The following is a 144,179-nucleotide window of genomic DNA, read 5'->3' on the forward strand; positions in this document are numbered from 1 at the left end:
AGAATTTTTGAAAGTGCAAAAATTAACAGTCTAAATGATGAGATAGCAGATCTCTAGGCATTAGATAGAATGTGAGCATCATGGTGATTAATGTATTTGTTTCTGCATATTTATAGATTTTGATGGTTTCACTATTCTTGGCTAAAATGGATTATATAGCATATCTAACAATGTGGACATTGTTATGTAAGATGATATCATTGATAGATGCAAATATGCTGCCATCATAATGAAAAATTTCTTGTTTTATGTTGAATATTGCTTCTTGATACATAATGACAATAATCTTGACCATTATCACATCAATCATCATACCACATCCCCTTCTTATAGAGGAGGGACCCCGCTGACTGATAATTTTATATAAAAGTTAAAGTATTACATGAGCTATAAGGGACAAAGCTTTAGAAGTGCAGAACAGGCTGCACAATAAACAAAAGTTATGCCAAGTTAGTGAGTTGGGCCTAAGACAACAGATGGGAGCCCAGGAGAAGTTCTTGGTGGCCCAACTAAAAGAAAAGTTGTCCAGGACTACCTTTGGGTAAGAGACCACAGCCCATGATTAAGGCATAGTCTCTACAACCCTGTGATGCCACTAGGCAGGGCAGGGCAAGCGTTTGCTTTATGAGGCATCATACCACAGAAGACAGAAAATTTTTTACCAGGCTAGCAATATTTGCATTCATTTAGGATATTAAAACTGTCTTGTGGAGTGATGCCTACATTACACACACACCAGAAACTCCCCAGGAAGATCAATGCATCCGATGAAGAATAAAAACTAATGTACAAGTATAAAGTTGCTGTTTTTGTTATTGGTTATAAGTTCTTGTCTTATCAGTTATTTTGTTTTAAACAAAATAACTGATAAGACATCTTATAACTTTTTAAAAAATTTTGTATGAATCCATATGAAAGATACAAAATAGAAAAACATTAGGAAATTTCCTTATGTTTAAGGAAATTTCCTAATGTTTTTCTATTTTGTATCTATATATTATTGCGGTAAAATTTAAATATTCTATACAAGTATTTAGATAACATTTTCATATTATAAATTTGTTAATGTTTGTAATTGTTGTTTTCTTACAGTTTGGGTTATGTTTTTAACTCGACAAAAAAAATCATCAGGATGGAACATCTTTCTTTGGACAGGATTATTTTTTGGATGGGGACTTATGATATTTTTCTACAGTTTGGAGTGGTATTCTAGAATTAATTGCCCACCTCATTCAGTAAGTAATATTTTATTAAAAATTATATGCTTATTGATTTAATCATTTAATTTGAATTAAATGTAATTATATATAACATTTATTTTAGAATTCCTGGAAAGATTACATAATACCAAGAACTTGGAGCTGCTTCTCAAATTGAAAATTCTGTATATATTTATAAAGTTGTTTATTTTAAAATATTCTGTTTAATTTAATTACAGGAATTGTAAAGTATCTTAATAAACATGTCATAATATAAAAATTTGATAAATTAAATGATATACTAATGAATATTCAATTTTTTTATCATCATATACTAGGTTGTTCAATAAGTTTGTTGTTCAATAAGAGATGGCACTATTAGGTTTGTTGCATTATTTCTCTAAAAATAGTACTACTTCTTTATGAACACGTGTGAAGTTTTATGTAGATCTGTCAACACATTCGTATATTTACAGCTGTTCAAAGTCCACGTGTCACTGTATTTTTTTTTACAATGGAAAAAATTGAATATTGTACAGTGATAAAATTCTTATTTTTGGAAGTTGTAGCACCAAAACAAATTCATGAATGATTGTTAAAAGTGTATAAGGACTCTTCACCTTCAATTAGAACAGTAGAAAGATGGGCTACTGAATTTAGACGTGGTCATACAAGTCTTGATGATGATCCATGTGAAGGACATCCAAAAAGTGCATCAACACCAGAAATTGTAGCAAAAATACAGCATATGGTTTTGGAAGATCGTCGATTAACCGAGAGAGATTTAGTAGAAGCCCTAGGGATCTCATTAGGCAGTGTGAGCAATATTTTGGCTGAAGTTTTGAGTTACAGAAAGCTGTGCACAATGGGTGCCGCTTCTGCTAACAATGGAACAAAAACACATTCAAATGCGACTTTCTCAGCAACATTTGGAGAGTTTTAGAAAAGATAAAAAGGATTTTGTGCATCGTATCATCACTAGCGATGAGACTTTGGTCTACCACCATGATCCTGAATCAAAACAAGGCTAAGGAATGGTGTGAACCTGGTACTTCAACTCCGAAGTGAGTTAGGGTCAGAAATCGGCCAAGAAGGTGTTAGCATCAGTTTTTTGGGATGCAAAAGGAATTTTGTTCATGGATTACCTCCAAACTGGTAAAACAATAAACTCAGGTTATTATTGTAACCTTTTGGACCAGCTGGATGTAAAAATTTGTGAGAACAGATCTGGTTTACAGAAGAAAAAAAATCATTTTTCATCAAGACAACACGCCCTCTCACAAAGCTAAAAAAAGCCATTGCAAAAATCAGTGAATTAAAGTACGAATTGTTGCAACATCCACTCTATTTGCCAGATTTAGCTCCCTCTGGCTTCTGACTGTTCTCACATCTCAAAAAATTCATGCATGGGAAACGATTTTCATGGAACGGAGAGGTAATAGCAGCCTTGGAAGCATATTTTGACAGTCTTCCGGATTCTCACTTCAGGGATGGAATCCATAAATTAGAAGATCACTGGAACAAGTGTATTGAAGTTCAGGGAGATTATATTGAATAATAAAATGTATTTCAAACCATAAAATCATGTTTTTCTTATTGAATGACACAACTTATTGAACAACCTGTTACAATATATTAAACAAAACTGATTCAATCAGGGAGGGTGCACCACTGTTTAAATTGTCAAAAAATGAATATAGTATTATTAGCAGGGTTTCAATTGCACCCTGCTATTCATTCATTAATATTCAATTTTTAACAATTGCAATTTGTTTATATAAGGGTGTATAAGTAAGTTAAAACCAATCACTATGTAAGTATAAATTTAAACAGTAGGACCTGTAAATTGTTCTGACCAATTTTTAAAATTTGGCCAGAACAATTTAATTGCAATAAAGAAATTAATTTCTTTTTCAGACAGTACATACATGATGTGTCTTTACACAATTTGTCCTTTCTCACACAGACGAAGGTTAAGACAATTCCACGACGGAGTCGACCTTTTATTTGAGGCTTCTCGTCTGCCTTCAAATGTAAAGACACATCATGTATGTATTGTCAGAAAAAGAAATTTATTTCTTTATTCCAATTAAATTGTCCTGGCCAAATTTTAAAAATTGTACATTGTTTTTTAATTGTGCTGCCACCGCTAGAAGGATACAACAGACTGTTTTACAATTGAAGGCGGACAAGAAGTCTCAAATAAAAGGTCGACTCTGCCGTGGAATTGTCTTATCCTTCATCTGTGTGAGAAAGGACAAATTGTGTAAAGACACATCATGTAAGTATTGTCGGAAAAAGAAATTTCGGTTAAAATGCAGCTAGGTAATCCAAGATGGCGGCGTTTCCGGTTGCGACTACTGACTCTCCGGACGGCGACTATTGGAAGCGAAACGCCGACGCCTAACTAAAGTGTTTTTGCATTGCGCACTTATTCTAATACAGATTTACGTAAAAGTAAAAACTACTAGTAAGTATTCGAAAGAGAAAATAGAAGAAAAACATATATATATATATATGTAAATGTAAAAATTACTCGCGCCCCGAGTTTGCAAATAAAATAATAACGATAGTAACTTTTTTTACTCACGTTTCCGAAGACTGTCATTTTCGTTTCTTTCGGCGACAACGTGACCGGCATTTGATTCGGCTTGGGATGATTCTTTTCTTTTGTTCGTCCGTTTTACGTTTCCACTGTTCTCGCATTTGTTTTTCTTTCCCTTCGTTTCCGTTTCCTCCTTTTTCTTTCGGGGTTCTGGAGCGGCGGGCACAGACTGTGGTTCCTTCCATACGGGGATCTTACCCGATCCCGGATATATGTAACTTAAATGTTTCGCAAACAATTGGAATCGTTTTCCGGGCCTCATTGTATGCCATTTAAACAACTTCTTGTACATGAAAATGTACAGATAGAAATCCGACAAATCCTCAGTATAACGTTTGGGCAAATGTTTTCTGTTTTTTAAGACGACCCATAGCCTTTCTATCTTCTGAGTATGTACGCCAGTTTGAGGGTCCAGGAAATTTTTCAAATGATTCACCACCGTCTTGTGAACTATTTCTACACCTTCGAGGTCGTCTATGTGATTATAACCTCTCCACTCGTCGGTAAAAACCGTGCTTCCGGATTTAACGAATTTCGAAATTATCCAATTCAACGTCTCCTCGCTCCTGTCGTTGACCTTGCAAACAAAGCATGCGTTATCCTCGCGACACACTCTGCCGAGTACCCATCTCGTGCCCTTCAGTTTGCGACCCTTTTCGTATTTTCGTCTGGCTATCACGGTCTCGTCGATTTCCACGGTTCTGCCGGGTCCTCTTATTTTAAACGACGAAACATTCTCCACGGCTATCATCATTACTAGACGGAAGTAGTTTGCCCAATCGACAGACGTGCGAGCACTGATAGAGCACGCAAAGGCCGCGTTCTTTAGCGTGCATTTCAAGCACAGCAAGTGCCATACGAAGGAAAACACTTTGCCCCAAGAAATGCGTCCGCACTTACCCCTAAAGGTACTGTATCTTCGAAAGTGGAGGAGTTCTTTTTACAATAGGCGCATCTCATCGCCACGGAATTCCCTTCGGCACGGTACACCAACTTACACGTACGGGAACAAACAGTACAAACGCCCTCGACATGCTGCAAACCTAGTTTTACGGCCAGTTTCACGTCGGACGAAATTCTCTCGTCCAGCCGCAAATCGTTATATTCACTACCAAGTAAGCCGAAGAACATTAGCAAATCACACCTAGTCCAGAATTCTTCCGAAAAAATAACTTCGGTCGACATTTTTCTTTTTCTTAATTTCGAAATAACGAAATAAAAAAATGCAAAATTTCAGGAAAAAACCGATATGAAAGAAAACGCACGAACCGTAAAAACAGCAGTAGGAAAATTCTAAAGAACCAAAAAACGTCTTGCATACACCACGACTGCAAAAGGAAATAAAAATTTGCATAATTTTACCGTAACGAAATTACGACGTACGAACCGATTTGCATACAAAATTTGCCAGCTTGCGAAAAACGCCCTCTACAGTCAACATCGCAAAGCTTTCCCGGAAACGCCGCCATCTTGGACTACCTAGGTGCATTTTAACCGAAATTTCTTTATTGCAAGTAGAACCTGAATTTTTCAAATTTTTACTAACTTAATAAAAGATGTTTTTACTTTCACATTCATATGGTATTAATGACAAAACATCACAGTACCAATATATCTTGTACTGTACAAATTCGCATTTTTCACCGGATGCTCGCCCTCTGGTGTTTAAAAACAAAACTATTCTATCTGGGTCGTTTGATTAATTCTTGTGTCTTGTCAGCAGTAAATATGAATAACAATAGAAAAAGCAAAGCAAAGCGTTCCAAATTGCAATTTCAAAGATTTACGGGAGCCTAATATAAGTTTTCGTCTATTCCCACATGAAAAACATATGATTATTCGGAAATCGGTCGGTTATATTCAGTGGTGATATTCGGCGGGTTCGCACAGGTTCGGCCGAACCCGTTGTTAAAATTTTCAGTTTCCCGAACCTTGTTAAACACACGGAACATTTCTCAGTGGGTTTGTTTTTTTTAAAAAATATATTAAAATATGCGTATTATACTCTGTAATACTACTAAACTAGAGCCTTATACCCCGTTCGTACCGAGCATTTCAATCTAGATTGTGAGCAAGGTCAGGGAGTATGTCTTGGTGCGATCTCTCTCGACCGTTTCAATCGAGGTTTAATCGCGATCGATTCAAGAGAGTTCTTGATCCAGTTGTGACCGGAGGGTCGGAGTCTCTTTGACCCCTCGTCAGGATGTGACACCACCGAGTCTGTCAAGACTCAGAAATCGCGACACAGAGTTCTTACGTCACGCGAGCGGTCGCGGGTGAGCGGGTATGTTCGCTGTGGAGGTGGAGGTAGGAGAACCGAAGAAGTGAGTCACTCGGGACACTGGCTACGTAACAAGAATAACTTTAATAAGAATGTATAAAAATTTACAGCACGACGCATAGCTAATACTGACGTCTTTTTAGATACGCGGAGAGAGAGAGTTTACAAACGATTCGCGCGTTGATAAATACCTTGGTTAAGGAGATGTGAGTCCTGGAACTGCCGGATATCCCTGAGATGATATGTTCCACGGAGGTGCACAATCCACAGAAGAAACAGTTCACAATATAAAACAATCCGCACGGTACTATGTCCACCAGCACCGGATCCAATAGGTGCGAGGCCCGATTGAATTTTTTTTTGCGGGGCCCCTCAAACTTTAAATAACAAAATTAATTAACTGTTAATTTACATATTGAAATATGTTGTTTTATTTTTAATAATAATATACCTAGATATTTATTTTTGTAACATGTACTATTTTTAAATATATAAATTTTGACGTGATGCGGGGCCCCTTCAAGCACGGGGCCCGATTGGCACCAATCGCTCTAATCGCCTAAAATCCGGCCCTGATGTCCACGGTATAAATTCCCGGTCTTCTAGGTGGGGTCGCTTCGGAAGATGGCAGAAAGGGAGTCGCGGTGGCTGACCAAACGACGACTGCTGGATTTGTCCTCGTTCCTTCGTATTATTTTTCGACTTGGGGTTTTTCCATGAGGTCAGAATCTCGTTGTTAAGGGTCGGTTGTCCAATACGGGAATTACTTCTAAAAGTTCCGGGTGACATACGTCTAACTAGATGGATCATCCTCAACGAGGAACCAAGTTCGTGGGAAATAATTTTTATGGGTTTCAACCGATCTTTTGATAAAATAGTGGAGAAAAAAATCGAAAAATTTTTGATTGAACACCTTCGACCTTTCGTCCGTCACAGTCATAAGAGAGATCCCAGAATGCCACGCACGCGAGATAATACAAGATGGCTGTCGAACACGTGTCGGGTTATGGACAGCGAAAGAAAAAGTATAATGTATCTCAATTAGAAACTGAATATGACTATTTACAAAAATTTAAAATTTTCGAGTCCTTTCTTACATCCTTTTTCACTCCACCACAGAAGTAACAACGTATTGGCTTGAATAAACTTCATTCGAACAACAGGTAAATTATAAAAAAATTTTTACACAAAGTTAAAATTGAACGAAACGCCGACCTTTTATTAGAGGATCCGGCGTTCTTTAAACTAAAACCATGGTTATAACATGAACAACCCAAGGATATCTTCAATTAGAAACTGAATATGACTATTTACAAAAATTTAAAATTTTCGAGTCCTTTCTTACATCCTATTTCACTCCACCACAGAAGTAACAATAACAACATATGTTACTTCTATAATGTATCTCGAGAGATGATGACACGTGTGTATTTCCAGAAGCGCTATCTCGCGGTAAAGATTACCCCTGCCTTAAAAAAAAAAAAAAAAAAAAAAAAATCGACAGCCCTAAAATATTAAAGTTACCTGCCCTCATCCATGGCTCGTTACGTTCCAAGTACGCCACTGATTGTTAGATATACGGTTGCAAGAAAAGGTATTGTATTTATTTCTATTCAAAACTTCCATTTCATTTGTCGGTGATTGTCAGGGAAAAATTTTCTGCTAGCGAACCCCTTGTTAAATATTTCGAATATCACCACTGGTTATATTTATGAGTTCTCCGAATTGTGAAAGAGTGAATTAGACTTAAGAATTGGCAGTTTCCCGATTGTCCAACTTTACACGAACAAGTTATGCTGTCAATTTTAAAAGATATTTTTTTAAAATTAAAATGCCAGTTATTTTGTGTGGGACACAGGGTCGGATTTAAGCATTTCGAAGCCTTGAGCTGAATGTAAGTCCCCTTACCAACCCTTCACAATTTTAGAAGTCAATCATAAAAAGAAAAAAATTAAATCGGACTATCTCTCTGATTCAATACGGTTATTAGAAGAAAAAGATATGAGGTTTCACTAGTCTTCTGTTTTATAACTGAATTTAATTAAATTTTTGTACCCATTCCTTAAAACCAATTTTAAAAAAGATTTTTAATCATTTTTTAAAAAAAGACCTTACGTTAATTCTTAGAAAAAAATTAACGAAATACTACACAAAATAAAAAGTAAAGTATGTTTTGTTAGTTTGCAAAAAAATGTTTATTACAAAATTCGACTTTAATTTTTTTTTTGTTTGTACAAATGTTTGAGGCTCCTTGAAAGTCGAAGCCTAAGCAACAATTTACATAGCTTTTTACTTGTAAATCTGGCCCTGATAGGACAATGTCAAAGCTGATGTTTTTAACACAAAGGGCACAAATATGTATAGAACGATCTCGCTCACTTGCTTCGATACCACATAATGACGTATCCCGCTAGCAATAATTGTTCTGCTACTATAAAATTTCTCGATAAACAGCTACAAGCAGCATATATCATTATATCGGGCAGTAATATATGATTAATTTTACATTACTAGTTACAAGCGACCCAGATAAAGTAGCCATTTTGTAAAAATTCAGCGCCCTCTATAGTTCATGAAAAACGCGAATTGCAAACCAGAAAGTGCAAGTCAGCAATTTCTCTGATGTTGGTAACAATATGTGACTTTTATAATTCACAATATTTTGAAATTCTATTCACACTTTTAACTGATACTGTTTTAATAATAACGAAAACTATGATGATTGCAACAAAAATAATCATAATAGTATTATCCATCAGCAATGATTGTACTAATTTTCCAATGTGTTCCACTTCTCATATGAATGTGAGCCAGTTAAAAATGTCTAATAATAACTTAGAAAAAATGATATTGATAATTGTATGAATTACAAAGACAAAATTTGAGGTTCTACATGCCTCCTGTAATGCTGTTTTTACCTCATTTGATAACTCAAAATGGTCTGAGGTCGTTTGAGTCCTCAAGTCTTTCATATTTTACTTTTTTCACGTCATTAATTAATGATTCATTTCTTACTAACAGTAAGTAGAGGAAACATTATTTAACATGAATAGGCGTAGTATTTTTATATACAGATTGCTTTTTGTAATTCTATTTTTTGAGGATTTTTCCACTAATTTTGAAAATGTGCTCGCTGACCTGGTTTAATGTGATTTCATTTTTTATGCAATTATTTTACTACAAACTTTTTAAAATTATGTTTTGCTCATTAAATTTGAATATTTTTGTTTCATTATGAATAGTGTACATTTTTTCGCTTTTCCTCTTCCCTCATAACTATTAGAAACATTATTAATTATAAATTAATCTAAAAGTGTGCAACTTCTATAAATATCAGTTAATATGAAATTTAATTAGTTTTATTTTACAGGGTGTCCCAAAAAGATGTACTCACTCTTTGATTGTCAAATATATAAATATTTTTTTGTAAATAGATGTGTCTTGACAAACACACAGTCCTAAGAAGTTAAATCAATAAACAAACAAATAAATACGTTAATTTAAAACCTATTACTAAATTTAAAAAAGCATATTATTAATCGTCTATCAAAGAGTGAGTATATCTTTGGGACACCCTGTATAAAAATTTTACAAATTTAATTGTTGAACTAATTATAATTCTGGTTTGGAGTACACAAACTGAGTACAATGTATTTTTTACTTTAAATTTAAATAATTCAATGTTGAAATGGTCTTTCTCTCGTATATATTCTAGTGGCTATTCGTTATTTCGTGGTAAAAGTTTTTAGCAGTAGAAAACCGGATGAAATACAGTGTAAATGTCTGCAGAATATAATTTGCCTTGGCCAGTTATAGTCATTTAAACAACAGCGTAATCAGTCTTTTATTAAACACGAGAACACTGTTTAATGTTTCGTTGTCACTTTGCTACGGTAGACGTCACTGTCGATGTTCTATGCACTTTAACCCTAGTGGAAGAACAAATCTCGAATGGTGTCGGTCTGTAAATTGGGATAGAAAAAAATCCCTATCGGAAAGTCAAGTCCAGTTGATTAAGTCGTAGCCGGGTGAAAGGTTACTTCCGAAATGGACAACATAAACTTTGTGTATAGGAGTAAGAATGGATTGGATTTATGGAATAAGGCAGCGCAACCCTGGTGATCTGCCAAGGAGAGGTACCTGCTAGAAGGACTTTCAACGGAAAGTTGTCTCCTGTTTAGTTATAACACGTAAAGATAACTCTAAAAACACCACTAATACTAACTTGTTTACTGGTTTTATCCACTCCACCACACAATTTATCATAAAGTCAGGCACAGAATAACGTGGTGTCTGCATCACTGTAATATGATTAGAATTTCCGACAGCAGATGTAACAATCGGAATCGGATTGTTCGCCGTCGTGTGAACATATGAGAATCGCATTCATAAAGTATTCTAATACGTAATATGAGTTCTTTTGAGCAACGAGAACTTAGAAACGAATAGTTTTCAATTCTTGCTGTCGAATCTTTCCCATCATTAGTTGGAATCACTTCGGATCAGTTTGAATTAAACCTAGTAATAAATTACTTTACATATTTAAAATAGATTTTACTATAAAAATAAATATAACTGTTTAACATTTACTTGACAATTTAAAGATTTAAAAGAAGTACTAAAACCTGTTCAAATGGAAAACTTACTAAAACAGAACAAATTTTCATTGTCGTCCGTCCGTCCGTCTTTATATCGAGAACGGAGTTAGATGAAAGACGAGATATGGAAAGCATAGGGCAGGAGGCCCCGATCTATGCATTTCCAATGCAAACCGGAAGTCACGTTGTTTCAATTCAAACATTCCCCTCCTCCCAGAAAAGTGTTGAATGACCGGCACGACTCTATTGTTAAAGGGAAAGTATGGTGTACAGGAGCGAGCCGTCACTAATTTGAGGAGGGGAGCGTATATATTAAATTAAATAAATTAAAAATATGATTAAAAATGGCAGCCCGGCATTATGATCATGTCACAATAAATATTTGCTCGTTTTTTAAAATAATTTGTCTTTCCTTCAAATAATGTAATTAGATTTTAAAAAACACACATAAACATATCTAATTTTATTGTTTCATTTATTTTACTTTTTAAACAATTGAATATTTTTTTGTTTCTGTTAAATATACTTAATTCAAAATTCCAAATCATTTCCTATATTAAATATCAGGAAATACAAGAAGTGATTCATCAATTATTAAATTTCAGAAAATTTCATAATTAACGCTTATTAAATTTTCATATCGATTTTAATTAAAATATAACAGCAATTTTGAAGGAAATATCGATTCGAAATATTTTATATTAATTTTCACAGGGAAGAAGTTTTCTTAAAAATCCTTTAGTGGCTTCACTTTCTGACAAGACGTTCTTATAAGTGTTGCTTTTAAAGATTAGGTATTTCGGTACAATCCACCCAGGGGAGACTGCATTTTAATTAACGTTTTCTATATTCTATGAAACCACCTAACTAACTTCAACCGCAAAGATTCTACCTTCTTTCAATGAAAAGTGATTCCTATCATCTTCCTAAATTTTGCTGTGCTATATTTTTCAAAAACTTTGGCCATACTTTTGGGCATTACTCAAACATTTTTCTTAGTTTCCTCTGTCTTACTTCGAAAGATGTTCCAAAGCTTCGATACTGGATAACTTTGATGGTCGTCACCGTAAGATGTTTGGTGAGATTCTAAACAAATATACCAATAGTATTTGTTATTAACGAATGTAATTAAACCAAATTTACTTCTGAGAATTTTGAAAGTTATTCACCCAGAAAGTAAAATGAAAACGAAAAGAAACTTCAAGACGCCGATTAATGCCATAATTTTGAAAAAATCCAATCTCGAAAATAAACTTTTCGTTAAAACGTCAGACTTAAACGAAAAAACAAATTAAATATAACGGAAATAATTTAAATTAAAAAGAATTAAAAGAACGTTCGGAATCAATGGAACATTTGTACAATTCAAATACGTATTATAATCAAAAAGTTAGAGACCTAAATACAAGCAAACGTAAATGGTAAAAAAATAACAATAAAAATAAACAATTATCCGAGGACCACGCTCGTGTTGAAGCTCGTATATAGATTTTTACGCCATCATTTCGTGTCGGCATCTCTATGATTGACACAAAAGTGTTTACTATCAGCTTTAGCAAATTCTAATAGCTCCAAAAACCTGATAGAGTTAGGGCTCATGTCGGGCCTAACGATCTTAGCCTCGTCCCATTTTATCCGTACGTCTTGCTGGGAGGCATAAGCCGCTAAGACCGTGGTGTTGAAATTTTTTTCAATTGTGTATTTGGGTTCCTTAATTCTTTGTGGTAGAGTGGGTCCGGTAGCTCCCACGTATGTTAATTGTGTGTTGAAGCGCTGGTCCTCGATTCAAATGGCTTAAACACCCGAGGAGTTGGTATAGTTAAGAGGACCCTCGTCGTTACGTTTCCAAAGACGGATTACGCTTATATACAGGGTTTACGCTGTCCATTTTAAACTGGGTGTGTCAAACGCATTTAACATCACGGGCCATTTAATGCGACTGGTAAGATTCAAGCGGGCCACATCGCATTTATAAATTTACTTAAAATTATATTTCGAAATGAAGATTCGGGAACATAAATAGGATAATTAAAACATATTATGTGATTAACACCTAAATAGAGGGCTTTCCCATAGACCTCCCGAGAGGCATCCCGCTTGCTAGATCGCCCACGTGTCCCGTTACGGCATACGAAAAATCCAATTTTATGTTGTTTTAGTTTTTAATAAAAAAAAATTATTCGACAAGATTAATGCATAATTGTTATTTATTTGTTTATGCAACAAAATTTTAACACATTCCTTCAGATAATTATTATAATCGTGCAAAAATAAACGTGTTTCATAGAAATTAGCCAGATTTATGACGAATTTTTGTGAATTTAGAAATCTTCTGGTAACAAGAAGGAAAGAAAACTTTCGGAAAATAATTTTCATTATTCCATTGCATATCTCATAGTCCATTCCCTCGCTTCTTCGTTGTATCTTTCTCTGTCGGTCTCGTATAATTCGGCTACGGAATCATTTATAGGATCTTCGGTGTTCGGATCGCACAGAAGCGAACAAAGAGAAAGTAGAAGTTTGGAAATGGTCATCGCCGGAGACCACTTTCTTCCTAAGATGTCCAAACAAATGCTACCATCTCTACCGATGTTTGGATGGTAAATTTTGGTTTCGAATTTAACTCGTGGTGGTCGAAACGGATAATTGTCAGAGAAGCGAATGTTGAGATGGAAGACGCCTCCTTCGTAAGGACTATCGAGTGGACCCATTATGGTAGCATTCCACTTAAACATGTTGTCGTCGATAGGTCCAGCCGAGCAATTTTCTGGTGGATCTCTGGTGATGCTGAACAATTCTCTTTTAATTCGCTTCAGAGCTCTTGCACGCGACATTTTGTAATTCTTGTTACTTGCGATCCGGCCGAAACAATGGAAAATTATTTAATTATTAAACAATAGATTAATTGTTATTATGACAATGCAAAAACTGTAATCCAAATTTAGTACTTTATCATTTTAAATTATAAATTTTTAATTTTTCAAAAATGAGATATGACTTTTAATCTTAAAAAGCAACAATAAACAGATTTAAAATATTTTTTGGCGTCAAATGTTTTCAAAATAGAGAATTTTTCATATTTTAAAAATAATTCCCTATTTTCTGTTTAAAAAATTACATACGTGAAGTCATATTTCGCTAATTAAAAAAAGAAAAACAACTCTGTTCTACAGAGGATTTTTTCTTAAATGAAAATAAGTATTTCTGAAGCAATTTATGAGAAATACAGATCTTAAATCAGAATTTTGCTATCAGACACAATCTTTCAGTTATAAGTACTGTACCTATATTAAAGTCTCATTTTACTCAAATTTAAAAAATTTTTGGTAAAGCAGTTGACAATAACTTCTGAGACTCTGTTTCAGATGTGTTACTAGGCTGCACAATGTTAATTTTCAATCTCAGTACTTTCGAGATTTATAAATGACATTGACACTGACAGTGAGAATGAAGGAAGTAGTAATGAGGAAGTTCTATCGTCTCCTGAAAAAATATGATCCTGTATATTAGGACACAAGTGATCCAGTCAGACACTTTTTAACTGAAATGGATATAATTGATTTAGTCCAAAATTTGGAGTTAAGTAAGCAAAAAGATAAGCTGTTGGGCTCCAAATTACAGGGATATAATCTTCTCCATTTATGTAAAAACGTTACTGAATTTAAAATAGTCATGACAGAAAGAATCACTATACCAAAAATAATTGGACTCAACAAAATTGGTAAATGGAAGAAAAATGTACAGCATGAGTCTGGTAAGCTGCTGAAGATATGCTTCTTCCACTTCACATCAAGTTCCGCTTTATTACACAATACGTAAAGGCCATGGATTTACGTATACAGTATTTCAATCAAATTTCCTCATCTTTCACCAGCAAAAAATAGAAAGGTGTTTTACTTTACCCTCGAATTAGAGAACTTCAACCAGATCCAGATTTTGAAAAATGTCTGGCAGATAAAAAAAAATAATAATAAATAAGAGCATGGATATATTTCGAGAATGTAACTGAAAACTTCCTGGAAAGAAGTGCTCAAAACTACAAGGAATTGGTAAACCAGATGGAAAAATGAACATCAAGATTTAGGAAAGTCTTTGGTGCGTTTAACTGTCTGCTTCGGAATGAGTGTACGTCTAAGAACGTAGGATTATCGCAAGATGCTGTTATCATTCTTCTTGTATGGGTGTGAAACGTGAGCGTAGCAGAAGCTAATTGGAAGTGGGATGAATGCTGTAGAACTCAGAATGCTGCGTGCAGTTTGTGACAAAACGCGCATGCATAGGATAAGAAATGAAATATTTATGAAGTTGTGTGGAATGCAAAAACAAGCGAGTGAGCGGGCACAAGAGAGGTTGCTAAGGGAGTGTGGACACGTTGAGCGCATGAACAATGAAGGACTGTTGAAACGAGTCCATCATTGTTCATGCGCTCTGATCTGTCTATCTAAACAGTGTTCATGCGACCCTGATCTGTCCATCTCTTTGGCGGGCGGCGCCTAGGCGCCACCCGCCAAAGAGATGGACAGATCAGGGTCGTGGGGTAGATTTTCTCAGTATGACGCAAGTCTTCGAAATGCCGCCCCTTAAATGCTTTTTATGCTGCCCCTTACGGTGCCGCTTGTTGCGGTCGCTTCTCTGTATCATATCACGGCACGGCCATGGATCAGGTGATGTGCGAGATGCTTTGATTGCAAAGAATATTATGAGTATGCTGGACGAAGTCGGCGTAAATGAGTACGACCGTGGAAGAAGCGAGAGAAGTAGGTTTGGGTCGAGCAGTGTGGAGGCAGCTCATTCGCTGCCAATCCGAATGAGAAAAGGCCTGAATATATGTATGTATAAAAGATTTAGGGTGCAACTCGTCTTCGAAAGGGCATTTCCTGGATTCTCATCTGGATTACTTTCCGGAGTTGCAGTGATGTATTCGATCATTTCGCCAAATATACAAGTGTTGAATTAAGACAAATTATAGAAAGATATTTTCTAGACAACAACATATTTAAATCCCGAAAAAAGACAATTTGAATTAGCAGAATCGATTTTTTTGTTAATTGCAAATTTAATCCTAACCTTTACATATAAAATAATTTTTTAAACACTCAAATATTAAAAAATGTTAATGCTGCAACGTCACGAAATGAAGTGGCGATTTCTTTTCAATTCGTAAATGTTAATTGCATGTAAAGTTAAGTTTATTGCATTTTCTCGTTTAAATGATATTTATTGTATTTTTTCATAGAAATTTTTAACTTAAACCACCAGCGCGTAAAGTTTTAAAAATTTATTAGATATTACAACGTCATTTGTGCATCCTGTACGTTATTTCATTGTTATATACTGCAATTTCTGAGCTAATTTCTAGTCTACAGGTGTAAGATTCGCCGACTCTAAGGGGGGAAACAACCGATCTCGCGTCAGGTGTGTAAGATTCGGACTGGTGTAGACGGCTTAAATATCCCACTTCACTGACACCAGTGTAAGATTCGCCGAAACGGGTGGAGTTTTTATTTCCAACCGTCGGGATGGCTAAGGGCTATACGTATGTGAGTCGTGACAGAGGAAGCAAATGATGATAAGGGTTTTTCACACGAAAACCGTTTATTTGTAACCTAAATGCTTACATCGTCGATCGACAGTCCTTCACTGATCCAGACGAGAACCTTGGCGTCGGTCACACCCCGGGGCGGATGAGAAGGATTGCTGGGTGTTGGGGATGATCGGAGATTCACCGAGATGTCTCGGGCGATGGCACAATACACTATGAAGCACACGGTGAGCTTAATCCAGAGGAGACAGTTCTTAATTCGAAGGAGACTCTGTTTCGACCTTGCAGTCCCAGTTTTTATACGTTTTTCTCGTGCACTATCCACCTTTCGGATTGGTCCCTCGTCCCTTTGCTCGCTTCCCGATTGGTTTACCCTTTGTTTCTAAGCGCAAAACGAGACCATCTCGGGTCGCGGGAAAGGTCCGATTCGAGGTGTACATCTGATACCTGTTTGTCGACTCTGCTCAGGATTGTTTATAATACTATAACACCTGCACTCATAATTTAGGCCATTGTTTGTAATTTCCTTGACGTTTAAATTTTTAACGATCTTTTTCGTCTGTCAAAAATTTCCCCTTTTTCGAGAAAGTTTATCCCGTCAAAAATTTATAAATACTCGAGTCTTATGAGCGCTCGGTGCTAGAGTTTACAGATTATTTGACGTGTTCGACCAGTTCCGAGTCTCGTTGTTTACATTTTTGTGTCGCGTTGTTTAGATCAAAGGGTTTAGATCAAACACCGCGTCCTAAAGAAGATCGCCGATACGTGGATCTCCATTTCGACAATGCGCCCAGTCATTCGTCGCTAATTGTGAGGGAGGCACTGGCCAAACACAACATGTTAACGCTGCCCCAACCATCCTACAGTCCAGATGTGGCTTCCCAACTCCTTTTTGTTCCCTCGTATCAAAGGAGCCTGAAAGGACATCGTTTCGGGACAATTGAGGCGGTCCAGGCGGCTTCGATGGGGTGCCTGAGCACCCTCGCGGTTGCATCTTTCTGCGAGTCGTATGAAGTTAGCAGCGGTGTATTGATGCAGGAGGGTCATATTTTGAAGATTATTGGTTCACTGTACACATATCTGCATTAAATTTATTTTTATGACTTCAGTCCCGATACTTATTGGACAAACCCTGTATGTTTAGATTTTCTCATTCCGCAATAGTTTGAATAATCGGAATTTTAAGGTTTTTCTAACATTTTTAAAATTTTAAGATATATATTGAGTGTTTTCATGAAATAACTTAATTGGTCTTTATTCCTTGTATATAACAATAACAATTTATAAATGAGCTATATAACATAATATTCACAAAAATAGTCTATTATCATTTAATTCTTATTTTCCGAAGATTTAATAAAATCTTGCATACAGACAAAATTTTCTTTTGTGATGACTTTTTTGTCTGTAATGATGTTCCGACAATACTCAACTAACATGAAAGGCATCCACTTTCCGTCCTATCGCTTCTCCTATGACTTTATGAAAAATTTCGTCATGTTCATCGAATACATCACTGCAGCTCTGGAAAGTAATCCGGATGCGAGTTCAGGAAATGCACTTTCGAAGACAAGTTGCTCCCTAAATCTTTCATACATACATGTATTTAAACCTTTTCTCATTCAGATTGGCAGTGAATGAGCTGCCTCCATACTGCTTGATCCAAACCTACTTCTCTCGCTTCTTCCACGGCCTTTCGTACACATTTACGCCGACTTCGTCCAGCATACTCATAATATTCTTTGCAATCAAAGCATCTCGCACATCACCTGATCCATGGCCGTGCCGTGCTATGATACAGAGAGGCGGCCGCATCAGACAGCACCGTAAAGGGGTAGCATTAAAAACATTTAAGGGGCGGCATTTCGAAGACTTGCGTCATACTGAGAAAATCTATCGCACGGCCCTGATTTCGATTTCCTGTTATCTTTCCACACGAACATTCATTTCTTTTCCTTCGTAGTTGTTTGCAAAGAACATTACAAAACATATAAGGGAATTGATTATTGGTTTGTTATGATATCGTATAATAATTTTATCGAAAAACATTAGTACTAATAATATAATAATAACATAATAAAATTGTTAAGATTAATTTATTTTTTATGTTGTATAAAATAAACTTGTTTCGAAACGAGACAGCCATGTATGCTTCAGCAGTTAAATCGCAATTTATATGTAAAATACCACACAGAAAGAATAAAATTCAGAACATTTGTAGATTAGAGGTGAATTTCTAGAAACTATAATTCTGAAATACGTGATAAATTAAAGGTTTCATCATAGAAAGAGGAAAATCCTTCTCATTATGTCATAAATTACATCAATTCTAGTGGAAAATATAGAACCCAAAAAGTCATCTAGAAGACCTTCTGCATCGAATTCCCATCAAAAATAGTAATTTTCAGAAAACTTTGCGACTCTACAATGAGTCTGAGATAAATTTCATCTCATCTAGCCATAAATGTATCAGAATCAATGGTATATAACAGGGGTGGGCAAGCAAGTGTTCAGTGGGAGCCGAAATGTAGGTTTTGCAAAATGCATGGGAGCGGCAGTTGTGTACTGTCGTGGCGGATAGTATGGTAAGGCGCGCGATTTTATTATATAATATAAATATAATATAAAACAAATATTGAATTTTTTCAATAAACATATTTTCACAAAATTATAAAAATAAAAATAAAAAACAGAAATTAACACTTTCAGCAAGAGCCGCATTTGCCCATGCCTGGTATATAAAGTCATAAAATCATCTAATCATTTGCAATATAAGAAAATGAAATAAATTCTGCTTCTAAATTAAAGCCACAAAAAGGACTTTGGCATTAGCTAAATATCAGATGATGTAGAATGATTAATGGTGACAAGTAATATCTAGTGATGAGAAAAAATTTAACACGAATTTAAAGATTCTTAATCTAACAAAAAATGGGGCCCCTTTGGACTTCAATAAGCCCTAGGCCCCGAAAAACCTAGATCCACCCCTGTCTGCGAATACTAGATATTCACGTAATACCAATTGCAGTAAAAATCGGAAGGAAGTTTTTTCAATTCCTACAAGATAATTCACCCACTCAATGCAAAATCAACTCGAACCGATTTTTTGCAAATGGTGTGCATGTTATGGACTAGCCGCAATGTTTTCACGTTTAGTATTTTAGTAAGGAAAGCATACAATTCTATTTTATTGTTTTCTCATGCGCTTATTATCTCTTTCTTACAGACACTGAAATAATGACATTATAATTTTAGAACGGATTGTATATGTAACTCGGGAAGGCCGATATCGCGAAGAAGCCGGAATTTTGAAATTTCATCTATGAGCCGAGATATTCGACGTTAAAATAATCCATGGTCCGATTGCCGATTGTAAGCTGTTCGCGCGCAACGCATCAATCGATCTCTATCGATTTACATTGATCTCTACAACAAATCTTCATTTCGATCTTTACCACGGGTATTTAAACATCCACCACGAAATCAATTTTCGAAAACATGCACATGTGCGGCCGCATATTTAAAACATTCATATGTAGACTACGCGTGTGGGCGGTTTTTTACAGTTGAAGTAAATGATATTTTATAATAACATTCAAACTTAATAAGTCTAGTAAATAAAGAACGTCATCGGTGGAAAAGCCACGACCAGACAGACATACCGGCTCCGTCAGAACGCCTGTCTGTCGCCAGATGGCTTCATTAATCCCGGTCGTAGTTGTGTGGTTTGCTTCGACGTCTCTAAGTATAAAAATGTAAATTTTGCTAATAAAAATCGCAGAATTAAAGATGAAATTGCATCTTGCTTCCATGGGTTCGTATATACTAACATTATTTAGGTATATTAGTCTAAGTTATAAATTACAATTTATCGGACGTACTGTACGTAATTATAAAAGAATAATTTTCTAATTGAATTCGTCAATTAACTGCGAGAAATTACTGTTTTGCTTTAAATGTAAATGATTTTTCCTTTCCGTCCGTGTGAAGTGTCAGAATCGGATGCGGCTGATGAGCATTTCAGTTGTCAGTATAATGATATGCGTAATATTATGTTATGTCCAGTAAACACAACCGTTTAAATTCAATTTGGAAGAATTATTTTCATATAAAGAATGTTAAATATGTGCCTTATGATTAGAAGAATAGTGCAAAAGTAAGTGATAATGCTATTATCAAAACAGGGTAAAGCGCAAATCATTTTATTGATTTGTACAAAGTTTAAATTAATGAAAGAGTGGTATTGATAATCTATTCAATATTATCAAATATTTAGTAAGAGTTTTAATAGAATGGGATAAGAATGTAAGGACTGGAAGTTATTTGCAAAAGTAATGTTTGCAGTGTTTAATGAAATGGTTTATTTTAGTAAGTTGGGATGCTGAGGTACTGGCCTTTTTGTTACTTATGCAGGGGACTGTTTTGAACTATCACAGATTGTTTTTTTTATTAAATTTACAATCATTTGGAGGAGTATTAGTTTCACCTTTGTTCTTTTACTACCGAACATTTTTCGACCGTTTTCCTCCACTTTTTTTCAGTTAAATAGGGTATTTCTATTTCTATATTTATAAATCTGTAATTAAGAGAAAAAAATATTAGTTCAAAATGTATTTTCTGATGTAAAATAAGAAGGATGATTCCATTGTTTAGAAAGATGAAGAAAGGATGGGGGTGACTCAACAGCTTACTGGTTTAAAAATGCCAATGATTCCAAAGTCAAAACATAGAATTAGTAAATAATTTAAAGATGAAGGAATTATAACTGACATTAGTATTTTGAGATGCAAACTGCGTGTTATCATAAATTTGGATGAAAAGTGTCTCTCTTTACGAGTTAAACGTATTTCTAACGGGGAAAGAAAGAAGAGTGAAAAGAAGTGATGGAGTTTTATTTTGGCATTGTTAAGTTCTACAAAAACTTTCTAGAAAAATATATACCAAGCACTAAGAAAAAGCTATGTGCAGCCTGCATGTGAAGCAACTTCCAAAAAATACAGGGAATAATAGCACAAAATGTAATGCACTATACGTGCTAAGTGCCCTCTCAAATATAAAGTTAATGTATCCGAATCTGAGACGTGTCATTTGTCTTACCCATTGCCTTAATAGGATATGTGAAGCAATTAGGAGAGAATTTTCTTGGGCCAATGATTTCATTTTGAAAGTTAAGAAGTCTTTGATTAAATGTCTTGCAAATATACAACTATATAGAGATAACTTGCTTACTACTTCCAAAGTATCCTGTAATAACCAGGGAATGCATGGATTAGAGTGGCTTGTTTTTAGGCCAAAAGTTTCTCATCCATTGGGATATTCAGTGATAAACTAGATGAAAAGTCTTCTAGATGTTAAAAGAACTCTACACTGTTCACTCATGTAAGTTCCAATACATTTCATTTTTTAAGCTCAAAGAAAGCAGTCTGTCTGCTGAGAATCAGTGGGAGATTTTTAAACTTGCTTAAAAACAAGTTGGATAGATTTGCTGAAGAGAAACTGGAATACTCCGAGTAAAAATTAGAATATTCAAAATATAATTTCTGAGTCTCTTCAGTTATAAAATCTGGAGATTTTGGTGAAAAGTAAATGTACTTCCCTCACATCTGTTGATATTGAAAGATTGTTTCTGTACTTCAAAGATTTGCTTTACTCACACCATCTGCAGCCGACCATAGAGAATATGGAACAACTGTGCATTTGCAAATACAACCCTTTTGTTTGTAAACTATTAAACTGATGGATTATATTCTGAACATGACTGATTTGAATTTTTTATTATTTTCAAGTTTTACATGTTCTGTGTATATTTTTAAGAACAATAAAATGTTTATACATTTTTAGGAGAACTTTTTCTCTAGTAATTCATTACTTTTTATCATCTCTCTTAAAAAAAAATGCACCTCAATTTCTCTAGTTTAGTCAAAACACTAAAAACAAATTTAAAAAAAAATAATTCTGGTAAATACCAAAAATTATTGCTAGTGTTATGTCATTGATTGATATATCAAACTGAAATTAATGTTTACAGTATCAATATTGATATTCTTAATTTTAATACTGAAACCAATAAAATACCAACTTTTATCAATAATGTTGAATATCAGTATTTATCATTGTAAATACTGGTAATTTGGTATAATAATTATCAATGCTTCTTTTTTCAACACAGTAATTTCTCCAGCTATCAGAAAATTTCACTATTGTTAAAAATTCTGGAAGGTAGTTGTAGTTCTTGCAATTAGTGCTGTACCAATGTATCAAACTAAAGTAATAAATGTTTACAATATCAGTATACTAAAACCAATATATCAGTTTCAATATATCAACATTCGAAAACCTGAAATATTGATATTGTAAATATATCAGTTTTGGTTCAATGTATTGGTTATCAGCATAGCATTAATTATAATTGTGTAAATATCTACTTTCTTTTATGTTCTTTGAGTTATTTTGTTGCTACTGTTTATTGTAAATTGTGATCAGTTGTAAGAAGTTTGAGTTTATGAGAATAGCCAAAAGTTCTGAAGATAAGGACTGAGCCTAAATCAAAATTGTCTCAAAATTAGATGTAGCATCATTAATAATAATTGTCATGTATAGTTTTCAGCTGTATTTGGCTTTAAATAGCAAATTGTATCTTGATTTGCTATTTAAACATCAATCTCATTAAGAATTTCATTTGAAATTTCTCACACTTGCACTTACTGTTTTATTTCAGTATTTATTAAATAAAAATTGACTGTTTATCAATAGAATTATAAATAGAGATGACAGTTGGAAATGATCATCAGAAGAAAGAAGATGGTTTATTTCTTTACTAATTGTTGTTGATAAATGTGTACTTCAATCTGTTTTACCATTAATACAAAAATAACTTCTAAATTAATGCATTTAAAAGTTATGGAAATTAAATAAAACAATTTTATTCTTTAATTTTTATTTTAGTGAATACTGAATATCCAGAAGAAGATCCACAACAATTTCAGAATAGTTTAACTACTATGATAACAGATAATTTACCATCTCTTCTAAATGATTCTGATATGCCACAAGCAAGAGCATTTACAGATGTTTCAATTAAAAGTATTACTGTTGTTATTGGATCTATGGCAGGTATTAAACTAGTTCATAAATATTCTGTATGTTACAATATTTTTACAGTGTAAATTTTTAACATTTTTAAGTCAATTAATTTCAAGGTTTGCTTCATCAATTACCAATGATTGCCTTAAATATCAGGCTATAATTTGCCAAATGACAGATTATAGCTCAATATTTTAAGGCGATCATTGGTAATTCATTATATACTCATCTGGCTTAGAGATGTTTATTATTTGTATCCTTCATCAATTAAACTTTATATTTTTCTTAAATTTGTAAAGTTAAAACATTACTTGTTTAACAATGACATATTCAAATTCAGAGTAACATACTGTGTTTTTTTTTATTACTAAAATTTACTTTAGAAATTCACATTACCTATCCCAAGATCAATATCAATTTTGTTAATATCTTAATAATGAGAATTTAATAATTTTAGAACTGTTTAAAAAATATTAAAATTGAGAAAGATTGATTTAAAATTGACCTAAAAATTAATAACAAAAAATTGTTTATCAGCATTGCAGAAACATTTATTTATTTGAGTACTTTCGAAAGTACTAATGTAAATAAATCTTTTTTGTAATGCTGATAGACAGTTATGTTATTAATTTTTTAACATTGCTTGGTGTAAAATGTTTTTATATTTTATAAAATTGATTTAAATTTTAACTGTAATAGTTAGTAAATGTAAAAGTTTAAAAAAAATTAATTTTCAGTATTTAGTTTTTATAAATCCAAACTGTAAGTACTTAGTAGATGTAAGTACATCTGCTAAATAAGGTAAAAAATATATTTCCAGGAAGTCCATTTAGTTGTTGAATTCAATGTAAAGAAAAAGGTTCAGTATGGATACATTTAAGAATTTTTAAATGGGACAGAAGAATCCCGTATTGAAAATTTTGCAGCATTGCTCTCTATGCAACACAATAGTATATCCACGAACTTTTATTCTTTTTATCCTACTGCTTGTCCCACGAGCATTTAAAGAAGATATACATATTCAGATGTATACCATTATTCCAAACTCTTAAACTATGACTGCTTGTGATAGCTCATAATTTGGTGTGACATATATTCTTATTGTATAGATACATGCACAGAGGGTGAAATCACTAATAACTCAAAACTAGCCATGTGTGGACGTATATATATCCTTCTTTAACCAATCTCTTCAATTAAACACAAACACAAAAATAGGTGTCTTAAAAGTTATTTCAAACATAAATGTGATCACATAAAAATCTTACTGCAATTCTATCTTTGAGGCCTAAGTGCTAGCAAAAAATTTTAAAAGCTTTACTAGAGATTTTTTAATTTTATTTTTAATTATTACTATGACCAATCTTGGGACACATAGTGCAGTAAAAAAGAAATGACTATTGTTACTGTTCAGTGATAACAATATATGAAGAATTGTTGTCTTAAACATTTGAGTGTTAGCCTGCCAAATGTTGAGTAAAACTCAAACTGGAACACTTGCTACATGCTGTTTTATAATATTGTGTTAGTGTTGTGCTGCAATTCAAGAATGAACTTGAAAATTGAGCAAATGTTAAATTTTGCATTAAACTTGAAAAGTCTGCCACAGAGGTCCTTTGACAAATGAAGCTAGGGTGATATCATATTTTCAGAGACCCAAAAAAAGTACAGATAAATCAGGTGCATACCAAAGAACATGTTTATTTTTTTTTTCAACCATAAGGGAATTTGTTTCTCCTGGTCATACAGTGAATTCAGACTTTTGTTGTTGTATTTTTGTGACAATTGCATAAAGACTTGGATTGCATATTTGAACTGTAGCAAAACCAAACTTGCTCCTTTGTCATAATAATACTCCCATCCTATCTACACTCTTCAAATTAAGCATTTTTTATGAGAAAAACGTAATTGTTCTTCACATCCATACTTGTTGAATTTAGCCTCTTGTGATTCTTTTTGCACTCCAGAATAAAATTGAAGCTCAAGGGAGTAGTGTTTCCATATAGTTGAGGAGATCCAGTCCAAATTGCAACAAGTGCTTTAGGATTTTCAAAAGGATGACTTTCAAGGAGAGTTTAAGGCTAGGAGAAGCAATGGAATCACTATAAATGCAGGGAAGAACTAACCTGAAAGGAATGAAGATTAAGTTTAAACTAGTTAATTATTAAAATCTTTATAGGACCAAATATTTCTTTTTGATTGCACCTTACATGCCATTTTATATCTAAGCTCCTATCTGTATTCTGTAAATAAAAATATTATTTTTGTTATTTTAAAGCTGAATCTACAATTTTTAGCTTTAAAGTAACAAATCTACAATTTGTTTAGCTAAATCTAGTGATATTTTGATGAAGAAAGTGGCAATATTTTGTTTTTGTCTGTTTCATTTTTATGCAATAAAGAAATAATAGTCTAGTTGATTTATAGATCAAAATTCCTTCTTTATCTATCCAGCCTGCATTGGAAAGATCACAAATTATGCACCTAAAGTGAAACACTAACTTTCTCCTCACTTTATCTAAGTCATAGATAAAGTGATTTTTTTTTTAAAATCTTTATTCTTGCTTTATTCATCAGTTATTGGGTAGTGTCAGCATTATTTACTTGAGACTTGGATAAAGTGTTGCTTGGATTTATCCACATTAAATAGAATAGAAAGACATTATGAAAAAGTTAATTAACTACATAGGCAAAGCTTCTGAAAAGTGTGTTGGTAATTGGCAGTTGTTGATTTGATGTGTTCATTACCATGCTTATTGGTTTCTTCTTAAAATAACTAAATCTACTCTCAATTGTGCAACACTTCTCACTTTAAAATTTTCGAAACCCCAACAATATTTCGGAAACTGCATTTGTGGTAATACTAATAATGTAACACCAATACCTTTAAATGTATAGTTTTAATTACACTTCATTTAAAGGTATTGGTGTGATATTACTAAATCCATGATATTATTACTAAATAACAATTTTTACTAATTAATAAACAAAATCAAAAATTTATTCATAAATGTCTTTTATTTTGTAATATTAATAATTTTGAAGTTTTATTTAAATGAGTTTTTCACACATTTTAAACTACTAATTAAAGCTCAAAAACTAATTTTACTGTAAAACCTCATATTTTATTGACATAACCCTAGGATTTTGTGGAATACAAGTTGGAACCACTAAAGTTAAGCCAGAAAATAACATTTTTTAAAGAGTAGTTTAATACAACGAACTTCCTAACACACTGTAAAATCAGACTCACTTCTACCTTGAACCAAACAGTGCTAATATTTCTTCTTTAAAATCTCCTCACTAACGTTTTCGAACCTTTGGTTCTTCTTCAGGTGAAACGAGAAGCTATTCGATGGCAAGAACTTTTAAAAAAAAAAGAAACGCTGGTCTATGATACGGGATAACGCAAGGCCATACTTCCATCAACTGCGCACGCGCAGAATGACGAAGATTGCGCGTGTTACGTGGAACTTTCGGAATTCTTTTTTTTTTTTTTTTTTTTTTAAAGTTCTTGCCATCGAATAGCTTCTTGTTTCACCTGAAGAAGAACCAAAGGTTCAAAAACGTTAGTGAGGAGATTTTAAAGAAGAAATATTAGCACTGTTTGGTTCAAGGTAGAAGTGAGTCTGAGTAGTTTAATAAATGCAAAATTCTATTTAAACAAATAACACCTAAACACAATTTTCAGTAAACAAGTAAAAAGAAGTTTTACTGGTCAAACATTTTTGGCCAGTTTATCAGCCAAAATTCTATTTACATGCTGATTTTGTTTTCTGAAAATGTAGCATTTAGAATATTTACTATTGATGCCATGGAAATGTCATTAGAATTCCAAGATTGATGTATTATAGTTGATAGAAGTAAGTAACACAAATGTAATTTGATGATTGGGTACAGTTTCAAACATAACACACAAACTTAAACTTATATATTGTAATCAGTTATTCTGTATACATACTACAATGCAATGATGTTTAGGTGTATTAAACTTAATCATCATTTCATATTTTAATTAACTGGTTCTTTTCTTAACAAAGATTTACAAAAATGCAGTTAGTCAACCATTCAATCACCTTCAAAGAAACCAAAAATCTTACTGAGAAAGTACAGATAACTCTATATATATGCAGTTAATTGGTTCCACAAGTCAACCACATACATCAAAATCATACATATCCAAGTAAATGATCAAAGGGAAATAAATTAATTCATGAATTAGGTCATTTTTGTTCAGAATTGTCATTTTTGTGTTTATATTTATCTGAGCAGAGTAAAAATACAGAAAATGAAAAGGTTAAATAAAAAAACTGTCTAAAATTTCCATTGAAGAATTATTTAAAGTACAGTGTAGTTATAAACACAATGAAAACAAATCATGGAAAATAAGATTAAACATTGATTGATTATTGATATTTGATTATACTACAAGATCAAAAAGTATCAGGAATGGTTCATTTATATTGTGTGCATGCAAAAGGGATCTGTTATTCTTTAATTAACTTGTTAAAAGTATACGGAAGATTATTTTTCCTTTCTATTCTGACTTATGGATCTTAAATATAACTAAAAAATTTTTCAAAACATTTATAAAAACGAACTTAAAAAATCTCAAAGTTAATAAAAAGTTAAAACGAAATCAATTCGCAGAGGAAAATATCATTTATTACTTTGATAACGTTCCTAAATGCATTTCGCCTTTGCCAGGCCTCCTCAGTAGGTTTAAGTTTACAAAGCTCATTCCTCGACAGTAACTTAGTGGAGAAAACCACTTAAATGATTTACAAAGACTTCCCAGCATTCCGCTGTTAACACTCCCGTATTCAAATTTACATTATTACTTTGCATAATAATGGCAAAGTGTTCTTTTACTTTTCGTTTTACATTATTTTTCTCTCTAAATACAATTTTTAACTTGTTAACATTTATGTTACAATTATTAATATTACAATGTTGGAAGATAGGAGAATTACTATTTTTTAATCTTACAGCGGCTAAATGTTTCTAAGATTTCTAATGCTTGAATCTTAGAAACATTTAGCCGCTGTAAGATTAAAAAATAGTAATTCTCCTATCTTCCAACATTGTAATATTAATAATTGTAACATAAATGTTAACAAGTTAAAAATTGTATTTAGAGAGAAAAATAATGTAAAATGAAAAGTAAAAGAACACTTTGCCATTATTATGCAAAGTAATAATGTAAATTTGAATACGGGAGTGTTAACAGCGGAATGCTGAGAAGTCTTTGTAAATCATTTAAGTGGTTTTCTCCACTAAGTTACTGTCGAGGAATGAGCTTTGTAAACTTAAACCTACTGAGGAGGCCTGGCAAAGGCGAAATGCATTTAGGAACGTTATCAAAGTAATAAATGATATTTTCCTCTGCGAATTGATTTCGTTTTAACTTTTTATTAACTTTGAGATTTTTTAAGTTCGTTTTTATAAATGTTTTGAAAAATTTTTTAGTTATATTTAAGATCCATAAGTCAGAATAGAAAGGAAAAATAATCTTCCGTATACTTTTAACAAGTTAATTAAAGAATAAAATCTGACTCCATCGCTTTGATAATTTATTTTGGATCTGTTATTTTTTTCGTCATTTGGTGTGACTTTCATCGATATATAACAACAATCAGGGCTGTTTTCATTTTCAAATAGATGCTTGTTTTATGTGTAAAGAATTTTTTAAAATGGCAAGTGTAATTGAACAAAGAACACACATTAAATTTTGTTTGTTTGTAACAGAATTACTGCTACAAAAATATTGGAAATGTTGTAAAAAGTGTAAGTATGTTTTTGATAGACAGTCATCACCAAAAGTTTTTTGCAACATTGATTTTGAGTCGTACGTGATGTTCAAGGAAGTTAGAGAATGTATGAAAGACGAATCCAAGCTCTGGTAGACCACTTTAACTCAACTGACGAACAGTTTGTCACTTGTTAGAGATTTGGTGCTCGATGATCATCGTTTAACAATTAGAGACATTATTGAATATGTTTCAGTATCATTTTGATCTTGTTGAGCAATTTTTAACAGATTATTTGGACTTGCAGTGTTGTTGCTTTTCAAGTTGTCTTGACAGCATTGAATTTTTTCCAAAAATAACATGTTTGAGTGACCAATAAAATACTTTTTTGAAGTAAATCATCCTTAAAACACATCATTACAAGTGATGAAACGTGGATCTACACATTTGACACCAAAACAGCTCAACAATTTAGTGAATGACAGGGATGGCAAGTTGGGGTCAAGGAGTCGACTCTTTTTTTTGGGAGTTGAAAAACTTATTGATTCCCAACTCCTTACATCATGTTGACATTTAAATTTAAATATTTTTTTTAAATCCATTAATGATATTTTTTTAATAATACAAAATGTGGTCCATGTTGTTACTGCACTGCCTCCTATTTAAGTCAGTGTTGAACAATTATTTTCAGCTCAATCATGTTTAATTAAATCTCACATGTGTACTAACTTCAAAGGGGACAAGGCTAGTCTTTTTTTTTTTTTTGAGAAGAAATTATTATTAATTAAATTTCACTCAATCTTTTTAGTGTTAAATTTTTTATCTTGGTATTAATATCACTATGTATAGTATTAAATATTGATATATTATTGTACATAAAATAATAAAAATTTTTAATAAGTCCTTCAATTTTTTTAAGAGGGCAAAAATTATATTGTTGGATATGTATTATATATAGGCCTATGCAATGCCAAAAAAGCCCAAAATTGAAGTGTTTTAAGTTAATACTTTCATATAAAATGGTTAAAATTTAAAAACTATATTCAAAGTCTGTGTTGTTGTTTGTTGTTGTTGTTTCATGTAAACCATTTGGAAATTATAAAAGTCCTATTACATGATTAAAGTATTAGGTTATTAATTCATATTACTGTATACATTAATAAAAATTATTCATAAATAGTATGAATAATTTACGATTGTTTTAAAATTCAAATTGAAATATTCTTCTTAAATATTATATTTTTGTATATAATAAATAAAAATACTATTTTTATCAAGAAGCTTATTACAGCCAAGTTTATTTCTATTAAATAAACTACTAACTTACTCGTGGTACATTAGTGAAAGGAATCCGGAGTCTGAGTTAATTTTAAAAAATAGAGTCGGGAGTTGTGTATTTTTCCTTAGACACCCCATCCCTGTGAATAGTGCTCAAATGGCAAAGTGAGTCCATAAAGACCATGTCAAAGTCAGTCAGAAACAAAGGTCATGTTGACTTTTTTTCAATTGTTGTGGTGATACATCACAAATTCCTTCTGACTAGAGAAAATTGTCAACAAACAATATTATTTGAGCATTTTGCATCATTTGCATGAAGCAATTCATAGAAAATGAGACAATTTGTGGTAAGAAAACTCATGTATTTTGCACCACAATAATGCACCTGCTCAGTGCTCTTGTTACTGGTGAATTTTTGGCCAAAAATTCAACAAATATGGTTCTGCAAGCTCCATATTTGCCTGATGTGGCATTGTGAGTTTTTTCTGTGTCCTCAACTAAAATTTCCTCTTCATGATTACCATTTTGAGTTCAATTGTTGCCATAAAACAACTTTTTTTTCAATCCTTGAAACATGCTTTAAAAGATTCAAAGTAACACTCTCCCACTCAATGCATGTAAGTGCATTGCAGTGGAAGGGGGTTACTTTGAAAGTGGCAAAATAAATTTTGATGAATGAATAAACTCAAATCTTGCATTTTATTTGAACCATTCCTGATACTTTTTGAACACAGGTATAGACATATAGAATTTATCTTTCACTAGCTAGATGATGACATTTTTTGTGATTCCAACTTAACACCAATAATGCCTAATCATAAAAGTTTTTCTTTTTAATTAATTAAAATATACGTTAAAAACAATAATCTTTAAAAAATTGTAAATTTTTTAAAAATAAACGAGTTTTAAAAATAACTCTTTTTTATCCGATTTCGAAATGAGCGAAGAACTGAGATGGACACCTTAAAAATTAACAAATATTTCTTACTTTATTGTTCATTATTATCCATACGTTATTATCCAAATTATCCAAATGCATTTCACAAAATCGTTTGCCTCTTCAGTGGATATTACACCTTTACAACACTGTCACATTTATATTCTATCAAACTATCCCAGCATGCATCTACAGATAAACCAGTATTCAAATTGATAACATTTGCATAACTTTTGATGCAATAATGTTCAACGATGCGTCTCGTTACAATATTTTCTATTTTATACAATATCTTAATATTATTTCTATTTATGATACAATTCTTATTTTTACAATGTTGATGCCACGGAGATTCGGTTCTTTTTAGTCGAATTGCCGCTTCATGCTCTTTAATTCGTTGTTCAAGCTGTCTTCCTGTTTCGCCGACATAGATTTTACCTTCTGGACATGTGCATATTAATTTGTAGACGACTCCCGCTATTTTCAAAGGGTCCCTTGAATGTCCTACCATTCCTCTATTCACCACATAAATACTTTTGCTTAATCTATTTTTCTGTTCACCCACTAAGTTGACAGAACAATTTTTAAAGTTATTTTTATATTTTTCAAAAAATTTTTTAATATATGGAATTTTAATGTATAAATTATTACTTTTCTCTTTTTTTACATTATATCTACTGATGGTATAACAATTGTACCACTTACGTATTAATTGTTGCGGATAATCGTTAAGCAAATATTTTTTAAACAGGTTTTCAGTTTCAAGTTCTATATGCTTCTGTAATGTTGTTCTATTAAAAATTTTTCTTAGTTCCATCAGAAAAACGTTTCTTTTTATACTTAAAGAACAGTACGATTTATAGTTGATTACTTTATCATTATTACAACTCTTTGTATACTTACGAAATAGTAGTGTTTTTTCTTGTCGTGTGATTGTAACATCTAAATAGTTAATTTCATTATTTCTCTCTTCTTCGTAGGTGAATCTAATATCATTGTTTAAACTGTTTGCATAAGTTTCAATGTTTTTGGCTGTAGTAATATTGGAATCATACAGGATCAATATGTCGTCTACATACCTGGCATAAAAGGAAATACCTTGGAACTGGAAAATCTTTTGATCTAGTGATGTCATGCATATATCTGCAATCTTCGGGCCTATAACGGACCCCATTGCTATCCCATCTTTTTGTTGATAAAAGTCTGTAGAAACTAAAAAATAGTTGTTTTTAAAAGCAAATTGTATAAATTCTAAAATGTAATTAGGTAAACAATAATTACTTAAACATTCTAAAACAAAATTCCACTTAATTGATGGGTACATTGATTTCACATCCAGACTCATAAGTCTAAAGGATTCCTTACTTTGGCCATGTAACAGATGCGAGATTAACTGATCTGTATTTTTTATACTGTATCTAGAATCTGGTATACACTGTAAATAATTTTTTATATAATGTTCTAAATTATATAATATAGAGTATTTAAAATCCACAAGAGGTCTATAAACATTTCCTACTTTATGAGTTTTAAGTCTAATATTAAGTTGCGGTATACGTATCTTGTTAAAATCCATTATCTTTTTATAATCTTGGTTTGTAAATTCTTTTTTATGCGTCTTCATCAACTTTATTAATCCTTTTTTAATATCTTCGGTTGGATTATTATGTAGCTGTTCATATTCATCAGTAGATACTATTTCTTTTTTCTTTAATTGTAAATCTGAATTCGTAATAATTATGAGTGCGTGAGATTTATCTGCTTTAATGATAGATAATTGTTTATATTTAAAATATTTCATTAATCTATTCATCTTACTAGTTATATTAATTGCTTTTTTATCTACTATATATTGCCTATACGCACCTTTACCCTTAAACTTATGAAGATCTTTACTTAAGTGTATTCTCAACTGTTTTTTATCTTCTGATTTTCCTGGGATTCTCCATGGCATCAACATTGTAAAAATAAGAATTGTATCATAAATAGAAATAATATTAAGATATTGTATAAAATAGAAAATATTGTAACGAGACGCATCGTTGAACATTATTGCATCAAAAGTTATGCAAATGTTATCAATTTGAATACTGGTTTATCTGTAGATGCATGCTGGGATAGTTTGATAGAATATAAATGTGACAGTGTTGTAAAGGTGTAATATCCACTGAAGACGCAAACGATTTTGTGAAATGCATTTGGATAATTTGGATAATAACGTATGGATAATAATGAACAATAAAGTAAGAAATATTTGTTAATTTTTAAGGTGTCCATCTCAGTTCTTCGCTCATTTCAAAATCGGATAAAAAAGAGTTATTTTTAAAACTCGTTTATTTTTAAAAAATTTACAATTTTTTAAAGATTATTGTTTTTAACGTATACAATAACCGATCCCATTGCTTGATATTTGTTTATTATTTAATTAAAATATAAAAGTAGTAAAATATTTATCAAATGTTGTCTTGCACAATTGTTGCTATTTTTTCTTCAAAGTTTTCTGTAATAGCTGAAGAATTGAATCAGAAATGTTTGCAGAAATTACACTAAATGTGAAAACAGAAATGAAACAATCTGAATAAAAGCATTACACTAGGAAAACTAAGATTTACTTTTTGTTCTAACAAGAGCTTGAGTGGGGAGATTGGATTGGTTCAGAATTTCTAGCTTGAGTGATGGCAAAGTTCAACTTCCTTCAGTACAAATCCAAATTAAGAGACCCACATTGATTGAGACTGCATATGTTGATAGTTAGTTGTATTGTAATCTTTCTATGGAATTATTAATTTTCTTTTAATTTTTATTTATTATTAATTTCCTTTAATCTTATTATAAATTTGAAATTAAAATGATTATTTACACTAAGCAGCTCTAAAGAAAGTTAATTTCACTTTTGGTTTTTCAAGTGATGTAAATCCAAATGATAGTGAAATATGAGTGTATTTTTTTTTCTTATGTATAGTGTGTTTATTGTCCATTACAGTCTTATATTTAATATTTTAATAATTTACCTTGCCACTAGCAAGAGCAATAGACTGTTTAGATTCAAAAAACTTTTTACACTAGTTTTGGTAATTGTATGATTTGCCAGTTACATATCATTATATACTTTTTTATGCATGCTGATTTATGATTTCTAATAAAACAGTTGGAATATAAATCATTATTATTTTTTAATGTTAATTATTGATGGATATCAAAAAGCATTCTAATGTAGCAGTAATTAGCATTTTTTGTTTTGTTATGGCTGTTATGTTGATTTATAGATTTCACAAATATTCATTTTCCATTGATATTCTGTTGTGCTTAGAACAACAAAAGTTTTTTAAATATTTTTAAAATTCTATTTTCTGGATCCTTCATGTTACAGAGATGAAAAATATTTGATATTTTTGTTCCAATCTACAAAAAGATAAGGTGGAAACAATTTTACAATTTATAAGAATCATCATTTTGTCAAGTCAATTCACAAGATTAATTAGCCAGCCAGTCAGTAAAATTAACTAAATAGCACATCCAGTCAAAAAGTTCTGGGGAGAACACACTATATTAAGAAATCTGTGCATTAAATTCAGTCTAAAATTTAAAGATAATTTATCCATTTTTTAAAGTTTTCAATATCAACTAATTTTGGAAGAAAGCATTTATTTCATTAACAATACTTGTTATATCAAACAATAAATTCAGAATGTCAACACACAAACACATTGAAGATCAGACACTCATTGACAATACTTCAACAGTAGTCACTAGCAAAAAAACACAGCATGGCATGCAGTAATGAAATCATAAACATATCAACTACAATCAGTGACATTATAGACAGAGAATTAACAGAGATGGCAGCAATGCTTGTCTTTAGTTCCAGATTGTAAAAATTCAGAATTGCAGAATTTACAAGCAAGAAATTCAGCATTATATAGCTATTGTATTTAGGTATAATAATAACAAGTGTTATATGTAGTTTTATTTTGAGAAACTGAAAAAAATTACCATAATTCTGATCTTAAAACAGTGTTATTAATTTTGTTAAAATAATGTGTATATTATTTTTATTTCACAGGTTTATCGGTTCTCTCATTTATTATGATTGCTGCTCTAATATCATGGCATTGTTGCAGAACAAGAGCTAATCGAGCAAAAATGTATTGTAAGTTTTTGTTCTCTTATTTAAAGAAATTGAAGTAACTTCTTAGATTTTAAAATATTTTTGATTTCTAAATCAAATGTCATAAATCATTCATATTAAATTATTCATGCAACAGTATATTAAAGTTACTCAATAAGTGTGAAATCAACAGAGATGTTATGATTCTTATCACAAATTTCAATAAAATTTAGCAGTGAAATTTATTTATGGTGAGAAATATATCAAAACAAAGTATTTTTTTAAATAATAATCAGAGTTTAGCATAATTTTAAAGAGCATATAAATATGTACATAACAAAGAAAATTTAAGAAACTATTATATATTTAGTGATAAAATTTCAAAGTGTAATGATATTACTTTTGGAAATAAAAATATGTTTTTTCTAAGTTTAACTGATTGACTGTTTTTTTTTCTAATCAGTGAATTGGCAACCTTTTATTTTTATTAATATCAAATATATTTAAATTTATGTAATCACTACAATTGAACAGATTTGTAAATATTTTTATAATGTTGTCTTTGCAAAAATTTTAAATTAGTTTTATTTTCTCAGATTTGATTTGATAAAAAGAACAGTATACTATGAACATGAGATTGCATGAAACTATAGATAAGTGTCTGTCTGTGTTTGTTTGTATTATATTGTCAGAATGTTTAGGTTGTACTTCTTTAATTTTTGTTGAACTTGCTTGTATATACATCCATATTTACTTGTGCATTTAGATAAATCAGAATTAATGTTTGTGTTAGTTTAACCTGAAATGTTTTATACAATTTCAATAGTTTCATTAATAAGTTTCTCACCTAACCTGAAAATAAAGCCTCACTCATATGTGCACATGGACAAATTATAAGTTTTTAAAAGATTATAATAAATGCAAAATTCTGTGTATAGGATGGTGATTGTGGTCATTTATTGTCAGTTGTTGTTTGGTGGTTTCTCTGTGGGGTTCTCTTCTCCTTGTTCTTATTATTAGGGTTAGATAATCCTGTTGTGGTCACATGATGTACCACAGTCTATATATTTGGTTTCTTAAAATGAAACATAGATTCAGATGTCCAATGCAAATATGTGCATTGGGCATGTAAGGATTTACACACAGTATACTTGCTGGACCTGAAGAATCTAAGTATAGTCTCTTTAGCATTCAAGCAATAGTTCCAATGGTATGTGAGTCTTGCAATGCTACAAAGAATTGATCGTTTTTACATACAGTGTGTTTCATTTGAAGGAACCAAATACATAGGGTGATTTCAAAAGTCACAGAAATTTTAAAAAATTAATAACTCACAAACTATTCACAGTAAGATGATGCAGTTTTCACAGAAATGTTTAGAAAGAAGTGGGATTTTTTTCTATGTGTAATAAAAATTTTAGTACCAAAATAGTTACATTTCTTGCCATAGATGGCACTGTAGCATTTGTAAATTTGCTATCTATGGCAAGAAATGTAACTATTTTGGTACTAAAATTTTAATATTACACCTAAAAAATTCCCACTTCTTTCTAAAGCATTTCTGTGAAAACTGCATCATCTTACTGTAAATACTTTGCATTATTAATTTTTCAAAATTTTTGTGACTTTTGAATCCCCCTGTATATTGTAGGTATAGAACCATAAGTGACTAACTGTGAAACCATAACTTTCAGAGAATAGATTGGACCAACCAAAACTTTGTCATTTAAATCCCAAACAATTATATAAAATATCTGCTTATGGTCCAAAATAGAACACTTTTAATATAATAGGAATACTCTATTAAAAAATTGCAAAATTTAGTTAGCTGCTTATGGTTCTATATCCATGATATAAAGGAATAAGCATCAAAAAATTTCAATCTGCCAATCAGAATCAAACTTTCGTCTATGGCAAGTGATCTATATTCTGCCAATTATACAAGTCTAACTCTACACTCTGCTTATATTGATTACGTCTCTTGCTTTTAAAATGTAATCAACAATTTTGAGTACTTGCAGAACATATAGTTAAATATATATAAAATATTTTCTTAATTAAAGTTTCATGTTTATACTAAGTAACAGCACCAAAACCTTCAAAATATACCAGCAAATATAATTTAATATAAATACATTATGACAAACGTTTTCAATCCCAATAGGATCTGCATCATGTTTATAGTTGTTTGAGATGAAAATTTTTTTCCAGACAATAATGCAGTAGAAACGTGATGACATTGTAGAACATGATGATTTATCTTGTAAAGGTGTTATTTTTAGATGATTTTTAGATGGAAATCACAAACTTTCATTAACAATGGTTGGGAAAGTTAAGAAATCAAGAGCTCTAAAAAATTTTAATCAAAAATTATTGCCTGTTGATTATTATGCCAAAAAAATGCATGGATGGATCAAGAAAATTTTACAATCTTGTTTTGTAATGTATTGTAGTTCAGGTGAAATCATATCTTAAATCTAGAAATTTATCAGAAAAAGTGCTTTTAATTGTGGACAATGTCCCAACTCATCCATTGAATGACTTAAGTGCATTTTATATCTTTATAAACTTCTTTCTTCCTCCCAAAACAACCTTTCTAATCCAGCTGATCAGTGACTGAAAATTTGAAATGTTGCTACCAGAAAATATTTGTTCAATATTTTGTATCTTGTGATAGGGCTACAAATTTGGATGAATTTTGGAAACAATTTACTATTAAACATGCATTTTTCAACATCACTGAAGCATGGAATAATGTTTCAACTGAAACATTGTCTCAAAGTTGGAACAAAATTTGGCCATCAGATGCACTTAACAGAAGTGACAGTGATGAAAACAAACAATTGCTGGATGATATTTTCTAATGTGTAATGACATTTTTCAAATAGAACAGGATGGTGTAAATGACTGGCTGAATGTGAATAGCTTGGATTTGGGATATGATACTTTGAACAACAGTGAAATAATAGAATGAGAAATGAAAAAGGACATAAACAATGAAAAAGTGGATAAAGATGATGAAGAAGATGACGATGACATGTCTAATTCTTGACATTTAAATTGCAAAGAAGTTGAGGAAATGTTATCAAAGTACATCAAATGGTAAAAACAGCAAAATGAGGCAGAAATTCTGAATTTAATCGCAATGTGCACAACTTAGCAATCATGAAGGGATGCAAAAAAAAATAGTTCACAAAAAATAACCTTTGTATAAACTAAAACAAATTTAGCTTGAACAACAAAAATACTTTTTCAGCAAGACTTTGATTTATTTAAACAATGTTTACCACTTCTTTTCATAAGTTTGTGTCAGGTTTAACAAGGAGATGAAAATTTTAAGTTCTAACTTTAAGTTAGAATCAAAATGTCTACAAATGGAATATACTATTATAACATACCGACTGAATAAAGTTATAAATAAGAGACAATTTCATTCATCCTAACCTTTAAACACGAATTCTTGAATGTCATTTATATTACATGAATGTCAATTAATGTGGATTTTATTAATTAGTTTGATTTTAAATTCAATTGCAACACGTATACCAAAAAATGAAAGTAGTCTCTTTCCCGTATCCACAATGAAAACTAATTTAAATAGGAACGTCATTGATGATTTGTGTCATTACCTGTATTGACATGATGATCCCAATGTCACAAACTTCTCAATCAGTAGTCCTGTTGTTGATTGGTCAGGCCATCGACTTTCTTTAACATAGGAAGTACAGTGGAACCTCACTTAATGAGCACCTTGCATAATGAGTATTTCGCATAACAAGCAAAAACAAAATTGTAAAAATGACTCGCTTAATCAGCAATGTTTCACATAATGAGTGATGGGAAGAAGAAAAAATCCTGGATTGTGCTCATGCTCCATCAGTCTGTGTTTAGCAGTCCTTCTGCTAGCATCTTAGTGTCGCTTGTGATCAAACATTTTTCCAAACTTGTGTTCACACAAATTATGCATAAACATCAACAACCATCGCCCGTTTATATAATAAACACACCAAACGATATGCCAAATTCTTGGGCTATGTAAAGGCTATAATTAAATATTAAAAATTAATTAAACTAGAGGTACAGTTATGCTGCCATCTCGTATTAAATTTAATGATTAATTTCAACTTAAATTTTTGAAATATCTAAATTAAAAATTAATTATTTATAATTATTAAATTTACTTAGCCCAAGAATTTGGCATATCATTTAGCATGTTTATCAGACATATTATCTGTGATATTTTTTTTTTGTTTTCTGCAAATTAAATTTGCATTCCAGGTTGATTCATTCAATGTTAGAAGAAAAGATGATGATGATTCATGCTCCTTAACAATGTATCAGTGCAGAGCCCAAACAGTTAGGAGTTGAAAGTTGAAATTTGGTACACAGTTAGGATACATCACGAGAACGCACACTAAGAAGGGATTTTTCGAAATTTCTCCCCACGGGGGAGAGGGACAGGATTAAGTCTTAACACTTCCATCATTGATGGAAGTGTTACGTAACAATGAAAGTGTTAAGAGAAAGCAATGTGCAAGACGCAGATGCAGTATTTTTCGTTTTTGCGGGAAATCTAACATATTTTTAGACCTATCTAAAAATTCTGTAATTAGTCTGGAAACAGGGAGGACCCAATTCTTGCGTTCTGTGAAAACGGCTAAGGTTGACTATAACGTAATAATCTTAATATTCGCTAAAACGGTTAGGAGTCGAAAGTTGAAATTTGGTACACAGTTAGGGTACCAGATTTAAGTACCAAAGTGTTAAGTAACAATGGAGAACGAGAGAAAGCGGTGTGCAAGATTTACGGGCGCTTGAAAAAAGAAAAAGAGTAATATGTTGGAACATATTCAATTTTCAAATTTAAACAGATTAGTTCGGTTTTTCTCAACCTTTCTTCTTTAGAACATTCGATGAAAATCGAAGGATATAATCAGAACACGTCGTGAAAATCGAACAATATTAGAACATTCGATTTTCAAATTCAACCTTTCTTTAGAAAAACTTAGTTTGTTGATGAAATTACTCTTTTTTTTGTGACTATAATGTAATAATCTTAATCTTCGCTATCGTTACTTTTGCCCAAGCAGCGCCAGGCCTACCTGCTAGTATTTATATAATTGTCTTTTAATAAATGTTATACATAAAACATTTGAGTATTTTTTTGGCATGGAACGCATTATCGTATTTCACATTAATTTATATGGGAAAAAGTGTTTCGCTTAACAAGTGTCTCACATTACAATTAAGATTCTGGAACAAATTATGCTTGTTAAGTGAGGTTCCACTGTATAGGGAGTTGACCATCTGTCTCTCTCTCTAATTGTAACTTTAAATATTTATTTAAATTTTTTTGTTTTTTTTTATTTAAGTTATAATTTATTTATTTAATTTTATTTAGAGTTTAATCTCATATTTAAAAATTTACCTATTTTTTTCTTCAGAAACAAAAAAATAAATAAATTTTTGAACCTTTGTAATTAAGATGTAAAAGATCTGGTAGAACATCCTGCTATCATGATTTCATAGAATCACGACATTCCAGAACTAAAGGGGATGAGGGATTCAGGTGAATCTTGACATCTAATAATTGTTTTGAGAATATTTATTTTGTTTATATTATTATTTTTCTTACTGAATAAAGTTTATTGATACAGAAAATAAAAATGAAGTTTTCTTTATTTTCCATTATAAACATTCACACTCCAAGACTATTAGCCCTCTTCACACACAGGCCACTTTTGTATAGTAATGAATTAATTTTGCTATTATAAGTATATTATTTAATTATATTCAATAAAATTGCAATACAAATTGTTGCACATGAACATGAAATAAGATGTCGATAACAATGAGCAATTATTTATTGTGACATGGTCACAATGCAGGGCTGCAATTTTTAAGCATATACAGGGTGGGCCAGCGAAAACAAAACGGCAGAGTGTTCGTGTTCATCCAAGCAAATCGCTCAAACAGGTCGATTTTATTCTCGAGGGGACAGCTTATGCAAAAAAGTTTTTGCGAATCTGAATATTAACTAAACAAACATTTTTTTCAAAATAAATGTTTGTTTAGTTAATACAAAATAAATGAGTTTTTAAAATTTTTTGTTGTCTGTTGTATTCAGAATTGCAAAAACTTTATTGCAGAAGATGTCCCCTTGAGAATAAAATCGACCTGTCCGAGCGATTTGCTTGGACGAACACGAACACTCTGCCGTTTCGTTTTCGTTGGCCCACCCTGTATTTTAAATTAAATATATTAAAAATATGTTCTCCACCTAAAATTAATAGTGGCTTGCCCCTGTACATCATACTTTTCCTTTAACAATAGTTGCTGGTCATCTACTAACTGCTTTCAGGAGAAAAGATTTGAATTAAAGTAATGTGACTTCTGGTCTGCATTGGTAGTTCATATATAATTAATCAAGGTCTCCTGCACTTAGCTTTTCATATCTGATCTCAGATTTCATCTTATCTAACTCCATTCTCAAGATTAAAGAAAGATAGACCAACAACAGTGGGAATTTATGGGTCTAAGAGGGGTTGAAAATAATCTCAACTAGACGTAAATACTAATAAGCCAGCAAAAATAAAATAAAAACATGTTTTTTTCTGTCTAATTTTTTTTCAAATTGCAGTCCCTATAATTGTGAGGATGGGCCCCCTTTTCACCCCTTTAACTGACACCAGTGTGAAGCTTTTGATCCTTTTATGATGGGAAAGTTGACCCGACTCGCTGCTCTTGCTGCTGGTCAGGATGACGCTAGAAAGCCTTTTCGTATGGGGGTAGTGGTTTGCTGGATGCAGAGAGATTCACACAGAGACCGTATTTCCAGTTTAACGCGTTTATTAAAGTCTAGATATGCTTACAGATAGGTTACACAATCCGAGGTGCTAGGTCCTGCACCAGGGAGAGATCGTCTCGAAGATTATGAGTTCCAAGTGACGAAGGTTCGTCTCAGTTGATCCGACTTGTAGCGGTCAGGAAAGGCTTCATCTTCATTGATCCTGTGCACTGGTCCAGAGAAGGTTTGTCTCCGGTCCGGTTGTGGACATTGAAAGGGGTTGAGAATCGTCATGGCAAAGTCCGTTCATACTTCAGAATGTGGTATCCTTCCTTGGTTCAGATCTCCTGGCCTGACGCTCTCGAATGGTCACCTTGCAACCTCCCTGGGTGCTGGGGGCTCTGGGTTTTAATAACAAATTTTTCCCCAAAATACCAGGGTTCTGGTTGGTCCACATGAGGGTCTAACTTACCTTATCGGTCCCTGGTCTGTTGCCAGAGACGCGATTTGGGCCGCGGGGTCCCCGAAGATCCCCGAACTCTCCCACCCGGGCCGCTCCCCATCTGAGCCGGGTCAAGCCCTTCCCCGGACGACAGTCCCATAAATTACACTCTAAATGTGTTTTTCTGACTCAGAGAAGGTGCAGCTGGGACCGTTCAGCCCCAACCACCGCCTCCTCCGTAGGAGAGCCAGACAAATTCTTCTTTGAACTCGATGTAAAACGATGACCAAAATTACTCCAACAAGCAATCCCTCAGTCGTTCCCATGATGTACGATCGGGAATCTGTCAATTAGGTCGGGAAGCTGTAGCAATTAAATCATCTCTCGCGCCCATTCCTCGGCCACCTCAGTCTTGTTTATGAAATAAGTTACCGATTTAATGGCTCTAACTCAACAGTGACTTTGCCGATGGGGGATGAAATTTCGGCCTCACATAATACAGGGTGGTTCAAAAATAACAGAAATTTTGAAAAATTAATAACTTGCAAACTATTTACAGTAAGATGATGCAGTTTTCACAGAAATGCTTAGAAGGAAACAGGATTTTGTGTAAAAAGATTTTAGTACCAAACTAGTTAGTTTCTTGCCATAGATGGCACTGTAAAAAACTGAAATCCTTTGTAAATTTGTTAAAGTAAGAATAAAAAAATAAAAATGTTTTTAGTGTAAGCTCTAGTAACAACTTCACAAATTATGTAATCTTATCAAGTGCCATCTATGGCAAGAAATGTAACTATTTTGGTACTAAAATTTTTTTACACACACAAAATCCCATTTCCTTCTAAGCATTTCATTGAAACCTGCATCACTTACTGTAAATAGTTTGCAAGTTATTAATTTTTCAAAATTTCTGTGATTTTTTTTTTTTTTTTTTTTTTTTTTTTTAATTACCCTGTATATAGGTACAGGCAGTGGTGATATTCGAAATAGTTAACAAAGGGTTTGCTAGCAGAAAATTTTTCCCTGACAATCACCGACAAACAAAATGGAAGTTTTGGCTAGAAATAAATACAATACCTTTTCTTGCGATATATCTAATAATCAGTGGCGTATTTGGAATGTAACGAGCCCTGGGCGAAGACCAGGTAACAATAGTATATTAGTGCTGTCAACCTTTTTTTTTTTTTTTTTTTTTTAGGCAGAGAAATTTTTCACCCCAAATGGCACTGCTGATAATAGACAGATGTCATCATCTCTCGAAATACAATATCCTTTTTATTTCGCTGTCCCTAGCCCGACACGTGTTCCACAGCCATCTTGTATTATCTCGCACGCGAGATTGTGGGATCTCTCTTATGGCTGGATCTAGTTTTAAGAACTCTCTTGAATCGATCGCGATTAAACCTCGTTTCGGTCGAGAGAGATCTCACCAAGACATAGTCCCCGACCTTGCTCACAATCTAGATTGAAATGCTCGCTTGCTCACAATCTAGATTGAAATGCTCGGTGCAAACGGGGTATAAGGCTGTAGTTTATTAGTATTACAGAGTATAATACGTATATTTTAATATATTTTGAAAAAAAAACAAAACCACTGAGAAATGTTCCGTGTGTTTAACAAGGTTTGGAAAACTGAAAATTTTAACAACGGGTTTGGCCTGAACTTGTGCAAACCTGCTGAATATCACCACTGGGTACAGGTGTTTCTTGTATAACATGGTGCTTTTTTGGAATGCAATTACCATGTTATGCAAATTCGTGCTATATGAAACAAAGGACTAATGCAAAATATATGGTTATGTTCCAGAAGTTAGCAAAAGTATACTATTCTTTTTGTTACTAAGAGAAATATGAAAATAATCTCAGACATAAATACTAATAAGCCAGCAAAAATAAAATAAAAACACACGTTTTTTTTTTCTGTTTTAAATGGTCAGGTTTGAAGAACACAGATATAAACATGCATTTTTCAAAAAACAGAACAGAAATTTAAAAGTTGTATACGTTGCGAAATACATGCATGTCTAATGTAATGTTTAACATTACATTAGACATGCTATCACTGCATTCATCAAGACCAAATAGAAGTCCCCGATGAATGTGAAAGAAGTTCTAAAACAAGGACCAAACTTTGTCCCTGAAAATTCAAGCTCTTGGGAAACCTCGATTCAGGAAATAGAAAGACAAATAACTGGACTTGATTCATTAGAAAAAGAATACCTCAGATGGAAAGCCATCATTAGACACCATGGGGCTTGGAAGAAAGAAAGTAGTGCAAATAAAGACATCAGATTTGCTAAATGTTGGCTGAGTAAAAAACGATTTGGTTACAACAAGGGCTGACAAAAGCAAAACATTGGTCATTATGAAAAGGCATACTTATGATAACGCTTTGGAGGATTACGTTAAAAAAACGGAATGTGAGTGTGTTGACACAAAGATCTTAGAAAGCGTCAATAAAAGAGTTAAGAAGTTTGAAAAAACAAAGCTCACTAATGTATTGTCTTTCCTCAAAAATTGTCGAAATCTCAGACCTGTAATGCCAAGATTATTTGCTTTTGCAAAAACTCAAGGAGGATAAAGAAGTAAGACCTATAGTTGAAAGATGCAGGGGACCAACTTTTATCCTTGAGAAGCAGTTACATAAATTTCTCACTTCTCAGCTTGAGAATAATGTATGTGTGGCACATGATCCTACAGGTGTAGTCAGAGATACAAGATCTAGTGTTAATGGACAATGAAGTAGAAACTGTAATGGACTATGAAAGCCTATACCCCTCTATTAAAATCGAATCATGTATGACAGTACTTTTAGAGTTCATGCACAACAAGAACCCGGATTTGGTTTGTTATAATAATGAATTGGTAGAACTTGCTAGCCTCATTTCTTATGAATTGTTTTTCACCTTTAATGGCCATCAGTACAGACAAAAAAGAGGAGTCCCAATGGGAAGTCCCATATCTGGACTGTTGTGTGAGCTTGTTTTGAGAAAACTAGAAAGAAGTGTTCTGGGTGATTTCAGTGCTGATGTTTTGTATTTTAAAAGGTACATAGATGATGTCTTTGAGCTATGGAAGAATGGCCGAAAAATTGATGAGTTTATTAGCAAGATCAACAACAACGATGATGGTCTTAAGTTGAAGATTGAACAAAAAGATTCCTCATGGGTACATTTTTTAGACATAGATATTGAATTCAAGAAAGGACATTTAGTTACAAAAGTGTACGTCAAACCGACGCTTAGCCCACTATACATTCCATCACATTCAAATGATCCTTTCCAGTACAAAATGGCTGCCTTCTGTGCCCTCATTAAAAGAGCTTATCTCTATTGCAGTAGTATAACGGATAGGCAGAAAGAAATCAATAAGATAACTCAGATCGCCAGAACGTTAGGATACAATGCAAATATGATAACAGCACTGATCAAAAGCTACAAAATAAACAAAGCAAAGGCTCCAAAAAGAGATTTCTCTAAAATCACAAAGTTCACTTATGATAGTAGTAAAAAAGCAATCATGAAGGAAATTTCAAACCGAAAAAAGTCCATGTTAATTTTCAAGAGATCTCCCAACTTGTATAAAATATTAAGGAACAACAAAGACAAAATTGATGATGAAAGAAAAGCAGGAGTATACAAGATTCCATATGAAAACTTGTAACTAAACATTAAGAAAAATTATATTGGTGTCACTAATAGAAGTTTGGGAGTCAGGTTGAGAGAGCATAAGTACAATGTCAGTAAAGGATCGAACGCCACAATTCTATTGCAGATGGCACAAGTTGAGGGCTCAGTGGTTAATTGGGATGAAGCAAATATTATTAAACCAATACATTCTCCGACCTTGGCGATAAGCACCGAAAAAATTGAAATATACAGAGGCAGATTACATGGTACATGCATTGATGCTAGGGATGCTGAAGGATTACCATCCGTCTGGAAATACCTAATTAAAGAATTGGAGAACTCATAGTTCATGCCTTGATTTTTGCTTTTGCATGTCTTGCATTTTTCGTATTTCATATACGATATTATTATATTATGTTTATAATATATTGTTATTTAATTTTATTTATCCTATACATATATACATATATTTTTTTTTTGTTACTTTTAATAATTTTATTTTTTGTTTTTATTTTTATATGTTAATTTATTTATATTTAAATTTTGTTTAACCTGACAATGGCCAATAGACTTGGCTGAAAACATTTGTTGTGTTTTTATTAAATTTCTCAGCAACATAAGGCGTTGTGTTTTGGTTTAACATTGTGCTTCAAACTGGTTAATGTATTATTTGGTATGTTAACTCTAAGAAATTGTACCAGTCACAGCTAAATATCAAATGGTAATATGCCAATCAATTGGATTTTGCAAAAAACAGATCAAATATTTAAACTTAGCAGCTAGGAAAACCACTTAAATCATATTTTGTGCAGGCTGGTAACTTTGTATTATGTAATTTCCTAATCAAATGCCACCATACCGCTGGTCCAATAAAAAGGGGGGGACTGTTGCGGAATAGGGTTGAAGTAAATTTGACCAAAAGTAGTCGTTGATCTCCTCCCCAAAAGAGAGGATGGTCAATGACGACCAGTGCCATAACTAGGATTTTGGACGCCTATGACCAAGAATAAAAATGGCACTTTTTTAATTTTTGTTATTAAATAAAAATAAAAATGGTGGTTTTTTCTGAAATATATGTTGTAGAAATTACAGATAATAAATACTATATAAATATAATTATAGAAGTTTTTTTGTGTTATTAATTTCGAATACATATTATTCCGAAACCTTCTCGTTTGTGCCTTTATTAAATTGGCGCCTATGGCGGGAGCCACGTTGGCCATACCCTAGTTACGGCTCTGATGATGACTAATTAATACTGGTCTGTTATTAATAATTGAAAAGTGATCTGTGTTGGATAGGTTGTGATGGTCCCACACATGATTGAAGTTGCTAATCTTATTAATGTGCAAAAGAGTTTGTATGACTTGTTTAAATAATAACGAAATCTTGTAAAAATGCCAGAATAATTGCTTTCTGCAATTATTCTGGCATTTTTAAAAGACTGAATTAATGATAATGAAGCACTCAGAACCAATTACAATGTGATAATAAAACAACAAAAAACAAACATTTTTGAACTCCTTCTGGGCTTTGCATCAAGGGTGTCGCCAGGGAGAGGGGCAGAGGGGCAGTTGCCCTCCCCTAGAAATTCGAAAAAGTTATTTAAATGCTAAGTTTTAATTAAAATAATCTTCTTGTAAGTTAAAGAAAATGTTTTATTTGATATTTCTTTTCCGGTACATAGTAAATGGTTAAAACTTTATGAATCGTTTCTATTTTACCTACATACAATTCATATCCTCTATCAATTTACATCATCTTGTCCCCCTTACCCATTGGCTGGCGTTGTCCTTGCTTTGCATCAGGTTCTTAACTGTTCCTAGATGGTTATTCACTAATGGAATAACATTTAAATAAAAGTTCAATTATAAGTTTGAAAAAATTTACAAAAAACCATGTCGCGCATGTTCAACAAGTTGGCATGTCTGGACAAAAAGAGTGGCAAGAGTGAGTTGTGAATCAGTTCTTGCCAGGCCAATGACAAAACCATCTCTTTAAAATTTATGCATGTAGCTGTGAGGCTAGATTTAAAAATGTGCATAGGCTCTAACCATTTGAGGTGTTCAGTGGGAGGTGCGGCGAGGATGAGATTGGCCTGGGAAAAATCAGCTACTATGTCTGGATCTGTTACATAAGTAGTGAGGGCCATGGAGGTTCTCACATGACAAATATCTGTCTGATGTTCTTGTATTCTGATACCCATAGAATGTTTAGTAGAGCCTATATCTATTAGGTCTCTATTGCATCTATCATCCCTTTATAGGGACACTGTACACTCTGGGGAGTCTGGTGGGGTTAGGAGGGTCCTTCCCATTATGTAAGACAGTGATTCTCAACCTTTTTTTTTTTTTTTGTCACAGTACACTTTTAATAATTTAAAAATTTGGCAGCACATACGGTTACTTTGGTAAGTACCACAGGACAACCGGTGACATCATAACAATATGATATAGAGGTGCAAAGACTACCACTAAAAGAATTGAGAACATTGTGACAAAAAAGTTGCAGCTTAGTTAGTTTATTTATTGTGACAATGTGACAATAAATAATCACTTGTTAGAATTAGTAACAATGCAACACATGAATGTACATACCAATCGAAACCTGATATTAAGGATATAATGAATCATTATATCCAAATTTAGCCTGATCATTTACGGTAGTTGTGGGTGTATATTTGCAACACATGAGCAATCTGCCAAAGGGCTGCCAAAGGCCAATCATCCCAAGACTTTTATGGGAAGCTGGACTCTATTTAGATGTTACTGATGTGAAGAAAACATGGAAAATTTTGTGTGGCCAACCTGTTAGCCATGCCCAAACCCACGACTAACTAACAACCAGAGTTAGTGGTTTTATGCACTCAGCTACTGGAAGGCGATTATTAGAATTAAGAAAATACCATTCAGAAATGAGAAAAACCAAGTTAGATGTGGAAAATTAAATACTTACAGACTTTTCACAGAGTAACACTTTCAATTTTATGCAGGCATGTTCTATATGCTACTTGTCTCAGTAATGATATAGCTCATCTATTTCACACTCTATCCTTCTTGTAGTAATTAAGTGAATATAATATATATTATTTAAAATTATATCCTTTTCTGTAAGAATTATATTTAGCTTATTATTTATTATTATTTTAAATTTTGTGCCAATAGATGGCAATGCTTGTAAAGCCAGCAAATTGAATGTAGATAAAAATTAATTGATTTACAGAAATCCAATTGATATTTGGGGGTGGTATGTAAGACATTATCTAAGTTAGAAGTATGGTTTCTCAAATGGGATTCTGGGATCCCGGTCGTTTTTTTAACCCGGAAAATCCTGCAAATTTCTTAAAATTCACTTTTTTCTTATTTTAGTGTTAAGGTTGAGGAAATTTTGCAAATAGAAAGTATAATTAACTCATAAACTGTCAGAATACATTTGTATTTATTCATTTTAAACCTACTTATTAGTTTTTAAATTTTTTCTCGTTATGACATGTCACAAATGGTCAGCTTAATTGTGACAGGACTGTAAAAATTATTTACTTGTCCTGCCTGTAATATCTGGAGTAATTGTGCTTATGCTGTCTTAATTTTTAACCATGCTTAGTAGCTTCAATAACTGCATAATGCCAAGTTGTGCAAATTGGGCAAGGATACAAACGAGTACGAAGTCTGCAAGTATGAAGTTTTTCTTCATAACTTGATTATTAAAGACAAACAAACTGCCAAATTATTGGGCTATGATCTTTCTATTAATGCAGCCGAGGTAGACAAATCAAGAATACTAGAGAACAAAAGAAGTACTACAATCTCGAAAACTAACTAAAAATTTTTCAGGATACAGATGAAAACACACAATATTTGTTTTCTCTTAAATGCATTAAACAGGATTCCAATCACATCAATTGAATCGGTAAAGGCATTCTCGGTAGCAAGACTTTTCATTACTAAAATAAGAATCAGATTGAGTGATCAGAGTGTCGACCATCTTTGCTTTTTAAAATCTTATAATACAAAATATTGTAAATTTTTATATTTTATTTAAAAAATCAAAAATTACCTTTTAAGTTAGAAGTTTGATCTAAGTTCATTTTTTTTAATTTTCAACTCAATTCAAAGGCATTTTTGTCGTTGCTGTATGCAGTTTCCAGCAAACTTTAATAAATTTTTTCTATTTGTGAAAATTTCTACGTAATTCAAAGGTAATTTTTAATACGTATCTTATACAGCATTATTAATATGATTTTGGAAGATGCAGAACGTATTAAATTACTTTAAAAAATGAAAAATAATTATATCATTTGATTTCATGACATTTTGTATATCTTAAAAATAATTAATTTTATCCTGGGATTCCGGGACAAGCAAAAGACCGGGAAATGAGAAACCCTAGTTAGAAGTATGTGAATGTAACTGCTGAGTTTTGTAGCAATTGGTCGAATGGCCTAGAAGTGAATAGCGAACAAACATCTTATATATAGATTTTTAAGTCTTATTTTACTTTTTCAATGATATTAGATAGGAATTTGCTCCATAGATTAGCAGTATATAGGCATCTAGCTTACTTTAAAGTGATCAGCTATTAATTACTAATGTTTTCAAAGTTTCTTTAGCCTTTTCTTCAGACCAGTGATTCAAAATTGCAGTTCTATTTTGTCTTTTCATTTCAAAATGGTTCAGGAAAACTATTAATGTAATAATTTTTTAAAATCAACTACACATGCATTTTTTTCTTAAGATGCTTTACTGTTTAAATTCATGGGACAAAGCATTAAATTTTGGCATTTAAAGTTAAAAGAATGGCAATGCTGGTAATCTGAAACACTAACCAACATTGCCAGTCTCTTTAAACTGTTTACATAACAACCTTTTAATGCTTTTCACATCTATTGGTTCATGTCTTTTTTTTTTTTTTTGTTACATATTTCTGGACTACAATTGGTAGTTTTGCTTTTTGAAACCATAGAATACATTGTGCTTTCTCCTGTCAAGATGCCATTTTGTTAATGGTAATTATACTGCCACCAGGACTGTTCAGTCTATTCAATATCACTGTAAAAAAACTAGGAATACACCTAAATTATGCCACAAACAGCATGTTTCTACCTCATATAGTTTTTGCAAAGTGTTTGTAATTAGACTCTTTGTGACCACTATGTATATAAATATATTTACATTAAAATTCTTTTTTGTATTCTAGTATCTTTAAATGAATCCTACAAGATTACTGATAAATAATTTATTAATGAAATGTCTATTAGTTGAATCACATTAAAATGGAAATATTATTAAACTGTATGTAAATTAATGATCTGTTTGTAAAAAAAGTTTTTTCCTTTTAGGTTTAGATTCTATGCAACAAGTAGAAAAATGTAAAATTTCAAAAGCATCTGCTCTATCAAAAAGGTAATTGTAGTTTATTAAATAATAATCTTGTTTTGAATTTTGTGTAAATGTTTTTCAACTTTAACCAAAAGAAATTTTGATTGTTATTTTCATTTTTGCAATAATGAAGGTCTTTATGAATATATAACTATAAATTTATTAAGACTGTTGTTTAAAATAAATAAATAAAATAAATTTAAAAAGAATAATTTCAGTGTATTCATCATAGATTTTATATATTCATTTTTGTTTATGTTTATTATATTATATGTATGTTAAGCCAAAGATCAAAAACACTTGGTGAAAAAAATGACTGAATGCTTTATGGCTTTACAGAAACAGCCACAGCAAGAATGTATTCTGGTTGTACACAATGTATTTTAGTTGTTTTTGTTCATTGAGTATCTTTGAGTCTAACATGTATATTAAACATAAATAACCTTTTGCATTGTCAGTCTTATTCTTACTTATAATATTCATCAGAATATTATAAATATGCATAGGACTGATAAATTGGATATCTACAATATAGTAATCATAAACCTTTAATCTAACAAATCAATAAATTGAAAAAAAAATTTTATTAGCCCAAAAAAAAATACCAAACAAAAGCACACTTGATGTGGAATATTGTAAATAATGGGAAGTGCAACTGTCTTTTTTTTTTATTATATATAGTATACTGTTATATTGTATTTAAATTTATGTGCTTATCATACATACGAGACACTATTATACTATTTAGATTATTTTATTTACGCATCCCAAAATGCATTTTGGCTATCATTACTTAGCCCTCTTCAGTTGAATGTAGGTCTAAAACACCGGAAATTGTTTTGAGCCCATACAGAAATATAAAATCAACATGCATACAAACTTACTTAAATAATTGACAACCAGTTAAAATATGGCATTTACAACTATTAAAAGCACATTAAGATTTGGTGTCAATCACATTTAACCAAACTAAACCATGAATAGATGCAAAAATCATAACATATCATTCTTTAAGTGTACAATACATGATAAAATAATGCCACAACATCTAAAATGATCATTCCTTATAAGTGTTATAATTCACAATATTTCATAATCTTGAGTTATAGTATATTCATAGATTTTTTCCCCCCTGGTGTTCCCCTATACACTGTAATAAATGTATTCAAAAGGTATCATTTGGGTGGTGTATTATTCAATAAACCATTATTTCTACTTAATTTTTTGAACAGCTTACTCCTATAGTAATATAATCTAGTAAGCAGGAGTTGTGGGTTTGAGCCTCGCTACGGGCAATTTTTTTTCTTCCAGTAGTCTAAATTATTTAAATTAATTAATTAAAAATTATAATTATTAAAGTTGTCTCCCTAATGCCTCCCTCTAGTGCTAAATTGGTTGCATAATTTATTTGGTAATATAGCCATGTCTAGACTGATAGATAGCATTCAGCATTGGTTGGTGTCTAGCTTTATAATATATCGGGTTTAGTGATATTGTTTGTTTATAATCTATGTACAGGATGACACCATAATTTAATTTTAGTAGGATAACTCACAATTATTAAAAATAAAACATTCTAATTATTATTATATCCATGTTTAATTTGCACCAAAAACTATTTACCTAACTTGTTTTCCCTTTTATTCATAGTATCCATATTACACCCAATTGACACCTATACAGTATTCAGACCATTAATAATTAACACAATTGCTAATATATTATGATTTTACCTTAGTCCAACTTATCGACTTCATTCCTTGAGCGAGTTATTATTACAATAGTATTAGTTGTGAACATCTTAGGACTTTTTAATTTCTCACAGATAGCTTATAATCCATATTGTAAAACCTTACCTACAGCCACTATATATTTATAATAAGGTTCTAATTACCTGACCAATTTTCAATGTGTGACTATATCTGACTGGGATGGTATCAGTACAGCTATGCTTAATTAACACTTATACACAAAGATCAGATTTAATATAGTTTAATAAGTTTAATATTTAAGTACTGCTGCTACCTATTATTTATACTTATATCATCATCATTAATGAATATTTCCCTTTTTCTTTTATTACTGTTAAATAATTTGTACAATTTTCTTTTAACTACATTTTTCTCTTTCCTGAGTATGCTTCTTGTATTTTTATTAATCTCACACCCATATCTATTACAGTGTTTACTAACAGCCAGATTCATTCTGTTGTATTGTATTGCCTTGCTTTAATCTGTTCCTGTAAGCAAATCTACAGTTGCCTGCCTGTTTCCCTTATATATATAGTAAGACTTCGCTTAACACGGGATGCATTTCTAGACAACAAAGCACTAAGCGAAACAGCATTAAGCGAGACCATTTTAACATAGAGTAAATAGGGATAGGGGAACATGCAACCAAAAAATAAGCAAATTTTACTATAATTTTAAGTTATTTTTATGTAAATTTTTGCATAATAATATATGTTAAATAACACACAAACATATGCACACAGAAATGTAAAGTTAATTTTTTGTGACATAGGTCCTGGCTCTTCCAAAATTTTTGTTTTTTGCGATGAAGTAGTGTAATTTCATTGGTTGCTTTCTTTTTCTTTCCTTAAGCAAATGTCGGTAGCAGAATATCGCATCCAAAATGCCTCGTTTTGCTTTGGCATCCAATCAAAATCTGGATCATTCGGTACAATTTGATCAACAATTTCAGTTATTGTTACTAAACTTTTACTAAGGAAATCTGTAGAGAAATTTTTTGGGTTCTTTGTCTTCAGAATCTCTATTTTCCAGTTCTACACGAATTCCTTGTTCTGCCAGTTCTTGAAGGTCGTTGTTAGTAAAGCTCTTACCAGAAACCTGCAGTAACTCCCCAATATCCTGCTCATCTACATCTCCTGTATCGATTAAGTTGACAATTTTGTCAACCTAACGATGCAGCAATAGGCGCTTCTTGATGAGAATTCTTGGATACCTTCAGCCATAACTTCTTCCACACTCCATTCATGCATTTATCAGTTAATTCTTGCCAAGCAAAGTCGATATTGCCTATGGCATCCATAATGATATATTTTTTCCAAAATTGCACAAACAAACAAATATTTAAGGGAAGTACAGCGATACGACAAATTGCCACCTTTTGCTGATTGGTTTGTGTTTGAGAATAATTATATATGAATCAATGAAATACCACATTAATTTGAATTGGTGTAAATTTTGAGTGTTTTTTAGGCATCAAGCAGACCGTGTTATATTGAATCAGCGTTAAACGGGGTCTTACTGCTGTGTATATATATTGGGATCTTTACAATTACACTGGAATTTGTACACTATTACACCTTTTTGCTCTAAATTAATATTAATTGAGTTATTATTCACCTTTCCATTGATTCATGCTTGTATGGCATTCATGTGTTCTGCAACTGCTTGTACTCTAATTAATTTTGTAAAAATTTTTTCATATGTAGGCTGTTTTTTTTTTTTTAAGATTTTTTTCTGATGGTCCATAAAAAGACAAGTGTAAATAACAAAATGAATTTATTATCAAAAATTAGGTACAAACATTGTTATTTTTCGACATAATCACTGTGAAGATTGAGGCATTTGTCATATTTGTGGACGAGCTTTTCCATCCCTTGTCATAGAATGTTACCGCCAATGACTTGGGATGGGCCGTAACGTTGTTTTGAAGATCGTCATTAGTCTCAAACCTCTGCCCTTCTAGCCACCTTTCCTGTTCAGGAAAGAGGTGGAAGTTGCTCAGCGCTAAATTGGGGCTATATGCTGGGTGTTGAAAGGTGGTGAAGACTTCCACCTGTTTCCTGAACTGAAAATGTGGTTAGCAGGGCAGAGGTTTGAGACTAATGACAATCTTCAAAACAACATTGTTAAGGCCATCTCAGTTCACTGGCGGCAATATTCTATGACAAGGGGATGGAAAAGCTCGTCCACAGATATGACAAATTCTTCAATCTTCACGGTGATTGTCGAAAACTAACCATGTTTGTACCTAACTTTTGGTAATAAATTCATTTTGTTATTTACACTTGTCTTTGTTGTATGGACCATTGGAGCTTGAAAAAAAATGCCCTCATATAATCCTTTTATATAAGATATTTTACACCTACAAAAACCCTCATTATTCTTTTTCTTATTTTGTGATACATTTACAGCCATTTTTAACCAGTTTTGAATTTTATTTTTTAGATATCCATTCATAATAAACATTTTTATAACATTATTGATTTCTTTTTGTTTATCTGTCTTGTGTTGTATGGTACAAAATTTTTTAATATACATATGAAAAATATTTCTCTTAATGTACTGTATTTACTCGTGTATAAAATGAGGTTTTTATTAATTTTTCACTGCTTCAAAAACCCAGGACGTCCTATATGCACAAGTGAAGGATTCTTTGCATTTTTGCAATAATTTTTGTGAACCGTATATATTCATGCTGCCATTATAGTAGGTGCTATCGAGGTCGTGGTGAATGTTTGTTTCAAAGAGATGGTCTGAAAATAGCTGGTCACTTAGCAGTGATTATAAATGTAGTTATTTTATATTTGTTAAATTTGTATTTTTAATGAATATTTGCACATTCTAAATCATTAAAAATATACTTTTTTCTGGTCATGCTCCTTATAATCTTTTGATTTTGCTACGTGGGTATCAGGTGTGTGGAAAAGCATTCCTCAAGAGCTGATAGCAAAGTCATTCAGAAAATACTGCATTTCAAATTCACTTGATAGATCAGAGGATGATGCTTTGTGGAATGAGAGTGAGAAAGAGGAGAGTTGTAACAAAGCTTTGGAGGACGAGTCTGAGTAGACAAAAGGTGATACCATCAAGAAATATGGTTGTTTGCCTTAATACGTGCATTTGATAATATTTTATTTGCAGTTAAATGAAATAAAATTACAATTGTATTAATAAATCTAATTTTCTTTAAATCACCAAATGATCGCCTAAATATCGGGCTATAATATTAGGCGATATTTAGGCGATCGTTTGGTGATTTATTATATACTCATCGAGCTTAGTGATGTTGTTGTTTGTATAATTTTCTTTATTTTGATCTTTAAAGTCACACCTCGTCCTATATGAAAGATCATCTTATATGCGAGTAAATATAGTATTCTGGTATTTCTGACAAATAATTAGTGATTTTATGATCTGAACATGCTTTTTCATATTTTTGTATTATTAGCCCATTATTATTTTTATGTATCATGATATCTGAAAAAGACAAATTTCAATTATATAATTTGAAAAGGAATTGGAAAATATCTATTTTATTTACATTATCCACTAAATACTGAATACTAAGTATATTTATCATATATTACAATACTATCATCCACATATCTGTTATATAAAACCACTCCTGGTTGTTGGTTAATATACCTATCATATTTGATTATACATAATCCAGCTACTATAGGGGCTATTCTTAATCCCATAGGTAATCATGTGTTTGTAGAAAATTTTTTATTAAATGTAAAATGGTTATTCTTTATTGTAGAAATCATTAATTGAACCAGTCAGTTTGGACAACTATTTTCTAATGTGATTTTAATTCAATTTATTGAAATGGACAGATACTGTACATATTTTTGATGTCAAGAGATGTCAATCTGTAGGACTTAGTTATGTTGATCTTGTTTAAATTATCAATCAATGCTTCAGTATTTTTTATACAATTTTGAGATCTTGGCAATTCATTTAATTTATTTTTAATAAATGATTCCAAATTATATAAAGTATATTTTCTAATATCAACCAATGGCCTATAACTCACAGGTAATTTATGGTTTTAAACTCTAATTCCAAAAATGGGTCCCTATTACATATTCCTTTTACTTATTATTTATTATTATACATACTGGATATATTCCTTGATGCGGGGAGCAATACCTTCTCCCAAAAACAAAATGTTTAAATACATAGAACAAAAAATCACAGACACAAATATACAATAATATATTAACATATAATTTAAATTATTACTTATAAGATTTAAAAATAAAATGTAATATTTAAAGTTTGGGAGCATCTGTCAATAAAATACAAAAAAACCAATAGAAAAAACATCTAACAATAATAAGCAAATTGCTTAATTTCTCTTCGGATAAACTGCCATAATATCAAAGACTTACCTATAAAAGAGAATAAATTAGTATCGGTGACACAGCACTCACAGATGCCCCCCTATTCCTTTTATATATTTAAATTCATTATTTGTTATTACCTTTTGTTTTAAAAAATATTTACTTAATTTTTTTTTAACTTACTTTGTATTTCGTTTTTAGGATTTTGTTCAATTTCATCATATTCTCGTTTATTATGTTTTCAATAATATCTCTATATTTGTTTTTTGTAATAACCATCTGTCTTGATCTATCTGCTTTCACTGTTTTTAATTCTAGTTGTTGTAAAAAACACTTGACTTCTCTCATATTATTTTAAAATTTAATAATTCTCTGTTTTTTGTTTAGGTGTTTTATATCCTATTATCATATTTTGTAAATTTTTCATTGTGTTTATTTTTGTATTCCTCATTTATATTTCTAACTATAGTCTACACAAATGACCAACTCTTTTTTGGTATTTTCATCGGCCCATCGTAATCTAAACCTGTTATCAGTGTATTAATTATATTTCATGGTATTTCAATATTAGTGTAATTCAAAATCAATTTATGGTTTTAGTTCTCAATTTCATTTAAACTAGGGTATTTTAATTTTTTAACGAATTTATGATATTTTTTCTTGTAATAAACACTGATTACTATTGTACGTAACCGGGAAGATTGATCCGCAGATGGCACCGTTGCCATGAACTAGACCAACTGATTACTGTTTTCATCACTATCGATATGTTGTTGTTATCTGTTAATGTTTCTAATTTCCTTAATTTTTTCATTCTACATTTCTTATAACTAATCACTGATTTTCTTTTTTAATTTTATTCTCAATAATCTGTATATTATGTTTTTGTATGCATCTTGTTATATATCTCGGTAATTGCAAAGTTCTCAATGTAATATTTTCTCTTAAACAAGTCATGAAGTATCATATGTCCTTACTGTCTATCAATTTCCCTGTCTAATGTCAGACTTATCAGAAATATACAATATAGAACCACTTCTTGCCCAATTATATATATTATATATGTTATGCTATCAGCAAGAAGTGGTTTAAATTAATATTGTCATTTTTTTTTTTTGTTAAAAATTTTGTTAAGGACCATTAAAAGTGCTCATTTTTATATTTTGCAGTAAATAAAAACAGAATTTTAATATCAAAAGACAGCTGTATTTGTCAATATTCATTTATTAGCCATTTTCAGATTAAAACAATTAGTGGTTGTCCTGTACAATGCTTATTGTAACTGTAGATATTGTTATTAGTCATTTAATGTTATTGGAATTAACATTATTTATCAGTTTCAGTTTCTATCTTTAGCTAAACTGTGTAAAAAGACAACTTAACTTTAAAAAAATTAAAGCTATATCAATTATAATAAATAATCGTGTATAATTTTTTTAAATGTAATACTAAAAAATTTTCCAATGGTCCCAAACAATCCTTAATAATAAATTAGTCTCAGATAAACGAAATAGTCTCATTAATCAGTTTAATGTAAGCATTTCTAACCTGATTAATAGTAACTGTTTTGAATCAGCTTTTTAAAAGATTCAGAAATTGATATATATTGACAGTCTTAATATGACTAATGAGACACTATAAAATCTATAACTATCAATTTGACTAGTATGATGATCAATATGATTTTCAATTTGAACATTTATTTTGTATTTTAAAATTAAAATTTAGTTATCAAAATATCCAGTAGACAATAGTGGTAATTAAAAGTATTAGCCAGTATTGATGTAAATTAAGAATGTAATCAGTAAATTAGTATATCTAAATTTGTGAAATATACATTTAACATTTCACCATCTTATTATACAAATAGACTAAATATAGACTAAAAAATGTTTATCAATAAACATTACTGAAATTTTTCAGTTTGTGTTACATATATATTTAGTGTCTAAACCATATTAAATTGAAGGCAACATAATAAATTCTGAATAAAAATACAAACCAAAGAAATAACAGTGGATTAGTTTGTATAATAGAAAAGATTGGTTTTATACATATCTACAGACTGCACTTTAAAGCTGATAAGAAAATATTTCAGTAAAAAATTTTCTTGCATTCCCACTAAGCTGGAGGCAATTTTATCTATTTTTCATTTTGATATTCTGTAATCATTTTTCTTGATTATTTTCCTTGTTTTGTAAATATATATTAAAGAGTAAACATATCAAACTTTTTAGTATCTAAATTATACATAATTTTTCTCTCATTTTTAATTTGGAAGAAACATCAATGATTATCCTAATAATTTGATTTGAAAATTATTTCAGTGAAAAGATCTCTACATTAAATTTTCATATCTTCTGAGATTGTTGTTTGGTTTATATACTATTAAAGAATTTTTAAAGTATATTATCATTTATTTTAATATAGTTTTTAAAATTTACTTTAATGTACTGTATTATTAAAAAGCTAAATTAAATTATTTCTATTAAAAACTTTTTTCATTACAATGACAATGTGTATAATTTAAGAGAAATATATTGATGTGCTTCAAATGTTAATTATATTAAAATACATATTTCAAAAACCATTTTGTTTATGATATTGTATGTATGATACAATATCATTCAACTTATTGTCAATAATCTCAGAACTGTGGACTCTGGAATGATTGATAAGAATTTAGGAGTGGCAAACAAGTTAGTAGGTTTTAATACATTTAATATTTTATGATAGTCATTAGCACATTTAATATATATTTAAATATATACTTTATAATACCAATGTAAGTAAAAAATATTATTTTTTAAAAACTAAATTTTAAATATTGGTGTAATTGTAAGAATAAGCATTTTTCATTATCAAATTTAAATATTAACATTTTTTATGAAAATTCTAAAATATTTTCACAAAGGTACAGCAAATTATATTTTGTATTTATTTACATATCTTGTTACTTTTATGCATTTATTTTAATCTAATAAGAAATTAAAATTAAAAACTTTATTGAATAAAATGAATGGATAACTTGTATTTTATTTTAAAAATGAATTTAAGTTCATAAGATTTTTTTGTTTTATTACTATAATAGATTAAATCTATTCTGTTTAAATTACATAATCCCAAATGTAATGAATATATGGTCTCATACATTTTTGTACCTCGTAGTCTATTCAAAGAAAGAAAGATGAATTTTTTAAGGTGTATATATGTAATATATGAATAATTTTTTATTATATATTATATATATATATATATATGTATGTGTGTATATATATATATATATATATATACATACATACATACACACTAGCCTAGAACTCGAACTAGCCTGAATATGCAAGGTTTTATTTGTTTATAATTACTTTCAACTATTGAAATTGGAACCAATAATATTACCATTTTGATTTATTTTCTTTTGTTTTTAAACTCTACAATGTAAAAATCTTTTATATTAAAGTAAGTCACATTCAGTTTAAAGTATTAATGATAAATTTCTGAGTAGATGGTAGTAAAATAAATCTTTTGTATTTTTTTTAAACAGCAATTAAATGAATTTAAAAATCTTATTGGATGGCTTAACCATTGCTATCCATCAGATCTTTATCATATTAGGAAGCTCATCTGGTGTTGAACGAGATTAAAAAGAGGTTTCACTCCATTAAACAAAATTCAAAGCTTTACTTGTAATGCTTTGAATTTGTTTAATTTTATATTAATAAAATATATAACTGATATATTTTATATAATTTTTATTATAAAAATTCAATATGGCTTGCCGATACATTGTCCTAGTGAAGAGCGATGTACAGGAAAGTCATGCTCAAATATATCAAGGATATGAAATGCAAAAATCAAGTATTTTTATGTAGTTGAAACTAATATGCAATTTCCAGCAAACAATTGTAATGCTCTGTTTTTGGCCACAATTTAGTGGCCCTTTTCAGGAAATAAACCAAAAAACAAATAGAAGAGGGATTTAAATTGTGGCTGAAAATGTTAGAGCATTACAGTTATTTGCTGGAAATTGCATATAGATGTGCTTAGTTTCACTGTTGTACAGTTCCAGTTTTTATGTTTGCTGTAATTTATTTTTATATAAGTGACAGTTCATGTTTGTTTTTATTAGAATTATTTGCTGAATTATTATTTATTCTTTTATGGACACTCATCACTAGTGTTGCCACTCGTCCGGTTTTTAATTCATTGTCTGGGTTAACTATTAATTTTGTCCAGGATTTCGTAGAAATTATGATGAAACAAAGTACTGGCAAATATTTTTATAAATTTACTTTATTTTAACAGTGAAAGACTTCACACTCTTACTGAAACTTACATTGGCATAAGATGGCAAATTATGTTGCAACCTGTCAGCTTTTTTTTTTTTTTTTTGCTTCTCAGTCTTTAAAGCTATGTTATTTAATTTCTTAACTTGTGTTGCCTAACTGGTTTAGAACTGGCGAGCACATTTTTCTTCACATGGTAAAAGAACATTGCACATGCATCAGGAACTTCTGTTCGAACAAACCTGACCTGCCGTCCGGGTCAGCAATTATGAAAAGGTGGCAACACTACTCATTACTAAACTATTTATTTAGTTTAGATTTGAGTTTGTAATTCTTCTGATATGAAATGCATATTTTGTAATATAAGAAAATGCTGTAGTTCTAAACTAAACCAAACAGTAGGATTAAGTTGTATGACATTATAAAGAATTAAAAATCTAAAAATATTTTTAGTTAAAAATGTCAGTTGTATAGAAGGTTGGAGTCATTTATATGCAAAAAACCACACACAAGGAAGTGTAACAGCTACAACTGCAGCACCTCTGGGTTAGGACTGACACCGTCTTTTGACTTTTGGCTCACAGAAACCTTTCGATAAATGCATGAGTGGTTGCATATAGAAGAACTTCCAGTAAGAGATAGAGGAGACAATTGAGACAGAGAACCCAGAAGTGATTCATTCTAAACAGGTCAACAGTTAGACAAAGTTTTCTATGGACAAACTCTAAAAGTGTTCTTTCTTTCTGTCCGTTCATACACCAACAGGAAATAACAAATCTTGTGGCAGAGTCGACCTTTATCTGGAGGCTACTTCTCTGCCTCATCATGCAAAACATTACAAATTATCCTCTGGCAGCAGCAAAAAAGCACTTATAAAAATTGTATTGAATTTTATTTTAAATGTATAATTTACTGCCAGGACAACAGTTATAAATTTGGAAAAATTAGTTTCCTATGGATGATCACTAAAATTTTATTCAATTTTATTTTTAATGTATAATTTATCAAATTTAATTCTAAATTAATAGACTACATTTAAATATATCTAACTCACTTATCTCCGTGAGAGAGTTTACAAATAGTACACGTGATGATAAATATCTGTGATGTAGTTCTGATATTCGATCTCCCAGTGAGTCTTGCCCTGGGTTTCAGCAGGAAAATCTCTACTTCAAAATCAAAAAGAGGAAGTTGTCGTAATAGTGTTCATTAATCCAGTCATAGCTTTGGACATATTGAAAGTATAGTTAGACAGTTCCAACTTGTAGGGGTCAGTCAAAAGTAATCAAAAAGTTGATGATGTGATTGGGCCCCTCTTGAGTGGAGCAGTGAAAGATCAGTGGGCAGGCAGGAGACTGAAGGGGCCAGTGGCAGTGGAGCATTGTTGTGAATGGTCATAACTTAATAGACAAACTCCATGACCTCATATTCTCTTTTTATTTGGGGTGTCACCCCTCTCCATCCTTATACCCAAATTTAGTGAAATTGTGTGGAGAGCTGGATGACTGTCCAATCCCCGATTTTTGGCAATATTTCCTTGGATGAGTAGGTTTTACTGGAAGATGTCATTTACGAAGGAAATGTTATCATAGAGAAAATCTTGTGAACTACTTTGGTTATATTTGCCATTTCAGGCTTAAATGATTTTTTCAAACAAATATTAACTAACTAATTTCACAGATGTACAAAAATGATAGTCCAGGATTCTTACAAGAGCATTGAAATAAATTCAGGCCATAAAAAGGGGGTCACTAAATATTGTCACTAGATAGAATGTCATTATATGAAATATAAACCTGTGTATAATTTTTACAGGATTATAATAACCAATGGCACACCTAGAGGGAGGCCAAGGAGCCTGGCATCCTCCAAAGAAAAAGAAAACAAACTAGAAAATTTTTCAGAAATCTTTTTCTAATTAGAATTTTTTTTTATTTCCATTGTGTCATATCTTCTATTTCTATACTACTATTGAATTAACAGTTACATAAGGTATTTTTTCACATTTTATTGAATTTGCATTAAAAATTTGTTTTATCCATTCAACTCAGCTCCCTCAAGATTAAATCCTGAGTGTGCCACTGATAACAACATTCTAATTAATTTTAAGTTTTTACTTTTCTTTAGTTTTTAATGATTAAAATATATATTTATATTAAATTTTGTAATTAAAATTTATAATTTGAACATAAATATTTATTTCAGAGATTCGGTTGTATTTCTTAGTTTAAAACCTAGTCAGTTATATGAAACATGTGTAGTTAAATCGAAACCCTATTTATACGAAGATATGTCATTATCATCAATAAAAGCACAACAAAATTCTGCAGTAAGTATCATTGATATTTGAGTTGATAGATGTAACAAGTTACATTTAACATTTTAAATTTATCTTTATATTTTATTCTAGAATATTACATTTAACAGTAAAACATTTGAGAAAAGCAACTCTGATGTAAAAAATGATGAACAAATAAATAATCACCTAACTGAAAAAATAGGTACAGTTTCAGATGGATTAGTAAATGTTACTAATCTAATGCTGTGGAGCTATAACAGTTTGAAAGATTCTTCTACAAGCTCCTTAAGAAAATCTCTCAGCCACTGTGTATCATGTAATGGTAATTAGAGTTTATTTTAGCAATTTTTGTTTGTTTAAAAACTACAATAAAATATGGTTTTTATATGTAACCTTATAATCATTTATTATAAATAGTTTAGTGTTAATGTTATATAAAATTATCAGGTAACCAAATAATATTGAAAACTGTATGAGCTTGCTTCAACAAGAACTTGCAGGAAGGTTGCACGTTATTGGTGAAACTATTCATTTAAAATTAATTGCCTAGGAAAAATCTGGAAGCTCAGCAAATGCATCCCACATATAGTTTGTATTGTGACTAAGGGCAACAAATTCCAGTGCTTACAATCTGTTTGCCACTTTTCGTGCCTCAAGAATGAGTCATTTTTGGCCTAGTTGTTAAATGTGCAATGAAAAAATGGATTATCTATTGGACTACCAAGTATCCATATTATTGGTTATTTATTATCTAATGAACCTATACTACAAACACCAAAGCCAGGATCCATAACAGAAAATTTTGTCTGTAATGGACTATAACTAATATTATAGGATTTTTGCTACCATTCAAACAGTCACTGCAGAAATCTTGATAATATTTCAAAACACAACCTGCACTCTATTCATTGAAAAGATATTTTGCTCCTTCAGGATAATGCTTGTCGTCACAAAATGTGATTTTGATCCAAGACAAGCTCCAAATCCATGTTTTAGAGAAATATTGTCTGCCTTCCATATTCTCTAGATCAGTGTTTCTCAACTATGGGTTGCAACCCAATATTGGGTTGCAAAATGATACCAACTTTTACAGAAATATTTGTAATACTGATATATTTTCTGAGAACTAATAGATGCATCTGTTCAGTACTGAAAACTTAACAACTTCTTTTATTACTAAATGACAATAATAATTATAAGAAAGTTAAGATTATAGAATGTGTATTTATGAAATTGATTTCTTTTTTCTATTTCAAATAACATCAAAATAGAAAATCATTATATGTAATGTGGTAGTCATAAAGCCATTTAAGGTTGCAATGGTTTTGAAAATATTTCCTGGTTTATTCAAACTTTTAGGTTTATTGTCATACAAAACAATAAACTGTAAAAAATAATGGATGAATTTTGCACAAGTGGATCAATAAATGATTCTTTTGTGTGTATATATACAAAATGAAATTGACAAAATCTTACAATTTGAAAAGTATTTTAAAAAAAAAAGGATTCATTAAGTTTATAAAAAACCTATTTTACTTTGAAAAATATTAGACTCCTGAATAATTTTGAAACAGTGTTTTGTTTACAACTGTCAGTCTTATACTTTTTAATAGTAAAATGTCAATAGCAGTAATAATAACTGAAATTGAAGTAAGTTATTTCTTACAAATTGAAATTGGCCTGAATTCCTCTTAATAGAAATGTACTCAATGTTACGTTTCACACACACAAGTTATTATTAATAATGTCTATTTATTTTTTTATATAATATATAGTGACTCTGGTTTATCAGTTTTTAAAAATTTTATATTATAAACATTTGGATCCCAGAACCATTACAAACAAATATGAGCAAAAAGCTTGAGAAATGCTACTCTAGATATCATACCATCCAAATTATCGTTTTGACATTGATAATAGCGGGAGTTGGTAAATTCTTTTATGATGAAACAAAATGCCATTGAATTTGATTGCACAAGGGTAACTCAAAACTAGGATAACTTTATTATGATTTTATTTTACAAATGCATTTCAGACAAACACAGTCATCTGAGAATATAAATTCAAAGGTAAAAACCATGAAATGCATAAATACTGTGTGATATTTTCCACTGTTACTCACTCTAAATAACAAAAAAAAAGTAAGAACAATCTTCTTTTTTCCCAAATTTCAGTACAAAATATAATAATAATAAAACCATTGTATAAATACTATTTTTTTAAATAACTGCGCAAGTGTAGTGTTGCAGCCTGTTCTAAAAAGACTAATCATTATATAATGACAATAGTAACAATTTTTAACAGTCTTTATTAGATAACGATTTACTTGCTGCAATGCTGATAGTATATTTTCTCAAAGCATGTTTTCTAACAACTGGTATTAAAATCAACTCTCAATGAGGTTTTTAGAATGCCCCATGACATCATTGCTTTTGTTTTTTCATAATAAAAATATATTTTGTTTGTTTGGATGGTTATCACTTATAAGGATCAGAACATGATCCTTGTCTTGCAGAGATGACAAGGAAAAATCACCTTTTGTACATAAAGAAAAGAAACTATAACTTAAAGAGTAAAATAATAATAAAAAATTAGCTTGTGCTGTTTGCATGTTTAAAGTAAAAGGGAATAACAAGGTTTATTTACATGTAATACAAAACATGAAAGATTAGAAAATTTGTTTTCTGTTCTGTTCTCAAAGAAAAAACAAGGCATACCAGGAGAAAATTTAATTACATGACAAAATATAGCCAGCTTATAGTTAATGCAGTTTGATTTAGGAAGATTTTATTGTTTCTTTCTTGCAAAAACAATGCAGTGACAGTAGATTTAAAACACTGGGCAAATTTTCATCCTTTATTCGGTTGGAATAACAGAAATAATCCAACCAAATAAAGGATAAAAATTTGCCTAGTGTTTTAAATCTACTGTCACTGCATTGTCTTTGCAAGAAAGAAAACATAAAACACGGTTTCCTCAAGATAAAAAGATTTTATTGTATTTATGTAATTGCAATGAGAGGTATACAAAAATTAAGAATTAAAAATATTTTTTTTCCTTAATCTTTTGTATCCTTAATGTATCTTTCTTTACACTTGACAATTTGTTTGCAATTAAAAGCAAATTAATATATTAAATTATATTAAAGAAAATTACAAAATATATTAATTTATAAAATGAGAAAAAGTTTGACATACTGAATGAAATGAATAATATTGAATAACTTTAATGAAAATAACAGATTTCATGATGATTCTCATTTTAGAATACAAGGTCTGATCAAAAAGTATCTGACCTGAGGTCAGGAAAAAAACATCTAAAAATCTATTTAATTCTAACACTAGTTCTTTTAAAAATAGGATCCAACTGAGTTTATGTATTTCTCCCAGCAATGCTTCCACTGTTGGAAGCATTTTTAAAATTTATTTATTGGGATCTTCATCAGGTATTTTGTTGCATTAGTCTGCATTCTGAAATCTCTTCTCTGAGTGGAATCTTGAGCTTTGAAAAGAGCCACATGTCAGACAGGACCAGAGTTCCTTGTCTGGGGGTAAGAAGGCTGTTGAACCGTGTAATACCATGTTTTGCGAGGAATGTCCAGATGAGATACATTGTGGATTGGAGCATTGTCTGATAAATGAACCAGTTACCAAACTGCTGGAACTCTGATCTCTTGCACTTAATAGCATCTCATAGGTGATGTGAAACAGTAATATACTACCTTACTATTTCATGTTACTTTTGTCACATTCTATCTATGATGAACTATGCCCCTGATGGTTGAAACATGACCTTTGCATTGCTATGTGATCACCATTCCTTCTTTGGCTGTGGAGATGATGGTGTTTTCCATTGGAATGAGTGTGCCTTTGTCTTGGAGTCATATCTATAGACCCAGGTTTCATCTCTGTTTATTTTCTCACAAAATCAGGATATGTTATTTTCCATGATTTTCACTTCATCACTAATGTGAGAATAACAGCCTAAATATGCAACTATCATGGCTGCCTGATAGTGACTGTAGGATAGGAGGTTCCTGCCAAAATTCACATACAAGCAGTAGTATCAAAGGTCAAATGATGATTGTCTCCTCTCCAGCTTGCAAATACTTCCAAAGACAAAAAAATAAGGTCAGATACTTTTTCATCAGACCTTGTATACAGATAATTTGAAGATAATTGTATTCATATTCTGGATATCTTTTCTTAAATTATCTAATTAAATAAATTTTTAATTGCAGTGTAATTTTATAGGCATTACTTTGCGGTTTCATTTATCTTTTAACATGCAAATTTATTTAGATCTAAATCTATCATCATCAAGTAACCAAAGTGTGGCAGAAGAAAATTATGTAAAGAAATCTCAAAGCCTTCCACTTTGGGGTCTGCAATCAAGACCTGCTTCTACTGGTGATGAAATGGAAGAACTGTTTTCTAAGGTAAATTTGACTGGGTTTATAATTTGATAAAATATTCAATGTTAGGAAGTAACTATATACTAGAATATTAGAATAACATAATAGTTTTGTTTGAGGAACTCAAAAGATTTATGCTGAAATGTTTTTGGGATGTGTCATCCTATCATCAATGATTTAAGTCAATATAATTTTAAATTATCGGTAATGGGATGACATCCCAAAATTTTTCAGTGTAAATAACTTTTTTTAAGGTTAAATTATCATTTAAGATTCAATGAAATATAATTTCATATTAATATTTCTATAACTGAAAGTTAATATTGTGCATTTAGAATTTTAATAATTTTTTATATATAATCAATATATTTTTTCCAGTTGAATTTTACAAAGAAAAGAAGAAATAGAATGCGAAATGATAGTGCAGCTGCAATTGCTCTGAATAAAAGTAGGAGCAGTTTATTTCAGATAGATGACAAGGATCTTTTAGTAGACAATGAAGTAGTGGTTGTATATGATGAACGTACAGCTTTGTGATCAGCAGTGCCTTCTTATTTATATTAAAGCTTGGCACTTAATAATATCAATAAAGGTCCACAATAACTTACTTAATAATTGTGCATGTTTTTTGATACAATTGTGTTAAAAAAATATATTTTTAGAAAATCCTGTTTGCAAAGAGATATTTTTTTGCAATTTGAACAAAATATAATTGGTCTTGCTAAACATTCCACTATCTTTTTGTATATAAATTATTATTTTATTTAAAGTGTAAGTGTTTATAACTTACTTTTAAGGTATATAACATAGCTTAAAATTAATATATTCATACTTTTTACTGTACATATATTAAAATAAAAATATTTAATTATTGTCAAAACTATAAAATTGCATTAGAAATAAATTATGATACTCTTGTTTATATCCTTAAAATATTTGTTAATAAATTATTCAGATAACCAAATAATTTGTGTACAGTGCATATGAAATTGATATGAATCTTTATTATTATTATTATTATTTTATTTAAATTCAGTAATTTTAAGATATTTTTAATGGATTAAAATTGAAAAGACTTAAAAATAAAATTATATAAAATATTAAAATAGTTATCAAATGTATTAAATCATCATAAAAATTGTTCTAAAAATGTATTTCAAACTTGAAAATAAATTCATTCTAATATCATCAATGATAAATACATACTCAGTTGAATGTAACTCAATTTTTTTTTATTAACAATCTCTATATTAAGGACAGAACAATGCATTTATTTTCAAAAATAGATCATCTTAAATTTTTTATAGCCCTTGCAATTATTTTGTGTAGATACAGAAATTAGCTCCTTTAAGTCTATAAACATTTATTTTTACTTTTTTGGTATAAAACAAAATTTCATATACGTCAAAACAGGAAAAAACTATTTGGCATTTAGCTGTCTTAAAGGAAGGCTGGATTTTTATTCAAATCATGTTAATGGATTTGTAATCTTTAGCTTAAATGTAATCACCAAATACGTGAGAATAATAGGAAATGAGAAATGATATATGAAAGAGCTCGGCTGAAATTGTGATTTTTTTTCTGTACAGGGTGGCCATGATTAAAGTTTCCCTACTTAGAGCACACTTTAGTTGTAGCGAGTAAGCAGATTGACACCAAAATTTGTATACAGACTATGCAAAGGATGTAGAAAAGGATTTAAAAAAAAGAAAATTTAGTTCAAAAATTTTCACTAGTGGGCACTTTACATGAAAATACACAAAACAAAACACACATGATTTCTGGTTGGGGGACCATATAAATAATAATGTTTATTATGTTGCAACTTTGGCAGACTTATAGGATCATATTACATGGTGTTTGTGAAGCATCACTGGAAAGTAGTTGCAGCCAGCCTGTTCAGGCAATGAGCACTGTTCATCACCTACAAATTTTACATGTGAATGATGCTCACATAGAGAAACATTCCTAACATTAGTAAACAACCTCTGAAAAAGGCATGTCCTTTGCAGAATGCATTTCATTGTTTTTGTTGCTTTATTTTGTATATTTTTTGTAAAGCACTTCCTAACAGAAGTTGTTTTTATTTTATTTTATTTTTTGTTCAATCTACTTAATGGTTACAGCTGCAGATTGCTCTAAATAGGGAAACTTTAATTATTTCCACTCTGCGCATGCATGCGTGTGTGTGTCTGTGTGTCTGTTAATTGTGAGAAAAGTCAGAAATGAACTTAGCTAATATTTTTACTTGTAATTTTGTTGTATTTTTATTCATTGAATTAATGCTAAATTTATTATCATAATTTGATTAAATAATTACACAGATTAGTAATTAAGCATTAGATGATTTATTCTGCACTTTTCATTTTTTTAAAACATTTCTTTAGTCGCTTGACATTCATAGAAACTTTACATTCTTTGACACAAATTATATACCAAAAATTGTTAAAAACAAATGATTATCATTTATTTAATTTGATACTTATTAATATACAGTCAAACCTGTTTTTATGCGCTCTTTTTATGTGCGATTTTTTTAATGCGAATTTTTAATTTGTGCGGTATAGTTGGCGACTAGTCTCGTGCGATTCGTCATGTCTTACGTTGACTTATTATAGCTAAATAAACTTATTATAGCATAAATGCACTTATTATAGTAATATTATTGCATGAATATGCGAAAAATGAAATAATTTACTTTTTAAGTCAACAAAACACCACCTGGACAAAAATATGTAAAACAGACGATAGACCAGACGATGCAGTCAAGTGCTGACATCTGTTGTCAATAAATTCTATTTCGTACGGTTTTGAGTTATTTTCTATGTGAGACTTTTTTTATGCGGTCCCTGTTGACCGCATAAAAAAAATATTTTTTAATTGTGTTGCGAAAACTATTATTTACAGCCATTCGTAAAGTTTCGTGAGATTTTTTTTAATGCGGTCCCTATCCCCCGCATAAAAACAGGTTTGACTGTACAAGTAAGTTTTTGAATATTATAAAACTTACAATTGTAAATATTTCTAATAAATATTAATATTAATTTTCTAGATTTTGTTTTATAATTCATAAGCAAATAGATAAATAATCTGATATTTATTCATTTTAAATCTCAACTTTTTATATATTGAAATTTTTGAATAATAGAATTTAGTAATGTATAAATTTACTTTCATTAAAAAAATTTCTTACCAATTTATTATTGAATAAAAATTCTTTTATAATGAAATCTAAATGAGTTTCCACTTCTTACATAAAATATTTATGTATATAAAATAAACTGATTAGCATCCAGTAAAAGTTAATTTTACAACAAAATTTAAATTGCAACTGTTTTTCTTAATAGTCATATTTAATTTATTGAAATTAATATAGTTTCAACTCAAATTTTTGTTTTTTGTTATATTTTAAATCTTCGAAATAAGTACATTAGACTTAAATTTAACATGATTTTTATAGTTTAGATTGAAGTGACCAATTGTTCTTGATTACTCTGAACAGTCTCGAAATTTATATTGGTTTAAAACATGGAATTATGGTCTTACATAAAGGTTTAAGCATTGGTTTTTACTTAACTATAGTGTAATATTCTCTTTTGGTGCAATCTGTTAAATTTTTACCAAATTTTTTCTAATTGACACATGCATAACTGTTTTTCTGTAAGTATGATGACAAAAATATAAATTTCTCATTTCCTCTGTTATTAATTACCAACTGACTAGCCACCAGTTTCATATTTATGGATATTTAGTTATGTTTATCTTTTTTTAATGCTATGTCATAAAAATGATCAGTTTTAAGTGCATGATGTGACAACGAAAAACTGAACTTGCATTACACGGAAAATAAAATTTTTTAACTCAACCGAGATTTTAAGTTTTTTAAATTATAGTTTTAGAACATTTCTCAAATCTGAAATTAATTATGTAAACAAAGGAGAAATAATTTTTATAAAATTCATAGATTTAATTGAATTACTTATTACAATTAAAATTGAATTGAAAAGATTTTAATTATTATATGGAAATGTTAAAATTACAATTACTTCAGTGTTATAACATGCTGAAATGATTATATAAAATCAACGTAATATTAATTGAAATTTTTTCTTTAAATTCTTTTTTATTATTTTAATAACAATAAAAATGCAAAAATCCTATAATTTATATAAAAAATGGTTAAAACAAGTTTTTCATTTTACATTAAAATTTAATTTTTCTGAATAATGAATTTTTCTTGTGTGTATGTATTTTCTGCATTATTTATAAAATGCCACAAAATTAGTGTTCTTGCGATTTAAATAATTTTGATTTGTATTATTACATCTCTTCACAAGGAATTTAAGTCAATATTATATTGATTTTAAATTCTAATTTCCAGAATGAGGTATAAATTGTTTTCAATGTCCAAATATTGTCTAACAAATGAGAAAAGAGATCCATATAATGTAATATTTCATTTTGTTGTAATCTTTGCATGTTATCTATTTTTGCATTTATTTGCTTTGACTATTTGATTTCAGATAACCCCAGAAACAATTTCTATTTACCGTCGGCATTGAAATGTGTTAGTCGGATTAGCTATCCAATTTTTATCATCACAGTGATCTAATTCCTTTTCTTAAGTCTTTTCATACTAAAAAGTATTATTTAAAACAATCTTGATTTTAGTTTGTTTTAAACATCTTATATTCATTTGCTGGCTGGTTGGCCAAGACAATAAAGGCATCAGCTTACCATTCTGCCTACCCAGGATTGAATTTGGATGGAGAACCCAAGAAGTTTTTTATGGATTGTCTGGGCCCCAACCTTCTCCATCTGGATGTTCCACAGTGGACCACTGGACCTGGAAAAAAAATGAAAAATTTCATTATGATAGTAATTAGCTCAATATCAGTATTTCATTATGTAACTTTGCTGGTATTCATTAATAATCACGTTGACTTTTCATATCCAAATATATCCTATTTAGATGTCTAAAAGTCATTATTTGTCGTTGGAAATTACAAATTGAATTGTTTATAAGACAGGGATGGACATAATTATATTAATATTTGAGAATTTGACGATATAATTTTTTCTTATGACTACTATTTATTAAGAATTTTATTAAGAACTATTAATAATTTAGTGAAATGGGCTATGGTAATATTTGAGACTTCTGGGGGAAGAATCGAAAATCTCAACTTATAACAGTTAATTTTTCCTAAATTTATAGTTGAAATTCAACCTAAAAAGATAAATGGAATATGAACAAACATCTCACACTTTTCTATTGAGTTTTAATATAAAATTGAATTAAATTCAAATGCGTTTTTAAAATTATGTAAAATTCATTCTTACATAATCATATTTATGCATTTAAAATAGCTTATATAAAAAATTATTTCAGTAGTCAAGAAAAATGTATTTAGTTCCTTTTGTTTTCAGCAGTTCTGTTTCATTTTTAGATAACTTGGATTAAAAACAGATTGATTGTAATTATGTAAAAAAAACCCAAAATTCTTTATTAAGACCTTTTTTGAATGGTTAATCATCCAGCATTAGAATTAACTAAATCTATCAAATTAAAGAATGAAATGTTCATTTAAAGCAATACTACTACCACATTTCTAGTGAAGGATATCTGGTTAGATTAGCAGAAGATTTACAAATATTGCAGGAGTTTTTGAACACAAAGTTTAAATATTATCAAGAGACATCTGTAAGTGTTACGAAAAAAAAAAGCGTGTTCAGTTTAACTTTGGGACATGAAAAGAGAGAGAATTATAAAGGATTGCAAAGAATCAAAGGTAATGGTTGAAAACATTCAAACATTTTTAATATAAATACAAATTCAAAAATATAATTCTATTATTTGAAATGTGGAATACATTTTTTAAAGAAATATTTCACTCTAAAATATATAATTAGATAAATTTAGTTGATTTTGATGCTAGATTATTAACAATCCAGAAGATTTTAATAAAGAATTATTAAGTCCTCTCAGAAACTGTTTTGGAACTTTCCATATAATAATGAAGTTGGATAATAAACACATTCAATTTTGTGCAATACTCATTATCTCCTTTGCTATTTGCAATAATAATGTATTTTTGCATTTACAACTTGTGGCAGCATTTAACCTGCATTAGTGTAATCTATAGAAAATTGTTAGAACAAAAATAAAATCTTTGTATAACCCACTCCACATCTAAGGGATAGCCATTGCTTCTTAAGCTTGAATTTGTGATTACAATTAAAATTATTGCATATAATTGCATTCTTTTCAAGTTGTCCTTTAAAACACAAATAACTGTTCCTGGATCATATGCACAAAAATATGGTAATTCTATGATCTTAGTTGTTTAATCATTTTATCAGACTTTATGCAAAAACAGTGGTGTTATACAAAATGCAATAAACTTGCAATAATTTTATTATATTTAAATTATGAAAATATCATTCACGTCATTCAAGTAGCAATTTTGAATCCAGTTTTAACGTTTTTAGTTTGACGTAAATATCAAAAATATGCTGTTATTTTTGCAATTGTGTTTTTACTATATATTATATTCTGCATTTTCAAATTTTTCATCTAAAATCCATTGGTAGTAACAATTGATTTTTATTTTTTTAGTTTTTTTTTGTTTAAATTTAGACATTTAGGTTTAAAAATAAAATTGACTAAACAAATTAATAGAAAAACTAAATCTCATATAAACTTTGTTATCTAGTTTATGAAACTGTTAGATATTATTGGTTCCTATATTACCGATACATTAAATTGTAATATATAAAGTGTCGTTTGAAACTAAATGATTTTTAATTGTCAACTTTAATTTCAACATAGTGGAAAAAAATATATCATATCCACATACCTTGAGTCAGTCCAGCAGTACGAAATCCAGACACTTCAAACATTTTCAGCCTACTCTGAAGGCCTCCTTTGGGAAAAACAGAATACCAAAATGTTTGTCGATGTGTTATATATTTGTTCTAGTGTCCCGTTCTGGGACTGAGGAGTTATTGCTGCTCTAGTGAAATTTTGATATTAAAAATATTAGCAAATTTGAACAAATCAGTATGTTTTATTCAGAGTAAATTCTGTAAAAAAAATATACAAACTTTAACAAGCTAAAAAGATTATTTTCTGTGACAAAAATAACCTCAGTTTAAATAGAAGCAATACTATCTCAAGCATCTTTATTTCAGCATAATTGACTTAAAGCTAATGTTTTCCACATTTAATTAATATGTCAATGTTAGCCTTAAGTTAATTAAGCTAAAACAAAGATGGTTGAGCTAATACAGTATTTAGATCCAGTGTATTCAGTGTTGGGAATAATCAGAGCAATGCCACTTATCACAATTGCAACTGTGATCTGGCCCAAATAATAATCCTTTTAGACACATATTTTACATTCCCAATTTAAAGTGGGATTCAAACTTGCTATCTGACAAATTTGACAAATTAACAAACTGCTAGTACTCTAGCAATGGACAGTCAAATTCCAAACTGAATATTGTCATCATAAAGGAATATGCTGCAAATAAAGCTATTTATATTGTTTTGTTCATTTTCATTTTATAGTTAGCTAGCTAGTACATATTAATAAAATAAAAGCATCTCAAAAAATTCTAATCAACAAAATTAATTTTTTAAAAAACTTCTTTTAAATATTGCTTTTGGAGAAATTCTTTTATTTTATGGCATATAAGAGACATTCCCATTTCAGTACAGATTATTCAGGAAAAAGTACTTAGTGTATTGAAGTGAAATTAGAATGCATGCTTTTATATTGGATGTGTATGATAGATAATGTGAGACAATTATCAATTGTTTAACTTTAATATTTATAATAATTCAATTTTTAAATAATTTATTATTATTATGTTGTATAAAAATGTTATTTAATTAAACAGTAGATAGAGGTTACCTGCAGCTTAGTGAAAGCAATTTGAGGACTTCATTAGCCTGTGAAGGATTGTAACTTTATATAAGATGCAAGGTGAATTTTTTTTGACAAAGTTACCATCTTATATGCCATAAAATACAGTAAATCTAAAATTATGTGAATTAAAACTCTGCAATTACCCTTTTAAAACAATACAGCTTACAACTTAATACAAAAAGTTGTACTAGAAAATAATGTACTTAGTTCAAGTTTTTATAGGTTTTTTGAACTGTTTCAATATGCAACTGCCAGTTTGATTTCACTGTATTATACCATAAGATTGAGACAAGTTTCTCTCAAGTTTTCACTTTGAAACTTTGTTAAATAATGTAATAAAATAAAATAAAATATATATATAAAAATCATCATGGTTTTTCTAATGAAAAATTTTACAAATAGAATAAATTTGCATTTTGGGGCTGATTAGTATATCAGTGATTTATAAATCTAAACAGTTCTAAGTGCAGATTGTGTTTGCCTCCCAAATTATTTAAATTTATAACAAGTTGACTGTATCAATAAAATATTTTAATGATAAAATTGCTACTGCCATATTAGAATTTTGACTTCCAAATTATTTAATTGAAAAGCAGTTCGTACAAATATGACTGTTGAATTTATACCTTAATAATTAAACAATCAGATTTATACACTGTTCTGTAATAATTTATTATGATATTTCAGAAGAGAGTTTTAGAAAATATTTATGCATAAAATGTATATTGGATTATAAAGAACTTTAGTTTAAATTATTGTGTACATTTTATTTAATTTTCATTTCTTAAATAAATAAATTATATATTAATCATATTCAGTCTTAGGTAGCAGTGAAACAAATTTGTAAGTCCAAAGATTATTAAATAAATTTAATTATGCATTTCACATTAAATGTAAATATGTGTAATCTTGTTGTTTAAACAAGATTAGGTAACTTTTTAATACAATAAAAAATGTAAAATATTTTAATATGCAATGTGGCTAGTGTTTTATAAAATTAAAATGCACTTTAATAAAATACAGTATTTTGAATATATTTTATGTATAAAAAGCAGAAATTAATTTGTAAATAATAATAACATATCCTTGTCAATGTTTATAAATGCTCAAATTGTTGACCACTGGTTCTACTAAATTCATATTGCTGTTTGTTTATTTTCATAAACTATGTAAAGCTTTAAATGGCCAGTTTGCCTCCGATTCTTATTTGGTCTAACGATAGACCATTCTAAATGTGTATTTTGGTGTCTTGTGCCAAAAAAATGACTGGCTTTTTCAGATGTATCTATTTGTTACAGATAATAAAAGTATTGCACTTATGTTGTTTCCTTAATTTCTCTAACTCTGAATAGTTAATTACCAAAGCTTAAGGGTCATTATCCAATATATACTGATTTCTTAATTCTATCACTATAATATATCAAACAATTGAGGATATAAACCTAGTTTCCTCTTGCATACCAACAATTTGGTACACATTTATTTTAACTTATGATACTAATCATTCAACATTACTTGAGCCACGCAAGATTTAGTGAATTTAAAAATAATAATACATTTTAATTAAGGCTAGCATGGTCCCCTCCACATGATAGTAAGCACGAAGAATGATTCAAACGGCCCGATAAAATGGTTTTATTTTCAAACATCAGAAGGCGAGCATCCGGTGAAAAATGCAAATACGAAATGCCTAGGCTTCAGTACGAGCGCAACAGAATAATAATAGCAAGGTTGAAGCCGAAGTATTCAACGCGAAAATGTGTACGTCAGACGTTCGACGTACACGTTTTCGCGTTGAATACTTCGGCCTCAACCTCTGTAGTAACAATGCAGTTCTCATTTTAACAGACAAACAGCCCACAAATTCGTAGATACGAATTTAGATTTCGAATGGTATCGGGAATCGCTAATCGTCAGTATTATTAATTTCGAAGTACCCATCAGTATATACAATTGAGAAGTTGGCTGTGAGTTAACAATACCCGTGGCCGGCAGCGGTTTAAAGCATTCGGGTCCCGAGCTTTACAAGGATTCCCAGAAAAGCGAACATTTCTAACAAAGTTAATTGGTTGAAATTAATTTTATTTCATAAACTCGATCCGAATTGTTTGCGCTAAATGCCAAACCGGAATAGCGTGTCTAAAAATGTCTTCTAGTGCACAAAGAATGAGAAACAACAGAGAAAAAGAAAAATTAACTGTGATGGGTAGATGGGTATACTAAAAAGTTTTTTTTTTCCCGTGCAAGAGTTAATGGTATGTAATTCTATAAAAAGAGTCTGCTATTAAACTAATGGTAAAATCTAATCACTCCGAAGGAATTTCTATACTGAAGTAATAGTTGTATCAAAATAATAGAAAAATATTAGAAAGAAAAAAATTTGAATTTTTATGTAATTTACAATATAAAACAAGCAATAAAAAAACCACAAAAATCATGATTATTTACTAACGAGCGCCCTCTGGTGTTCGTATTTAAATATATGTTGGCAACAAATTTGAAAATCTGATAACTAGTTGTTTGTGATTTTTTAACTTACCTTCGTAGTTATGGAAGCGATTTCTGTAATTTTTAATCGTACAGAATGATTTTTGAGTGTGTTAGTTCGTCGATGTTTTAAGATGAGTTCGTTAGAAAATATTTGCGACATAAGGATTTCGGATTTGAATGATGAGAAATTCAGAAGTGAGTACGTACCTCGATTTCTCAATACGCTTAGAGAACGGTGTAGCTGGTTAATAGGAACGACATCATCGGGACAAGATGACAATAAAAATATCTCAAAGACTCAGGAAAGTGCAAGATCGAAACATCCCGTTGAATTCAGACAGAGATCGCTTAATACCGTTAAGTCGTCGAAATCAAATAGAAAGAAATATGTGCCTCTTACGACGGTAGAAAAGATCAAACCGTTACCACCCGACATTTCAAACGTACACGAATTTCCTCCGATAGATGTTGAATTTCCAATTAAACATCATAAGAAGTATTCGTTGCTTCAGAACCGTTTTACTATGAAAAAAACTGAATCTCAGTCAGAACAGCTTAATGATTGCCATAAATCTACATACTTTCGTGGAGATAAAGTAAATAAGAATTTATTGAATCATTTACAAACTGAAGATTTTAATTATACTTATGAAAAATGCTCTAACGTTTCTGATAGTGACAAGTGTGAAAATGACAAAAAACAAAATGATAGTGATTTAGAGGTTATTTTGCCTTCGTTTCGATCGATTACTAGTAAAGAGTGTGTCGATAATTTGATATGTATATATTGTAAGTGTGTCGAGAATAATTCCGTACCTAATTTAAGTACGGAGTTGTATTTTTTATTCCAGCTTTTCACGGCAAAAGCTACCCGTAAGATGATTACGGATGTTGACGCCGGTGCTCCCTTAAATACGATACATAACTGTATATATTTTTCTACCTCGGTTTTGAATAGACGGCGGGATTTATTGGATGTGCTCGATTGTTCTACCTTGCGTTTGATGTGTCGGATTCCTCATTTGTCGGAATTTTCTAAAGATTTGCACAAATACATTTTGGAACTTTCTGCAGATAAGCCGACCATTTTGATTCACAGGACTTCTTCGATTCAGGGTGTTTCTTTTCAAGCCGATACAGATAATAGAAATAATTTTCCAAATGATCAAACTTTTAATACTTTCAAGAAGCAGAGGGATATGTTTTATGAACTATTTCGAGAATGGAAAGAACAACGTTTTGCCCCTGATTGGAATAAAAAAAGTAATTTTGTTGCCAGAGTCAGAAACATTATTAACCTTAGTTCAACTGCTGTTAATGCTAGTCATTTGGCAAGACTGATTCATTCTCAACTAACAGCCATTTGTGATAATGAAGCTGAAAATGACAGAAATGAAGAAGAACTTGCCAATTTGAAACGTTCATTTCCTGAAAAATTTGAGAAACTTCAGCAAAGATTTAAAACACCTGTAAGAGTAACTGGACCAAATTCACCTCCCTCTTTTCATGGATCTCAAGAATTTTTCAAAGATTTTCTGGATGCTGCCAGTTCGGTGAGTTTAAATCAACATTTAATAGATAATTTTATAGCAAAAATTATTGAATTGAATCAAATAGAATTGGATGTTGATGCTCGAATGGGGATTGATGACATGTTAAAAGCAAGATACTTTAATAGTTTATGTTTATTGCGAATGCTTGCGAAGTTCTTGGGATATCTAGTGTTTTTACCATATCAAAACTGCGATTTTATTCCGGCTGACATAATAACTATTCAATGTTCATTACGAAACACTTGTATTCCTCCTCTGGATATTTGTGGATTACTTTTGGATGCAATGAAAAATAACCGGTTGATTTTAACAGTCCCGTGGGTAGTAGAATATATCAGTATGATGGATCCAGTGGCACCACATTTAGAGTATTATCAGAGAGTGTTTGAATTACTTTTTCGCATATATAAATCTTTAAATAATAACATGTACAGCAAAAATAAACACTTTTTAAAATTTGTTTTAGGCTGGTTATTTGAAATGCCTAATTTTCCTACATCAAGTTTTTTTCTGTGTATTGATAAGTTGCAGAGTGCAACTGTAGGTGTTGAAGGACTTGATATGTTAGATATTGTGGATCAGCAAACTATTTATTTATGCTGTCCATTTTTAAGAGAACTGCGAATTTTATTAGAAGAATACTTGATTGGAATAAAGAAAAAAGGACAGCAAATTCGAAAGATTAACCCTGTATCTGCAGATAATGTATCATCATCATGTATTACTGCAGAACAGTTGGAATATAAACTGGAAGATAATTTTTTTCACTTACAGTCATCATCTGTAAAAAAAACTGTGGAGTTTGTTGCTGAGCGTATAGCGGCAAAAGCCATTTACCAAATTCGAAATGAAATAATTCCCTTGACAAAACAGAAAACTCTTCCAAAATTGAAAGAAGATGTTGAAAAAATTATAAAACATGATCATTTGTCAGAGATCATCATAATCAAAATTTCAGATATTTCTGAAAGCTTATATATTGAAATGCAAAAGAAAGCTATAGAATTTGCTAAACTGTATTGTAAGTATGAAATTGAGAAAGTATTACCATTATTACTACAGAATGAGATGTGTCAAGAAGTTTTAAGGATTTGCAATTCCATATCATATCGTATGGCAATTAATAAAGTTGTACAATGGACAAAAACATATGTTACTTTTAATTATGTTTCAAATGATTTGAAGGCAGAAATTGAAAAAATGTTTAAAAAGAATATTGTTCGTAATAAGTCGAGTAATTTTAATCCAACGGTTGCACCATCCGATTTAATTATTGGTTTACGTAAAATAATTAAAGAAATACTTCAAAAGAGATCTTGTTGTTTTGAAGACGTTGCCAAGCAATTATTACAAGTTAAACAGGCCTTTGTTAATAAGGCGATAGCTCAAAATGTTTCAAGAATGATAGGATCAATGACTGTAGACCTTTGGTTATTTTTAATAATTTATGAACCAATTTTATCAGAAAAATTTTTTTGGGATTTTAGTTATCTATGGTGTAATATCTTTACAGATAATCTTGATTTGTCTACTTTGCTATGCCCTAGAAATTTGAAATTTCTTCTTCTTTCACAAAATATAGAATGCACTTGGTCAAAATTTACTAAGCTTTATCAAAATTTACTTCAAAATAAAAGAATTTTATTAGATGATTTACAGAAGAACTGTGACTTGATTTTTAGACAAAAATGGCCTAAAAGTATAAAAAACAAAATCATATTATTTATAAGAGATTGTGCTTGTGATTCTGAATCATTATTTCTTAATAATAAAGAAAATATTTATGTTTAATAAATTTATATGAAATGTGAAGAAATCATAAATTGGGTAAATACTTATCAAGAAATTGAAAATTAATTTTCTTTAATAATTGAATGAATTGTGGCATTTGAATGATTTCAAATCATTTAGTTGTCAATTTTTAATTAAAAAATAAATAAATAAAACTAGTCATATTTAATAAGATAATTTTAACAAATATTTTTAAAACATTTTGTCTTTTACTATTATATAACTTTTTTATGTGAAGATACAAAAGATAGTAATGTCACATTAACAAATATCAATTTAATATCTATTAAATGAAATTTGCTTTGATTTTTGTTTTAATTTCTTTTAGATTTATAAGTACAGTCAAACTATTGTTCATATAAAATTATATTGTTTGTATAATTTTTGTTTAAAGATCAGAAATATTCACTTAGTTTCTAAATCATAAACTTATTTTGATTTTACAGCCTTTTAAGATTGATATCAAATTTTACTCTTCTGGATTTAGAATAATAACAAACATTGTAACGTGATCCAGAGGATATTTATTAAACTATCTAAAAAATGTAAAACTCAGCTAAATTGTCAGATGATGATTTTTATTTTTGTATAAAATTGAAGTGTAAATAATAATAAAATATTGCTTTAATGCTTTTGTTATATAATTTTAAGAGGTTTCAATGTTTGAAATTTATCTAGAATTCTATGTTAGTATTTTTTTATTTTTCATTTTGCATTTATTAAGAAAGCTTTTCATGCCAAACATAGGTTCAGCAAACCTCAAACAGGTAAAGAGAGCGGGCCATCATGTAAAAATCAAACCACATAAGAAAATTTCACTGTAACTTGCTAGAAGAGAATATCCATAACATGACTATGGTTGACACCTTTAACACCAGCTATGTCAAGAATATTCATAATTGAATATACAGTATTTTTATTCCATTTAAAGCTAAAAGACCTAAGATGTTTGACTGAACATTTTCAAAGATCTTAAAAATTAAAGAACTATATATATATATATATATATATATATACAGTAGAGCATCGATTAACCGACCGCGTTCTAGTCGGCAAATTCAAATGTCCGCTAGTGATGTGCGCTACAATATTTGGTTGTCTTGGCTACTTTAATATTATTTTTGTTAAATTTTTGCGTGTTTTATCTGGCAACATGTCTCGACCATGAAAGGGAGGCCAGTATTTAAACCAGGCTTGATTTTCTATTTTTACTTTATTTTTGTATTTATTTTGTGGAAAATAAAGAAATAATTTTTCACGATACAATAGCGACGATTATTATTTTTTAAAAAACTTTTTGTTAGGCTTAACATCGTTAAAAATTCAACGCAAAGCGACGCACAACGGAGAAAAATTTTAACATGGGGTAGGTTAATAGCGATATACTAATATACTATACTAATAATGTATTTTTTCATACTTTTCGGTTATCCGACCAACCTCAGTCCCCAATTAAGTCGGATAATCGATGCTCTACTGTATTTTACTAACTAAATATAAGTTTAAAATTATTTGATAATTAAATTGTTAGTAAAAAACTAAAACTATTGTAAAAAGTATTAATGTTTTGCAGTCTTTACAACAACTTCAGGAATTACCATACTTTTGTATTCTTTGTACTTCATTGAGTTGTTTTAAAAATATTTCAACATCAATAATACAGGCCTAACAATACAGAGAAAAGATTAATAATAGTTCTTTTTGTATTCATAAATCAATTGCTTTTGAGCTGTCAATATTTCAGATTTTCCAAAGAATAAATGGCTAATATCTTACTTTATATCATCACTTGTGTATCATAGTGTATTTTGAAATACCTTAAAAAAGCAGAAAATCGCACAAAGAATAAATACTGTAGAATAAAAGAATATACAGTAGAGCGTCGATAAGTGGAACCAATTGGGGACTGGGGTCCTTCCAGTTAATGATTTGTTCCAGTTTCCGACTTTGTACGAAAAAATACATTAACCTATCCGATGTTCAAATTTTTCTCCGTTGCGTATCGCTTCCTGTTGAATTTTTCTCCGTTGCGTGTCGCTTTCGTGTTGAATTTTCGTCGATTTTAAGCCTAACGAAAATTTTATAATAATCATCGAGGCTATCGTATCGTTAAAAATTATTTCTGCATTTTGTACAAACAAAATAAATATATTAAAGAATATAAAAAACATGAAAATTATACTTTAGAAGTAAATTTAGTATCAAAAACATTCGATTCAGCACGACACAGTCCGACTGAAAATCGTTCCACTTTCCGGCCATTCCACTTACCGACGTTTCACTTATCGACGCTCTACTGTACTGTAGTTTAACTAAATCTTTTGTGAAGTAGCATGAGAATTATATTCATACTTACATATCAGGTTACATGGTCATTAACCAACTTTTCTTAATACCATACTAAAAAACAAAAATTTGTTACAGGTATTCTTAGAGAAGGATAAAATGCGTACATTTTTAAAGTAATGAAAACTTTACAAGATAGAGAAATAATTTTTTTTATTTAATTAAAAAATGAAAACTGATCGTTCAATTTTAGGTCGTATTAAACATAACTTTTTGTTATTTATTCAGAAGCGTGGCCTTGCGATTTTGAAAAAAGGCTCGACAATTCCTTTCTCTTATACTCGTCCAGTTTTCGCCCTAAATCCTAGCCGAAGCGCTCCTAGTGGTTAAAAGTGGCTCTGCTCTTCAATTATATTATTTAATAATCATGGTATTTGTCAGTCTACGAGACAGAGACAGGCTGGAAATAGACTACGTACAGAACGGCTTATTAGTATAGTTTACCGTCATCAAAATCGATTTTCGACACCTTTAAACTTATGTCAATCTCTATTCAATATTAGCAATGTTATCGTTTTACTAACGTAATTAATAATAATAATGAAAGAATATTTTGCTATTAATCTTCCGTTTAAAACTTTATAAATCATTTATCAACTGACTCATAAATAACGTTTCTTGATTTTAGAGTAATCTATTTTTATTATAAACATTTCAAGTAAACAGAGATTTCATTTTTCTGGTTTCGTTCTTAATAAACGCAAATAAACATATGGGCAAATTTTGCGTAACAATGAAAACTATACGTAAAATAAATATGTTTAATTAGCTTTCATAAATAATTACTTGTATCTTGCTACAATATTTATTGTATTTTATTGTTTATAATAGAGCAGCTCGCCTCTGTCAAACCGTAAGAGTTAATCTCTCTCCACTCACATAAAAAATAATAATTTATTTGTTCGAACTTCAGAACGTTATTTTTAAAATACTTTTGATGGCGTGTACGGTTTATCGGACTATCAGTAATACAGTGGTCTGGCACGTGTTAATAAAAGGTATTTTGATAATTTGAACTATCCTCCTCTTGAGTTTTTCTGAATTCGTTGTCACTGCTCCTTAAGATAAAATTACACATTTTATGATTACCTTGTATGATTGTGTACATTAAAAGTAAGAGATAATCAATCTATTAAATCGTTTCTCCACTTATAGATAAGAAAACTGTAAATACAAGTAAAATTGAAATAAACAATTTATCATAGTAAAAGAAAAAATTGCCACAAAGGACAACAGTCATTGTCTAGACATGGCTGATGAAGCAGCGGCGCGCCGAATACACGCAGGAGTCATTGTTAATACAGTAGAACTTGTAAAATTCACTTATATATATTGTATATATAAAAATATGTAAATAAAATTTAATTCTATAACAGTAAATTAATAAACAATTTATTATAGTATTCAATACAATAACATTAAACTAAAGGAACTGTGTTACGATACAGTTTTTTAATGTTACATACGATACTTTGGTCAATTATACGATATTATATGCGGTCAATTAGGCCTACTTTTTCAATTAGAATTAACTTATTAATTTATATTAAGTGCAAGAGAATGAGTGGCTCAAAAGTGAATGTCTGTATTTCATTATAATTACTGTTTACTTACTTTTCTAGCTGTTTTAGTTTACTATATCATCTTCTATATATATAAAAACGAATGTATGTCTGTGTGTCTGTCTGTGTGTTTGTCCTTCATGCATTACCACACCATTTATCCGATTGCCATGAAACTTCGGGAAGTTGTTTAATACACTTACGTGAAGGTTTGTGGCATATGTGAAGACCACCATTTCCCCCTTTCAAAAATATATTTATATATGGATTAAGGCTTTTATGTCCAACAGATGGTGCTAACTCCGACGACCTAAGTTTGCTTTTCTGTGAGGCATTATGCTTTTCTGTGAGAATGGACTAAAGCAGATCATTTTCTATCTATCTATATAAATAAAATATAACGTTTGTTTGTTCCTACCGATTCCTTTGAAATTTTGACACAACGTTCGAATACGCACGTCTTTTTATATAATATACATGTCGAAATTCCCCCCACTGGGGGGAGATGGACAGGATTAAGGCTTACCGTGAAGAACTTGGCTTCTATTATACTATTTTAGATGCGGTTTTTTTGTGTTTTAATAGGTTATGTCAACAGAATATATACTAAAAAGGGATTTTTCGATATTTCCCAGCAGGGAGAGGGACAGGATTAAGGCTTACTGTGAAGAACTCGGCTTCTATTTATACTATTTTACATGCGGTTTTGATTGCGTTTTAATAGGGTTTGTCAAGAGAATGTACAGTACACTAAGAAGGGATTTTTTGAAATTCCCCACATGGGGGAAGTGTTATACATTTATAATAGATACATTTTGAGCCACAACAACGCGTGGCAGGGTCAGCTAGTTTTATATACAATAAAGAATAAAAAATAAATATATACGAGTTAATATACTACGTATTAGTAAACGTAATATGTATTCAATTTTTTGTACAGAAAGTTATATTTGTATTTAGAATAAGATATTTCTTGTTATTAATAATTCTAATATGTTAAAAATATTTTACAAACGATGCTTTTATTGACCATTTTTATCGAGATTGATCAGATGGTGATATATGGAGGTCATGTACATCACTACAAAATATTTAGACATTCACATTTATAAATGTGTATGTCTAAATATAAATTAAAAATAAATTCTACATTTGGTTATGTTTATTGGGTTTCAGAGTGGGAAAAATGATGGTTGTGGAACCACCCGCTAAAACATCATTAAAAAATACATTGTCATTGGACTTAGAAGACCGAAACTTTAAGGACATACCTATCTTAATTAATTAAAAGTGGATGAAATTTTAATTGCAAGATTTGAGGACACACAAAGCAAGTTAAATATAAGTATTTAATTTAATATAATAATAATAACAAATAAAAATCAGCCCACAAAATTAACTGCATAAATACAAACATTCCTGACTTAAAGGAGCAATTATTTATTGTGACATGGTCGCAATGCCGGGCTGCAATTTTTAATCATATTTTTTAAATTTATTTAATATAAAATATATGCTCTCCATTTCAAATTAGTAGTGCTTTGCCCCTGTACATCATACTTTTCCTGTAACAATAGAGTCGTGCCGGTCATCTAACTCCTTTCAGAGAAAAATTTTTGAATTGAAATAAGGTGACTTCCGGTTTGCATCGGAAGTTCGTATTTAGGGCCCGTAAGCTTTCCATATCTGGTTTTGGCGTTCATCTATCTAGCTCTGTTCTCGAGATAAAGGAAGGACAGACAAACAGAAGACAGTTTATAGGGGTCTACAATTTTTTCAAATTGCAGCTCAATTAGTAAGGAATTTTATAATTTTTCGTGCAACTCTTTCTCAATTTTCGTATACTATACATTTTTTGGAACTCATTACTTCTGAAAGACGAGGAGTGTCTATATTAATAATAATGTTATTACTATATATTGTATTGCACGAAACTATATGAGGAAAATATTTTATTCATCACAACTAATAATTTCACAAAACAGTAAGTAGAAATTTTAATAATAATATCATAAAATTGCTATTAATAATTAAAATTGTCATTACAGGTGTAATTTATTTTCTAGATTAAATTTTGTTCTTAATCTTTTATTTTTTCAACTAATAGGAAAATTATTGATCGCAGACTACAAAACGACAACAAGATTTATGATTAAGATTCTTAAAAGCATTTTTTTTCTAGTTAACAATATTGATGACAGGAATAAAAATTATTGTAAAATACTTGTACACACATGTCCACTATTATTAGATTCAGAATCTGAAAATGGTTTTCTACATTAAGCTTCGATTTGACACATTTTACTTTTCAATATATAATATATATATACAGTGGTGCCTCATATAACGTACTTAATCCGTTCCAGGTGCACGTCCGTTAAGTGAAACGTCCGTTATACGAAACGCATTTTCCCATAGAAATACATGTTAAAACATCTAATTCGTTCCGCAGCATAAAATAGCCGTACTGTATCATAAAAAATGAACATGGAGTGCGTTCTTTTATTCCTCCGCGTAACTCTGCGCGAGCGACATCCGTTTAAAAATTCCTGAGGAACGCGTTCCTAAATTCCGGTGGGAGTGCGCGCCGTCGAACCGCAAAAACGGCCGCTTGTAGCAGTAGTTTACGGTGGAAAGCAACATGGCGTCCTCCATGGCTCAAATAGTTTCGTTTCCGGGTCCATTAAGTGATTTTATGAATGAAAATTTAGAAATTGTCAAAGCGCAAGTTAGTGCACGCGGTGATGTGTCTTTACGAATTTTTTTTCGAATGGTAGCCGGCATTCTAATTTTTTCGTGGCTATTTTGAATGCTCTTTCAACAAATAATTCATTTTATGGTTAAATTTTACAATTGGGACCCTTCTTTTGCCTTTAAAAGCTCATATTTTAGAATTATAGATTCCTCCATTACGATACTATCTATAGTGCGAGCACTGCTGGCTTTCTTTCTTACACCGTCGTTCCTAAATACCTACAAACAGCAGCGCACTCCCGGTAGTAGCGGAGACGCAGAGCGACCGCTAATTGGGCGATGCAAGTTGGCTTTTTTCACTTTTACTAAGTAATCAGAAACTTGTGAAAACAGTCTAGCTATAAAATTCCAAAAAATGTCCTGCCCCCTCGGAAATGATCTTGGTAATCGAATTTACACAATCGCTATAAATTCTTTTGTTTTAATCGCGTTATAAGCTATAAATTGCTAATTAAATGTTCGACAGTGTTCAGATGAGTAAACATGTTTTTAAAATTGTTTAGCAATGAATATTTCCTGGAAACTCCATTTTCCTATAGTAAGTCTATGGAATATCTAGTTGTGAATTTTAGTATTATTTTAAATTTGTATTAAAAAAAATTAAACACCGTAAACTGTAATATATTTACTGTACTGTAGTAATAAACCGGCTTTTATATCTGAATCCGTATCAATTTTCTTTTTTGATTATTTTTCACAATACAGTGTAATCTAAATAACACATGATTTGTTTACATTTGTTTATTCCTTTTTTTTTATTTGTTAATAAAATTTAAATTGCGATTTTTCTTTAAAAATTAGACTGAAATCGATTTGTTTTGAGATTTTATCAGAAACATATTACAGTTTACGACTGGTCAATTTAAATTAAAATACAAATTTAAAATAAAAATTAAATTTTAATTCGGCGATTGCAGTGGCGTAGCGTAGTGAGAGCGGCAAAATTTCACAATAAATAATAATATCTTGTAAAAATCCCTAAATAAGAGGGCGGGGAAATTTTCCTCCGCCCCAGGCGGCTGACACCCACGCTACGTCACTGGGCGATTGTCTAACGTTGGTTTACATTATAACCTTGATTTACGTGGAGGGTAGTTCTAATCTCAGTCAATTCCCACCAGACAATTTTGAAACGATGCTTACACGTTCATACGAAATATAACAACTAGAAGTTAGCTAATTAGACCCTAAACATTAAGGAATTAGATATAAGAAAAATAATTACAACTACGCGACAATCATATCGCATAGCTATAATTATTCTATAATCTAATAATTCAGATTAATCTGATAAAAATACTTTTAATTATAATCTGCTTTTATTATTTATTCATTTTTCATCGCGGCACAACAAAACAAACCTGAAAAGTTAGCCCGATCTACATAACAAGTAATTATGAATGAAATCGCTGCGTTTGATCGCGTTGCGACTGTTTTGTCGCGCGATACACAAAGCGCGACAAAAAACTTTAAAACTAAATTAAGATAATACAAATTGTGAAAATTATAAAATTTTTGATAATTGCATTTTGATAACATTCAGATATTGATATGCATGCCTTTTTACAGTTTTATTGTGTGAATATTTTATATTATAAAAAAAACAAATTACAGAATCGACAACATGTCATTAATTGCCGAATTTTTGATGGGCCCCTCATTATTTTTTCGATCGATTCATTTCGTGCAGAGAAAACATTTATATCTAAACTATCAACAAAGAATTTTGATAAATTGAATAATATTTTGACCGATGTCAATTTTTGAATTAGGTGATCGAGTTAAGCCTAACACACGACTATATCACATTAAAAATTAAAAATAAAATTCATGTGTGAAAATCTAACAAAACTATCTGTTAAATCTTAAAGATGACATTCTAATGAGTAAAACAAAATAAAACAGTTGTCAATTAGTCGATTTTAAACCCAAAAATAAGCATTTTTTAATAGAGCCATAAAACAATTAACGTTTATTGACTCTCGCGAAAGGGGGTAACGCGAAATCTATTTAAAAAATTTTTAGCAGTAGTACTGAATTTCTACTGACTTCACACGAATGAGTGAACTTTCTTCCCCATTTGAAAACAAACCCGATGATTATCGGTGAAACGTCAGATAACTTACAGCGAGTTGAAATTTGATATGTTTATTATTTTGTGATTTTTTCATCAAATTACGTAAAAATAAATATTGAAAAGACAATTTCGTCAATACAGAAGTAATTTATACTACTAGATAGAAAACAAAGCGTAGAATTTAACGAAAAAATTGTAGTTCCTCTACGCGATAGAAAATTAAAGAACGCACCCATGGAGCAGTCACCAATTATGCCGGAAAGTCCGTTGTTCGCAGCCAGTCCGTTGCTCGAGTCACGTAACGGCCAAACAGAAAGTCCGTTGTTCGCAGCGTCCGTTATTCGAGGCGTACGTTATACGAGGCACCACTGTATACTCTAATATATAATACTTTTACATATAAATATTATATAAAATAAATTTTGTAAGGACTTGACAGACCATATTTATTTTTCTGACCTCTAAACTGTTATTACGGGGAACCATTGTAGAAGGAGAATTAACGTAGAACAAATTTAATGTCAAATTTATATATGTATGTTACAGTAAAAACCCGTTTTTAGTTAAAACGCGTTTTAACTAGTTGAAACTAGTTTTTACTGGATGTCATTGTTATAACTAGAATTTACTGCTAGTCAAAAATGAATTTGAGTTAAAACTAGTTTTAACTAAACAAAACGGGTTTTAACAAAATGGCTTAGTAAAAACTGTTTCGACCAAGGTCATTCAGCTAACACGTTCCTGTAGTGTATGATGAATTTCGTATCTCTTTAACCCTTTTCCCCGACATCTTGTTTACGTTTATTTTGCGATCCCTCCTAAGGCAATATAGGTCAGTCAGGCGATATTATTTTAAAAGTTCAGCAAAAATCAAATTATCATTATATCTATATGAAAAAAAATCACTTACATTTATTAATATCTTTAGTTTTAAATACGATATTTTTCAATGCATTTTATCAGAAAAATTTATAAGAAAAAAAATATATATATACAAGCTGACCCGGCCACACGTTGTTGTGGCTCAAAATGTATCTATTATAAATGTATAACACATCCCCCGTGGGGAAAATTTCAAAAAATCCCTTCTTAGTGTACATTCTCTTGACGTACCCTATTAAAACGCAATCAACAACGCATCTAAAATAATATAATAAAAGCCGAGTTCTTCACAGTAAGCCTTAATCCTGTCCCTCTCCCCGCTGGGGAATATCGAAAAATCCATTTTTAGTGTATATTCTGTTGATGTAACCTATTAAAACGCAATTAAAAACGCAAAAAACCGCATGTAAAATAGAATAAATAGAAGCCGAGTTCTACACGGTAAGCCTTAATCCTGTTCCTCTCTCCGTTGGGGAATATCGAAAAATCCCTTTTTAGTGTATATTCTGTTGACGTAACCTATTAAAATGCAATTAAAAACGCAAAAAACCGCATGTAAAATAGAATAAATAGAAGCCGAGTTCTTCACAGTAAGCCTTAATCCTGTCCCTCTCCCCGCTGGGGAATGTCGAAAAATCCATTTTTAGTGTATATTCTGTTGATGTAACCTATTAAAACGCAATTAAAAACGCAAAAAACCGCATGTAAAATAGAATAAATAGAAACCGAGTTCTTCACAGTAAGCCTTAATCCTGTCCCTCTCCCCGCTGGGGAATGTCGAAAAATCCATTTTTAGTGTATATTCTGTTGATGTAACCTATTAAAACGCAATTAAAAACGCAAAAAACCGCATGTAAAATAGAATAAATAGAAGCCGAGTTCTACACGGTAAGCCTTAATCCTGTTCCTCTCTCCGTTGGGGAATATCGAAAAATCCCTTTTTAGTGTATATTCTGTTGACGTAACCTATTAAAATGCAATTAAAAACGCAAAAAACCGCATGTAAAATAGAATAAATAGAAACCGAGTTCTTCACAGTAAGCCTTAATCCTGTCCCTCTCCCCGCTGGGGAATGTCGAAAAATCCATTTTTAGTGTATATTCTGTTGATGTAACCTATTAAAACGCAATTAAAAACGCAAAAAACCGCATGTAAAATAGAATAAATAGAAGCCGAGTTCTACACGGTAAGCCTTAATCCTGTTCCTCTCTCCGTTGGGGAATATCGAAAAATCCCTTTTTAGTGTATATTCTGTTGACGTAACCTATTAAAATGCAATTAAAAACGCAAAAAACCGCATGTAAAATAGAATAAATAGAAGCCGAGTTCTACACGGTAAGCCTTAATCCCGTACATCTCCCCCAGTAGGGGGAATTTCGACATGTATATTATATAAAAACACGTGCGTATTCGAATGCAACGTTGTGTCAAAATTTGAAAGGAATCGGTAGGAACAAACAAACGTTATATTTTATTTATATAGATAGGTAGAAAATGATCTGCTTTAGTCCATTCTCAGAAAAGCATAATGCCTCACAGAAAAGCAAACTTAGGTCGTCTGAAGTTAGCGCCATCTGTTGGACATAAAAGCCTTAATCCATATATAAATATATTTTTGAAAGGGGGGAAATGGTGGTCTTCACATATGCCACAAACCTTCGCGGGAGTGTATTAAACATCTTCCCAAAGTTTCATGGCAATCGGATAAATAGTGTGGTAATGCATGAAGGACAGACACACAGACAGCCAGACATTCGTTTTTATATATATAGATCAGAGCTGACACACAAACTGGATAATTTGTAACATTTTGTGAAAATTAACATTGTCTAGTTACATAGTTGTCTGCTGGCACTGAGCCAGAAAGACGTAGAATATTGTTTTGTACAATTCGATATAACACTTATGCATGTATGTTTATTCGTTGTGAAATTATCGCACATTATATCAAACATTTGTTTGAAATCAAAATTTTATACTGCTATCAACTAATATAATGAATTATTATACTTTATTCACTTCATATCGAACGAGATTATATCTGTTGTTAATAAATTTTACAAAAATCGATATTTACCAAAGTAACGAGGAATCGGTACCTTCGAAGTTTTGCTTAAAAAGCCAGGGTACCGATCGATCGGTGCCTTCGGGGACAAAGGGTTAATTAATGTTAATAACAGATGTGTGACCAATATTTTCAATAAATATCGTATTAAATAATACAAATGTTTTAATCCCAATCATCACGTCATTTATTTCCCCCAAACATATTTTTGTAGCTAAAATTAGTTTTAACTAATGTTAAAAGTTAAAAAGTTAATGTTTGATTTTAGTTTTATCTAAAATCAAAACATATACAGCAGTAAATTCTAGTTTTAACTAGACAAAACGGGTTATAACAATGACATCCAGTAAAAACTAGTTTCAACTAGTTAAAACACGTTTTCACTAAAAACGGGTTTTTACTGTAACATATATATACAGTAGAGCGTCAATAAGTGGAACGTCGGTAAGTGGAATGGCCGGAATGTGGAACGATTTTCAGTCGGACTGTGTCGTGCTGAATCGAATGTTTTTGATACTAAATTTACTTCTAAAGTATAATTTTCATGTTTTTTTATATTCTTTAATATATTTATTTTGTTTGTACAAAATGCAGAAATAATTTTTAACGATACGATAGCCTCGATGATTATTATAAAAATTTTCGTTAGGCTTAAAATCGACGAAAATTCAACAGGAAGCGTTACGCAACGGAGAAAAATTTGAACATCGGACAGGTTAATGTATTTTTTCGTACAAAGTCGGAAACAGGAACAAATCATTAACTGGAAGGACCCCAGTCCCCAATTGGTTCCACTTATCGACGCTCTACTGTATATATATATATTGGAAAATTTAGATAGAGAAAATAATAAAACTTGAGTTATAACGAAAGTTTCCAACATACATTTAAATCTCATTCTAGTGTAAAATCATAGGATGAAGTCATACGAGAATAAATACAGCAAAACCTCGATTTAGACTAACAAACTAATTCAGGGGTGGGTGTCATTCAAACCAAATCTAGTCTTTTATTTCTGAAATTTAGTTAATTTTTTCGATTTGTTTTATAGTTTAAATATTTAGTTTATTTTTTCTGTTTTTTAAAGCCGAAAGTTCGTTATATAAGTAAGTTTTTTCAACGAGTGTGTGAAAAAATTACAAATCAGTTAATCTGTTTTTCCTTACGTTGATACGTTTGCGTAATTAAAATTAAGTACATATGAGAAGTTAATTTCACGGAAAATTTTTTACTTATGTACTTAAAGTAGTTCGGAGACTAATAAACACGTAAGCCTATACCTCGTATGGTGTAAATTGAAATAAATCTGGCTGAAAATGCATAGTTTCTTAATATGTAGAAAATAATTTGGGAAAAATGTTCGACCAGGTTTTAAACTTACAGGAGAAAAAAACTAATTAAATGAAAACCGTTTAGAAAGTAGAACAACTTCTGATCATTTAAGCTCATTTTATATTCTACAAAACAGGATCATTGTTTGTCCGAGGTAATTTGCATTTAATATGAAAAAATAAATAAATTAGTGAAAATGAGCATTAATTAATAAAGTAAGCAGTTTTTGCGATTTTGCCTTACGGTATGGAGATAAATTAAAACCATAAACTGCAAAAGTGCCTAAGTGCCATTTTGCCGCATCGATGTTTTTATCTCTTTCTACCAGGTATTCAATGTAATAAATTTCCCTGTACTTTAAAATTGACGATAGATATTTCTTCCCGTTCTACTTACCATAGTTTTTTCAATCATGTTTGAGCTGATCGCAAATGTGCCTATCTACAAACAGAACGCAAGTGCCGTTGTCGTATAGTTGCAAATACCACCGGTAATACAGATGGCGGCGTCTAGTAAATGACTCCTGCCAAAAATTATTTTATTCTTATATTCCGAATGCTCTTAATGCAGAAGAGGTGGAATAATGCTGATGCGTACAAAGTGACTTTATAAAATTTAATTAAAAAATTGCTAAAAATAATACAAAAAGCTGTTTTTTGTAGGTTATTATTCGTGACTTTAATTTGAAATAAGGTCACAGTTCATTGGAATGAATTATTTGACAAAAAGTATTGGCAAAAATGACGAGTTAACTGGTATACTGTATAACAACAACCCCAAAAAGTGTACTGTAATTTGGTGCCAAAAGTACCTAAACGCAGATATAATTGTCTTCACTATACTATAAGTATTACACATACCTCCAAGAATTTTATGGGTACAATGCATTAATACAAATAAATTCTTTTTATTCTTAACAAAATAGAAATAAAAATGTAATTTAATGAAACAAAACTTTCTTATCCTTTATTTTACAAATTTTTAAAATGGCACTTAGACACTTTTGCATTTAGCGAATTCAATTGGAATTTGATACTACTAATTGACTCTTTGAAAGGTTCTTAATGAAATGGTGAATGGTAAAATATAAAAGAAATGTTTTGAAAAGACTTAGAGATTAGAAGATAAACCTTAGCAAAGTGCGTACTCTTAGAAATAGAGTAGATAAGAGTACGCAGTATGGGCTCTAAAAGTATGCAATCTTATTAAATTGTTCCTGAATTGTCACTTGTCCATTGATTATTACTGTATAATGCTGTTATGTGATAATAGACAAAATAGTTTTCAGATAAATTAATTTTACATATTTTATATTTAAAAAAAAAATGTGCTTTGCAGCAAGTTCCTCAAATTTTTTTATCTAGTAATTAGAAAATTTGAGAGAATCAGATAGGAAGTCATTATCTTTATGAAATAATTCGATTGATGTTTCATGAAACATCGTTTTTCGTCGTGAACAAGTTCCCGTTTAGATGGAGGGATATTTACCCTAATTGAAATTTTTATTGATTTCAATTAGGGCAAGTATTATACATTAAAAGAAAAATTCATTCATACATTCTTGAAATATATCCTTGTGAAATCTGTCTGTTTTTTCGGCACAGCTTTCATGATTCCATACACTATCTGTTAAATCAATCTAGACCAGATTTACTTGAAAGTATATGGCTAAGTCAATCCGAATCCATCAACCAACTAATCATTCAATTCTTATAAATATTTCAGAATTATTCTGGCTCCAGAAACATTAAGTAACTCAAATTATATATCGACATAGTCTTTATCTCACATTTGGAGGTTTTCTATCTGTTTTCCCCCCGGCTCAATAAAACTCTCCCTTAGCAAAATCTCACTTTTCATGGATGGTTTACCAGACATAGTGAGAAATGTTTGCGTGTAATTTACTAGCGCCCGTTAAATAAAGCGTTATTAGTAGGGCTGCAGGGACGTAATAGAAAGTGGGCACAACTCATTATCTTTACCAGCATATCATCATACAATAGCATGTTAACCTTAGATGGATAGGTTTTTACCTAAATCACTTTATTCTCTGTTTAAATATATTAATTTAAACATCTTTATTAATTGAATGTATAATTTTTTTTAATATATTTTTCCTGTATTCATTTCTCTTCGTGAATCATGAACAATTTCGAATTAAATCGTAGGATATTGTTTTTATTATCATAATAGAACAAAATATTCTTTTCATTTATATATTTGTTTTACTTTTCTTAATGTTTTGTTCTAATCTTTTATTCTCTAATCCTTATACAATTTGCCATGTGTTATATACTGTATTTTTTTCTAAAATTTTAATTACTATTCATTATTATTATTATTATTTTGTAACATTTATCCCTTCTGTTTCTTCTAGTTGTAACATTTACGTAAAATATTCAATCTTATAATTTACTACTTTCTGGTTATAATTCGTATACTTAATGCAGCACAACATGTCGTTATTATTATTTTTCTTTTTTATAAATTATTAAATTATTTTTGTAATTTATTTCGAGTTTTATCTCAAACTTTTGGAGAGATAAAAAAAAATAAAAATTGAATTTCTATTTTATTATTAAAGTTTTTAAAACGTAAATAACTATTTTATTGTAGTGTTTTTTATATATTTAAAAAATATGTAAAGTAAAAATTTCATAATATTTTTAAATATTATCGAATAAAATATTTAAATACAAATTTTTGACAAAATTATAAATGGGATTTTAAAATAATTTCTTTTTTAATAACAGACATAAAATTTAACCATTATGTTCTCTTGTAAAATTACTTGAAGTAGATGTAGTTGTTATATATTAGGAAAGTCACATTCTTCAAATCTGGAGGTAAAAATATTATTTTACAAAATCCGTTTTAAAAGAAAATAATAATAATAATAATAAAATGTTTGCAATGTACAAATTCGATTTTATCCTTACAAATATATTGGATTTTTTTAAAAATCCATTTATATATATACTGTATATGTTTATAAAATATCAAAAGTAAAGCGAGGATCCAATTTACGGATTGAAAAATACAAATTAATTTATTATCAATTTGTAAAATTTCAGAATAACTAAAACAATTTAGATATAAACCCTCCGTTTTTTCTTGTTTGAAGCATTTTCGAGCGCTCAAGCTATATTATAAATACGAGAATACCCGAAATCTCGACATAAAAAAATGGGGCGAATCTGAAGAGAATTACTACTTTTAATAACTTAATATTATTATTACCCCGCGTAATGGGGTTACTACGTTGTACGGTAAGTCACTAGGCTAATTACACTGCTTTATATCACTGAGAAAACGATGTAAAAATTTAAGATATAATTTATAAACCTTGAAAAAATGTATTTCACTGTTTAACTAAGATGACTGATTAACTACTTAATAATTCGCTATAGAAATTTATCAAAAAGTTAAGATGCTTGAGTGACTTTTCTAATTTATTATTCACCTAGCAGAAGATGAAAGTTTCGTCTGATTCATTTCAAAAGTTATCAAATTAAAGATGATATATATATAAAAAAAGATAATATCTTTTCATCCGTAGCTTTTATATCCACTAAAATCAATAAAATAGATTGTATTATGGTAGAAGAAAGTTATTTCTTTGGTAAATTTGTTAGCTGTTTCTCTTTTCCTTTATTGATCGTTAGTTATTGTTTCTTCGAGTTTATTATAGTATTTTTAACGCAATTAAAATAATTATTAGTTACTAGAAATTATAAATTAAAATTTTCATTATTATTGCTTGCAAATTTTATTTTTTTTCACCTACAATTTAATTTAAAAAACTGAATTGAATTTCGTTGGAAAAACTATTTAACTTGGTAAATCTTAAGAATGAAGAAAGGTCTTAAAATTTAATAAAATTGTAGCATTAGAATAAATTTAAAAAGGAGAAAACTGTATTGTATAAAAAGTAGATTTGAAAAATAAAACTATTGGAAAATAAATTAGAAAAAAGAAAATAAATAACATAAAGAAATAAATAGAATAAATAAAATATAAGAGTGATGAAACTAGTGAAATGTAGCAAAAACAATTTAAAACTATGTTTTTTTAATGTAAAAAAAATCTAAAAAATGTTTAAAAGAAAAAAAATCAATTAAACTTTTTTAAATTTTAAAAATTAAACTTTTTTACGGACGTTGTTAATTATCTATTTGCATGTAAATTACTTTTATAAACAGTAAATAAGAAATGAATTATTAAACGTTGAGAAATACATTTCATAAATATCATATACGTAGAGAATTACATTTCTTATGAAGTAATGAAGCAATACTGAATGATAAATTAATTATGTGATAGTCTCTAGAAAATAATTTATTATTCTCCATATTGAAATATGTATATATATATATATATATATATCATTTATTATTTTTTTTGAAAGCACGAATATACAACATTTAATTACAGGTAGAAAGGCACGTCATAATATTTACAGGTATAGTTACAGAAAAAAAAACAAAATTTTTCAAAAATTTACTGTACAGTGAGCATTTTCATAGGGAATTTTGTATCTTTTTAAATCCCTCATTGAATTTTACAAATTGGATCCAAAGTTAAGATATTTATTCAGACAAAACAGTGCTTTTTTTAAATTAAATGCTTTCCAATTACTACTGTATAACAATATATAAATAGGCCTATATATAAATATAAATGTAATCAAATATTCACTCATTCAAAGCTATTATTGGCCATTGATATTCTGATTATTATTATTACAATTTTTATCCAAATTTTTAACTATTTTATTCAATTTTTCTGTCAATACTGTCAAATTTCGTTTAAGAAAATGATTGTTCTTGATAAAATTGGACGAATTTTTGAAATCAAAAATTTGAATAGCTGAAAAGTTATCGTAATGTAATTTACATTACTTTATTTATTAATGAATACGCAAGTGTTTTTCTCACGTAATTGGAAAGCTTCGATAGGTCGGAAGTGCAGACGGATATGTATATATAACAGGTGCATTATACGTATACAAGGTCACTTTCAAACATTTAAAAGACATTAAAAACTTTAAACTTTGCATACAATATAAAGCTTTTAAAGATAAATTTATGCAACAATATCAACATTAATAATTGCATAAGTATAACTTGACTCGAAGAAATATCAAAATTCAAGCACGGGATAATTTTTTTTTTCATCTCAAAATTTCCTTTTTTAAATTAAAATATTTTGGGTTAAAATTTCTAAAATTGCATAATTATTATCATTAAAAATTTTGTTTAAAAATTTCCAAATTTTAGTGCTTATTTTAGGATATAAAAGAGATTTTAATATCATGATTATGACTTGGTATAGTATAATTATAAACAAGAATTTAAAAACAAAATGTCAGTTCTTTCATTATTATAACTTGAATAATTGTTATATTTCAAAAAGCCAATACTAATGTAATCTGGTCTTATCTTCTAAATTATTAAATCTATATAAGTTAACTTATGAGATGGAAAATATAAATTAAAAATTGATTTTTCCAAGCAACAAAAGGGGGGGAAAATTGAAATTCAAATTTGATATTACAGTGCAATTGCATATCTTGAGAATATTAAAGTGAATAAATCTAATAATCGGATTTTGAATAAAAAAGTTTAATGAAAAGTGTGTAGGGAATTTGAGAAGTTCAATATTTTTGAATAGTTCTATTTGAAAATCTTATATCAAGTCTCAAATCAAATGTTATATTTAATTTTCCGACTTGTAAACACTTAGATAATTTTAAAGTCGAAGCAATGTTCATTTTCATAAATTCCATTGCTTAAAAGAATTTCAAAAATAAATTAAATTAAAATTTGTTTATAATTTTCTTATTGAATCATCAGTTAGCTGAAGAAATTACTGAATATTATCTTATAATAATACTAAAAGTTCTGAAAAACAATTCATTTTTCTTCAGAATTATTGGTGTGAATTATGCAAATAACATTTACACCTATTAGATTAGAAGAAGATTAATTTTTAAACGTGACAAATTGTCTTTTAAAAGTGTTTTTTTTTCTTTTTTTGCTTAAAAACTAATCCGTAAATAACTTCCCACAATCTCCGAGTGAGAATAGTTTATGAAAATTTGTAAAAATTAAGAGGAAGGAAACGATATTTAACATTACCGGTTACATAAGCCAATTAGGAATGATTTTAAAATTGAAATCCTGAATATTTTTACGATAATCAACTATAATTTAGGTCCACCCAAACTAATAGATCTATGTTGGGATAAACTAGATTGTCTATCCAATTCTGCTAGCTTCGGTCTATGAGAAGGGATCAAACGATCTTCTTCACCAGGTATCTTTCCTCGAATGGGTAATTTCTCGATAGGTGGTTCTTTTTCTGGTGTTGCAGGCAGTTGTGATTCTCTAGAGGGCCAATTTTGTTTTCTCATTCTCTGTTTTCTTTGCTGATGAACTTGTTTTGGTGTAAGATGGCTTCCGTGATAAGAAGTTAACGTTTTGAAGAAAGAACAGATGCATCCCATTATTTCCTGCTAATCTCTATACTAAACCTAAATGTAATAAAGTGTAATTTGTATTTTTATACTTCATATGTTATTTTTACACATAACACTTTAAAATAAATAAAGATATTATTTAATAACTGTCAAAAAGTAAGTAAAATTTGAAGAAATATACGTTTAGAAGTGATTTAATCTGTACTATAATAATAAAAATGTAAAATCATTTATAAAATATAAAGTCGAATAAAATCAAAATTAAATCAGAATTAGATAAGACAAATCAAATTTAAAATGTCTCGAGAATTGACTTCATTCTATTATAAAATTATCAAAATTTTGCATTGAAGTTATCATTCAAGCTTCATTAATTATCATTAAAACTGTTAATTAAATTAAACAAAAATTCAATTTATAAAATGACAAAATATGAATTATATTCAATAAATAAAGTTCTTATTTGCTCGCTTATCGCGATTTATGGGAGAACGTTAGCGGTAATCTCCTCTTATAAAATTATACAGATTTATCTTTATTTAAGATATCAGGTAGCTGACTGCAAGCATCATAAAAGAGATATTAATGAAGATGGAAGCATATTTATCTAATTTATTCATTTAGAATTAAAAGTACGAAAGTCTATTTTAAGATCTGCCTTTACTAAAAATAACATTTTAAAAAAAGTATAGTTCAATAAGCACAGGAAATGACTTGAATAATAATTTGTATCCTCAAAGAATTGGCAATAACAAGATCAATTGTGGATGTTTCGGAGCAAGGAGGATACTGTACAGGTAGATGAATAACCATGGCAACTGCATCCCTCTCAGCACAACAGGTCAAAATTGCAACTCCCTAAACGTTTATAGTTTTACTAATAGTCATGTGTTAGTAATCTTGTAAATATTATTTTAGAATTCTGTGATAGAAAATTTCATAAACACTTTAATCCTATTACTGTAAGAAAAAATAACACTTTTATTTTTCTAACTTATCTGAAGTAAACTTTGAAAAATAATATTAGAAAATTATATTTATTATTACATTTATAATAACATTTTTTTGATTGAAAGCATTGTCATTGTTTTAAATGAAGTTATATATTCATAGATTGATTTTGTATGAATCTTTCTTTATATTTACTTTGGTTAATTTAGTTCAGCAATCAATACCCTGTTGCGGCGCATCATCATTCAGCTGAAGTTCAGCCAGCATCATTTCCAGAAAAAAAAATTAAATAAAATAAAGAAACAAATGTTAACCATCAATTTTTAGAGGAATTGCAATTAATTTTTTTATTCCAACCAACAAAATTTTCAGGAAAAACGTCGATGAAAGACACTTTCCTATGAGGCTGTTTTTAACGAATAATTTATTTTTGACTCAATGTGTTTTGAATTACTTATTACTGTATTTGTTATTTGTTTTTAAACATACCTTTAACATACCATTAAAACCTACCTTATAACATATTGAATAAGAAAAGTGTGGTAAAATATAATATCTAATTTACAATAAAAAAATAATAATAATAATTAAAAAAGAACACATCAAAATTTACTTTTTATTAAAAATGTGTAATTAAAAATGATTTTATAAATATATAAAATATATAAGGAATTTGTTGTTTTGATTAAAAATAATAAATTTATAATTTTGTTATATAATTTGTTAGTTTTTATATGTTATGAAATTTTAAAGTAAATACTTTTAAATTAAATTAATAATAATTTTAATTTTTTTTTATTAGAAAATTTTGTTTTAAAATAGTAGCAATGTCTTTAATAAAAAGATTATCAAGGAAAAAAGATTTTTCTAGAGAAAACCTACTTTTATACATTTGTTAACATATGGTAACTAGTCTTTACAAATGATTATCAGATTATTCTGATAATCAGATTATCATATAAAAAGACTATTTCTTATGATAAAATCGAGTTAAAGATAGATATAAAATTAAAATTTTACATACAAAGATCATTTGAATTGTATCGAAATCAAACAAGTGTTTATATAAGTACATTTTACAAAAATAAATATATATATATATATAAATATATGTAGAGGAATAGAAACTATAAATATTAAATAAATCATATAAATTGCTATGAACAATTGTATATAAGTGAAAATATACTATTTTATTTAAAATAATATTAATATAATCTTTTCTATGATGTAAAGTACAGTACCTAGTCTTTACAGTAACAAATTGAAAACGTTAATAATAAGAAAAAATTAATTAAACGTGAATAAATGTAATAAGACGAAATATTTACCTGTATAATTAAAGTATGATTAGTAAACTAGGATCTTGTTTTATGCTTTAGTTACCAGCCTCTATATCTTGAGGAAGTGCATGTCTGAAGGGTTGTTACAGTACTACTGCTTTCAATATTGATCTGACGAACCAGCGAATTCTAGTGGCAATTGTGTTTAGTAGAGTGCATCTTTACTGTTATATATCAGAGAGAATTTGATACATCTGGATACGATTTTTTAAGTTTTAATGATCTAATCGTACAGGACTTTCATAAACAAATTGATCATTAATTGTTTTCTTATTTTTCTGATATATTTTATAATTAACAAGCTTAAAAACTAGCTGTAAGTAACAATAATTTATAAATGAAGTATAAATAGCAAAATAAGCATTTTTTTCTGTTATTTTTAATGTATTATTCTTATTAATTTGTTTTTGGATTTGTTAAATCAGCTTTAAAGCGCTGATTAAGGAATCACTTTTAAAAAAATTTTGTATTTTTAAGGCAAAATAAAGTTTGTAGTAAATACATACATATAAACATTTATAATATTACATTCGAAATTGAAATAAAAATTTTGTATTTTTTAAAATAAGTAATATTAAAATTGCTTAAAATTAAGTAGAATTTTTTTTTGTTTTTATGAAATTTTATAAATCGTTTACATAAAGAAACGATATTTTTATTTCAAATATTAAAAAAACAAGTTTAAAATTTGCAGTTAGAATACCTGGAGAGAAATAAATATTCCTTTCTGTACATCATAATTTTATTTACTTGAGAGAAAACAAATTAAATTAACAACGAATAATGTTTTAATAATTTTTTCATTTACGAATATCTCTTTTATATTATTATATAATTTGCAGATTCGACTAGTTAATGTAGTATTTTCTTTCATAAAATTCTTTAAAGAAAACAAATATATGTGTATTTTTATACATTTTTATATTAAAAAATATTTTTATTTATGTTTAGAGTAAACAAAGCATTTAAAATTTTATCTAAATATTTAATAAAGGTTTCTAATATCTAGCTATACTTCTACAAGCATTAATCACAGCAGCATACATTCTTAATAATTGAAAGTTACAGTGTATAAAATTGCTTTGCGTTTAATGTAGACCTTTAAATTTTTAAACGAATAATTATACGAAAATTAAAGATATCAATTTTAATTGCTTTATTAATATTTTCATATAATATTAAATTGTAGTTTAATACTTTTATTGGTAATGATTTAAATATTCATTAATTATCTACTAGAATAATTCGAATTCTATATTCAGATATTGTTTAAATACTGACTTTACAATTGTTTTCTTGTAATGACGTTTTAATGAAATATTATATTAAAGCGTTATGTAAAGGTTATTCAGTTGTTTAAAAAGTATTAATATTTAACAATATTAAGTTAGTAAATTAATAAATTCATTCCTAAACTACCACTTTATTAATTTTACAAGTCCAAAACAATTCTAATGTCTTTTTTGGGGCTTGTTTAATTGTTTTTTTTTCAGCGAAATTTTATCTTAATAATAATAATATTAATAATTATTTACTTTATATGGAATAGATATAGTGTATAGATAGAGGATTCCGGAATCGAATCTTTTACAGTTTAATATAATTTTATTAATTTAGACATTAGTTACTTCTTCCACATTAGTTAGTCCTTTTTTCATTCAGTTGTTTATTCTTTTCCTTTCATTTAAACAATTTAAACAAAGTAAAAACAGAAAATTCTTTAAATGTCAAATGTCAACAAGCGACAAAATAGAGTTAAGTAAAATAAACTTGAACATTTAATTTACTGATTTTATAATTGTAACTATTATAATTCGACAATAGATTAAATAGCCAGAATGTTCAGGAGATAAATTCATTAATTTTTATAGAAAAAATAATATTTTCAAAACCAACTGTTTACTGAATAGGCTTATATTGCATTATATTTGCACTATAATTAATTGATTAACATTTAAAACAAAATAAGGATTAATCATATTCTGAAATCTGTCTTCAGTATTCCATGTATTCGAATTAGGCTATATTCAAAAATGGTTTATTATACTTCTGGAGTTTATTAAAAAAAAAAAGTAATGGTAAAACTGTCATTTATACTTAATACATTATTTCTGATTTTATTATATTAGTTTTTATTTATATGGCTAATTTCTAAAGTATAAACATGTTATAATTATTGAAGAATTGATCTAGTATAACCATTTTACGCATTGCAAACATTTGAACATTTTTACATATTGTCAATTCGAAGCAATTGCTTTTGAGTCTCGTCTATTTAAAACATTTGTTGGAATTTCTCGCGAACAGTACAATACATTCAAATTTTTAGTTTTCTGTACATCTAAAGGTCACGAGGTTTAATTTGAGACTTCATTTGCCGAATATGATCAATAGAAAATGTGTGAACTAAGTGACTTTCTTTGCTTTTAAATACTGCATATAGATATAATAATTTAGGTAAAAAATGGAAAAAATGTTAAACAAAAATAATTTTGATTGGTTGCGGAATTTCACTAGAACATAATGCATATCGTGCATTACGTTGTAGTGAAATTTTCAGAAAGTTATAGAAAGAATGAATTTAGAATTGTAATTATTGCATTGGAAACTTTCTTTGCAATGACGATGCGATAAGAAAAATACAGTATAACTTCATTTTTACCTTAGCTACATCATAAAACGTAACTCCTTTCAGTCATATAAATGTTTTTACCCAATTGTACTATTAACTAGCACACGGAAAAATATTTCTTCTATCCTTTCTGACTTCTGGATAGGAGAATTATTTTTCCCTCTGCTAGTTAATAGTACAATTGGGTAAAGACTGATTATCTGACTCCATTGGTTTTTTAAATATTTTATTAACATATAAATGTTGAATTTTTTATCATAAAACAAAACTTATTTCATGTTAAAATTTTAGTGCTATATTTTACCTATGTACCATATAAAATTATATACAGTAATTCTATATTGCTTATGTTAAAGAAAACAGAAATAATTTTAAAATCTCTTAAAAATCAATAACACCTTATATATATATAGAATTACATATCTTTTAATGTGAACACTTGCACGGGATACTTTTTAATAAATATTCATGTAATTAATGAATACGAAAGTATTATCATTTTCATTAGATCCAAAACTAAATTTTAAAACATTAAATAAAAATTTATCTAATATTTCATAACAAATTTATAATTTTAAGCCCTTTCAGTGTAAGTTAGGCGTTATTATTGTTATATTTTTAAATCATTATTTAACACCCTTTCAAATAATTTCTATCTTTACGCTTATTTATTTTATTGTCCACAATTTATTGCTTCATTCAGGCAATCCAGAAATGCAATAAAATTATTTAAATTAATAATTTAATATTAGCTACAATTCAGCAGTAAAGAATTAATGTTGAATTAATATTTTACGTTTAATTATTAATTATATGCCTCATATTAAATATAAATAAAAAATTAGCTAAAAGTGATGAATTTTATCATTTTTATTTTTATATTGTTATAAAACGCCATCTCAGCTTTATTAAATATAAAAATTATATTTAAATACATAAAAAATTTTGTTTATATAAGTTTGAAAATATTAATTGGAAACGTCAATTCCAATATGATTACTACTATATTTCGGGTAGAAGTTTTAAAATAATACGAATACATTTATTATATTACAGCTTAAAATTATACATTAGTAATTAACATACAAATGCTATTGATAAATAAATTATAATTAATTACTATTGTAATTATATAATACATCAAAATATTTAATATTTTATTAAATTAAATACAGTAATTTGCTTTAGAGTTCTTTACAGACGAAAGATTGCTCCAATTAAATAATTTTCCTTGTCATATATTTTAGACATTAGTTACATATGAAAATAATTGGAACTACAAATGCAAAATGGGATGGTTCTTTTTCAATTAATTAAAATAGTTTCGTTCAAATTGTAAATATATGTAATAGATTACAGAAAGAATAATGGAATTAAAATCGATTTTTGCATCTAAACATATAATTTTTTTAAATATAATTACTATTAATTATAACAGAATTCATTTCCCAAATATATCAAGTCCATGTGTTTATTCATGGTCTTCCTAGAAGAACAAATAGAGAAAGAAATAATAGAAAACTCCGTTCTCTACAATTGGAATTTGTACAATTTTCGGAAAGAGTTATCTAATTTGAAGGGTATATAAATAAGTAAATATTGTAACTTTTCAGTAAAAGAAATGATGATTAACAAAATCAAAAATGGGAGTTATTCTGCTTCTATATACGTCACATTATTGTTTTATTAGCTTTAAAAATAAATTATGTTTATGGCAACAATGTAATAAATCCTCAGTGTTTTGTCGTAATTTCATTTCGTTCGTAACTCAGATAAATGAGTTTAGAAGAATAGTTATATTTTGTTTTAATATAATCGTCTGTTTTCCCTAAAAGATGAAAAATATTAATAAATATGCGAGAGGAAGTTACTTTTCTTTTAATTAGCGTTGAATAAAGATTATTTTAAAAATACATATATATATTTCAGGAATAAATTATAATCAGTCGTTACATAAAAAGAATATAAACTTTTCATTGTATATAAATTGATATTTTTAAAAATAAACTAACATATGAATAATGGGATGTTATATGAGGTGAGAGAAATAATAGATTTCAGCTTATGAATCAAATTTCTATTTAAATATATATATATGAATTTTAAAATTTATTGTTGATAGTTTGCAATAGAAAGAATTTTTAAATTAAATTTTTATTTTTAATTAATTATACGACAATTACATAAATAGAAATTACATTTAAAGGTTATGAAATTTGTAGTTTAGGAACTTCAGAATTCGTTACTTTTGTTGCTAATGTATTGTGTTTATGAAGAAATTGCAGTTTTTCATAATAAAATATATGATTTAATTTTATACTTACGCAAATATTTTTATAAATTGTCTATTACAGACAATAGACATAGACAAAATAAACATATATTTATTTATTTATTAAGTAACATGTTTAGTGAAATAGTTTTAATATTTTTAATTAGAAAACTAGTAACCATCGATACAGTGACATACTATAACGGACATCATTACTATTAAACCACTATTAAACCAATTTTACAATAACGTACCAAATATTTATGAAATACATCGATTTTTTATGTGTCCTGAATTGCATAGAAATGATGACTAAACAATTAGTTTGATAATCTTTAATTTTACACTTTCTATTCTGTAGCGTTAAGAGGGTTTTTTAATCATATCCATCACAGGTTCGCCCAGACACCTAATGGGGACGGCAGGGTGGTAAGGAACGGAGAGCGTCATATCCGAGAAAGACTACCTACAGAGGCGTATTGTTAAAGAGACTAATGTCCACTATTTTGGCAAACGTATTCAAAACGAGTCGATCGGCTTACTTGGAAACGAAGTTTGAAATACAATTTTGACTATGGCAAAGTCATCTAAATACTTCTCCATGATACTGGATTGCACCCCTGATGTCAGTCATGTTGAACAATTATCTTTAACGTTGCGTTTTGTTGACACTAATGAAGGTGAAGTCCAAGTGCGTGAGTGTTTCGTTGCTTACAAGCCGGTAAATGTCTCTTCGGGACTCACTGGCCTCTTTCTTGATGATATTGTGCAAAGTTCGATTTGGATATGAAGGATTGTCGAGGCCAAGGATATGATAATTGATCTAACATGATAGGAGGTGTCCAAAGCAGAATTCTGAACCAATATCCATGAGCATTTTTTAATCCATATGGTCATAGCTTAAATTTGGTAATAGCAGATGCCGCCAAAACATCTGTTAAATCGGTTTCTTTGTTTGGCTTCAAAGACTGTTTGTTCTATTCTCTGGATCAACAAAGCGATGGAAAGTGATATCCATGCACGTAGAAGGACTATTGCTGAAAAAAGTTTGTAAAACTCATTGGGAGAGTAGAATTTCCAGCTTCGCAACAGTTCGTTATCACTACTGTTCAGTTCGTTACGCCCTTCTGGATCTTCACGAAGAAACGAATGACTCAGTTTCAGGATCAGAAGCCATGTCCCTGGTTCAGAAAATGGAGCAATTTAAGTTTATAGTAACAATAGTGGCTTGGCATGATATATTGTTTCAAGTAAACATTGTAAGTAAGGCTATGCAGTCTGAAACTACGGATTTACCAAACGCTTCACAATTGCTGAAGAACTGCTCGGAATTTGTAAAAGAGTACCGTGGTTATTTGTCTGCTCTGATAACAGCTAGGAAAATTGCTTCTCACGCTGGGATAGATTTTATTTTTAAGCCAGTCCGATCCCAAAGAAAGAATAGATTATTTGAATACGCGGCCGTAGATGAAACATCAACAGATTCTGAAGAATTGTTTAAAATGAACGTCTTTTACCCCATAATCGATACAATTGAGAATGCGTTGGTCACTCGATTTACACAACCATCCAAATTTAATGATACAGGGACTTTTTTATACAATATCAAAACAATTCTTGAAAAGTCCAAATTGGATACAGCCTGTGCAGATTTAGAAATAAGTTTAACCGATGGGGGAAAATGTGACCTATCTGGTTGTAAATTGGTTGAGGAACTTTAACACCTGAATCCATTGTTGAAATAGCTCGAATCAGCAGAACCAATAAAAATTCTTCAACTTATTAAACAAAACGGTTGGCAGGATATATTCCGGAATGTGTGGACAGCACTTCTAATTTTGCTGACCATACCTGTAACTGTCGCTGAAGGAGAACGAACTTTCAGTAAATTAAAACTCATTAAAACTTGTTTACGTTCAACCATATGTCAAGATAGACTGTCAGATCTAGCAATTTTATCTATAGAAAACAGTATTGCCCAGGACTTGAATTATTCTGAATTAATAAAAAAAAGTTTGCAAGAGTAAAAGCGAGGAAGGTGGCAATCTAGGCTTTTTAGTTCATTTTTCAGTTCTTAGTTTGTTTCAATTTTGAATTAATTTACGACGTAAATTTTACTTTTGCGTGATGTGAGCGTTGTCTGTGCCATAGTAGTTTAAATAAACCTTTTTGAGCAAATATTGTTTCTTTTTACTGTTATTGTTTCTCACCCATACTTCTACTATGTTAATCTTTCGGAGGTCTAAGTTATTAATAATGTAAAAAATGTTATCTTTAGTCTCTATGTATTGTTTAGTCTCTACGGGAAACGTCACAATGAGATCTCGTATCATCTAAAAACCTTGCTAGGGCCGCCTATAACTACCTATGATAAAATGTGGACGACCTCCATAATTTATCATGGTGGGTAGTCTCCAAAGCAGTAGACCGATAGAGCATAAGTAGTCTCCAGAGCAGTACAGCGATAGTTCCGGGCTTCCAGAGCAATAGACTGATATCTTACAACCTCCACCATCTGACTATCTGAATGTCTGGGTTGATTTGACAATCACAAATGTGTCGAATCGTGTTTTTACGTGTTAAAACTTTCTTAGAACTTTAAGTAAATATTGTTTTCTGTATTATTAATGTCAATATTAAAAATTGATTTAAAATGTATTAATTATAAACTCAAATACTAAGGTTTATAAGATTTACTATTTTATTTTAAACTGTCCAGGCTCTGTTATATATAACAAAAGGAAATTATGGTGATCGGTCAAAAAATGCTTATAAATATAAGTAAGCTTAATATATTTATGAATTCTATTTTATTTCTTCTTCTTCGGCTTGTTGGGTGACAGTGAATTCTATTTTATTGTGAGAAGTGGCGATCGAAATTCTTTGAATAACTATTGAACGTTTCTACCTTCAATAGTTATTCACGTTAAAATGCCATCTCTATAAATTTTAAGTTTATTTATTTAAAGTGTTGGCAATCGAAAGCCAAAATATAGTAGATTTAAACAGCAATTCACGCTCTAATTCAATGTAACTTTTCCTTTTATATTTCAATTGATGAAAAATTACATGTCCGTGTTTTTTCTTTTATTATATTGTTAGAAAATGTTGTAATTATAAGAAACAATAATCAATTGAAAGAATTTACACAACATCTATCCAGAATTTTTAAAATCATACGAACAAAAGAGGAGTAGAGTTAGATTTTATTTTTACTTTGTTACATATGAATTAAAAGACATTAATGTCATAATTATAGAACATTGGTAAGATATCCCGATTTAATTTGAATAAAATATTTATATAAAAATACCTTTACGATTAGATAATGAGTATTGAGCCAGCATTTGGAAACAAGATGAGGTTTTCAGCTTTGGAATAAAAACGTTTCTACGTTCTATCTTTATTAGAACTCTATTTATTGAATCTTTTATTCTGGGGTCATGTGATGACATCAAAATTCTCAGGCCTATTTTGGTAACAAGTCCGCCCTTGGTCAGAATCGAAGTTGGAGTCGGATGGTAAGGCAAAGTTGGAGTCAAAGTCGGTAGATCTTTACACGACTCCACAGCCCTGGTAAATAACGAATATCTTTCTATTTTCAATTTTTGATGTAGAGGTGATACGAATAATCAAGAAATTCAATATAAATGTAATTTCCTATAATAAACCTATATATAATACATTATCAGAATTTACGGTCATGAATTCGGCAAAGACAAACTACAAAAACGGAAATCGAACCAGAAATTATTTATTGTGACATGGTCCTAATGCCGGGCTGCAATTTTTTTAGATCATATTTTTAATTGTATTTAACTTAAAATACGTGCTCGCCACCTCAAATTAGTAGTGGTTTGCCCCTGTACATCATACTTTTCTTTTAACACTTGAGTCGCGCTGGTCATCTATTAACTGCTTTCAGGGGAAGTTTTGAATTGAAATAACATGACTTTGGTTTGCATCGGAAGTTCGCATAGACTTAATTTGGGCCTCCTGCCCCTAATATTTCCATATCTAGATATAGACATTTGTACGGAATTCAGAATTTGTCTTTGAAATAAGTTTATAAGGAATTATTCCGATCTCGACAATTATTCTTTTCCTTCGTAATTGTCGACATGAATAATTTGAAATATTTTATTATTATTGTTATTATTATATTTTTTATTTCTATAAAAAGGTTTTGGTAGTTATTAAAATTGTCTCGTTTGTTTAACAGAATGTTCTGACCAAGAGATTAACAATAATGACACAGAAATACATTAACGTTTTATAACCAACACGATAATTGAATTGTAAATAAAAGCATCTGGTTTAACTGTAGTCTTAAGTCTTCACCCGTTTGAATATTCGAATTGAAATATTTAAAACAAATTTAAAGTATTTAATTGTATTATTTCCGGTCCAAGCAATTACTTGATGAATAATTTTGTTGATTCGTCCCGTTTACAACGTTTATCAAAGGAATGATATCCATTTTTATCTAAACTTTGCCATGAACAAAACGATACGACGACTTCCACTCGAATTAAAACGCCATCTAAACCGGCTGTCGAGTAAGTCTAGAAATAGGTCAAATAACCGGTTTCTAAACTCTGTCTAAACTGTGGCAAGCAAGAAACGCCGTCTCTTCAATGTAAATCGGCCCTATATTGGTCTACAACTCTTTCAAATTGCAGCCCAACCAACCAATGTAACAACACAGATAAAGAGAAACGGAAAAAAATAAAACAAAACGAACAAGGAAGGACTGTGAATTATTTGCAGGGATTGAGTAGTTGACATTTTAATTATTTGAATTTTCATTTTCTTTTTTTTTAAACACTATTACTATGCGCATTCAAAGCAAATACATACGAGTATGTAACAAATCAATAGATTAGTCATATTCGTGTCTACCCGAATCCAAGCTTTCAAACTTCTAAACTAACGTTAAATAATTTTACCTCGTGATACTCATCATAAGTTTTTCCAGCTTTCTATGCAAGTTTCGCGTGTTTGCCATCGGGATCGCCTCTATGTTAATACTATTAAATCTCTAGATACCGGTCGATGAAAACGTAAGAAAAAAAAATCCAGCAACGAGTTTCTTAACTTTTCCGGCAACATTTGGTGGCGCCATCTGTTATCATATTTTATTTAAATATTTTTTTATATTTTTAACTATTATAAAATGGCGAAAAGCTTAATTTTGAGGGTAGGGATGAGTTGTATAAAATTTAAAATTTAGCGTCATTAAGTCCGACTCTACTGGAGATACACATGACTTCCTTTATCTTCCCACCTTGTGACCATTAATCACCAAAATTTAATAGCATAAATCCCTTTAATAAACGCCCTGCAAAATTTCAGAAATTTTTGACAAAAAAGCACAGGAGTTATTAGCTTCAAATAGGGTGGACAAAATCGTGCCACCCACTCACCCACAAACATCCATCCATACATACAGTTTTTTTTTTCTCTTTTTTTGCATTTCTCGACGTTTCAAGGTGTCCTGAGTCCAAAAATGTAAAAATCTTGGGAAAAAAATGTAAACAATTTTTTGACCGATCGTCATTCTTTCCTTCCATTATATATAACAGCCAGGAAAGTAAAAATGACGTAACGTCGCAATTGTTTCTACTTTTAAGTCATTTTAATTTTAATTTTTGTAAATAAAATGTATGACGAACGGTTTTTAATGTATAAAAATTATTGAATATGTGATAGATGTCATTACGTTGGACCTTGCTAAACCTCTCGTTTTTCATTCTTCTTGACGGTTGTTAACTAAATATTTTTACCAACGTAACTTAAATATAAAGTATATTATTTAATTGTATATTTTGAAATTCTAATGTATTATTAAAGTATATATTCAAATTAAGCAGAAACTTGCTTTAAAGAACTTATCACACAGAAACTTCGGGCAAATGATTAAAATAGATTTAAAATCATAATCCAGGACATTAAAGTTTATTAAAATCACGAACGTAGACTATCCAAAGAATACCTTCACCTGTCCTTTTTCTCACATCAGAAACTCATCTAAAACACATTGGGGCCTTTTATTTGAGGTGTGACCTCAATAAATTATGTAAGAGACAAAATGTCCACTGGTGATTGGATAATAAATAAATCACACTTAAAATTTATTTATTATTCGATAATAAACAGAAATACAGTTAAAACAGATTTTATTAATTACAGACTTGAATATGCATTTAGGGCGTTTTCCACCCCTCATAAGTCCGTTCTTTTACAAATATCTGGTAACGTAATTAGCATTACAACAATATATCCAACTGTACAATGTTTAAATTCTTAAATATATTACACAATTAAATTCAAAAATTAATAATTACCAGGTACTAATTCAATAAACCAATCAACAAACTTACCAACAAATTGGTAAGTTTGTTGTAGCCTTTGGATATTTATTAATATAGTTGGATAGTGCTTTATGCTAACTAAATGCAATAATTTATAATGAAAATGTTATAAAAGTTATAAAATGATTGTATAGATATCGTGCTGAACCTCAACTCCTACACGAACTGTGAAGAAATACTCCTCAGTTCTTATAAACTCTATTCAATTCGATGAAGTAATAGCAGCAGTAATATTATCAATCTATTCCGAAATAGATGAAATGATTATTTACGATTTATAAATGTGTAAACTTAGTAACAACAGTTTGCTCTTAAATATGTTATATAACAAACGATCTAATATATAAAATCGTCTAGAGAGGCGTAGCTAGTTTATGCAGTTGCCTACGCTACAGCTAAACAGCTTTGACAATAAAATATGAAAGTGTCATGTTAATGTTCAAACAATCGTTAACGTTAATGTACTATACATAAATCTCCTCAAACTTGATTAAATTAATCGATAAACTAATTTTATTCTATACCATTATTTGCAAAAATATAACGCGCATAAATTCAATTATTGTTATCTTATTATTATTTCAGCTACTGACAGATTTTAAACTTATTACTCTTTTATATTTATTAGTATAAAAAGTAAATCCTTGACATATTGTATCATTCGGTTTATATTGACAAAATTTAATGTAAGATTATCATTATATTAAGAGTTCAAAAAACAAAAAGGTGTATTAGATGTAACTAGTATATTTAGTAAGAAGGCTGAGTTTGAGTTAGTGATTTTATATTATTAATCATAATAAATAAAATTGTGTGTGGCGTCATCTGTTATCAGATTTTGTTATAAAAAAACTTTTATATTATTATTATAAAATGATAAAAAGCTTAATTTTTACGATAGTGATGAATTTTATTACGTTTTTTTTTAACTGTAAATGCTAATAATCAGTAAAATCTTTATTGGATTTGATCCCTCTCGAGATATGACACCTGACCAACCGCTATCAGATCATTCTCTCGACCATTAAGCACGAAAATTTAATGACATCAATGCCCCATACCAAATTTTATTTCTTAATCTTTGCTACATCCTGAGATATTAAGCGAAATTGGTGCCAACAGACACATCCACAGAATTTTTCCCCTTTTTTGACTTTTTGGGATTCAGGGAATTCCAAAACTTGGGGATTTTCAAAAAAACTCGAAGGGTCAAGTTTGACACAATTCCAAATATTTGCCTTGTAATCGTTCGTTCGTTCGGAATTTCGGTATATTCATAACAGCCGGAAAAGTAAAAAAACAAAAAAAAAATGAAATGAAAATGTCAACCTAAAAAACATTATGTTCATCAACCGTGACGAATTTAAAGATGTCTACACAAACCGACATTTAGAAGTTCAATGACGTATTGTGGAAATTATCAGAAACATAAATACATAATATATACACATTATATTTGGAAAACGAACATTTGTCGTCTGTTTTGTGCTAATAAATATTAAAGTATACATTTAAGAGCTATCAGAAGTTGAAAATAATCAGGTAACAAGAATTGAATTTACCCTCGTTATGTTTTACAAATAATAGTAGAGAAGATTAAATTAATTTATCGACACGCATGATCAAGTCTGATAAGATTTATAAACCATTAACGTTAATGATCTCTTTGATTGTTACTATCGCGGTGGACAAGGAATACAAGGCAATACAAGCTATAAATAACTTAGATAGGAAAAGTAAGTAATGTTTTTCAGTTCTGCAAAACTATGATTTAAGCTTAAAGTATATTAGACTAACTAAATATCATACTCAGCTCTTTAAACTACTTAATGAATCGTCAAACCCCTGATGTTGAGAAATGTTTATTAAACAAACATTAAGGAAGAAAATACGTTCGAATTTCGTTTGCATCTGAAGATGGCCCATCATATTGGGTTGAAAACGTTAATGTTTGTTTAATAAACATTTCTTGAATGAACAAGAATTATGAAGTAATCAATTTATTTAATATTAATTTACAACGCACATGTAAGTTAAATTAATAAGTTTTTGCATAAAAAAATAATCGAATTTAAATATTTAGGGCATTTCATTATATGACAGAAGACGTATTTTTTAACATAACCAGCAATTTATAATGTCGATATATATTAATGTCCGAAAAATTTTAGGGTGTACTATAGATTACTCCCTATGGAATTTCAGGACTTTGATTATATATTTGAACTCAGGGGACCGAGACGAGTTCAACGGTACCCTATTTTTGGACCGGAGACGAAAAATAAAAAAGTTATCATACTTTTTCACTTACCATACTTTTTTAATGCTCTCACGAAGACGGCACCATAGTTGCTAGTATTGCCATCTTGCGGTAAAGTCTGCAAACCGTGACGTCGGAATACGGTCATCTCCCGGAGGGTTAAACACGCGATACGAGAGCGGAGAGAGCGACGCGACTTCCGATCATCGCGCGATCGCCACTTCGGTTAATGTTACTTATGGCAGCGAACATGGCGGCCCGACTGACCTTTCATATGGGAGCCACCACACGCCGCCATGTGCTAAACTAGTGATCGATTCACAGTAGTTCTTGAACAAAGTAAAAAAAGGGGGAAACGTCTACTAAAGGCAATTTTAACGGCAAGCGACGGACTCCCGATCGCGATAGTAGGCCGACTTAGCGGAGAGCGACGCGACTCCCTATCATCGCGCGATCGCCGAAAAAAGTATGATAACTTTTTTATTTTTCGTCTCCGGTCCAAAAGTAGAGTATCGTCGAACTCGTCTCGGTCCCCTGAGTTCAGATATATACCCAAACACCCGAAATTCCATAGGGAGTAATCTATAGTATACCCAAATTTGAATACTTGAAATTTCAAATATTGAAGCAATTAATATTTTCAAAAAATATGTATATAAAAAACAAAATTATTTTTCCATTTTATAATAAAACTCAAGCTAAAAATTTATGTAAATTAATTTTTTTTCCATTTTAATAGAAGTTCGCTTCAAAACTAGTCCACCTTTATTTAACCTTTAAGTAATTAGCGCCATCGTCTTGAAGCTCCAATGAATACATACGAACTTGATTTTCTTCAATAAATATTTAATAGAGAATTTTTCAACATTTGTGAATGCAAACTGTATAACTTTGCATTGCAAATGGCATTATGACTTACAGATTTGAAACTAAATTTGCATCTAGATATCATTGCTGCATGTACAGTACCTGTACTTTTCTCTTTTCTTTTTTTGGAGAGGTAGTTTTTCAGTTTAATACTAAACTCGAGATAGTGCCAATTCTAAGAATGAAAAAATGTTGGTGCTAGATCGGGGTTTTCCCATCAATGGCCGAGTGGATAAAACCACTGAAAACTGGTAGTTATTTGGGGGTTCGCCTGACTAACGCGACGGGCTAGCGGCATGGAGATTTTCGATTTTTCTTATTGTCTAATAGCTAACTAGGGACCAGTTTTCTCGGAAGCATCCTCCTTGGCAGATCGCTTACATGTTACGTTACCTATCAATCTAAGTAACTAAACTTTACTTTATATAACATTAATCTTCATTCCTCAATTACCAAATACAAATGACCAAAATCTGTCTTACTACGCAAGTTTCCCATTTATTGCTCAATTCTTCCACGGACTGAACTGGAATAGTCCACTGGAGCAGAACTGAGCAAATAAATGTCAGGGTTGTGTAGTAAAAATGTTTTTGATTATTTGTATTTGTTAACAGATATAGGCCTATTTTGCGCTTCCAGTAGAGAAATTCATTAATTACTTGAATCGGGAACAGTTATGAATTGAAATTTAAAATAGATTGTGCAATCAAGTGTTACCGTTTGTTTCTCTCTAAACTTTGCACTAAATCCAGCGTGAAGCTAAACTGAAAGACTAATAAACAATTAGCTTTAATTTTAAAATATATAAAACACGAGGAAAGCTCAGCCTATACCGACCTCAGAGAGGATTAAAACATTCAAACAACACTTAAATCAAGAAAAGATTATTTTAATTCTTACACTTCGTCATACAACTATAAGTCATCTATCACTTTATTGATTTTAACCTATAATTGTATGATTGAAGAGGACAGGATGGATGGCTTTTGGATAAGGATCGAATGGGTGACTGTGTCATAAACCGTATGGATGTTAGGATTATAGTAAGGAGATTTAAGTATAGCGACAGGAACAGAGATAGTGAATATGAATTAGGAGGGAGGTGAGGAGAACCAGGGCCGGAATATCGAATAGGCAAAGTAGACAAATATCTAGGGCCCGTAATTCGGAGGGGCCTGGCTTCAGTGCAGAAGATTTCTCTGTTTCAAAACGAGTTAAAAATTATTTAAGAAATTAGATAGGACAGAAAAAGCTGTATTTAACAATTCGTACTAAGCTCCGCTCGACTAGCCATTATCTGAAAAAAAAAAGGTCAACAGCTACCCGTGCGTCAGAAGTAATGTGCGCCACGAGATCTATCGCACCATCTAGAAATATTCCTAGGGCCGCCTCTCGTGGTAGTACTGATGTATGCAGGCCCGCCGTAAGCGGGCGTGCAAGGCGTGCACCGCACGCGGGCGGCACGTCCAGGGGGCGGCAAATTGGTATTGCTGTCAAGCTCAGCGTAGGTAGTCGTAGTTAAACAGGGGCGGCATAATCGGTATTGCACACGGGCGCTCAAACAGCTAGCGGCGCTGCTGGATGTATGGTTATGATTTATTTTCTAAATCTAAACTTATACGTCGCGACATCGCATATTCGATGTAGCGTTCAAGTTGCTCGAGTGCGAAGATATATTACAATTCAATAGTGTTTTATAAAAGAGTTAAAAAGGGTGACATCTGACTTGGGTGACACCACGATATCCGCACCGGGTGTCACCCATGCTAGCTACGCTAATGTCACATTATATAAGATTTGTTTAGAAGCAACTTATTTAAATGGAGCCCCAATTTAAATTTTGTCTAGGGCCCGCTAGAGGCTTAATCCGGCGCTGAGGAGAACCCTACTACCATGGTATCGGAATCAATTCATGTGTTTGGGATGAAACCAATGATTGGTAGAAGCCAAATCATTCCAATGGGAGAGAATCATATGTTCCATGGTTTTGGTGACAGTCGATGTGAGCGAAATTGGGTGGTAATTGGACACTTTGGTAGAGTCCTTGCCAGGTTTTTGTACGGGGCGAATGATAACGCGTTTCATTTCAGGCAGGAATTCGCCACTCTCCCATAGGTGGTTGTATAAGACGAGGCGTTGTTCTTGGGTTGTGGGCCTAAAGAGCACAGGGTCCAGATCATGGTGCCTTTGTGGCCCAGAGACATGTTTTTACTCTTGTGGAAAGCTCTGCGTAAGTCTTCAAGAGTAAATAGCGTTTATACCAACGACTGGAGTTGGGAGGAATATAAAGGAAGAGATTGTCTGGGGGTACTGTACCTACTTTGAGAGAATTGGAAGCCGCCTGCATATTATGAGGGATGAATCACAGGAAAGGATGTTGACAGCAGTAGAGGATGTCTAAGATATAAGAGGAAGTTGAAGTAGTCGAATAGTTCTACTTGGAGATTTTGTCAGTTTAATGAAGGGAAGACATTTCCAGGTCTGTGAGGAGTTCACCGTATGCAGATGTAAGACTCTAGAGGAGTCTAGAGGACAGGCTGAGAGTTGCAGGTCAGTCAAGTCGTTGCCGACTTTTCCGTCAACATCAGCCGCCAGGTGCATGACTGATAAACTGATAAACTAGATGGGACTAGGGAAGTGCATCCGAGTCTTGTTGATCAGCTTCATCCGGGTAAAAAGTTCTATGATTGACAACCAAAAGACTATTGATGCTTCCCTCTTCAGCTTAACCGAGCTTAACGCACTTTGTCGAAGATATTTTCTAGTTTGTCGTAATTGAACCTGACCACGTGCTCGGGTTCATTGACAAAGTTCGCGTGTTCGGAGAGAATATTATTTACACGTTGGGATTTTTTCTATTGATAATACTGTAAGTACGCTAATAATAATTTAAACTGACAAACTGAATAAAAATTACGCCGAAGTGAAAGTTATTTCAGCACGTTGAACCCTACAGACGATTATGTCGTCATCTTCCTTGTCTGGATTAGTCACTAGTTTAGTAGAGTAACGCCATCTTTTGAGCCGGTCACTGGGCGTATTCGATACGATACGATAGTATCGATATATTGACGTTTGATATTATAAAATAGCGATATCTCCTATACACGATATTATATCGATACGATATCCAGTTTAAACACGCTATAGGAAACAAAATCCCTTTCATTTATGTAAAATAATCCTTCATAGCCTACACTTAAAGTCAGTTCTTACGTAGGCCTTATCACTTCTTTTATATCCTTAGGAAGTATTAAAAGTTTGAAGATTCAAAATTAACAGAAATTATATATAAATATTTTTTAAAATAGAATTTTGAATTCTTTGGACATTTATCATTCTGAAACCACATGATGGCTGTACACCACATTTTTCGTATGATGCTCGACAAGCATTACAATGGCCATGGTGGTCTAGTATCTTGGACTACTAGATTATCCGATTTAACATCTTTTATGGGAACATCTTAAAGGGAATACTAAGATAAACTGTACTTACCACTCCAGAAACATGCAGGAACGAATACGAAATTCTTGAAAAATATTCCCGAAGAAATAGTTTTAACTTGTCACTGATCTTTTCTTGAACGTGTCGAAAGATGTATCGAGGTTGAAGGCCACTTTTAAAATTTGTTAGATTAATTTTTTCATTACAATTGATTCGTTATGTTTTGGCAATAAAAAATTAGTTTTCACTTTGAAAAGAGAAATTTTGTTAACCTTCGTTTAAAATTGAGATGTTGTGAAAACTAAGTGATAAACAGAAAACATTTCAGACTTAAGTTATTTGTTGTTTCGCGTAGAATCAAATGCCGCTACAAAATTTTACGTTTCCATTTGAAAATAATAAGTTGATGTCATTCAACTCAATATGAAAACAAAAAAAAAAAAAAAAACATGAATGCTTATTTGTTTCTCTTCTTCAAAACAAACAAATGTCATTTTTAACATTTCCCTCTGCAACACTGTTTTTGAGATATTTTACTATTTCAGGTTATATGACTCACCCTGTTTAGCTAAATTTTTATTTTCAAATTATTTTATAAGATACGTATCAATGTTTTAAGTTAACTTCATGATATATCACAATACTGTAAGTAAAATTTCTTAATCATTTTTCGTTAATTCTTCATTGTTTTCAAGTTTTGTATACAAACCTTTTAAAAATAAAATTCTGTTGTAATGTAATAAAATAACGAATGTAGAGAGCGATCTCTTACTTGAATATCACATTCAGCATTAAGATTTAACCAGAAAAATATTCAGTAAGAAGACATTTAAGTATGTGAATAAAAGTTTATAAATTATATTCAATATATTCCTTAAACACTTCACGTGTAAGTTTTTACGATATTTGAGCTGAAATTTAAAATGTATTTTTTTTACTTTGATTTAATCTAACACTAGAATATGACGAAACAATATGAAAAATGATTTTAATTTCGTCCACCAGATGGCGGCACTTCTTCTAGCTAAATAGTAAGCGAAACACCTAACACAGATAAGAACGTGTCAACCGAGCAATCACCTTCATATAAGTCTTATTGTATATTATAAGTGGAAGAAAGACAATTTAGGGAGATAAAATAATATTTTTTCCGAATTATTGATAATCGCTCCAAATTTATTTTTATTAAAACAAGGAGTATAATTTTGTACGAGTTTTGCCTTGTATTCGGATTCATGAGATGTGCAGATATGAGCAGATAAGACTCTACCTGGATGCAAATATAGGCCTACTTGAACTTCCACGTAACGTCACTGTGTCAAACATATGACGTATGATTTGTTAAATTAACTATTAATTTAAAATTGTTTAAAATTAAATTAATTTATATTTTCAAATATTAAAAAATTTAATGGCTTTGCCTTACCTGAACATTATTGTATACGTTTTCCTTTCTTTTTTGATCCAAAATTGTCCCATATTCGCAACAATTAGACATTCCAACATATTCCTAAATAGTTAATGTTTTTTTTTTTAACATTATAAAACTTTTAAATATAAAATATATTGCAATACAAATTGGTGTCACATCGATATCCAAATCACAAACTCTAATCAGCTTTTCACTTGAACTCAAAGATACTCCAGACTCAGAAATAGAATTATATCAATGTTCAAATATCTCAAAATTCTAAAATAACAAAAAAAAAGTTTATAATAATGATATTTTTAGCAATTTATTTGTTAAAATAATGCCCACTCAATAAGCTTGTCCAGATGCCACTGTTTGATGCTTTTTACAATTATGTTCAAAAAACACGGAAGAAAAGACTATTTATAATTTCTAATATCTAGTTTGACATTTTAGTTTTCACTAAAAACCAAATACTAATTTTATGTTTACTTTGTATCATGTACTTTGCATCATGTACTTTGCTTTATGTATTCTTATACACCCATAGAAGTGGTGCAAGAGAGAGAAACCACCACACGGCCTTTCTCCTATGAAAAACAATGAGTAGAGCGTGAGTCTGCTAGCGTTATTATTTTATCACGTCACACGAGATGGCGTTAGTACAACGAGCTTTCTTAATAGAAACCGCCAAATTCAAAACTCCACCACTCAATTAGATCAAAAAATAAAAATAAGATTATTACGTAAGACGAGATCTATTGCCCCCTACCCCTGAGTAAGAAATCGTGAGAAATCCTTGCCCCCACCCACCCCAAAATACCTTACGTAATTTACGGACGGCCCCTAATCATTAGTAATAGCCGATTGTTTAAGGCGTCGTATGTTGAACTGATCACTTGAATGGACTACAAAAACACTAGTTGGGACGGCTCCAACTTGTTATCTTCATCATTGACATCATTCCATGGCCTTTATAAACAAAAACACTTTTTATTCCATACTTTAACGAAGTGGCGTAAGTTTGACTATGTAATATGTTGTTAAAATATAGAATGTTAGAACATTATACACTTTAATGGGCCTGTTTAGGTATGCTATAGAATGACGAATTATAGACTTTAACGGTAAAATCTATAAGCATTTGATAATTTTAATTATAATTAAATATATAAATTTATACTTAAAAAATTTATCACCACAATATCTATCCACAAAACCCTTTAAACGTGATGAGTGTGGCCTTGTATTTAAGCCCTCGGTTTAAAAAAAAAATAAAATAAAGTAAGAAAAATGAAACTTTTAACTTTCATTTCGATATTTTTAAATTGCTTCTGATTAACTTTTGATAAATTTATATGAGGTTTTTTTAAGCTGAAAGACTTCTCAATGATTGGTTTGTTGATTCAAACCAGTTATTTCATCTTCAAAATCATCTTAATTATTCAGTCTTCTTGATAGCCTTCTATAAGTTACTTTCTCAAGGTTGCTTTGTTTATTATATAATATTGAATTTGCCTTCGTCTATACGATCAGCTGTATTCCTGGAATATTAAGTAAGATCGTCGTTAAACAATTTTTCGTAAATATTTTATAACCTGGAAAAAATGTTTAAAAATTTTAATAATTTTAATTTGAAGTTTAGTTATATATTTAAATAAGATTTTCAAAGTATTAAAACTTAAATAAAAGTTAGAAGTTGTCTACAGGCCTTCTGATACGTAAAGCGAAAGTGTTTGTTCGTTTGTTTGCTAGAGGTAATCTCGGAATGTACTGAACCAATTTTTAAAATTCTTTCGCAATTTTAAAGTTTATTCCTTCGGATGAACATAGGCTATATACTATTTTCATATTAAAAACAGAAAATATACGAGAACGATGTTTTTGACGCAGTATTTGTCTGGCATCATTGTTTGTCTGCTTCGTTCATCGCTGTACCCTTCGCTATCTAGTGGAATTTTTAAACTTATTATTGTCTTGTGTTTTCGGTTTCGATTCGTACGGTTTTGGTAAATGTGTAACTTATATGCTTTATTTATATTATCTTGGTTGCTTGTTTCTTATAATAATATTCTTATGTTATCGGATATCTATCTACATAAATTGAGTACTTTCAGGTGTACGAATGAAACCTTAACGATAAAATGCCTAAAAGAAAGTCGCAATTGTCACGAAATACATCCGTGTCAAGGGACCATTAGAAAGCTTATTACTTTCCGAAGTATAGTACATAAGCTACCTTAAAACTCGAATCTCTCTCTGCTTCCTACCGGTTTCATCTTCTCTACAAACCCCCAAACCCTTTAACCGATCTGGACCCAAATTCTGCACAGTTATAGTTATTTCACCCTGAGAGAATAGCGAAAGCGAATGAGAAAAGCGAAAAGCGATTTTTATTCGCTTAGCGAAATTGATCCACACAATCAAAAGCGAAAAGCGATTGCGTATTTTAAACAGCCAATTATTTGCAAGCAAGAGAAAACGCCATCCCGAAAAACAAAATGGCTGCTTACGATACTCTGCTGTTAATCACCTTTTGTTGATTTATTGAGAAAAAAAGATACGTCACAAAGAAAACGATGCTGGTCGAGAGGAATATGAAAAAACCGTAAATTACAACATCTACTCTATTCCTTGAGAAAGTTTCTGTAGCCATCTTGAAAACAACAAGAACCACGTGACAACTAGCGGAAATACGATCGGTGTCAAACAGTTCCAAACTTCGAAGCAATTCGCCGGAAACGACGTCATGTCTGACGTATTACTCGCTCTGTTTGTCTCCTCTTTCGCCAGCGAATTGCGCTCAGTGTGAACTAAGCTTAATTTTCATTTAAATATAATCAATTTAGATTATAAAAGATTTTTAATTACTTAAACAAAAGTTTTTGTAATCTATAAAGAATGAATGGAAATTTGCTAAAATTTAAACTTCTTCGAAAAAAGTTCCAATGGCAATGGCCATGTTTAATATTTTATTAACTTTGTTTAATATGTTATTTAATAAAAAGATTGCCAAATAAGATAACAACTAGAAAACTTCATCGGATGATATATGTAAGGTCATCTACTTAATTATTCATGCAGGATATTTATTTTCATAGTTCTTTTTTTAAAACGTTTTATAACAGGGCTTATTTTTCTGTCGCCATAGCAGGAAAAGGCCTAAAGAACAAAGAAAGCACTTTATATTCAGAAAGAATAATGAGAGAGTTTGATACGACACAAACCAATTACAAAATGTGATACTTCACCCTTTTCCAAAACTAATAAAATTAAACGAAAGAAACTTTAAGTATACACTGGTCATTTTTTAAACATGAATATTGCATGCACTAGAAAATATTTTTCATATTCAATTATCGATTATGTTTCAAATAGCCTAGCCTTTATCAGGTCTAGATAAGAAGGCTCCCCAAAACTTACTCTTGTGTAAAATAAACGATTATAATATCTAGAAGAAAATAATAAGAAGAAAATAACACAAGAAGAAAAGAATGCATTCATAATTATTATAAAAAATAATTAAAATATATTTTATTTGTGTTTCTTTTGTTAGAAATAGATGTTTCTTGTCAATTAATTTGCATTAACCTTCAATAAATAATAACCAACGATAAGAATGGTTAACGATGTATGTACAGTACATGTTATAAACGTTTGAATTTAAAATGCGAAAGTTTTAAATCTCGACACTCATTACAGGATTCTGAAATGAATTTCGTGTATTTAATTCTGTTTTTATTTATTTTTCTGCATGGAATCAACTGTCGGAATTTCTACCAGTTATGTCCAATTCGTCAATTAGATAGATACTGTGGTAATGTTTTCTGTAACATTTTTGAGATACTAATAATTATTTATTATAAATAATGATATTTTGTAGCCTTGAAAGATAAAAAGGGATCTATAGAATGTGCTAATACTTATATTCCACCAAGAGTAAGAATATATATTTATTACTTGATACGTATAATAATTATTAATATATTTAACTGTTTAATAAAAATGAAATATAAATGATTAAAATCCGGTTCTAAAATTAATCTTTTTCAAGCTTTTTGAAATAGTGGGAAATTGTTTCAAAGCGATGGTCGATAAAGGAAAAAATATGACAACAAACCAAATCTTAGAAGAAATCTGTCACCTGGGTCTGGATGTAAGAGTCTTATAAATTATTCTTAATTTACGAATAACATACTTTTTTATAATATTACTTATAGAGAAAAAATTTACATTTTAGGAACACAACGCAGTTGCTTACTGTGGTGAGGAAGCAACTTCCCTAGATGATAAGAGAAGTGGAAAAATATTTCATCTCTCTAATGTAACTAACATTAGATTTTTACTTTTTTAAAGTTTTTCTGTCGATTTCTATTCGTAATTAACAGTTTAAAATATAATTAATTACTTAATCTTATTAAACTAGAAAAGAAATAAAATTTAGTTATTTAATATTAAAATATTTATCAAATCTTTCTTTCTGAATAACTCTCATTAGTTATATTTTAAATAATATCTTTTTTTTTTTTTTTCTTTCTTCTGTTATTGAAATTATATTTTAACGGATATTTTCAAATTCATATGTATTTCAATATTTTTTATATTTAAATTTAATGTCAATAGGTGCAATTTATATCGTGACTGTATGTTGGATTAATCATTGACTTTATCACGATATACAATAAATGTTATGTAATTGCTTATTACTTTTTATTTATTTTTGTATTATTTACCATACTCACGTTATATTCTCATCTAATATTAGTGTTTACTTAGCAAAGCTTCTGCAGCATTAAATGTATAGGGCAAAGATAGAATTATTTAAAATTTATAAGAATTCAATTCTTTTAATTAAAAATTATGAAAATAGTCACAAGGAAGTTATTTATTTTTCAAATTACTGTATTTTTATTTCAGAAACTGCTTATATATAAGACTCGAAATATCAATAACATTATTTCTGTTTTCCTTTTTTTTAGAGTTGTTTTTTTCTTACAGAAAGAAAGGAAAATAAGGTAACATTTTCATAAATTTATAGGAACACTTTTTATGAATAAGTACGGTTGTTACTAGACTTCTATAAAAATACTCTCTAATTAGAATATTTATTCGAAATTACTTTTTTTATATATATATATTCTTTCTATCTGAAATATTATTTATTTCGATATTTATTGAAAATAACACTTCTCTTCTGCAAGATATTTAAAATATAAAATAAGCCATAAGCTTATTATATCTTATATATAGTAAATTTAATAAAAATAATGTTTACGAAACGATATATGTAACTGTTAACAATATTTTTATTTCTGTACAGATCTGTGCAGACCATTTTTTCCTTACTTATGGAGATATTTTAGGATTATATAAATGATTGAAAACCGAAGACTTTTAAATGTCGAGAATTAAAAAATGCCTTTTTGATCTTACTTTAGGAATTTGTCCCATTATGTAACGAGTAAATCATTCAGAAGATATAATAAATCAAATAATTTACTATTTTGTGTTCTCTTATCTTTACGCAAAAATAAATTACAGCAAAATTATTTCTCAGATTTTTTTTTAATTATGGATTTATATAATTATCAAATTCAATAGATACTATACGCACTTTTAATAAGTAAATAAAGCGTTTATATTTTTTATTAATACGGTATTTCTTTTGGAATTTAATGTATGTAAAACATTTTAAATAAAGTTTAAAAATGAATAGAATCTCAATATTACATAAATGCTTTATATGATACTTAAAAGATTGAATGATTTTTCTGTGTTCTGGAGAAAGTAATTACAATGATTTTAAAAATACTGATGTTATTAAAATGTAACTACTATTTCTTAGTATACGTAAGAAAATTTTTTTTCGTATACAGCCAGTCTTAATAATGTTATCTTGTCGGCCCACCAGCGGGCAAGCGGTCTTCGTTCCCTGAACACTGGGAGTTCGGTCGTGGGTTTGCGCCACACTCGGACGGGCTGGCCGTGTGGAGTTTTCCGACATTTCTCTACGTCTGTAATGCCTAAATATGGGTCAGTTTCCCTTAAAAAGACCTCACGGAAGGCAGATCGCCTAAGTGTTGCGTTGCCATAACTTAACAAACCATTATATAATATTATTATATTTAATGAAGTCATAAATCACAAAACATTCCAATATAATTGTTTGTAAATATGTTTATAACGTTTTGCTTGGTTATTAGTAAAAAAAACAAGAGCATTTGATAAGGATTGAAATCATTATTTAAAATGAAATTTAAATGTTGCAAAATGGAGAAAATATACTTAATACTGCATTATTATTTAACTTAAAAAATAATTGAATTTATACATTAAATTTTTACAAAAAATTCACTGAAGTAAAAGATAGTAATAAGTTTGCAAAAAATTGCAGAACTTTGTTAAAATTTTATATATTTTTCTCTGGCATATTTCTAATGTATAATATTGCTTCTTAAATTAATTTAGGATTATTCTATCATATACAAATTATTTTTCCTGAAAACTTAGTTTTTGTTTAAAATTGTTTGTTTATTGTTTTTTTATTGATGATGAAAGCTATTAAGTAACAAAAAACCTTTTTACAATTTATATTATTTTTAGTAACGATAACAACAATAGAAAAAGTTATTTTGGTGGTGTTTTTTATTATTTAAATAAGAATGCAATAAACATAGAAACTCGAGTTTACTGTATTTATAATCTAAAATAAATACGAAAACACTTAACAATTACATGCAACATGATTGAATTATACTTAATTTTCAGGAGTAATACTTCAATCTAATGCCAAACATCATATTTTGATAACCAAATTGCTAAACATATATTAACGCATATGTATAAATATGGATATATTTAATAGAAAATGCTTAGGTGAAAAAATGTTAAATTATGTCTATTATTCTTAACTTTAGAATAATAAATGAAACAGAAATAATACAAGACTATACGACAAGTAAGTTTTCTTTTGTCCTTCCTCATTTATTAGAAAATAAGTCTCACGATGTAGTTGGCCTTCATTTAGAGGCTACTCGTCTGCCTGTATACGTAAAACGTTATAAAACTTTCCCTTGGGGTATAGACTTTTATATATTTTCTTTTGTTTGAATTTACAATTATAATCTTGGGAATATTATCAAATTTAGAATAATGAATATAATTTAAAATGATGAAATATAGGTTAACTCTTAATTTCAATATATTAAATATTAATAACAGTTATGTCCAACTCGTTCAATAGATAGATTTTGTGGTAATGTTCTCAGCTACTATTTTCACATATGAATTTAATTTACACGTGTTTTAATATAATTATATATTATAATTTTCTGTAGTTTTAAAAGATAGAAAAACAGTTGCTGAATGCGCTGCTCAGTATAAATTGTCAAGAGTAAGAGTATATTTATTATGTAATGTGTAATAGTAAATAACATATTAAACTGTTAATTTAACTAATAATAAAATATTGGTAATTTTGGAATTGCATTTTAATAAATAATCTTAAGGGTTTTGAAATTCTGGAAAATTGTTTCAAAGCGATAGATGAAAGAGGAAAAAACATGACAACAGACCAAATTATTGAAGAAGTGTGTAAACTCGAAGCCGATGTAAGTATTTTATAAACCGTTGTAATTTCTTTATTTCTGTAGTACTTTTCATAAAAAGAAACCTCACTTTTTAGGAATTCAATGCAGTTTCTAACTGTGCACATAGTGGATTACTCATAAGCTACAAGAAGGACGGAAAAGTACTTGATTTTTCTAATGTAAGTAACATTAGATTCTTTTTTTTAAATTTTAATTTATTTCTGTTTATTAAAAGTTATTATAACAGATTTATTTATTGCAGTAAATAAGAAATCAGATGAAACATAAAGCAATTTAACTCTTTGAATATTTTAAGTTTGTTAATAATCAAGCGCTACAATTATAATTTTTTCCGGTTATAACATATCTAATTACTATTAAAATTCAAGCAATTAATTAGTTATGTTATAGCCCGGTATTTTCCGGTCGTATCGCCTGATTATTTACAAATATCGCGTTGCTTTTCATACATAATCGTTTTAAGTAACTAGGCATAAGTACAGTAATTTAATCGTCTTATATTTAAGTTATATAAACAGATTTAAATAATATTTGTTATAGTCACTGTTGTATTTTTGGAGTAGGCCTATATATTAATTATTTTTTGTTTCTTCTATTATTGAAGTATAGTTACTACATATAGAACCTAAACATAGCAAAAAAATTATATCGCGATTTGAACTGCTTTTTTTTATCAGTAAATATACTTGGAAATACATATAAATAATTTTAATTATATTTAATTCAAATAAGCTTTACATTTTAAGATAATTAATAATTTAAAATAAATAAATAAATGCTTTTCCAAATTATTAATTAAGTTAATTGAGTGTAATAATTATTAAAACAATTGCGTATTCTTACATCAATTTATTGTTCTTTAATTTGATTTTCACACTTTTTCTCGATCTATTTGAAAAGTTTATATAAATGTTTAAAATGCTTGATTAATAAACTATAATTTATAATATCGTGCCTCTTTAATTTGAATAAAAACTGTAGAATCAATCAGACTATAGATTTTACATTCATTTAACAATCGGATTATTCATTTATTAATATTGTTATTATTATTAATATTTAAAAATTTCGGTAATTAAATGAAAAATTCCAGCAACGAGTTACGTAACTTTCCCGGCTCATACGAGCTTTTTTCTTTTAAAAAATGTTCATATTATTAATCATAATAAATAAAGATGTGTGTGGCGCAATCTGATTTGAGATTTTGTTATAAAGTTTTATATTATTCATTACTATAAAACGGCAAAAAGCTTAATTTTGAGGGTAGTGATCAGTTTTATTTAAAAAAAGAAAAAAAAAAAACTGTATGTGCTAATAACAAGTGAAGTCTTTTAGTCTGACCTTACTCGAGATATGACATGAACTCTATTTTCCCACTCCTTAAATTTTTGGCACATTTACCTTAGTTAACTCATTTTAAGTCATATTGTATAAATTTAATGAATAATCAATTTTTACGGTCTTACTACTTAAGCCCTATTACGCATATTACAGTTAGTTTTCAGTTATATGAAGCTTTATTGTTTGTTATTTTAGAGTTGTCTTCTATTCATCGAAAGGAAAGAAAATAAGGTAAAAAATTCATCTTTTTATAGTAATTCAAATAAAATATGAAAATTATTTCAAATATAAGCATATTTGCTATAATCTAAATAACACCAATTTATAATTTACAATTTAGTGAATGTATAAAAACCTAAAAGTGTAGTGAAAATAACAATTTAAGTATTTTTTCCAATTAACATTAATTTAAGAGAATAAATGAATCAGTAATATATTCAGTTCTTAGCAAATTATTCTATTTGTTAATAGATTTTTTTTCCCTTCCGATATTTGGTGGATATTTAAATCAGATTTATTTATCTTCGAAGTATAAAATATACTTTTTATAAAGTATAACAACAATAAGCAAGCAAAATGACAAATCTGCTAATCTGAAAGTGCCAGTATTTTATTAATACGTTAATATACATAATAATCTGAAAAGTTAACTTTGTGACTACTTTGTAGATTTTCATAAGTTAAAGTCCCTACGAATGCTAGGTTAAGAATTATCTGTACTCTTTTCTTTATTCAGTACAGAGATTTTAATTTTCCATAATTTTCTCTTGAATATCGACAATTATAAACCATTGAAATTGACTTCGATAATCGTGTTTAGGTCTTCGGTTGTCGCAAAGTCGAGAGCCGAGAGGTTTCCCTCATAATACGCGGTGTCTGGATTTGGAAAAAACAACATCACATCACATCTTTCAATTTATTATCTGCGAACTTGTTAACGAGATATTTTCTAGCTACGAAACATACTCAAGACACAATTGATACTTTATAGTCACTTTATATTCAGTCAGTTACCGTAATTTTCAAAATAATATTCACAAAAATGTTGTTTTGATCTTGCAAATAAATGAAATATATAGTAATTCGGAGTAGATTCGATGTAAAATCAACAATTTTACATAGAAACTTTCACACGTACCCTCCTGCGCCGAAATCCACGCGGCAGTGACGGATACGATGGGAAGGTTACGGGCCTTAAGCCTCCTCTTTGACACAAACAAAATAAATAAAATTTATTTCTTCAAACTTCATAACGTCTTTACAGTATGTATTTTGGGATTTAATTTAATAATTAAAATCTATTAAAAAATTTGTAAATTTTTAAGTATTTTAATTTAATTAACACGTATTTTTTTTAAAATAAGAAAGTAATTATAAGCTTATATTATGTTATGATTAATTCTAGTTAAATTTTTTAAAATTTATAGAATTATTAACATTTAAAAAAAATTATTTAAACAAATATCAAGCAATGGGATCGGTTATTGTATATTTAAAAAACAATAATCTTTAAAAAATTGTAAAATTTCTTAAAAATAAACGAATTTCTAAAATTAACTCTTTTCTATCCGACTTCGAAAGAGCTAAGAACTGAGATGGACACCGTGGAAATTAATAAATACTTCTTACTTTATTATTCACCATCCATGCGTTATCATTCAAAATATCCAAATGCATTTCGCAAAATTTTCTTTGCCTCTTCAGTGGATATTACACCTTTACGACAGTGTTACATTTATATTCTATCAAATTTTCCCAGCATGCATCTACAGATAATCCGGTATTCAGGTTGATGACATTTGCATAATTTTTGATACAATAATGTTCCGCGATACGTCTTGTTACAATATTTTCAAATTTATACAATATTTTGATACTATTTCTATTTATGATACAATTATTATTTTTACAATGTTGATACCATGGGGATTCACTTCGCTTCAGGCGAATTGCCGCTTCATGCTCTTTAACACGTTGTTCAAGCTGTCTTCCCGTTTCTCCAACATAGATCTTACTTTCTGGGCATGTACATATTAGTTTGTAGACGACTCCTGCTGTTTTCAAAGGGTCTTGTGCATGTCCTACTATTCCTCTGTTTACCACATGAATACTTTTGCTTAATCTATTTTTCTGTTCGCCCACTAAGTTGACAGAACAATTATTAAAGTTATTTTTATATTTTTCATAGAACTTTTTAATATATGGTATTTTAATGTATAGGTTTTTACTTTTTTCTTCTTTTACATTATATCTACTTATTGTATAACAATTATACCACTTACGTATTACTTGTTGAGGGTAATCGTTAAGCAGATATTTTTTAAACAGATTTTCAGTTTCAAGTTCTATATACTTCTGCAATGTCGTTCTGTTGAGGATTTTTCTTAGTTCCATTATAAAAACGTTTCTCTTTATACCTAAAGGACAGTATGATTTATAGTTGATTACTTTGTTATTATTACAGATTTTTGTATACTTACGAAACAGTAGTGTTTTTTCGTTTCGTGTGATTGTAACATCTAAATAATTAATTTCACTATTTTTCTCTTCCTCGTAGGTGAATCTAATATCATTGTTTAAACTGTTCGCATAAGTTTCGATGTTTTGGGCTGTGGTAATATTGGAATCATACAGGATTAATATGTCGTCTACATACCTGGCGTAGAAGGAAATACCTTGGAACTGGAAAATCTTTTGATCTAATGATGTCATGCATATATCTGCAATCTTCGGGCCTATAACGGACCCCATTGCTATCCCATCTTTTTATTAATAAATTATTTGCAGGTCTGCTCAATGTTTTATTCCCATGTCTATGGAGATGCTTTAAGATTGTAAGCCAACAAGAATTCGAAAAGTTTCAACTCTCGAAAATTATAAAAAGCGAGATCTCTTTAGGTCTTCGTTCTAATATTATATTAGTGGATATATCAACTATTCAGAAGAGAGACTATTCCTAATGATTTTTCAACTTTGTACTATTAATACTTTCTCATAAAGCAAAAATATATCTTTATGACAAGTTTTTATACTCGGATATTTTTAAATTATAGCAAGTATATTGGACTATTACGGGAAAGTAGGATATTGGCGCCACCTGAGTAATACTACCACCCTCAGTTACTAGTTTGCTATGTGCATAAGAAATCTTGTAACTTTGCCAGCAGGTAGCGGCTATAATTATAAAAATGTGCAGCTGAAGCCACTAGGCTGTCAGATATTTTATAAATTTAAAGAGTCTGTTAGTTCATAAAAGTAATATGTTGTGTGTGTAACTTTTGCTGCTAAAATATATTCCCATTAATCTCTCTTTCTTGAAAAATAGCATAACAGTTTACCTTCTACCAATATGATATAGATTTAACTTATGCATGCACGAGTTAAATTTACATTACGTTTTTGTTACGCCGAATGCAGTTTGTAATTGATCACTGTGTAAAATGAAAATCATCACGATTGAACTCATGAGTGTCGATTTAATTTTTAAATTGTTTCTCGAGGATTCTTTGTGTTCAGATATTTGTTTATTATTATTATTTTTTATTTAGGAAAGTTTATTATTTTTCCTTACGGGGATCAGAGTACTTTGCACCACTAAAGCATTATAGGGAGCTTCCTTGATTAAAAGCAGTCAAAAATACATAATCTCATTAAGTTAATTACATCAAAAATGTAACAAAAAACATTCTGCTATTTTCCTGAACTGCAGTTTTGTGGCGGAAGTAAACAACCACTACGAAACTGCTGGAAGGTGTCTTTTCCGGATGATGATATAAAAGCTATTTGTGGTGTTTAAACTTTAGTCTGTGCAATATAAAATCCGATTCACAAACTTATTGTAAATATATAATATTAGAGATAATAGTGTAGTCTGAAATCATAAACCTTTTCGTCACTCTTTCCATATTATTTGGAGTCATACACCTGAACAGCGTCCATATACCTTTTCATATTTTTTTAGGAAATATTCTATTAGATGATTGGTATTGCGATGTATACTTGATCATACTATTTTTCGCGTCAATGTGTCCTGATTCTGAGTTTAAGGGTGGTAAAAAATATCTTTACTACTGGTTTACAAGACAAATACATCGAAAGTGAAATCACAAGACGTATCAATTAGTCATTAATTGGTCGAACCTATTGAATATGCTTACAGTGTTCCAGGAAAACGAACTGCCTGTTTCCCTATATATTTCTGCAACTTCCAATAACCCAAATTTACTGTTTTGTCAAAATAGCAAGTAATCTCTCATCCCTAATTGATAATTTACTAACAGCCAAAGCTGATAGTAAGAGTTATGAATCCTCTGATAAATGCTGACGAAGGATTCAAATTGAGATGAAGGGTCTTTAATGTGTATCCGGCTTGTCCGCCACTGGACAGTCCTATTTGCAGCACACATTCTGTTAAAAGCATCTTTTCATTAAACTTTTATATGCCATTATATTAATTGCATAATCTACATATATTATTAAATAATCAGTGCAATTTTTCTTTCCTTCAAACGTCATCACGATGGATTATGATGCACTTATTCCGTAAATTCCATTAGAATTCGTTGAATCTATTTATTTTTCATATATTTGAGATATTTTATAAAGAGTTTCTCAAAAGTAACGCGTCGTAGGAGATGATGCGAAGAAATTCTCAGACAAAGCATCAGGAGAGCAAGTATACAAGTTAGTGTAATGTACTGGTTATATGTTGCATCATTTCGGGTCTGCAATACTGTAAAATAAAAATTAATTGCACAAAATTCACTGCGTGCTCGAATTACTTTCAATTAATGTAGCCCAGCTGCATAGTTCTGTAACTCACAACTAGGTATGTTATTAAAATTGAACTTGTTCTATTTAGTAGACGAAATCTTCCGGTTTTTTATTATTGTTATGTTTACTTTTATTTAAATAAAACGAAAAATAATTATAACGAAATAAACGACAATGTGTCGTGTTCTTGCTATCATTTGCATATCAAGTATTAAAAACAAACAGGTTTAATCGTCGCAACATACCGGTTAGTTATAGAACTAAGGTGCTTCTCGTGAATATAAAGACACTAATAGATTTCTGTATAAAATCATTTAAATAGAAAGAATTGCATATCCCATTGACTTTAGTTTATTTAAACTCTTAAAAATATGTTGAGTCGATAAAACTCTCTTTAAACCGAACAATTTCTTTTAACGGTAGACTATCTTACAGCTTATACAGGCTATAAACACTTTTATTTAAAGCTGTAAGATAGTCTACCGTTTAAAGAAATTGTTCGGTTTAAAGAGAGTTTTATCAATTCAAGATATTGTGCAGCTGTCATTACAAAATTCAATATTAAAAATATATTTATTTTAAAAAATAATAATATATTAAAACAGAAAACAAGTTTCAAAAATTAGCTTAAGGTTGACTGTTCCAAAAAATATTTAGGCAAATTGATATTAAGATACCAAAGTTAACATTAACCTAGCAAAATTACTAAAAATGACTGAAGTTGATTAGAATCAGTAACTTAACAATGGGCCGAGGCAAACTGCTAACGGTCTTAGAGAAAGGTGAAATTCTAGCTGTCAGAGATGAAAGTTACTCTGAAAGAGCAATTGCTAAAAAATTAAATCTATCATTTATTGTAATCAACAACTTCATTAAACTTGGAGATCGATATGGTCGAAAGAAATAAACGGGACACCCTTCAAAGCTTACAAACAGGACAAAACGAGCCATTGTTCGCCAGATTGGCAGCAACGAAACATCATTTTGTATGTTAGCAGCGACGCCCGATTGTAATGCTGGCAAAACAACTATTAGAAGAGTTATACTGTACAGACATGACGGCATCTTATATATAAGTCAAGAAAATCTGCCTAATCGTTAAAGCCCACTCACAACGAGAAAGGTTTGAGCTAACGAAAAAATGAGCCGGACAAACACGGAAAAAAATCACCTGGAATGACGAGAAAAAAATCGACTTTGATGGTTCAGATCAGCGGTTTGCAACGTTTTTTTGAGCACAGACCATTTTGATTTCATTGTTGTTAGCAGGGACCACAAGGTTTAAAAAACTAAACTGTGTCAATCTAAAAATAAACTTTAATCAAAACTTTAACATAAGTAATCGTTAAACTCAAGAGTAACATGCTTTAACAGTACTATTATAATAGAAAACATAACATTTTTAGTAAAAATTAAATTCAGTTTGTATCAATGTGGGAATAATAATTTAAAATGAATGAAAGTTTTAAATCTTTCGCGGACCATATTTCAGCTCTTGCGGACCACTGGTTGGGAACCACTGGTCCAGATGATTGGCGCCACCACTGTCTATATACTTGTTCCGGATGCTTTGTATGGCATCCGAAAGCTTATCTGCAGTCTCCCCAGGCTCATTTCTTTTCAAAGACCCTGCATATTTTATGCTTAAAAACATTCTTATCGACATTTTAAATCGAAATGTAAAAATTGATTTTGTACGAAAAATAAATGGCTCTTAGGTCATGAAACATAAGTGAATTAACATTTTCTATGAATTTATAGAAAGCAAATCAAACTTTTTAATATTACATTTTTATGAAATAAATTGTAACTAGCATATTTGAAATTTTAATATGTTATAATTTTGTAAAGTTATTGCTAAATACTTATAAAATAAATAAAATAATTAAGGCTATTATTGTAAACCTGTATTTGAAACCGTATTAAAATGGATGTTTAAGGCCATCAAGTTAATTTTTAGAACCGAACTACTTACCTAAATGAAAGTTACTTCCTATCAAAGCAAGAATTACTAATGGTAGTCATAGCCTTATAGAATTATAAAAAGAGCAATTCCAAATGATTAGAACCGTTATTTAAATTTCATTTTAAATGTTGCAAAATTGAAAAAATATATTTAATACCGGATTATTATTTATCTTCAAAAATAAATGAATCAATGTATTAAATTTTTACAAACAGTTCACTCCGAATTCAAAAGATAGTAATAAATTTGCAAAAAATTGCAGCATTTTATTAAAAATTTATATACTTTTCTTTAGCTCTAGTTGCTATTTATATTTTTCCTGGCATATTTCTAATATATAATATTGCTTTTTAAATTAATTTAGGATTATTCAATTATAAACAAATTATTTTACCTAAAAATTTAGTTTTTGTTTAATATTGTTTGTTTATTGTTTTTTTTTTTTTTTGATGATGAAAGCTGTTAAGTAACACGAAAACTTTTTACAATTTATATTATTTTTAGCAACGATAACATCAATAGAAAAAGTTATTTCGGTGGTTTTTTTTATTATTTAAATAAGAATGCAATAAACATAGAAACTCGAGTTTACTATATTTATAATCTAAAATAAATACGAAAACACTTAACAATTACATGCAACATGATTGAATTATACTTAATTTTCAGGAGTAATACTTCTATCTAATGCCAAACATCATATTTTGATAACCAAATTGCTAAACATATATTAACGCATATGTATAGATATGGATATATTTAATCGAAAATGCTTAGGTGAAAAAATGTTAAATTATGTCTATTATTCTTAACTTTAGAATAATAAATGAAACAGAAATAATACAAGACTATACGACAAGTAAGTTTTCTTTTGTCCTTCCTCATTTATTAGAAAATAAGTCTCACGATGTAGTTGGCCTTCATTTAGAGGCTACTCGTCTGCCTGTATACGTAAAACGTTATAAACTTCCCCTTTGTGTATAGACTTTTATATATGTGAATTTACAACTATACTCTTGGGAATATTATCAAATTTAGAATAATTTAAAATTATGAAATATAGGTTAACTCTCAATTTCGACATGTTGAATATTTATGATTTTAAAAATATACAAAAATATTTTTAAAAAATTTAAAATAATTACAGAATACTGTTTAAATTTGTAAAAGTACTTCTTAAAGATACAAGGAAATGCTATTATTTTCATATTATCTGTCACTTAAATACACGTGATTAAAATATATAATTTTTTAATCGTAAAAAAAATCAGAAATTTATTTCATTTCCCAATCCATTTGCATTGACCTTCAATAAATATTAATACAAAAAATTTTTTAATTAATAAACGATATACGTACGTATATATTAATTTTTATAGAAGGCCATATATATTGATTGAAGAATATATATGCATGCTATAAGCATTTCAATTTCAGGAGTGAATGGTTTACATCTGCAACACTCATCACAAAATTTCTGATATGAATTTTATATATTTAATATCGTTATTCTTTATCTTGCTCTGTGAAATCAATTGTATGAATTTCTACCAGTTATGTCCAACCCGTTCATTGGATAGATTTTGTGGTAAGGTTTTCAATTACTATTTTCACATATTAATTTAATTTACAGGTGCTTTAATATAATTATATATTATAATTTTCTGTAGCCTTGAAAGATAAAAAATCATCTGTTGAATGCGCTGCTCAGTATAAATTGTCAAGAGTAAGAATATATTTATTATATAATATGTGTAATAGTAAATAACATATTAAACTGTTAACTAATAATAAAATATTGGTAATTTTGGGACTGTATTTTAATCAATAATCTTAAGGGTATTGAAATTGGGGAAAATTGTTTCAAAGCGATAGATGAAAGAGGAAAAAACCTGACAACAGACCAAATTATTGAAGAAGTGTGTAAACTCGAAGCCGATGTAAGTATTTTATAAATCGTTGTAATTTCTTTATTTCTGTAGTCGTTTTTATAAAAAAAATCCTCACTTTTTAGGAATTCAATGCAGTTTCTAACTGTGTACAAAGTGGATTACTCATAAGCTACAAGAAGGACGGAAAAGTACTTGATTTTTCTAATGTAAGTGACATTAGATTCGTTTTTTTTAATTTTAATTTAGAAGTTTATTTATCGCAGTAAACCAGAAATCAAATGAAATATAAAGAAATTTATCTAAGAATGTTTTAGATTTGTTAAGAATCCAGCGCTACAATCAGAATTTTTCCGGTTATAACATAGCTAATTTCTATTAAAATGCAAGTAATTAATTAGCTATGTTATAGCCCGGTATATTCCGGTAGTATCGTCTAATTATTAACGAATATCAGGTTATATACGTAATTATTTTTAAGTAACCAGGCATAAGTGATTTAATCTTGTTATATTTAAGTTATATAAACCTATTTAAATAATTTTTGTTATAGTCACTGTTGTATTTTTGTAGTATATATTAATTATTTTTTGTTTCTTCTATTATTGAAGTATATTTACTATATATAAGGCCTAAACATAGTATAAATAGCAGAATAATTATATCGCGATTGAACTGCTTTTTTTATCATTAGATATGCTTGGAAATATATATAAATAATTTTAACTATATTTAATTCAAATAAGCTTTACATTTTAAGTTAATTGATAATTTAAAATAAATAATTAATAATTTGGTAAACCATTTATTTAAGTTAATTAAAAAATTGAGTATAATAGTTATTTAAACAATTGTTTTTCTTATATCAATTTATTGCACTTTAATTTGAGTAAAAACTGTAGAATCAACAAGACTATACATTTTACTTCTATTTATTTATTGATATCAATCATTTATCGATCATTTGTTAATATTGTTATTATTATTAATATTTAAAAATTTCGGTAATTAAATGAAAAAATCCAGCAACGAGTTTTGTGACTTTTGGCTGAAGTGAGCTATTATTTCTTTTAGTTTTTTTAAACTTTCATATTATTAATCATAATGAATAAAGTTGTGTGTGGCGCCATCTGATTTGAAATTTTGTTATAAAGTTTTATATATTATTACAAAATGGCAAAAAGGGTGTTGATCAGTTATATATATATATAACTATAAATGCTAATAATGAGTAAAATCTTTTAGTCTGACTTTACTCGAGAAATGACATGGCTTCTATTTCCCCATTCCTTCAATTTTTGATCACCGAAATTTAATAGTATTAATGCTTCTTATACACAAGCTGCCATACCAAATTTCGTTTCTTAATCTTTACCCTATCTGAGAAATTAAACGAAACAAACGCCTACATAAGATACACACGTACACATCCTTGGAATTTTTCACGGTTGGTTTTTATTTTTATTTTTTATTTTATTTTTTTGGGTTTTACAGGTCTCAAAACGTGGAGTTTTGTAAAAAACAAAAACCCGGAGTGTTAAACTAGACACGATTTCGGCACTTGTTATGTATACATAAGAGAAGAGAAAGTAAAGCAAAAAATTAAATGTTTTCTGTATTTATAGAAAATAACACATTTTATTTAATAATAGTTGGAAAAATTTCCTGTATACATTATCTTGCATAAATATTTTTTACGTAAATTATGTGAGAAATTATAAACTATTATAGGCTATATAATGACAAATTTACTTTATTTAATTTATTTTAAGTATTATTTTATAAAGTTATTGAGTAATCAATTTTTAGGGTTTATTAGGCACATTACAGTAAGTTTTCAGTTATATGAACCAAAATAACAACGTTTATTGTTTGATTTTTTTAGAGTTGTCTTCTTTTCGTCGAAAGAAAAGAAAATAAGGTAAAAATTTTATCTTTTTATAATAATTTATTATATACAGTTAATAAATTAATCAGTAATAATTCAGTTCTTAGCAAATTATTCTATTTCTTAATAGATCTTCTCTTCACTCGATATTTGGTGGGTATTTAAATCAGATTTATTTATCTTCGAAGTATAAAATATACTTCTTATAAAGTATAACAACAATAAGCAAGCAAAATGACAAATCTGCTAATCTGAAAGTGCCAGTATTTTATTAATACGTTAATTTACATAATAATCTGAAAAGTTAACTTTGTGACTGTTTTGTAGATTTTTATAAGTTAGTCGTCAAGTCCCTGTGCATGATAGGTTGATAATTATCTATACTCTTCCCTTCATTCAGTAAACAGATTTTAATTTTTCATCATTTTCTCTTGGATATCGACAATTTTAAATCATTGAAATTGACTTCGATAATCGTGTTTAGGTCTTCGGTTGTCGCAAAGTCGAGAGCCGAGAGGTTTCCCTCATAATACGCGGTGTCTGGATTTGGAAAAAACAACATCACATCACATCTTTCAATTTATTATCTGCGAACTTGTTAACGAGATATTTTCTAGCTACGAAACATACTCAAGACACAATTGATACTTTATAGTCACTTTATATTCAGTCAGTTACCGTAATTTTCAAAATAATATTCACAAAAATGTTGTTTTGATCTTGCAAATAAATGAAATATATAGTAATTCGGAGTAGATTCGATGTAAAATCAACAATTTTACATAGAAACTTTCACACGTACCCTCCTGCGCCGAAATCCACGCGGCAGTGACGGATACGATGGGAAGGTTACGGGCCTTAAGCCTCCTCTTTGACACAAACAAAATAAATAAAATTTATTTCTTCAAACTTCATAACGTCTTTACAGAATGTATTTTGGGATTTAATTTAATAATTAAAATCTATTAAAAAATTTGTAAATTTTTAAGTATTTTAATTTAATTAACACGTATTTTTTTTAAAATAAGAAAGTAATTATAAGCTTATATTATGTTATGATTAATTCTAGTTAAATTTTTTAAAATTTATAGAATTATTAACATTTAAAAAAAATTATTTGCAGGTCTGCTCAATGTTTTATTCCCATGTCTATGGAGATGCTTTAAGATTGT

General features: G+C 29.7%; 6 protein-coding genes and 2 long non-coding RNA genes across 8 annotated transcripts in view; 7 read left to right on the forward strand and 1 right to left on the reverse strand.

Annotated features, from left to right (window-relative positions):
• Positions 1–1,011: 1,011 nt before the first annotated feature.
• On the forward strand, positions 1,012–1,508 carry LOC136975858 (uncharacterized). Its single transcript, XR_010880838.1, has 2 exons — positions 1,012–1,235; positions 1,324–1,508. It is a non-coding gene; the product is annotated as an uncharacterized lncRNA (long non-coding RNA).
• Positions 1,509–13,058: 11,550 nt separating this feature from the next.
• LOC136975916 (ubiquitin-conjugating enzyme E2-17 kDa-like) lies at positions 13,059–13,517 on the reverse strand. Its single transcript, XM_067271085.1, has one exon. It carries the CDS (start codon positions 13,515–13,517, stop codon positions 13,059–13,061), a length of 459 nt encoding a protein of 152 aa, XP_067127186.1.
• A 6,330-nt stretch (positions 13,518–19,847) lies between these two features.
• Positions 19,848–69,895, forward strand: LOC136975866 (uncharacterized). The gene is made up of 8 exons (XM_067271012.1): positions 19,848–20,039; positions 23,171–23,338; positions 35,337–35,423; positions 51,578–51,641; positions 64,209–64,332; positions 64,414–64,624; positions 68,604–68,740; positions 69,095–69,895. The coding sequence occupies exons 1-8, from the start codon at positions 20,015–20,017 to the stop codon at positions 69,251–69,253; spliced, it is 975 nt and encodes a 324-aa protein (XP_067127113.1). The 5' UTR covers positions 19,848–20,014; the 3' UTR covers positions 69,254–69,895.
• A 9,230-nt stretch (positions 69,896–79,125) lies between these two features.
• dlt (codanin-1 like protein dlt) lies at positions 79,126–82,637 on the forward strand. Its single transcript, XM_067271114.1, has one exon. The coding sequence runs from the start codon at positions 79,272–79,274 to the stop codon at positions 82,482–82,484; it is 3,213 nt and encodes a 1,070-aa protein (XP_067127215.1). The 5' UTR covers positions 79,126–79,271; the 3' UTR covers positions 82,485–82,637.
• A 27,560-nt stretch (positions 82,638–110,197) lies between these two features.
• Positions 110,198–110,902, forward strand: LOC136975925 (uncharacterized). Its single transcript, XM_067271093.1, has one exon. It carries the CDS (start codon positions 110,198–110,200, stop codon positions 110,900–110,902), a length of 705 nt encoding a protein of 234 aa, XP_067127194.1.
• Positions 110,903–127,202: 16,300 nt separating this feature from the next.
• On the forward strand, positions 127,203–129,042 carry LOC136975874 (uncharacterized). The gene is made up of 6 exons (XM_067271023.1): positions 127,203–127,357; positions 127,424–127,479; positions 127,595–127,696; positions 127,781–127,864; positions 128,520–128,555; positions 128,861–129,042. The coding sequence occupies exons 1-6, from the start codon at positions 127,252–127,254 to the stop codon at positions 128,915–128,917; spliced, it is 441 nt and encodes a 146-aa protein (XP_067127124.1). The 5' UTR covers positions 127,203–127,251; the 3' UTR covers positions 128,918–129,042.
• Positions 129,043–130,745: 1,703 nt separating this feature from the next.
• Positions 130,746–135,993, forward strand: LOC136975879 (uncharacterized). The gene is made up of 6 exons (XR_010880843.1): positions 130,746–130,795; positions 130,878–130,933; positions 131,049–131,150; positions 131,225–131,308; positions 132,687–132,722; positions 135,279–135,993. It is a non-coding gene; the product is annotated as an uncharacterized lncRNA (long non-coding RNA).
• Positions 135,994–140,641: 4,648 nt separating this feature from the next.
• LOC136975887 (uncharacterized) overlaps positions 140,642–144,179 on the forward strand; it is a 3,728-nt gene continuing 190 nt past the window's right edge. The window contains exons 1-6 of the mRNA XM_067271043.1: positions 140,642–140,818; positions 140,901–140,956; positions 141,069–141,170; positions 141,245–141,328; positions 143,005–143,040; positions 144,131–144,179. The exon at positions 144,131–144,179 is cut by the window's right edge and continues 190 nt beyond it. Coding sequence (XP_067127144.1) covers positions 140,674–140,818; positions 140,901–140,956; positions 141,069–141,170; positions 141,245–141,328; positions 143,005–143,040; positions 144,131–144,179 — 472 coding nt within the window. The 5' untranslated portion in view covers positions 140,642–140,673. The remainder of the gene's footprint in view (positions 140,819–140,900; positions 140,957–141,068; positions 141,171–141,244; positions 141,329–143,004; positions 143,041–144,130) is intronic.

This window comes from Centruroides vittatus, unplaced genomic scaffold (assembly GCF_030686945.1).
Source record: "Centruroides vittatus isolate TY-2023 unplaced genomic scaffold, ASM3068694v2 contig_1093, whole genome shotgun sequence".
Classification (NCBI taxonomy): domain Eukaryota; kingdom Metazoa; phylum Arthropoda; class Arachnida; order Scorpiones; family Buthidae; genus Centruroides; species Centruroides vittatus.

Excerpts from the sequence above, each read along its gene's own strand:
- LOC136975925 (XM_067271093.1), top strand. The coding sequence starts at position 110,198 with ATGCACGTAGAAGGACTATTGCTGAAAAAAGTTTGTAAAACTCATTGG.
- dlt (XM_067271114.1), top strand. The coding sequence starts at position 79,272 with ATGAGTTCGTTAGAAAATATTTGCGACATAAGGATTTCGGATTTGAAT.
- LOC136975866 (XM_067271012.1), top strand. The coding sequence starts at position 20,015 with ATGAAATTGCATCTTGCTTCCATGG. Across the intron at positions 23,339-35,336 it reads TGTTATTGGATCTATGGCAG|GTTTATCGGTTCTCTCATTT; the intron begins GTATTAAACTAG and ends TTTATTTCACAG. Across the intron at positions 64,333-64,413 it reads AAGCACAACAAAATTCTGCA|AATATTACATTTAACAGTAA; the intron begins GTAAGTATCATT and ends ATTTTATTCTAG.
- LOC136975916 (XM_067271085.1), bottom strand. The coding sequence starts at position 13,517 with ATGTCGCGTGCAAGAGCTCTGAAGCGAATTAAAAGAGAATTGTTCAGC.
- LOC136975874 (XM_067271023.1), top strand. The coding sequence starts at position 127,252 with ATGAATTTCGTGTATTTAATTCTGTTTTTATTTATTTTTCTGCATGGA. Across the intron at positions 127,358-127,423 it reads TCAATTAGATAGATACTGTG|CCTTGAAAGATAAAAAGGGA; the intron begins GTAATGTTTTCT and ends GATATTTTGTAG. Across the intron at positions 127,865-128,519 it reads AAATATTTCATCTCTCTAAT|AGTTGTTTTTTTCTTACAGA; the intron begins GTAACTAACATT and ends CCTTTTTTTTAG.